Here is a 115,831-nt window from a genome sequence, read left to right as displayed (position 1 = left end):
AGTTTATTCTAATGGCCTGCGCAATTCCTAGATCTCAATCCAATAAAGCACTATAAGTATGAGTGGACACAGGAGGTTCGCAGCATGAACGTGTGGCCAAAAAAAATCTACAGAGGATGTGATGTTATGAGTTAGCGTGGATCAAAATCCCTAAGGAATGTTTCCAACACATTTCTGACTCTACGCTGGGAAGAATTCAGGCTGTTAGAGGCCAAAAGACATCCTACCCAATACTAGATAGGTGTACCAAATTAAGTATCACTGAACGTAGAATCAAACAAACAGGAGATCTCGTTCAAGACAATGATTCAATCAGTTTCATTTCTGTGCATTTAATCCCATCCGATTAAAACACGAATCCATCACTTGGAAAAACTGGCTCCTGGGTTTCATGGAGAATAAACCCATATCTCTCTTTGTTGTTTGCCTGGCTGTTTGCCCCCCCCCCCCCCCCCCCCCTGTCATTTTGACACAGGCCTCCAGAAATGCCTTTGCAGGGTGCAGCGAACTGGGTGTCTAGACGTGTGGTGGTATATGGAGAGCTGGGCGGTGTCCCTGCCTCACAGTGTTGTGTGTCTTTGGCACACGTCTGAATGATTCACAAGGCCTTCTGGGAAAATACATATATTTAAACTAGGTTTAAAATCTGTCCTTCAACCTTGGTTGGAACAGTACGTATGTAAGGCCTGAAATGGGGTCGGAGCGTCTCTGTGAAACTTTAAGGAGAATGGAACTATTTTACAAATTGAGGTGAGGAACCATCTATGAGCCATTAGGGCAAGAGAAACTGCCATCCATAGTTAGTTTTCCTTAACACAGTTATAACAGACCTCATCTTTTGACCCATGAACTACAATTTGGGTGAGGAACCACTAAATATCAAGAAGTAAAATAGTCAAATTCCTTAACCTCTGACCCCTAACATACTAAAAACCAACCCAGGCTGGACCTTGGTTATTATTTCAGTCAACACCAGATGATCCTGAATACATTTACAATCAATCAATAAATTACGAAATAAATAAAACCAACAATAAATAGTTTTTGATGAAACATTCTCCTGTGCAGAATAGGTCAGGATAATGCTAATCGTGGAGTCTAAAGCACATCAGGCTGCTGTTGCTTCCTGTCTGATATACGTCTCACAGTCTACTGACGGACGTGACTGAGAGCTTTCCATCTCTTATCTTCTGTCTGTTCCCCCATGTTGTGTGCAGTCTCTTTTGCCTCTTTCTGGCTCAGTTCCTCTCACACGGCGGTCTCCAGGTCTTCGTGTGAGGCTGTGGCAGGGTGCTGTTTGCTGGTCAGGTAGGAGGCCAGCTCTGAGTCCCCTGCATCAGATGCTTTCTCCACTGGTGTCTTACCCTGTGTAGCACACACATACGTATAGAATTCAGACTTAAATCTATAACGTGGGGAAAAAAGGGTCCGGCAATCATGGTTAAATCCGAAAACGTTGTCTAATGTTGAAATGTTTCCTATTATGCAAAAATATTTTTGATGTGTTCATTTTAGGGCAAAAGTTACAGTTGGGGTCAGGGTTAGAATGAGGGTTAGGCTTACTATTTAGTTTTAGAGTCAGGGTAAGTTAATAGGTCTAGGTTAAGTTTAGGCATAAATATTAGGTTATTGAGGGTAAGGTTAGGTTGAGGTTAGGATAAGAAATAGTACAACTTTTTTTTCAGGGCAATCAACTTTGATGTCTGGATTTAGATAGGTAAGTAAATGTATGTATGTTTCTTACCTGGAAGTTGGTCTTGATGAGGGAAGCTCCGGAGTCTATCAGAAGGTGACACACAGCATGGTGCTTCTCTGAGGCCGCTTTGTGCAAGGCAGTGTCTCCTCTGAAAACACACACACTTCACATCAGCTACACACTTTCTGGGTCGTAATAACACCAGGCTACCACTCTACATAGGGTACAGCCATTTAGGGTATATGTTCCTCCAGTCTTCAGAACGAGGTGAAAAACATGGGGTAGACTCACGTTTCTCTGTCCGTCAAATCCAGGAGCACCTTTGACCCTAAAAGAAAGGAAATAAATTTGATGTAATCTGAGGTTTGAAAAAAAGCGAAGATGACCAGAGCAATTAGAAGTAACACACGCGCATGGTTTTGCATAAGAGTGCGCACACACACACCCACAAACACACACACCCACAAACACACACACATACACACAAACACACACACATACACCCACATCCACATACACCCACAAACACACACACCATGCTCCAGTATGAAGCGGACCACTTCGATGTGTCCGTGCTGGGAGGCCAGGTGTAAAGCACTACAACCCCTGGAATCCCTCACCAGCAGGCTGGTCCCACGGAAGAAGCTGCCCGATAACTGAGAGACAAAGACATTGATTAACCTCAGTAGTGCCATTGGGAATTACAGCAGATAATTTGAGCTACTTCTAGTACGATAATCGGGAGGAATGCCAAAAAGGAGATATCTAACCGTAGTCATGTCCCCAGAGAAGGCGGCAGTCAACAGGGCTAAAGAACACACACACACACACACCAACAAGAGTTAGACACTGGTACAGTTCCAGGAGTTCACAGGAATCCTGCCAACTGTCTGTACAGTTCCAGGAGTTCACAGGAATCCTGCCAACTGTTTGTACAGTTCCAGGAGTTCACAGGAATCCTGTCAACTGTCTGTACAGTTCCAAGAGTTCACAGGAATCCTGCCAACTGTTTGTACAGTTCCAGGAATTCACAGGAATCCTGCCAACTGTCTGTACAGTTCCAGGAGTTCACAGGAATTCTGACAACTGTTTGTACAGTTCCAGGAGTTCATAGGAATCCTGCCAACTGTTTGTACAGTTCCAGGAGTTCACATGAATCCTGCCAACTGTTTGTACAGTTCCAGGAGTTCACAGGAATCCAGCCAATGTTTTTACAGTTCCAGGAGTTCACAGGAATCTTGACAACTGTTTGTACAGTTCCAGGAGTTCACAGGAATCCTGAAAACTGTTTGTACAGTTCCATGAGTTCACAGGAATCCTGCCAACTGTCTGTACAGTTCCAAGAGTTCACAGGAATCCTGCCAACTGTCTGTACAGTTCCAGGAGTTCACAGGAATCCTGCCAACTGTTTGTACAGTTCCAATAGTTCACAGGAATCCTGCCAACTGTCTGTACAGTTCCAAGAGTTCACAGGAATCCTGCCAACTGTCTGTACAGTTCCAGGAATTCACAGGAATCCTGCCAACTGTCTGTACAGTTCCAGGAGTTCTCAGGAATCCAGCCAATGTTTGTACAGTTCCAGGAGTTCACAGGAATCCTGACAACTGTTTGTACAGTTCCAGGAGTTCACAGGAATCCTGCCAACTGTTTGTACAGTTCCAGGAGTTCACAGGAATCCTGAAAACTGTTTGTACAGTTCCAGGAGTTCACAGGAATCCAGCCAACTGTTTGTACAGTTCCATGAGTTCACAGGAATCCTGCCAACTGTTTGTACAGTTCCAGGAGTTCACATGAATCCTGCCAACTGTTTGTACAGTTCCAGGAGTTCACAGGAATCCAGCCAACTGTTTGTACAGTTCCAGGAGTTCACAGGAATCCAGCCAACTGTTTGTACAGTTCCAGGAGTTCACAGGAATCCTGCCAACCTTTTGTACAGTTCCAGGAGTTCACAGGAATCCTGCCAACTGTTTGTACAGTTCCAGGAGTTCACAGGAATCCTGCCAACTGTTTGTACAGTTCCAGGAGTTCACAGGAATCCTGCCAACTGATTGTACACACGATAAGCGCGATGTGTTGAGAAATGCTTTTCTGTCAACAACAGTAGTATTTCCTACCTTGTTCCTCAGGTGTAAGAGGACTCCTGTACCAGAGACAGAGAAATAACTGACTTTGAATCGTAACATGAATTGGGAATGTGTATGCGTGTGTTTGCACAAAGAGTATGTATATTTCTCTATATCTTTCTCATTCTCCATCTTTCCTTGTTGCGCTCTCACTCTCTCTCTCTCTCTCTTTCTATTTATATTTCTTACCCAGAGCTGGGCTCCACCACCAGGTCGGGCATGTCAGTTGCCCCCGCTGGTCCCTCGTGGTCCAGGATGAAGACCTCGTCCTGGCAGATCTCTGTCACATAGTGCAGGTGCTCCTGGGCCTTGTCTATACGGTAGAACCTGTCTGCGGACGTAGCTGCAGATGGAAACAAAGAACATCTTGTTTAGAGAGCTCACGTTTGGCAAGACCACAGCGCTTTCAATGCCGACATAGTGGGCTCAGTTCTCAGGGCCTTTAGTTTGTAACATGAATGCATGTCTGACTCTTATTGGCTTTGGATAGAATTGTCAGCTAAATGACTTGTATTATCATGCCATATATTAGATGTGCACAGAAATAAGAAAACATTTAACAGACAGAATATTAAACTTTGTTAACAAACATTAGCTAGAGGTAGATACATTAGAATCACACTTCACGCGGTGGAAAAGCAACAGATACATGCATCCATATGCTAAATCTCTGGCATATTTAAATCAATGCTTTTGTCCAGGTTTTGACCGGAGTAATATCAGTAAGTGACGTCACTCACAGTCCAGGAAGCTCCATGTAGTGGAGAGCCTGTGGGCGGAGCCTGGTCTGGGCAAACCTCTGCACTCATCCTAAAGAGTGAGAAGAATCAGTGAACTCAGCATGAACCTGTCGATAACTAGCAAGCGACAAGTCACAGGTTGAATGATTGAACCATCAGTGGGTACCTGGTAATGCACTCGGTGGCCAGCAGAGGGAGCTTGACGTAGATCCTGGTTAGAGAAAGGAAAGGGCAATTCAGAAAATTGCAATTCATAGCCATATTCTATGAAAGAGTGTGTGTGTGTGGGGGGGGGGGGTCTAACCTCCTGCAGTCTGTCAATGTAGAGTCTACAGGTCTCCAGGTCACAGTCTCCTCTGACCACCACAATGCCCACGGCGATAGCTGCAACACCCAGAGACACATCTTTCATTAAAGCCTCACGCTGGCTGCAGAGCACACGCACACGGACGCCCCGTCAAAGACACACTCACAGATGTCTCGGAGACGTTCCTTGTCAAACTGCAGTCTGTCGTAGTCCTGTAAACCGATTCGGTTCACTCGGAGGCGCAGGCGATCCGGGACAGCGTGAGTGCTGGGGGTGGGGGCACACAGACATACTCACGTTTCAACATCACCACCAAAATTAGCTTTTATATAAAAAGGTTACTATTTTATTCTAGAAATGTTTTCAGCTCAGCCACGGAAACAAATTGGTCGTGTGTATTTTTTTACTGCGATTGATTGCGATCTGGCAATGCTGGAATAAAGTGCACTGGGTTGCATATACAGTGACCACAACAGCTCAGAGCACAGGACAGGTCAGAACAGGGCGGAACTCAGAGACGGACACAAGGAGACAACACACTAATAGGTTAGAGAGGGGCGTGGCACACAACAGCAACCATCGGCAGTACACATTAAACATAAGTTCATGCAGTACGCAACACAAACACACACACACACACACACAAACAAAAACATATCCCTTGCACAATCTTCTCTTTTTCTCTCTCAGTCCAGCTCACAACCATTTTCCTTGCTTTCGCATAGATTTTTTTCACTCTCAAAAGCAGGCGCACACGCTCTCACACAAACGTGCGCACACACACCTGGGGTTAAGGTACTTACACCGAGAAGGAGTCAGGGGGAGCAGAAAGGCGGCGCAGGTCTGCTGCACACACTTTCTGAATACTGCAGCCACGCACGTGCGCGCACACATGCACGCACACACACACAGACACACACACACACACACACAACAGGACAGGTGAGAGGGAACCAGAGGCCCAGGGGGTAATCAGGTAAGTATCAAGAATTAGAGAGAGTAGACATCACAGTAAGAGAGAGAAGAAAGAAAAGATGAGATAAACAAAAAGGGACAAAGAAATACAGTATGCAGTAAGCCCCACAGTGAGATGACAAAACTAGAGTAGCATTGCAATACACCGACGCGACAAAAAAATACACAGTTTTTAGTAAATGCTTCAGTGCATACAGTTCAAACAGTGGCAGCTTGACACAAACACAAACAGACACACACACACACACACACAGCATCAGTGTCGTTACGAAGATCTGGTTTCAAGTTGCATTAAGGCTAAAAGATGGTTGGCGGAAATTGTGAATGGAATATATGAGACAAAGCCAGGAATGATGTTAAGGAACATCAGTTTCCTTTCGGTTGGTCAATCAGTACGACACACTGGGTTGTCAGCGGGGAAACGCACAATAATGGTGCCTTCATTCACCGCTCTATCCAACAGCAAACGCCACCCGCCTGTGTGCTCACCCAAGCCTCAGCCCCAGACAGAGTGGCTAGTAAAAATCTCTGACCCAGAACCAGTGCAATTAGCTAATTCAAAAGCTGGAAACAGAGACGTTAAATAACTTTTAAAAAACCTTTAGAAATTAATAAACCTTCATGAAAGACAACCAATTGATGTCAAAATTTTACGTTTTGGTTTCTAAAGATGATTATTCTTCTTAACATCCTGAGACCTGGTGTCCACATATGTGGACATTTTAGGCTTCCTGCAACAAAGCTCAGGTCTTAGGAGGGTAACACAATCACCAGGAGGAGGGTAAATAGTTTACCAACCTTCTTTTTACCACTATATCACTGGTTGTCAACCTGATTCACTGAACATTTCTATGCAGTACAATCACTCCTTAAAGGCAGTCAAGTGAAGGGATAAGCTCACGAAAGCTCCCTGCCTTCTGGGTGCTATAAATTACATCCCGTCCCTCCTCATCAAGCACGCAAGGTGCAAGGCCAACGAGATGTCATACCTTGTTCCCTCCTTCAGGGAACAGTTATAGTTATTATCTCACATTCTATTTTGGATGTTCACTACATACACTTGTTCGCTGAGGGCCCGTTGTCTTTTCCTTTCTCTCTGTAAAGTCACTGCCTCGCATTTAGATTAATCACTGGGAGACCAGGGTTAAAATCCTGCTTGCGTTGCACTCTATAATAGAGAAGACTCCCCCGCGTTGCACTCTATGACAGAGAAGACTCCCCCGCGTTGCACTCTATGACAGAGAAGACTCCCCCGCGTTGCACTCTATGACAGAGAAGACTCCCCCGCGTTGCACTCTATGACAGAGAAGACTCCCCGCGTTGCACTCTATGACAGAGAAGACTCCCCCGCGTTGCACTCTATGACAGAGAAGACTCCCCCGCGTTGCACTCTATGACAGAGAAGACTCCCCCGCAGTTCATCTAAATACAAAAAACTGTCTATCCCAATCCCGCACAAGTGACAAATTCACCCATATTGAGTGACTGACCGAAAGGGAATTAAACAATGTGTGTCTCTCTGTGTATGTAGGTAGTCTACAGCAGACAGTAGCTGTGGGTTTCTGAGAGATATTGCACTGCAAGCCATTGGGTAGTCCGACAACTTTTTTGGTTTCTTCCTAACTGAATGTTACATAGCATGATATTAACACCAGCAAATTGGCTCCCGGTCAATCTATTAGACTTGTGACAGGGGCTGGTCTTTGGGGAGTGGTGCTGTGGCCAATACACACCTCCCCATGAGGCAGTTGTGGCATCTGTTCCCTCATTCACCTCTACTACATCTTCACTATGCTGAAATGTACACTACCGTTCAGAAGTTTGGTTTCAAATATTATTATTTTTTATTAGAAGCTGCATACTTTATTAAATGTTTTATTAGAAGCTGCATACTTAAAGACAGACAAGTATTGGCATTATTGGAATGTCATCAAATACTGTAACACAATTTTCTCTATAAAGATATTTAAAAATACATTTCTGAAATTCTTTATTTTACTGCTAATAATACATAACTATTTTGTACTAACTTCCTGCCTTTTGGTCCATTTTCCTTGTGCAAACTTCTCAAGTTCTCAAAGATTTTAAGGGTGCCTCCCAACTGCAGTTTTCAGATCTCTCCATAGGTTTTCAGTGGGATTTAGATCTGGAATCATTGCAGGCCACTTCAGAACAGTCCAGTTCTTATAGAACCATTCCTGGGTGGTGTTCAAATTGTGTTTTGAGCAGTGGTCCTCCTAGAAGACCCATGGACTTTGATGGAGACTCACTTTCTAACACTTGGTATTTCAAGATGCAATGCATCAAGTTCTGGACACCCATTGCCAGAAGAAGCATAGCAACCCCAAAACATCATGCACCCTCTTCCATGTTAGATTGTTGAAAAGGTGTTCTTTTCTTTGAAGGCTGTTTTTTTTCCTTCGGTAAACATAGCTTTACCAAAAAAAGTCCCATTTTGCAGCACCAGACCAGGTGGTTCCCTCTGGGATGTCGGCCTGACACGGACGAGGGAGAGGGAAAGTTGAGGTGGGATCATTCTGCATCTTCAACCACACAATTCTGTCAATCAGTTGGTGACAGATGGTGGGATTTGGTCTGCTTGAGTCTGTGTGGCAGCTGAATGAGGTTCTTTCCCCACTCCACAAACAATCCTTCGCAGCGATCTTCCACTGGGTTTTCCCTTGTGGCCACATCCAGTGAGGTCAGATATAGTGGCGTGGGTCTTAAACTTATTAAATCACACTTAGTATGTAAGAAACAGGAATGTGGATTTGAGATTTGCTTGACTATAATCTTGTGTCTGACCTCCAATTCTTCAGTTTTCTTTCTTTTCTCCATATGGTAAACACAGTGACACTAAACAGGAGAATGACTCATTTTCTGTATTCATACTGGCTGAATGAGTGATTTTCAAATTGCAGGCGATTAAACGATAATATTGTTTCAAACTTTTTAGAATTTATTTGTGGAATAAGCTTAGATTTAGTAAATTATTCCGATTTGTTGATTTTGCTCAACTGCCAAGCAGAGAAATACAATTTTTTTTTTTTATTTCAACAAGTTTATTTTTTTAAAGAAATGGTGAGTCATTTGAATCAAGTGCAAGACTGCCAATACGTTTGGCCACTGCTGTTACAACTGCTGTTGAAGGCAAAATCTAAATCCAGACCCCACAACCATCTGATCAGAATATATAAAATATTGTGTTAGTGTGTACAACCAGGACAACTTCCTGTGTAGACAGACAGCAATTGTTTATAGTCCATGACATGTTCAACCAGCTGGTTCTTATGTCAGGACACTAAATCCCACACTAACCAGATAACCTACCTGGTCATTGCAACCAATTTTCTTTAACCAAATTCGCCTTCGAATGGCAGGGTGTGTGACTCACTGAATCAGTGGGGACATTCAGGTCTTGCTCCCTAGTGCTATTTTGTGTCTGTGTTTGTGTGTGTGTGCATGTGTGTGACTCACTCGTTCAGCAGGGGTACCGAGGTGCGTCTCTTGGTCTTCTGCAACATGTTGGCCTGGTTGCGAAGGGAGATGCGCAGGGTTGAGGGAGCCAAACGACACGGCTCTCCGTCCACCTAGACACACACAGCACAGCAAGACAAACACAATCCCATCACAAACACAGTCAAACTGTGTGGGAAGAACTTGGAGGGGTTCCCAGACAGTTTCAGTTTGGAGAACACCTAAAGGATCCTCTAGGACAGTGGTTCCCAACTACGGTCCTCAAGTACCCCCAAGAGTACACATTTTCATTGTAGCCCCATCCAAGCACAACTGATTCAGCTTGTCAACTAATTATCAGGCTCTCATTGAGTTGAACTGGGTGTGCTTGTCCAGGGCTACAACAAAAATGTGTGCTGTTGGGGGTACTTGAGGACCAGAGTTGGGAACCACTGCTCTAGGAGACCTTTTCTTTTTGAGCGTCAAACAGGGTGACATTACGTTGTATTTACTTTGATGTATTTATCTCACCTGTACAGGGACGGTCTTAAAGGTAGTGAGAGTCACCTCTCTACATTGGTGGAGTCGCTCACCATGGCCTCCTACCTGTAGTGCTGCCTAGGGGCCCGGAAAGAGTAATTATACCTTTTTTTGTAATGACAACACACCCCCCCTACATAAAAACAACACACAAACCAGAATACACATAGAAAATAACACACTCACAAGGGAGGACATTGTGAAGCCGATGACCTCGATACAGCCGTCGTCATGGCGCTGAGGCTCAAAATCCCGGTGGTCTCCTGTGTTCCCCCACGGCATGGTGCCCGCGCAATACCTACACACACACACACACACACACACACACACACACACACTTTAAAACATATAATCCACAGACACTCACTATAACAGTCAAAGGTTTGGACACATTCACTTCAATGGTACATGCGTCCAACCTTTTGACTGGTACTGTACATCAAAAAGTTAGAAAATAATGTCAGCTTACGGACAGACAACAGATCTATGGATCCCGTCAGATCAGGGTGTTAAAACCTACCTGGGAATGTTTAAGAAGACAATGCACTGGAACTTCTGCTCCTGGATTTTAGGAGTGAGATCTGTCCCGTCACACTGGCAGAGAGAGGGAGGGAGTGGATTAATGGACCACAGTATATGATGGAGTGGGAGTCCACTTATGGAGCCAGAAACCTGTCTGGTTGCAGATCCATTATTAGCCTGGCAGAACCCTCTAACCCCAACTGTCTGCCTGTGACTGTGGCTGTGTGTCTGTGTATCTATGTCTGTGTCTGTGTGTGTCTGTGTCTGTCTGTCTGTGTGTGTCCGTGTTTCTGTGTGTGCGTCTGTGTGTGAGTCTGTCTGTCTGTGTCTGTGTGCGTGTCTGTGTGTCTGTGTGTCTGTGTGTCTGTGTGTGTGTGTGTGTCTGTGTGTCTGTCTGTCCGTGTCTGTGTGTCTGTGTGTCTGTGTGTCTGTGTGTCCGTGTCTGTGTCTCTGTGTCTCTGTGTGCGTGTCTGTGTATCTGTCTGTGTCTGTCTGTGTCTGTCTTTGTCTGTCTGTGTCTGTCTGTGTCTGTGTGTGTCTGTGTGTGTCTGTGTGCGTCTGTGTGTGTGTGTGTGACTGACACTCACCACCACTCTGACATGTTTCGACAGATCCCTGGAGCTCCTCTGGAGGAAGTCAGTAAAGGCAGCCTAAAGGGAGGCAGACACAACGCAGTATGTCTCAAAGTAACTAACTCAGTATTTCTCATAGTAACTAACTCAATATCCCTCAAAGTAACTAACTCAGCATCTCTTATAGTAACTAACTCAGTATCTCACATAGTAACTAACTCAGTATCCCTCAAAGTAACTAACTCAGCATCTCTTATAGTAACTAACTCAGTATCTCACATAGTGACTAACTCAGTATCTCTCAAAGTAACTAACTCAGTATCTCTCAAAGTAACTAACTCAGTATATCTCATAGTAACTAACTCAGTATATCTCATAGTAACTAACTCAGTATCTCTCATAGTATCGAACTCAGTATCTCTCATAGTAACTAACTCAGTATCTCTCAAAGTAACTACCTCAGTATCTCTCATAGTAACTAACTCAGTATCTCTCATAGTATCTAACTCAGTATCTCTCATATTAACTCTTCAACTAAATATCTAACTCAGTATCTAATTCAGTGTCTCTCTAACTCAGTTACTAACTCAGTAGCTTGCTTACTCAATCAATCAATCAATCCAATCAATCAAATTTATTTATAAAGCCCTTTTTACAACAGCAGTTGTCACAAACTGCTTTACAGAGACACCCGGCCTTAAACCCCAAGGAGCAAACAACAGTTGTGTTGAATTTCAGTGGCTAGGAAAAACTCCCCAAGAAGGCCGAATTTTAGGAAGAAACCTAGAGAGGACCCAGGCTCAGAGGGGTGACCAGTCCTCTTCTGGCTGTGCCGGGTGAGATATTAAGAGTCCAATTGGAATAATTAATACATTTCTCTGGGCTAAATCCAGAGTCTATTTGATTTTAGACTATGTCAAAAGTATGACCAGGTGGACAAGGACAGGGACAGCAACGGGCCCCCCAAACCAGGTACTCCGCAGGTGTGGACCAGGACCTCATGTCCTCCTAAAGTTTAAAACTGGAGGAGACTGAGAAAAGTTAGAAAGTGCATTCCTCATATCCCCCAGCACAATAGTATAGCAGCGTAACACCTTGGAACTGAGACGGGGGGGTCTGGCGACACTGTGGCCCTACCCGGGGGAGGCCCCGGACAGGTCCCAACAGGCAGGAAATCAATCCACCCCTCATTGCCAGGCATCAACCAATGGGACACCCACCAACCGCAACCCCCCTGAATGAGGGCCGAGTATTGCCAGCAGCGTACAGCCCAATTGTACAAGTGCGTAACAGAGAGACAACAACAAGCCATTGACTCCGCCCCCGAAAGGCATTGGAGGGAGGGCATCCCAGTGGCGACAAGAGCCCACCTGGCAAGACAGCAAGGGTGGACAGTATCAAGCCTACTGGTCACCTTCACGCCCCCGGGCCAGGCTACACCTAATTATAAACCTTGCTGTAGAGATGAGTCTTTAGGAGACACTTGAAAGTTTGCACTGAGTTTGCATTTCTAACCTTAATTGGCAGATCATTCCACAGTAGTGGAGCTCTATGAGAAAAGGCCCTGCCTCCGGCTGTCTGTTTAGAGATTCTAGGTACAATTAAAAGGCCTGCATCTTGTGATCGTAGGTTACGTGTAGGTATGTATGGCTGGATCATTTCAGCAAGGTAAGTAGGAGCAAGTCCATGTATTGATTTATAGGTTAACAATAAAACCTTAAAATCAGCCCTAACCCTAACAGGCAGCCAGTGTAAGGACACTAGGACAGGAGTAATGTGTTCACATTTTTTTGTTCTAGTTAGGATTCTAGCAGCCATGTGCAGCACTAATTGAAGTTTATTTATTAATTTGTCTGGATAACCAGAGAGAAGAGCACTGCAGTAATCTAGTCTAGAAGTAACGAAAGCATGGATTCATTTTTCTGCATCAGTTTTTGATAGAAAGTTTCTAATTTTTGCAATGTTTTGAAGATGAAAATAAGCAACTCTTGAGACATATTTTATATGTTCTTCAAAGGAGAGGTCAGTGTTTATAACTCAGTATTTAACTCAGTGTCTCTTTAATTCAGTAACTCAGTCATAATCTCCAAATAACTCATTATGCATTGTATCTTTAACTCAGCATCTCTCTCTCGCTGTATCTCTCTATCTAAAATCATCTCTGTACATCTCTCTCTTTCTATCCCCATCTCCTCTCTAACACCACATCCTCTCTGATTCTTCACCTCTGTAGTGAGGCAGTTTGCAGTCAGTCGGGTACTCACCCCTGCATAGAACATCTTGTTGCGGAAGCGGCTGTTGAATTTCTCAGGGTTGGCCTCTGCCGGGAGAACAGGATATTCAACTGTTCCAGTGTGTGTAAGTAGTCAGACAGCTAAATGAATATTGCTTCTAGTCTGTCGAGACATCTCTACTCACCTCTGGATTCGTGGAACTCCAGAGTGACATGGGCATCGAAGCCCAGGCTGAAGTAGTTGTTAAAAACATTCAGTGGGAGCTGGGGACATCCAGAGAGATGCGGAGAGAGAGGGAGAAAAGAAACACACAAACGAGTAACAAAATCAATACATTAGTCTAAACTCTGCTTTCAATTTCTGCCCCATCTCTTAGACCCTGGGGGAAATCGTTATTGGTTTTACTTGGACTCTCTTCCAGTCTCTGCCCTCCCCTGGCCTCCTTTTGAAAAAGGTTGAAGGTATTTGAGGAGCGTAGGCGAGGGGAGGGAGGTGGAAACACATTTTCTTGTAAAAAAAAAAAAAGAGACACCCCCCTTCTACTTGAGCAGCATTAAGCAAACAGTGTTCTCACTGGTTGAGCATCAAACAAAGTGGGTGAAGTGATAAAAAATGCAGCAAGCTGTACAACGTTGCTTATATTGATAGGGATTTTTCTTTTTAAAATGTAGGCATCCTTTACTCCCTCAAAGAAAATGCTGATTCAAAGAGGGTGGGGTTTTTGAACAGTTCTGTACCAGCCACTGCAAGGCTACTTTGTGCATCCTCTGTACAGTAGGTAATCAAGTAGAGGAGCAGACTTTAGCACAATTACAAAAGGACCCAATCCTCAACCACTCAACCACTATTCAGCTGCAGTGACATGTTGGATACAGCCAAAGAGTCAGGGAGGAGACTTTAGAATACAGTTAGGTCTGGAAATAATTGGACACCGACACAAGTTTTGTTATTTTGGCTGTTTACCAAATATATTCAAGTTACAGTAAAATAATGAATATGGGCTTAAAGCGCAGTCTGTCAGCTTTAATATGACAGTATTAACATCCAAATTGGAGGAAGCGTTTAGGAATTACATATTAATTACAATTTACAATTACTTTTTCAAGGGACCAAAAGTAATTGGACAATTGACTCAAAAGCTGTTTCATGGACAGGTCTGGGCTATTCCTTTGTTATTTGGTCATCAATTAAACAGGTGAAAGGTCTGGAGTTGATTCCAGGTGTGGCATTCACATTTGGAAGCTGTTGCTGTGATACCAAAACATGAAAGTCAAAGGAGCTCTCAATGAAAGTGAAACAGACCATCCTTAGGCTGCAAAAAATATTAAAATAAGACAAATACCAGGGACATTAGGAGTGGCCAAATCAACAGTTTGGTACATTCAGAGAAAAGGACGCACTGGTGAGCTCTGCAACACAAAAAGTCCTGGTCGTCCACGGGAGACAACAGTGGTGGATAATCATAGGATCCTTTCCCTGGAAAAGAAAAACCCCTTCACAAAATCCAGCCAAGTGAAGAACACTCTCCAGGAGGTAGGCATATCATTATCCAAGTCTACCATAAAGAGAAGACTTCACGAGAACCAATACAGAGGGTTCATCACAAGGTGCAAACTGTTTATAAGCCTCAAGAATAGACCAGATTAGACTTTGCCAAAAACATTTTAAAAAGCCATCCAGTTCTGGAACAGCATTCTTTGGACCTTTACCAGAATGATGGGAAGAAAAAAGCATGGAGGACACAGATGTAAAATCACACTGCCTCCACTGTTTTAATATCTGTAAAACACGGTGGAGGCAGTGTGATGGCATGGGGATGCATGGCTTCCAATTGCACTGGGTCAATAGTGTTTATTGATGATCTGACAGAACACAGAAGCAGCCTGATGAATTCTGAAGTGTATAGGGACATATTGTCTGCTCATATTCAGCCAAATTCAGCGAAGTTGATTGAAATGGCGCTTCACTTTACAGATGGACAATGACCCAAAACATTCAGCAAAAGCAACCCAGGAGTTTTTTAAGGCAAAGAAGTGGAATATTCCACAATGGCCGAGTTAATCACCTGATCTCAACCTGATCGAGCTTGCATTTCACTTGCTGAAGACAAGACTTAAGACAGAAAGACCCACTTTAGAAACAACAACTGAAGACAGCTGCATTGAAGGCCTGGCAAAGCGTCACAAAGGAGGAAACCCAGTGTTTGGTGATGTCCATGCATTCCAGACTTCAAGCTGTCAATGCCTGCAAAGGATTCTCGATTTCATCTTGGTTGTTTCATTTCAAATCCATTGTGGTGGCGTACAGAACCAAATTATGAAAATTGTGTCAGTGTCCAAATATCTCCGGACCTAATTGTATTTCCATGAGACAGTCATACTACCACTGTTACCGCCTGTGACCCATTCACGCCATCCCATGACCTATAACGTCCGATAACAGACTGACCTTCTGTGTGCCCTCCTCTGGCTGGGCGGGGCTTCTCTCCACTTGAAGGTTCCATCTGTCCAGCTGCACCACAGAGCCATCCTCCACCTGACATAGTACCTTGGACACCGGCTCATCTGTATAACCCTACACACAGAGAGAGATTATAACTCTACAGAGAAATGTTATAACACTACAGAGATATGTTATAACCCTATGGAGAGATGTTATACCCCTATGGAGAAATGTTATAACCCTATGGACAGAGGCTATAACCCTACAGAGAGATGTTAAAACTATTAACCTTTTCACATGTGAGTTTCAAATATTCCTTACTCTCCAGCATTTGAACTCACGCCAGCATTTGAACAGTCACCTTGCTAGGTAAGGAACACTACATGCATTGCATTGCAAGCTTCTGTCGTTGACTCGAATTCTAAGAGCTGCAAAAGTTGGTTGATTTATAACTGTAGCTAGCTAGAAAACGTCAGCTAACCGCTAGCAAACGTCAGCTGCCAGCTAGCTAACAAATCGTGACCAGTTATTCAGTGCAGTGAAAATGAATAAACTATATAAAATGCATACAACGGGTAACGTAACTTCTACAAAGTTTTTGCAATGGTTTTGATCGGTAGTAGTCGCTAATATAATTTGTTTTTGTGTACTAGTGTTGGCTGTCTGTTGGTACATAAGTAACACTGCCTGTCCCAATTTGAATGCTTTCTACCTGGTTAATATCTTAGTGTGGTCTTGAAACAATTACAATCAGGAAATAAAGTTATAAACACTGTTTGAGCTAAATTTGAGTAAATAATAGTGCGGTTTTACCAGCCATTGTTACGTTACTTGTAGCTAGGCATGCTAATGGTACGTTCTAAACATGACTTTCTAATCACACCAGTGTGATAGTACGCTTCAGGGACCACTCTAGCCTGATCACACTGGTGTGACCGTACGCGTCAAACGGTTAACAGAGAGAGGGACAGGTTATAACCCCCAACAGAGAGAGACATGATTGAACCCTACAAATATATATAACCCTACACAGGAAGAATGACAGGTTATAACCCTTGCACACACAGACAGAATGCTTATTACCCTACACAAAAACAGAAGGATTTCTCAGATTATAACCCTAAACAGATAGGGTTAAAAAAGACAGACAGGTTAAAACCCCACACAGACAAAGGTTCTTACAAAAATCCTAGACAGAGACAGAGAGAGACAGGGAGAGAGAGGGAGACAGAGGGAGTCAGAGAGAGAGAGAAATGGATGGACTGTATCCCTAATAGAAATGGTAATATGAAAATAATAGCATTTCAATTGGTAGAGAATGACTGGCATATCCAGGACACAGAGGTCTGACAGTTTACTGCCTACGCTGCCAGGCTGGTGGACACACACATGCACAGACGCTCACACACACACACAAACACATGTGCGCGCACACACACACAAACACATACGCGCGCACACAAATGCACACACAGACACTCACACACACACAGACACTTTGACAGAGCAATGAAGGGTTTTTCAACCAATAAGTGTCATTTGTTTTTGCCTCGTCCAGTAATAACTATTACTGTTATACAGCATCATATTCAGTGGCCACTCACTAAATCACCATCAACCTAAATAATCCTAAATATTCTGATGCCTTGGATTCCTCTCTTCTTTTGTTGGAGTATTATAAAGTGCATGACTGATTAATCTCTTTGGTATTCTGTTGGATATCTGTTGGTATTTATAGTCTACGGATCTAGTATGACAGCCATCTAGCGTCAGTTTTATTGTGCTGGCACCATTTTTGAAAAGTGACAGAGGAAAATATCTCAGGAAACCATGTCTGGGAATCTACACTGTAACATGGACTGCTGTAAAACCACATTGCTACTTTTGGGTGAACTATGCCTTTAATAAGCAAACATTCTATTCTGACAAAATATTATCCCCTTTATAGGCTTTCTGGCTTGCTTGTTTCCATACTCTTCTCTCCTCCTTTAAGCATCTTAAATGACTCTTATGGCTAATAACCCTTCATGCTCACAACCAATGAACTACCCATGAGCCCATAAGTGCCCTGTTCTCTTATTCTCCCATGTCTCTATTCTTCCCTCTTCAGGGGTCAGAGACCTCATTTATTTCCTGAGGAGTCTAATTAGCCTAAAAGGTAATTATTTCATATCCCAAAATACACCCAGAGGCACATACCTTTACACACAATTACTCAGGCAATTGTGTGTGCGAAACGCTGTTTCAAGGGTCACGCAAACTTGCCAATCAGCCTTTGTCTCAGAGAACACACAGATCACGGCAGAGCTCTTGCCTACTCGGACACATGGCGAAGCCGTTGCAGGTGCGGGCAAAAGGAGCGAGCCGGCGGAATGCTGACGGTGGTAAACAGACAGTGGCAGCTGTCGGAGGACACTGACTAAGGGGACGGGAAACAACGGCGGCGATAAACCCATGCGTTGTCTCTGCAAGGGCAGAGAGGGCGGGATCTACCACGCTGACAGTGCGCTATTTAACGGGATGATAGGGGACGTATGGAGGACAACAGCGCGCACACACACACACACACACAGATAGAAGAGCAGACAAGCACGCTTGCGTGCCCCTGGCGAACACACACACATCTGCACGCAAACAGAAAGCTTACCCCTCCCCAGTTGAGGGTCCTTGCGAGGTCATTTCCTGTCCCCAGAGGAAGTACTGCTACAGGGGGGTGGGGGGTCATTCCTAACTCATCCAGTGCGGACAGGATCCACCCCACCTAAAGAGAGAGAGAGTGACAACCATAAATGGAGAGAGAGAGAAAGAAAGAGGAGATTACATTATTTGAGTCTTCAATATCTCACCAGGGCCAACAAAAATGTATGCTTTTAACCTGACCTCCCCAAAGCACAATCACATTGAGTGCCCAGAAACCAATTTGTGTTAAATGTCTTGCTCAGGGACAGAGTCAAATGTTCTACCTTCCCTGCTCAAGGATTTGATTTAGCAAACATTTGATCAATAGAAAGATGTTCCAACCATAAGGCTACCTGTTTAGATGGGTGAAATGGATGTAGTGAGTCCTGATCATTTTTTTAAATTACGTTTATTTGTGCCTATATATGGCTGGTTTTTGAGTGTGTGTGTTATCCAGGTCTAAGATTCCCAGATAAAGGTAGAAAAACCTAACAAATCGGTTCCCAAACGTTTGTTGTTTGGCAGGTCCCCAGTAGGAAAAATACAATTTCTGTCTGATGGGTTAGATTTAGGGTGAAACCTACTTAAGTAATTAACTACTTAATTGGTCATAGTGTTAAAATCAGGGTTACTTTCAGGTTAAGGCATTACTACTAAGGTTTAGAGGTTAGGGTTAAGTTTTGGCAGGGTTAACACTTTAGGCTATTGAGGTTAAGGTTTGGGTAAGGTTTAGAGCTAGGGAACATTAATTTGTAAGTCAAGGTTAGGTTTCCGGTCCCCTCAAGGATAGAATACGTGTGCGTGTCTGTGTATATGGGTTCCCACCAGGGGGTGCTGTGTTCACACAGTAACATTGCACCGTATCTAGCTATCCAGCTACCACTGCAGTCACAGAGAGACAAAAAACAGACAGACCAACTGATTGAGAGAAAGACAGGCAGAAAGAGTCAAAAGACAGGCAGGCAGACAGGCTCATTAGAGATAGATAGAGAGCCTCTGTATGGACATTGAATCGACACTGATTCTCTCACCGTCCCGTCTCCGCCACAAGCCAAGATCCGCAAGTTTGGCACCTTCCTGTACAACTCCAACCTGGCAGACCAGAAGCACAGAGGTGTGTAGTTACTAGGGTTGTTGCGTGTAGTGACTAGGCCTGTAGTGTATAGTTATTAGGGGTGTATAGTGTAGTACTCACGCCTCTTTCAGCCCTCCCTGGGAAAGATCAAACACCTGACGAGGGTTTAGGATCCACATAAACATCTGTAAGACCTTGGTACCCTGAGAAGCGAGAGGGAGGGGAAAAAGAGAGGGAGTTAGAGAGGGTCAGGGTATATGGTCGGAAGAAGCTGAACATGGGTGGGGTTTAGTATTCTCATTGGTAAAGGTCAGATGTCAGTAAACTTACCTGGTTGCCTCCGCTCTTGGGGTTGACAAAGACTAGAACAGGCTTCATCAGCGGGGATGGAAGAGGCTTCAGAATGAATGGACGCCATTTTGACTCCTAATGGAGAAAGACAAACTTTACAGAAAGCCTACCCCGAAGTAAATAGAGGAAGCATGTAAACTCACCAGACAGAATACAACTCACATCAGTTCCTTTTTTACTGCTTCGCCTTTTGAACGATGTGCGTTTTTTCCTCCTGGTCGAGTTTTTGAACGAGCTCTGTTAATGTGGACACAGTGAGAGAAAGTGAGACGACAGAGAAACAGAGAGAGAGCGACAGAGATAGAAACATAAAGACACAAAGAAGACCTAATATGTCTGACAGCTCAACCTGTTAACACTCCTACACTTTCCATTCTAAATGTGATGTCTGTCCTGAAAGCAGTAATAAGTGTCTCTTTGAAACTCTGGAGTCAAGACATTGTTGGCGCAACTGGCTTTTATTACTACTGTGTTTAGGAATTAATTGAAATCTGTTAAGGGCAAATATGTGACAGAATTCAGGAAAATGGGCTTATGTCGCATGTCCCTACTTTCCAGGAGAGAAGTTTGTAAGAAGAAAAACATGTTCTAGGATATTTTGTATTTTTAACAGAAATGCCTTCTTGAAATTGGAACTTTAATGGTAGTTAATAACAAACTAGCACGCGAAGTGTAAATGTGAATAAAATGTAAAATGCAAACCCTTGTTTAACCAGGAAACAAAAGGACTTTTCCTCCTAGACATAAATGGCTTAGATAATGAAGGGGCTGCACATGCTGACATAATGAGTTCTGATTGGTTTGCTGAATCACAGGTTTCTGTCATTACACCCATAGTTGTTCAGTTGAATTACTACCTGGGGTTTTTCAAAAGTGGACAACTGCAATCGCGATGCTACAGATGTGAACCACATCACTGCCCTGAATTTAGTTGGTTTTATCAAAAAATCTCAGTGGGAACAAGTTGTGAGATACTACTTTTTGGAGGACAATAATGCCATGACTCAGAAGATGAATCAGATGACTTTGACTTGGATACTGTACGAAACTTCCAGGCAAAATGTAGGCATTTCATTGCAATGCCAGTGGATGAAAGGAAAACACTGGCTCGTTTTGTATGAAACAACTGTCCATGGATTACATTTACAAGAAAAGGACAACCATGGAATCTACGATTAAGAAAATGAAAGATGCACAGATTCTTGCTTTGAGTCAACAGACCAAATAGAAACGATAGAGGATTTTGCATAGAATGAGAGATATTCCGTCTGTCGCAAAACATTAACATGTGTACGGGTAAGTCTAATGTTTGCTAACTAGCTACAGATAATTCCTTTTCAGAAAGTTGTCAAAGTCCTTTGCCTTGCTAGTTATCTAGCTATAGCTACTGACGTTACTGTTAATGTTAGCTAGCTAGGTAATGATGCTAACCTACCAGCTAGCTAACATTTCTGATCCTGTTAGTTGGTGTGACAACTGCGACCTCTGCTGGTTCACCTCCCCCTGCAGTGGGCGGGCCCCAGCGGTCGACGTCACCGGCCTTCTGACACCACCGTCTCATCATACATTTCACCTGTGTCTCGTTTAGTGCACCTGTTCCTCATCATCGCTGTTTCCCCCGGTATATATGTTCCCTCTGCTCCCCCTGTCTTTGTGTGTGATTGTCTCTACCTGTTTGTAGAGCTGTGCTACGCTTTGTGAAGCTGTATATGTTCGATTGGATTCTATTAAATAACCTTCCACCACGCCTTCTCCTGCTCCTCCTTGCTCCTCAAACCCCGAAGCCGTGACAGAATCACACACCTAAGAAATACAGCAAGGATATGGAGCCTACAGGAGCCACAGGCAAGGTCGGTGTTGCGGAGGCGGTCCGAATACATTCAACAATGCTGGCCAGCCTAGGCGCGGCAATGGACAACGTCTTGAAAGCGGTACAGCGCCTAGAGCTGAGCCAGCAGACCCCCGCAGCACCGGCCGTTTCTCCGCCTGCCCTTTCCTCGCCGCCTAGCATGGGGGCACTGCATCTCCCCTTGCCCAGGGACTTCGACGGGGCGGCGGACCGCTGCCAGGGATTCCTCCTACAACTGGACATCGCGCTCCAGGCGATGCACCCTGCGCCGACCGAGGCTCAGAAGATCACCTCGCTCGTCTCCTGCCTATCCGGAAAAGCCCTGGAGTGGGCCACCGCCGTCTGGAACACCGAGCAGCCCACCCAGGGCAGCTACGCCGATTTCACCCGCCGCTTCCGAACCGTGTTCGACCATCCACACGAAGGGAGAGAGGCGGGTGAACGACTGTTCCACTTACGGCAGGAGACGAGATCGGCGCAGGAATTCGCTCTGGAGTTCCGGACCCTGGCAGCGGGATCGGGGTGGAACGAGCGGGCTCAGATCGACCACTACCGGTGTAGCCTTCGCGAGGACGTCCGGAGGGAGCTGGCTTGTCGAGACGTGTCCCTCTCCTTTGACCAACTGGCGGACATGTCCATCCGTCTCGACAACCTGCTAGCTGCCCGAGGACGTCCCGGAAGAGGCCCGCCCGTTCCACCCTGCCAACCAGACGCCGCCGTCCCCATGGCCCTGGGGGCGGCTGCGCTGTCGGGCAGGTGTAGGGGAGGAGAGGTGCGGAGTGCCTCCAAGAGGAAACGAGGCCGTACAACCGCGCCGCACCGCACCTCCCTCCCCGAGTCAAGAGGTGACAGGCAGGGCACTTCCGCATCACCCCAGGTAGCACATGCACATTCACCACTAACCTCTTCCCTCTCTATGTGCACTGTCCCTGTTAGGTTCCCCGGCTTTCCGCGGCTCTCCCGGTGTAAGGCGCTGGTAGACTCAGGCGCAGCCGGAAATTTCATGGATAAGTCTTTTGCCCTGCGGTCACGCATACCCCTCCAGGCCCTCGACACCCCCCTGCCCGTGAGAGCTCTAGACAGCCGGCCACTAGGGTCAGGTCTGGTCACGAGTTGCACTGTTCCCCTCCTCTTGGTTACCGACAACCGACACAGTGAAACCATATCCTTTCACATAATCGACTCACCCACATTCCCAATAGTTTTAGGTTTCCCCTGGTTATCCCTACACGACCCCGTCATCTCCTGGTCTAGTCGACGTCTGTCGGGGTGGTCGCGGAAGTGCCAGGGTAGGTGTTTGGGTGTTTCCGTTGGCTCGACCTCGGTGGAGAGTCCAGACAGTGCGCCCGCCGTGCCCATTCCCCCCGAATACAGGGACTTGGCTACGGTTTTCTCCAAAGCCAAGGCTGCTGTGTTGCCACCACACCGGCTGGGGGATTGTGCGATAGACCTCGTTGACGGAGCCGCACTCCCGAAGGGTCACGTGTATCCACTGTCTCGCACCGAAACGGAGACTATGAACGCCTACGTTACGGAAGCGTTGGAACAGGGATACATTAGGCCCTCCAAGTCACAGGTCTCCTCGAGTTTCTTTTTTGTGAAAAAGAAGGACGGTGGTTTGCGCCCGTGCATCGATTACCGGGCGCTGAACAAGATCACCATTCCGTTCCGCTACCCTCTCCCTTTGATCTCTGCGGAGGTGGAGAGGATGCACGGGGCCCGCTTTTTCACTAAATTAGACCTCAGGAGTGCCTATAACCTGGTGCGTATCCGGGAAGGAGACGAGTGGAAAACCGCTTTTAGTACCACATCTGGCCATTACGAGTATTTAGTGATGCCGTACGGGTTGATGAATGCTCCTTCAGTCTTCCAGTCCTTCGTCAACGACGTATTCCGGGACTTGTTGTGCGAAGGAGTGGTAGTGTATATTGATGACATCTTGATATTCACTGCTACCCGCGCCAAACATGTCTCGTTAGTGCGCAGAGTGCTGGCTCGACTGCTGGAGCATGACCTGTACGTGAAAGCCGAGAAGTGTCTGTTTTTCCAGTCGTCTGTGTCCTTCCTGGGATATCGCTTTTCCAGCACAGGTGTGGCTATGGAGGAGCCTCACATTGACGCCGTGCGTAATTGGCCGACCCCAACCACGGTCAAGGACGTGCAACGTTTCTTAGGCTTCTCTAATTACTACAGGAGGTTTATCCGGGGCTTTAGCCAGGTCGCGGCTCCGATCACCTCCCTTCTGAAGGGGGGGGCGACCCGGTTGAGGTGGACCGTGGACGCGGAGCGGGCGTTTGTGGAACTGAAACACCGTTTCACCACCGCTCCGGTCCTGGCCCATCCCGACCCGTCGCTCCAGTTCATCGTGGAGGTGGACGCGTCCGATTGTGGGCTCGGTGCCATCCTCTCCCAGCGGACGGGGTGTCGTAACACGCTCCGTCCCTGTGCCTTCTTCTCCCAGAAGCTCAGTGCGGCGGAGCGGAACTACGACATTGGTGATCGTGAGCTGCTGGCCGTGGTTCGAGCTCTGTCGGCGTGGAGGCACTGGTTAGAGGGGGCTAAACACCCTTTCCTCGTCTGGACTGACCACCGGAACCTGGAGTACATGCGGGCAGCGAGGAGGCTGACCCCTCGCCAGGCAAGGTGGGCTATGTTCTTCACCCGGTTTGTGTTTACTCTCACTTACAGGCCGGGGAGTAAGAACGTCGGGGCTGACGCGCTGTCCCGCCAGCATGACACGGAGGAGAGGCCTGTGGATGATGCTCCCGTGCTCCCGGAGTCATGCATCGTGGCACCGGTGGTATGGGAACTGGACGCGGACATCGCCCGAGCGCAGCGCGACGAGCCCTCTCCGCCCACATGCCCTGAGGGCCGTACGTATGTGCCGGCGTCTGTCCGCGACCGCCTCATCTACTGGGCGCATACATCTCCCTCCTCCGGTCATCCTGGCATCGGGCCAACAGTGCGCGCCCTGGCCGGTAAGTACTGGTGGCCCACTTTAGCCAAGGACGTGAGGGTATACGTCTCTTCCTGCTCGGTGTGCGCCCAGAGTAAGGCACCCCGGCACCTACCTGTGGGCAAGTTGCACCCCTTGCCCATTCCACAACGACCATGGTCCCACCTTTCTGTTGATTTTTTGACTGATCTCCCCCCTTCCCAGGGCCATACCACCATCCTGGTCGTTGTGGATCGGTTCTCGAAGTCCTGCCGCCTCTTGCCCCTGCCCGGCCTTCCTACTGCCCTACAGACCGCGGAGGCCCTGTTTACACACGTCTTCCGGCACTATGGGGTGCCCGAGGACATCGTGTCTGACCGGGGTCCCCAATTCACGTCTAGGGTGTGGAAGGCATTTATGCAGCACCTGGGGATCTCGGTCAGCCTGACCTCGGGCTACCATCCCCAGTCCAACGGGCAGGTGGAACGGGTCAATCAAGAAGTGGGTAGGTTCCTCCGGTCCTACTGCCAGGACCGGCCGGGGGAGTGGGCAGAGTTTCTGCCGTGGGCGGAATACGCACTGAATTCTCTGCACCACTCCTCCACGGGAGTGACGCCTTTCCAGTGCGTCCTGGGCTACCAGCCGGTCCTGGCGCCGTGGACGCCGAGCCAGACCGGTACCCCTGCGGTGGACGACTGGTTCCGGCGGGCAGCGGGCACATGGGAGGCAGTACAATCCCGCCTCCGGCTCGCTGTCCGCCGTCAAAAGACCTCTGCAGACCGCCACCGCGGGGAGGCCCCGGTGTATCGGCCGGGCGACCGGGTCTGGCTCTCGTCCAGGGACCTGCCCCTCCGCCTGCCCTGCCGGAAGCTGGCCCCGCGGTTTGTGGGGCCTTTTAAAGTCCTGAGGAGAGTCAACGAGGTAACATATCGGTTGCGCCTTCCCCCCGACTACCGTATCAACCCCTCGTTTCATGTGTCTCTCCTCAGGCCGGTGGTGGATGGTCCCCTCCAGGGGTGTGAGGTGCGGGAGGTGCCCCCTCCCCCTCTGGACATCGAGGGGGCCCCGGCGTACTCTGTCCGCTCCATCGTCGACTCGAGGCGCCGGGCGGGGGGCCTCCAGTACCTCGTGGAGTGGGAGGGGTACGGCCCGGAGGAGCGGAGCTGGGTTCCGGTGAAGGACGTCCTGGCTCCCGTCCTTGTCCGCGACTTCCATCAGCGTCGGCCGGACCGCCCTGCTCCGCGCCCCCCGGGTCGGCCCCGAGGCCGGCGTCGTCGCGCGGCTGGGGCCGCGCGTCAGGGGGGGGGGTACTGTGACAACTGCGACCTCTGCTGGTTCACCTCCCCCTGCAGTGGGCGGGCCCCAGCGGTCGACGTCACCGGCCTTCTGACACCACCGTCTCATCATACATTTCACCTGTGTCTCGTTTAGTGCACCTGTTCCTCATCATCGCTGTTTCCCCCGGTATATATGTTCCCTCTGCTCCCCCTGTCTTTGTGTGTGATTGTCTCTACCTGTTTGTAGAGCTGTGCTACGCTTTGTGAAGCTGTATATGTTCGATTGGATTCTATTAAATAACCTTCCACCACGCCTTCTCCTGCTCCTCCTTGCTCCTCAAACCCCGAAGCCGTGACAGTTGGGTAGAAACCTTTTTTCACAAAAGTGAACACGTTTGATAATAAGCTACCTGATTGACCGGTCATTCATCCAGGTGTGTGTGATTTTGAACAGCTATCATGTTTGCATACAGGTGCTGGTCATAAAATTAGAATATCAGCAAAAAGTTTCAGTAATATTGAAGACACCTGGTGCCACACTCTAATCAGCTAATTAACTCAAAACACCTGCAAAGGCCTTTAAATGGACTCTCAGTCTAGTTCTGTAGGCTACACAATCATGGGGAAGACTGCTGACTTGACAGCTGTCCAAAAGACGACCATTGACACCTTGCAAAAGGAGGGCAAGACACAAAAGGTCATAGCTAAAGAGGCTGGCTGTTCACAGAGCTCTGTGTCCAAGCACATTAATAGAGAGGCGAAGGGAAGGAAAAGATGTGGTAGAAAAAAGTGATCACCCCACCCTGGAGGGGATTGTGAAACAAAACCCATTCAAAAATGTGGGGGAGATTCACAAAGAGTGGACTGCAGCTGGAGTCAGTGCTTCAAGAACCACCACGCACAGACGTATGCAAGACATGGGTTTCAGCTGTCGCATTCCTTGTGTCAAGCCACTCTTGAACAAGACACAGCGTCAGAAGCGTCTCGCCTGGGCTAAAGACAAAAAGGACTGGACTGCTGCTGAGTTATGTTCTCTGATGTAAGTACATTTTGCATTTCCTTTGGAAATCAAGGTCCCAGAGTCTGGAGGAAGAGAGGAGAGGCACAGAATCCACGTTGCTTGAAGTCCAGTGTAAAGTTTCCACAGTTAGTGATGGTTTGGGGTGCCATGTCATCTGCGGGTGTTGGTCCACTGTGTTTTCTGAGGTCCAAGGTCAACGCAGCCATCTACCAGGAAGTTTTAGAGCACTTCATGCTTCCTGCTGCTGACCAACTTTATGGAGATGCAGATTTCATTTTCCAACAGGACTTGGCGCCTGCACACAGTGCCAAAGCTACCAGTACCTGGTTTAAGGACCATGGTATCCCTGTTCTTAATTGGCCAGGAAACTCGCCTGACCATAACCCTATAGAAAATCTATGGGGTATTGTGAAGAGGAAGATGTGGTACGCCAGACCCAACAATGCAGAAGAGCTGAAGGCCACTTTCAGAGCAACCTGGGCTCTCATAACACTTGAGCAGTGCCACAGACTGATCGACTCCATGCCACGCCGCAACTAAGTATTAAGTGCTGTACATGCTCATACTTTTCATGTTCATACTTTTCAGTTGGCCAACATTTCTAAAAATATTTTTTTTGTATTGGTCTTAAGTAATATTCTAATTTTCAGAGATACTGAATTTGGGATTTTCATTAGTTGTCAGTTATAATCATCACAATTAAAATAAATTAACATTTGAAATATATCAGTGTGTGTAATGAATTAATATAATATACAAGTTTCACTTTTAATAAATAAACGTTTTGATGATATTCTAATTTTATGACCAGCACCTGTAGTTTTCACAAAAGTGAGCAAGTCACTTAGTTTGATAATAAGATACCTGATTGACCGGTCATTCATCCAGGTGTGTGTGATTATGCATAGCTATTATGTTTACATTGTCTTTCTGATTCTGATGGGTGATGTGGACAACCCAGTCCATCAGCACAGTAAGACTGCTAAATGGCTCAGTGGCTGTCCACCTGCACTCAAACTATCTGCACTTACATTGCTGCTACAATTTATTATGAATCCTGCTTTACATTTCACTGTACTGTTTATTCCTGACATATCAAGTGCATCTGTGTGTTCTCTTTATTTTGATTGGTTTGATATAGTATGTGTTTTATTAGAGATCAACCAGACCAGTTTACCACAAGGCCAGTGTCCCCATTTGAATATATAAATAGCTGGGTGGGGTTAAGGCCTAAGAGGGTGTGAACTACGCTGAATGGGCGTAAACAAAGACCAGCTCTCCGGCAAGTGTGAAGCCATCGATAATGTCCCCCAGAGAAGCACCAGCCTCCTTGATGGTAACTACTCTCCCTGTTACCTCTGCTTTCAGGTTTTCAAGGCGATCGCTGAAGTTCTGCGACGTACAACAGACCCGTCGTTTTGACTTGGAACTTGCGCAAGCTCATAGCAGTTCAAGAGCACGCACGTAGCTTGCACAACACACACTTACGTGCGTTTACGAACACGCTCCCAAGCGCGCTCAAACACACACCCAGCCGTCTCTTAATGCTGCTGGTGTATGTTGGTGTCATATGAAGATGACATTAATAAGGACAGACACAGCTTAGTGCCTGTGTCTATAAAAAGAGTGTGCTCAAGCGTGTGTGTGTGTCTACATGAATCCTGTCTGTTTGGCTTTGATTCCATGTGAAGTCTGCCTGTTGAACTTCCTGTGCTCTAGGGATAGTGTGTGTGTGTGTGTCCTTTTTTGGAGGGTCTACAAGTATTGTTGAACAAGGGAAGTGAGATCCATCTGGTGAGATTTGACCAGTTAGCATAATGAAAAAGGCTATGTCAGTTTAGTGTTAGGGTAAAAGATACAGGTTTAGGGATTAGGGTTAGGGTAAAGGATACAGGTTTAGGGTTTAGATTTAGGGGTAAAAGATAGAGGTTTAGGGATTAGGGTTAGGGTAAGGGATACAGGTTTAGGGATTAGGGTTAGGGTAAAGGATACAGTTGGGTTTAAGGGTCAGAATTAGGGTTCAGGGTTACGTTAATGGCTTGGGTAATGAGGATGTAGGGTGTTGAATGGGAATGCTTTTCAAGACAGGGAAAGTAAAACCTGAAGTGCATGCTTTGTTCTTACCTGTGGCCTCCTGACTTTGATGATCCAAGAGGGTGGAACGATGACCCCGGCGTGAGCCCCCAGAGAACAGGTCTCCTCAATCTGATGCAGCTGGAAACACGTCACCTTGTTATGGAACTAGGGAGGAGAGGAAATAGGCAAGGGGAGGAGGAAGGGAGGAGACGGGGGACGGAGGAAAGAGGAGCAGAGAGATAGAGTAGGGGATGAAGAGGGGAGTAGAGAACAAAGAAAGGGTTACAGGTCCATAGGTACCACCACTAACTCAAAGTGAAAGGCACACACAGTCCCAGAACACACACAACCCCAGAACACACACAGTCCCAGAACACACACAACCCCAGAACAGACACAACCCCAGAACACACACAGTCCCAGAACACACACAGTCCCAGAACACACACAACCCCAGAACACACACAACCCCAGAACACACACAGTCCCAGTACACACACAACCCCAGAACACACACAGTCCCAGTACACACACAACCCCAGAACACACACAGTCCCAGAACACACACAGTCCCAGTACACACACAGTCCCAGAACACACACAACCCCAGAACACACACAGTCCCAGAACACACACAGTCCCAGAACACACAGTCCCAGAACACACACAGTCCCAGAACAGACACAGTCCCAGAACACACACAGTCCCAGAACACACACAGTCCCAGAAGAGACAGAGTCCCAGAACACACACAGTTCCAGAACACACACAGTCCAAGTACACACACAGTCCCAGAACAGACACAGTCCCAAAACAGACACAGTCCCAGAACACACACAGTCCAAGAACACACACAGTCCAAGAACACACACAGTCCCAGAACACACACAGTTCCAGAACACACACAGTTCCAGAACACACACAACCCCAGAACACACACAGTCCCAGAACACACACAGTCCCAGAACACACACAGTCCCAGAACACACACAGTCCCAGAACAGACACAGTCCCAGAACAGACACAGTCCCAGAACAGACACACCACTCACAGCTTGTTTGCACCAGGAGCAGCTTATGGCCACAATCTCCTTACTGTGGAAGAACTTCTGCTGGAAGCTCTAGAAGAAACACAGCGTTAGTCGTGTGGTTGTCATGTCTACAGCACATACATACAGGACGCATGCTCGGTCGCATTGCTGGGTGTGTCTGCCCGTATGTCACCTTGCCACACTGTCGACATTTGCCTTCTTGACGGCGTCTGTGGACCCAGTGGTGCCTTAACATGTTCTGTCGAAGGGAAGAAAGAGGTCAAAGAGGCGTCCAGAGGGCTCTCTATCACACACACAGGCGGACAGAACAACACACTTACATCTCTGAGACAGCGTGAGCCTCCTTCTCTGAACGTGGGTTTACAGCGGAAGTTAATCTGAGGGAGAGACAGAGAATATGAGCGACGGGGGGGGGGGGGGGGGGGGGGCTGATGGAGAAGTGAGGAATGGCTAGGGTATAGCGTCAGGGGAGGCTCTTCCACTCAGACTCATGGCTAAAATATCATGAGAAAACATCAAGTCATGTGCGCGCACGGGTGGCCGTGGGTATCGGACCTGCCAACTTGGACCAAGTAGAGTGGGTTGGCGTTGGTGTTACCTTGTCGAGCTGCTCGATGCAGGCGGTGTGGACTACGATCTTACAGGCTGCACACTTCCTCCTGGGGGCGGACTTCTTAAGAAAGAGGGCAAACACACACCAGAGAGAGCAGTGAGATACGCACACGTACACACACCTCACCTAGGCAAGCGCTCAATCGCACGCGAGCACAGAACACAAACGGAGAAATCCGGCCGCTCTGATTGCGTCGCGCCGAAAGCGCTGTTGACGTTTGAAAAACTACACACACACATTCAGCGCACTCTCTGCTAGGAGAACTCGACATATGGTGGGAGAGAGAGAGAGAGGGATGAGAGAGAGGAAGAGAGAGAGAAATAGAGGAGGAAACAGAGCAAGAGAGGCAGATGGGAAGCTAAACAGAGATAATATTCTGTCCTGTTTATACCATCCTCTTTATTCCATTGAGCCTAATGACAGTGGCTGGTCTCCTCGCCACTCAGGGATATTAAAGCTGATGTTAGAGGTACTCTTCCAGGTAATGTCAGGTAACGTCCACGCCGACACACACTAACAACTTGTGTGTCCTTTTAACACGCGGTAAACACAGACGCCTGCTTAACCTGTTCGTTACATGCAATGTCCTCACCCAGTCTGTCCTCACCCAGTCTGTCCCCACCAACTCCGTCCCCACCCACTCTACCTTCACCCTCTCTGTCCACACCAACTTTGCTCCCACCCACTCCATCCTCACCAACTCTGTACCCACCATCCCTATCCTCACCCACTCTGCCCTCACCCCCTCTCTGTCCCCCTGTATTTTCTTTCTCTCCCTCTCTCTCTCCCTCTGTATTTTCTTTCTCTCCCTCTCTCTCTCCCTCTGTATTTTCTTTCTCTCCCTCTCTGTCCCCTTGTATTTTCTTTCTCTCCCTCTCTCTCTCCCTCTGTATTTTCTTTCTCTCCCTCTCTCTGTCCCCCTGTATTTTCTTTGTCTCTTTCTCTCCCTCTCTGTCTCTTTATATCGCTCTGGCTTGTAATTCATTCCCTCTCATGCCCTATCCATCCCATTTCTCTCTGTCTGCCTCTCTTTCATCCTCTCTCCCTCTCTTTCCCGTCTTCTCTTTGCTGTCTCTTTCTCTGTAAAAAAATAAAAAGGGAACATGGAACACATTTTGGTTGAATGTTGGTGCGTTGCATCTGTTTGTTAATGTTTTTTTGTTGCAGTAGCTTAAATAAGGTGCAGCCAATAAAGGAATTTCTACATTCTAATTCTCTCTCTCTCTCTTTCCCTCCCTCCCTCCCTCCCTCCCACCCACCCTGTCACAGTACTCACTGCAGTCTTTAGCACACACGTATCCTCCCCCAGGTAGCACAGCTCTCCCGAACAACTGGTCTCCATCCACAGGTGGTCCCCGTTTAAAGCAGTCTCCTATAGGCCCACACCAACGCGCCCACACACATGTGGACCCGCGCCGACAAAACACACACACACACACAAAGGAATATGTCAGAACTTCCCACCCACTTGGTGGCCACACAGTGGTGTGTGTGTGTGTGTGTGTCTCGGAAATATCCGTAGGAATTCGGTGCGGGGGCGAGCCTATATTTGAGATAGATCCTCCCCTGCAGGGTCCGCGGATCAAACATAAAGTCCAACAAAGCGAAGCACAACCACATCATCCACTAAGTGCTGTGTAATGCCAAAATGTTAGCTCATTAAAGTGTGTGTGTGTGTGTGTCTGGAGATCCTGCAGGGAGGGAAATGGCAGGAATGACGTTAAGGAAGTCTCCTGGGTAGAGGGACCTATTGCTCCCCAGGTAATAACCGGTTTGGTTCTCAGGGTATTTGTGTGTGTGTGTATGACTCACATTCCAGTCGACAGACGTGCGCAGCTCCTTGGAGGGTCCGTTGCTGACAGGAGGCAGGGGGTGGTGGACAGGAGCCAGGTGCTGGAGACCCGACCTCGAGATGGCTTTCCTGAGAAACACACACATGCCGCTCCCTGTTAGCAGAGTATCAGCGCAGTCCATCATTATCAAATGTCTTGACCCGTAATCAGGGAAATGAAGGGATTCCTACAGACAGCGGCACATTCAGTAACGTGAAAGCATTCGGGTCAGTGATGGAATCGTTAAATCACAATTCCTTCCACGCACCTCAACAAGTCTCGACACGCTCCACGTTACTGAACTGAAAATATGCTTCAGTTAATTTTGAAGAAATACATTCAGAGCTGGGAAACTGACGCTTGCGGCGCAGAAGGTAGAATGCGAATAAATGGGGCTACAACACACGGACTGAAAAACCTACGGCAACAAGTCCAATGAATGGGAATGTTCAGAACAGACATAGAAGGGGCTGTGTGATCGGAGCAAGGAGGAGGCTGGATTCAGAACGGATGGTAAAACAAGCAACATCACTGTTGCTGTCAACATGTGTTCTCTTTAAGTAGATGCTACACTGACCCAGTAGCCTCAGTAATCTGGAGAGATCAAGAGAAACACCGAGAGAAAAAGAAAGAGCGAGGTAAAGATAGCGGTGTAGTTAGATGAAGAGAGGGATGGAGGGAGAGCAAGAGAGAGGGAGAAAGAGGGAGGGAGGGACAGGAGGGAGAAAGAAAGAGAGGGGTGGAGGGAGAAGTAGAGGAAAGAAGAACAGGAGTTAGATGAAGAGTGAAATGGGGTGGAGGTAGAGGGAGAGAGAGGGAGATGGAGGTAGAGAGAGATGAGTGGAGGGGGAGAAAGAGAGGGGAGAGAGAGGAGAGAGAGGGAGATGGAGGTAGAGAGAGAGAGGGAGAGGGAGAGAGGGAGAGAGGGAAGGAAAGGTACAAAAAGGTCTGGCTCATTCTCTTCTAAATGTCTAAAGTAGCTGAATCGGTCATAACTACCACCGCACAAAACTGACAAACTGGCACACAACCAACCAAAACCAACCCACAGCCTACAGCTTCTCCACAACCTCGCCACAATCTCCACACAAATGACCTCCCCACAACGTCCCCAAAGCTGTAATAGAATATGTAACAGCGCTTCTGTAAACAGTCACTGCGAGTCCATCAGTAACTGTCTGACACAGAATGGAACATTCCAGGTAGGTTAAAGAAATAGAGAAACCTCTCACTCATCTGTTCTATGCGGTACGTAACACACAGAGTGTGTGTGTCTGTGTGTGTGTCTGTGTGTCTGTGTGTGTGTCTGTGTGTGTGTGTGGGCAGGTTGAGCAGAAAACTGAAACCCTGATGAAAGTTTCAGACCTTGTCTAAAATGAACCGCTGTGACAAAGGCTTAGAGAGTCCGTTTACAGGGCTGTGTAATTCAAGCTGCAGCGCGCGCACACACACACACACACACGTCCAGGAAGATAAAAATAGATGTACAGGGGTGACAACACACAGTTGGATGCATGCCACATAGGTCAGAACAAACACAGACACACACAGTTAACAAAGTATAGGCTTAGTGCAGAGCTGGCAACGGTGCTACTGGATCTGTAAACTTGAGTGTCCAGGACACCGAAACCCACACTGTCCAAAACACACTTAACCTCACCGCTTATCAAATTAAGTGTGTTTGTTGGTTTATCAGTTGGTTTATCAGTGATAAAGTGATAAATCAGTGACACACACTCCCCACCCACACACACGCACGCACACACACACACACATGCACGCACACGCACGCACGCACACACACACACACACTGCCCGCAAAAGCTTATCACTGCGTTGAGTGGTGTAGATTAAAATAACATGATTATAACCGCAGCTGATCTGACAGGATAGATAGACTGGCCGACTGACGGAGAGCGATACGGACAAGTGTGTGTGTGTGTAGCAGTAAGAGAGGGTGAGATATTTACCGTGTTCTTTCACTGTTATAACAACACCTGTTGCCTCAGTTGGCAGAGACAGACTGATAGGCAGGGATAGACTGATAAGCAGAGACAGACTGATAGGCAGAGACAGACAGATAGGCAGGGATAGACTGATAGGCAGGGACAGACAGATAGGCAGGGATAGACTGATAGGCAGGGACAGACTGATAGGCAGGGATAGACTGACAGACAGAGACAGACTGATAGGCAGAGACAGACTGATAGGCAGGGACAAACTGATAGACAGGGATAGCCTAACAGGCAGAGAGAGGCTGATTGCTAGAGATGGACTGATAGGCAGAGATATTCAGAGCACCACTGCAATTTAGACAACAGTAATCTGCTAAGTGGTTGGGGAGTATCAAGGTATTACAGCTTGTTTAGATGACTCTAATGATATGGTGCTAGATGGCGCTTTAACATTGCAGCGAGTCGGCTCATGCGCTGACAGTCGAAAAGGGAAACAGATTAGGAAATTCACTCCCTGGTCCGGGTTATTTCAGTTCACTTTAAGTCCTGTAAATCCAGGAAGTGATTTGAAATCAAATGAATCCACACAGAAAACAGTGGGTGAATATTCATTATGAACTACTCTGAATCTCCGAACTGGGGATTAACACTCACAGATGCCAGAGTTGATTGCTGCCGAGTGTATCACATTTTAAACCAAGGAAAATTCCGGAGAGGAATCTGAGACTCACACTGGCTGATTATTGAGCAACTAGGCTTGTGAACAAAGCAGGCTGTCGCTGTTTCTTTCCTACGCCTCCCACTCTTCCTCTCTATTCCTCCTCTTCCCCTCTTTCTCTCTTAGATTGTCTCTCCTTCCATCTCTCACTCTCTCTCCCTCTCCCTTTCTCACAGTCCCTTTCTCGTCCTCTCCTTCTCCCCTTTTTTCTCTTTCTCTCTTCCTCGTTCCCTCACTGTCAATATATTTCCCTCTCTCTCTCTCTTAATTCCATTTAAATTTAAAGGGCTTTATTGGAATAAGAAACAATTGTTTACATTGCCAAAGCAAGTGGGAAAAAAGAAAGAAAAAACATTTCAAATTACATTTTCTCATCCGCCTCCTTCTCTTCCCATTCTCTTTTCTCCTCCTAACCCACTCTTTTTCTTTCTCCTCCTCTCCTCTGCCACCTCCTCTCCATTCTACAAGTCGTGGCGGCAAAGCCAGCCCGACATGGTTGCTACAGTAACCATCCCGGCACGCACTAGTTGCCTCTGTGTAAAGATGTAATTATAGAGCACAGACTACTCTCGGTGTCAGCATCAAGGTCTGTGCACGCGGAAGCCAACACACACGCGCGCACGCACACACACACCTGTTCTCCCTTTCACGTTGCCCCCTCGAATACATTCTCCCAGTAAAGACTTGGTGATCTCATGACACTTTTAACTCACTGCTTTAGAACCCAAAACTGAAGCCCCTTTAAAAAGTGGCATGGCCTCTAACTTCCGAACAGAAGCTGGTCCGTTGCGGACAAAACCAGTCGCCTCGGCCGACCCGCACAGACCTTTCTAACTCACCTGTAACCCAGCAACCGGCCAAACCCACACGCTTTCTTCTTTCTACCTTTCCGTTCTTCCTCTCTGTCGTTCCGTCCTTTCCCCTGTTTTCCTGCCTTTCCTTTCATCATCCTTCAACGGATGACGCTCCAGTCCGTGGTCGTCCAGCGCTTCTACACACCTGCAGCTAGTGTTCCCTAATCCGCGCCTACGGACGGAAACGCACTCTTGGTAACACACACCCCCACACAGATACACACGCAACTGTGACAGTGACAGGCAACTGAGACCAGAAAGGTACTAGAAAGTCTGTTCTGGGAACAGTTTGCGATAAGGCAAGACCCTGGCCCATTGCAGGCCAATCTGACCAGGGAACATCAAGGTGTAAGCAGGGTCAAAATCGACTTCTTTATTAGTATAGATGAACTAGCCTGACTGCATAACTTTCTATGTTTCTGAAATGTTGATTAAAAAAGAAACAGTTAATTATAATAATTAGAACAACAGAACATGGAACTGATACTAATAACACATTTCCACACTTCCATGTTTGGGTGTGTGTGGTTAGTGTGAGGGCGTCTTCGTGAGGTCATCCGTGTGTGTGTGTGTGTGTGTGTGCCCAGATGAGCGTAGTCAGTGTTGGTGGTCAAACCAGGTCTGGGGTTCAGCCTTCGGAATGAATCGCAGATAAAAACATTTGAGTGTCTAAGGTTACAAGCGGCAAGAGTATGAAAGACATCTCTTGCACAATGTGAACGGCAAACTGCTTCAGTTCTCAAGTTGTTTTTCAGGGAAGAAAGAGAGATTCGTCCAGAGTTTTTCATTATAGGACAAACATGAAACGCGCCACAAACCTCAGACACACACAAACAAACATAAACAATAGCAGAAAAACGCTTAGGCACCGGGTACTCGCACACAGACAGACACACAGATTGACCAGGGGTAGCCAGGGAGAGGGTTAGGAAAACGTTGCCATGGTAACCCGAAACTTCCTTCCCTCCCTGTTCGTCTAAATACAGTGTCGAACTCTCTCCATCTCTCCCTCCCTCCCTATCTGACAGGGAGTGGGCGTGTGGGCAGGCAGCTGCAGTGAGAACAGAGAGAGGCGCACTATCAACTCTTATTAGATCAACTGCTCTCCTTTCAGCGCTGCTATGAGACATAAAGAGACGGACACACACACACACGTGCGGTCCCTAACAAAGCACTTTAAATAAAGCACCTGCAAGTTCAGACTGCGTGCAGAATACAACACGTACACACGCACACTTAACTCAGGTCTCCTGTGAGATCTCACCAGAGGCACTTCAAAAGCACAAAACACACTTTTCTCCTTTCTTCCGACAATGGGGGGTGGGCACAGGAGAGAGAAGCAGAGGCGTGCTTCGTCAGCACAATTTCCCCCGGCAGAAAAATGAGAATCATATCTCTGAATCTTTCATTATTTCAGCTATATAAAACTAATGTGCTGTTGTCAGGAGATAAGCAAGTGGTGAATTCAGATGAGGAGATGCTTAAGCCCAAACAGCGGACACGCTGGGACCTGTTTGTCTGTTTCAACACTCTGGTTTCCGAGGTCTTCTGCTATCATAACAGAAGCATTCTCTTCCTCGCACAGGTTTGCGGACACATAGCTACACTCGCAAACAAACACTCACTAACACGTGCTTTCACCATGACAGCCTGGACACGCTTGAAGGGGGAGGAGTTGAAGTTGGACAGAGAGGATGACCTGTGTGTGTGTGTGTGTCTGTGTGTTGGAGCTCCATCCTGCCTCAGCAGACAGGAAGCCTGGGTCTTTCCCTCTGGCCTCCACCCTCATCCTCCACTCTCAGCCTATTTATACCATTCTCCCAACCCACCAAGCTACACACACACAATACACACACACACACACACACACACAAACAAACACACAAACACACAGCGCACATTCCCACTGCTCTTGTGTCTGCACCACATCCACTTCATCCCCTCTCTCCCTCACGTATTCTCTCTCTCACCCTCCCCCTCTCCTTGACATGGAAGGTGTATTCATGTCTTATTTTCTCCCCTCAGTTCTTCACCTTTTTGGAATGCGTGTCAGTAATAGAAGTGAGAGGAATATTGGAGATAGAACGAGAGGCGGAGGGCAGATGTAGGATGAGGAGGAGACATGAGGATATTTCCCCATTCACCCTAAATGCAATTTTAGGCTTAGGGATTAGGTTTAGTGTAAAAGCTCAAATCGTGGCGAGGGTTAGAATTAGGGATAGCGTAAGGTTTTGCCAACTCTGTGCTGAGGCGACCCAGGCAGGTTCAAAAGATCAACTCATCATCAAGCTTTGATTCTTTGAAGCAAGTCCCTTCTCTTCTATTCTCTCAGCCTGTCATTCTAATAGAAGTGTAGCAACTATGGCAAGGGTACAGAAAGATTGTAGGCAATTTCTGACTGACACATGTAAAGCCATGTAGATTCTGTACTTAAGGCTAGAGGGCATAGCAACATGAACATCACTTGTCATCCATTAGAATCAGAAGAAACTTTGCAAAGGAAGACATTGAGACTTTGTCTTGTTCGGGACTCCCCTGAGTGAAGTTGACTTTAAGCCATGTAATCATTTATAAATGTATTTTGATCTTCCTCTGTTTTACTTGATATACATTATGAAACCGTTGTATTAAAGTCTGATTATTCATTGCATGAACATAAGGGTGAGACATCCAATCAAGGGTTCTGCACCAAACAGAATTACTCTGACATACCAGAACCTCTCAGACGTTTCCTTCTGGTATGGATGTCTTAAAGAACACAAGGATATTAGATTACACAATCTTACATTTTCGTCATTTAGTAGAAGCTCTGATCAGAGTTAGGGATGACTGTGCTCAAGGAAACAATGACAGATGTTTAACCAACTGCTCTAACCAGTAGACTGCCACACATTCATCAATTAAAATATATTATGTAAAAAAATATATATAAATGTGCATCTCATACACAGATTTGTCAGAATGACAAAATTGTGTGTTTGTTTTAATAAGACATGGCTATAGCTAAGAAGACAAAGGATGTTTGTTATGGGGTAAAGAGTAAAAATATTTTTAAATAGCGGTCCCCACAATAATAGTAAAACTTAAAGTGTGTGTGTGTTTGTGTGTGCATGCTGGTGGGTCAAGCTGTCCTTTGCTTTGCTCCACAATTGTCCTACTATCCTTCTCCTTAAGGCTGACTGCTGTCACATACAACACATGGCTTACAGCGGAACCTAGACCTGCTAGAGTGGTGCCACCAGAACTGGACCTATTACAGTGGTACCACCAGACCTGGACCTATTACAGTGGTACCACCAGAACTGGAACTATTATGGTAGTACTACCAGACCTGGACCTGGAAATAAACACCACCAAAATTTGGATTGTTCCACATCCCTGGGAATTAAAAGTGCACTGCAACTGTTACAATAACCCTGGTTTAATATATAAACATGTTGGAATTTCACTGATTCCGACATGTACTGGAGGTATATCAGCACTTAAAGGAGAAATGAATATGAACACATGACTCAGTGGAGGACAGAGCTAGCGTTTCAAATAGGCTAAATTCCCTGAGAGTACATTTGATAAGAGTTAGTGCATGTCCCTAACCAAAAACGTAACCCTAACCCCTTCACTAAACCTAACCATTACCCTACCTGTTGTAAACCTAAATTGAGTTACTTCAGGGTTGGTATGTAAACTTCAGGGCAGATCTGGTTCATTAATACAATTCCAAAAAGGTATACACCCAAATGAAGAAGTAAATTAACTGAAAAAACTATCTTGCAAGCCATTTTACACCATTAAAACCACACTCAAGTTGAAATACCTATTCAATTATGGCTAAAATGCATTAAGCAAACCCCTAATTGCACTTTTAGGTGTTGGATCTGCTTGCAAAACAACATTGGGACCACAAACACATCGGGATCTGTAATATTCTCCTACATGTCCAGAGAGAAACTACAAACAATGCATGCAGGGCTATTTTAGGCTGATAACCTCTTATAATTAAAATAAACAAAATAAGCAATTTAGTTTTTGAAAGATGTAACCCCCAATCATATCATTACCAAGCCCGGCAATACCAAGAATTGAGCAAAGATAAGAGTCCCTTGATACAACTGGTCCTGGTGCTGAGTAATACAAGGAAGCATCAGGACAAAAAACATCCAACCAATCAGAATTATCCAAACAAAACTACAAAACCACATCGCCCACTGGGAAACGGAAACACGTTTACAGTAAACCGTGGCAAACTACACAAAGACAAAAACCTTGACAAAGTCTAGGCTATGTGAGCACAGAGAGGTAGACACAGGAAAACCTGTCTCCCTGTAGAGGAAAGGCTATGCAATCACTGTACCACAGCAGAACCTGAGTCAGAGCTGCACTTCCTGACAAAATGTCAGAAGTATTAGACAGAAACCTCTCTGATATAGACTGCCCTATTCTTCAGGGAAGGACGCCAGGAACTGTGTATGGGCAGCACACTAGGTTCTGCTGTAGGCCATGGCACATCTTATACCATTGTTATTTTTATTATTAACTGCACATTTATATTCTGATTTTTTTACTCTACAGATTTTCCTTTATTATTTGAATCAGATTATATTGTAAATTCATACCTTGATTTCCAAAATAGGCATTTGCAATATATACATTGTAACATCATGTTAATAAAGCAAAATGAACTGAAAGAAAGAGAAGAATGAACCATAGGGAGAAATACAGAGGAATAGCGTGAGATAGAGAATATATAGAGACAAAATAAAGAGGAATCGAGGGACTGAGAGATAAAAGGAGAAATACAGGGTCCGTGGGTGGTTTGGATCTGTACCCCAACCTCCACTCAGAATCAAAGCGCTTGGAGGCTCAAGCTCATCTTTTATGTCCTCCTTCTTTCCGTTCTGCCTCTTTTACGCTATGGAGGAAAAGAAGCTGCACATTCTGCTGAGAATCTTACCCAGCAACTCCCAGGCTACTCATAAAGGTGACAGGACCAGGAACAGCTTTCACAGCAACTCCCTCTCTCTCTCTATCAACCAATCACATTACTTTCAGCTTCAGGAGAGACATACCTCGAGAACATGTGTAAATAAAACGTCCAACTCCTAAAAGAAAGATAGACGCCTTAATGAGGCAGCAAATTAACTGAAAAAAACAATCATCAAGGCCATTCTGCGCTATTAAAAACACATTCACGTTGAAATTCCTTTATAAATATGGCTAACATACTTTACCTAATACTGAATGTGTCAGTGAACCATTTGAACTAGACCACTAGGGTGGGGTCCACTTGCAAAACAAGATTGAGACCACAAATCCCAGTCTCTCTCTCTCTCTCTCTCTCTTTCTTCCATCTTTCTTTTTGTGTGCGACTACCAGAATTCTGGGAGTGAATATCAAGCCAGAGAGGATCATCTAGCCCTCTTTTTTTGCCTCTAAATTATTTTCTAATTTCCTCTGTTGGATTTGACACCTTAATAACTACCCAGTGCACCAAGTTATTCAGGGAGAGGTATCTGAAACGCAGTATGTATTTGACCTTTAACCTGCTCAGAATAGACCGACAAGCACAATGACTGAACTGTCATTTCAGAATATAATATGATATCACCATTTAACACCATTTCAACCAGTCACCTGCAGTTTAAAGTGCAATCTGTGGTTTTATTTCTGTTATAAAGCACTGACCTGGGTAGAAATTAGGTTGTTCTTAACAATGCTGAAACAGGATACGAGATAGATCATATTCATATTGAAACAGGGTTAAATAAAGGTTCTAATAAGTTTGGAGTTAAGATGCAATAATGATGGAAATGATTGCAACAGGGTTACATACGGATTAAGTTGTAATAATGTTGGATCAGAGTTAGATCATGTTAAGTTGTAACAATGTTGGACTAGGGTTAGACAGAGGTTAGTATTATTGCCGCTGAAGGGGTGTTGTCTCCGGGCTTCTATCTCACTCTCATATCCTCATTGCCTAATAGAATTAATCATTTACTAAATCAGGCTCTTCTACCCTGAGCAATCACTGCACGCTGGAAAAGAGCAGGCAAACACGAACAAGGAGGGATGTTCTATAAGAACTTCAAAGAACTGTTCTGTTCCATCACTGTGTGTGTTCTATTCTATCAATGTGTGTGTGTGTGCGTTTGGTTTTACTGTCATGGTGGTGACCAGAAAACCCCAGAAGGAAAGTAAAAACAAAGAATATATAAACTTATGGCAACACATAACTCTCCCTATTAGGTTAATTGATATTTTTAGCTTGAGGGTTAGGTTTCAGAAAAAACATACAATCAGTGTTGAGGTCAGAATTAAAGTCACAGTTAGCGTCAGATTTAGGGTTAGGTTTGGGTAAGAATTGGTATTAGGGGACATATGTAAAATGAGAGTGATGTTTTTATTCATAAGAATAGTAAAACATAAATGTGTGTGTGTGTTTGCGTGTGGGCTTTTGTATAAGAACAGCGTTTGTTTTTGTGTGTGTTCGTGTGGGTTTGCACTCAGCCCAAATTCACAGGGTGAAGCTCCCATGAATCAGCACTTCCGCAAGTCTATTCCAAATGACATTGAAGTGTGTGTGTGTGTGTGTGCATGTGTGTACCGTCATGGCTGAAAATGTTGGCACCTTTGCATCTTCTTCAAATAACTCAAAAGTTTCTCTAAAAATAAGGGGGAAATTATCAATGTATTTGGTCTCCACAATTCATCATATCACTGTCAATATTACAGAATATTTGTTTTTGATTAAAGCGACTATGTCCTATGACATACAGGTGCTGGTCATAAAATTAGAATATCATCAAAAAGTAAAATTATTTCAGTAATTCCATTCAAAAAGTGAAAATTGTATAATGTATACATTCATTCCACACAGACTGATATACACTCACCTAAAGGATTATTAGGAACACCTGTTCAATTTCTCATTAATGCAATTATCTAATCAACCAATCACATGGCAGTTGCTTCAATGCATTTAGGGGTGTGGTCCTGGTCAAGACAATCTCCTGAACTCCAAACTGAATGTCAGAATGGGAATGAAAGGTGATTTAAGCAATTTTGAGCATGGCATGGTTGTTGGTGCCAGAAGGGCCGGTCTGAGTATTTCACAATCTGCTCAGTTACGCACAACCATTTTTAGGGTTTACAAAGAATGGTGTGAAAAGGGAAAAACATCCAGTATGCAGCAGTCCTGTGGGCGAAAATGCCTTGTTGATGCTTGAGGTCAGAGGAGAATGGGCCGAATGATTCAAGCTGATAGAAGAGCAACTTTGACTGAAATAACCACTCGTTACAACCGAGGTATGCAGCAAAGCATTTGTGAAGCCACAACACACACAACCTTGAGGCGGATGGGCTACAACAGCAGAAGACCCCACCGGGTACCACTCATCTCCACTACAAATAGGAAAAAGAGGCTACAATTTGCACGAGCTCACCAAAATTGGACAGTTGAAGACTGGAAGAAAGTTGCCTGGTCTGATGAGTCTCGATTTCTGTTGAGACATTCAGATGGTAGAGTCAGAATTTGGCGTAAACAGAATGAGAACATGGATCCATCATGCCTTGTTACCACTGTGCAGGCTGGTGGTGGTGGTATAATGGTGTGTGGGATGTTTTCTTGGCACACTTTAGGCCCCTTAGTGCCAATTGGGCATCGTTTAAATGCCATGGCCTACCTGAGCTTTGTTTCTGACCATGTCCATCCCTTTATGACCACCATGTACCCATCCTCTGATGGTTACTTCCAGCAGGATAATGCACCATGTCACAAAGCTCGAATAATTTCAAATTGGTATCTTGAACATGACAATGAGTTCACTGTACTGAAATGCCCCCCACAGTCACCAGATCCCAACCCAATAGAGCATCTTTGGGATGTGGTGGAACGGGAGCTTCGTGCCCTGGATGTGCATCCCACAAATCTCCATCAACTGCAAGATGCTATCCTATCAATATGGGCCAACATTTCTAAAGAATGCTTTCAGCACCTTGTTGAATCAATGCCACGTAGAATTAAGGCAGTTCTGAAGGCGAAAGGGGGTCAAACACAGTATTAGTATGGTGTTCCTAATAATCCTTTAGGTGAGTGTATTTCAAGTGTTTATTTCTTTTAATTTTGATGATTATAACTGACAACTAATGAAAACCCCAAATTCAGCATCTCAGCAAATTTGAATATTGTGAATAGGTTCAATATTGAAGACACCTGTTGCCACACTCTAATCAGCTAATTAACTCAAAACATCTGCAAAGGCCTTTAAATGGTCTCTCAGTCTATTTCTGTAGGCTACACAATCACGGGGAAGACTGCTGACTTGACAGCTGTCCAAAAGACGACCATTGACACCTTGCATAAGGAGGGCAAGACACAAAAGGTAATTGCTAAACAGGCTGGCTATTCACAGAGCTCTGTGTCCAAGCACATTAATAGAGAGGCAAAGGGAAGGAAAAGATGTGGTAGAAAGAAGTGTACAAGCAATAGGGATAACCGCATCCTGGAGAGGATTGTGAAACAAAACCCATTCAAAAATGTGGGGGAGATTCACAAAGAGTGGACTGCAGCTGGAGTCAGTGCTTCAAGAACCACCACGCACAGACGTATGCAAGACATGGGTTTCAGTTGTCACATTGCTTGTGTCAAGCCACCCTTGAACAAGACACAGTGTCAGAAGCGTCTCCCCTGGGCTAAAGACAAAAAGGACTGGACTGCTGCTGAGTGGTCCAAATTTATGTTCTCTGATGAAAGTACATTTTGCATTTCCTTTGGAAATCAAGGTCCCAGAGTCTGGAGGAAGATAGGAGAGGCACAGAATCCACGTTCCATGAAGTCCAGTGCAAAGTTTCCACAGTCAGTGATGGTTTGGGGTGCCATGTCATCTGCTGGTGTTGGTCCTCTGTGTTTTCTGAGGTCCAAGGTCAACACAGCCGTCTACCAGGAAGTTTTAGAGCACTTCTTGCTTCCTGCTGCTGACCAACTTTATGGAGATGCACATTTCATTTTCCAACAGGATTGGCACCTGCACACAGTGCCAAAGCTACCAGTATCTGGTTTAAGGACCATGGTATCCCTGTTCTTAATTGGCCAGCAAACTCGCCTGACCTTGACCCTATAGAAATTCTATGGGGTATTGTGAAGAGGAAGATGCGATACGCCAGACCCAACAATGCAGAAGAGCTGAAGGCCACTTTCAGAGCAACCTGGGCTCTCATAACACCCGAGCAGTGCCACAGACTGATCGACTCCATGCCACGCCGCATTGCTGCAGTAATTCGGGCAAAAGGAGCCCCAACTAAGTATTCAGTGCTGTACATGCTCATACTTTTCATGTTCATACTTTTCAGTTGGTCAAAATTTCTAAAAATCATTTTTTTGTATTGGTCTTAAGTAATATTCTAATTTTCTGAGATACTGAATTTGGGATTTTCAGTTGTCAGTTATAATCATCACAATTAAAAGAAATCAACACTCGAAATATATCAGTCTGTGTGGAAGTTTCCCTTTTTGAATGGAATTACTGAAATTAATCAACTTTTTGATGATATTCTAATTTTATGACCAGCCCCTGTATTATATGAAAATGGCATGGAGAAATTTTATCTTACAGGCATGGAAAAGCTTCTTGCACCTCAGTTCCACCCACTGTTCTACTGAGAACTGCTCCAGTTCTGCCAGATTTAAAGGGTTGAAGACTGCTGTTTCCAGATTTCTCTGCAGGTTTTCAATGAGACTTAAATCTGACCCATTCCTGGAAGCTCTTTGAATAGTGTTTTGGAGTACTGTCCTGCTGGAAGACCTATCAACAAGCTTTCTGACATTGGGTTTGACAGTGTTCTCCAAAATCCCTTGGTATTTTCCTGATATCATGATGCCATGCAAATGTTCAAGGCAGCAAATAAACCCCAAAAGATCACTGAAACCCCTCCATGTTTGACCTTGGGGAAGCTGTTATTTTCTTTGAAGGCATTATTTTGTTTTCCTGAACATGTAGCACATGGAGATGGTGTGATTACACAAAAAAATCTCATCTGTCCACATGAGATTGTTCCAGAAGAGTTGTGGCATGTTCAGGTGTTTTGAGAAATTGCATTGCTTACATCGCTTTATTGGCAGAGAATCTCCTTCCATACAACTCCCTTTCCCTGATTCTCATACCATACAAACCCCTTTCCCTGAGTCAAGGTGATTTCTCCACCATACTCCACTTTCTCTACCAACCTTTTTCTGCACACTTCCATCAAGTTTACTCTTCAAATTTGTCATCAAGGCATGTTAGCTACAGTGGCAAGGGCCTTAAAGTTCTTGATAACATTAAACACAGTGTAAAGATGAACATCCAGGTCTCTGGGGATGGACTAGCAGCCTTGAGATTGTCCATGCTTGGCTACAACCTTGTTTCCAACCTCCTCAGAAACTTCTCTGGGTTTCTTCCTTTTCTCCATGCTTGTTGTGGCTCACACCCTGACACAAAACAGGAGAATGAGTCTTTTTTTTAGAGCCTTTTCTCTATTCAAACCAGTTTTACTTCCACTCAAAAGCAATGAATAGTCACCTACGTGAAAATGTCATTATTTGTGACTACTTCTTGAATGTGACAATACTATTTTCTGGGGAATTTTAGGATTTCTTTGTTGAAATATTTTGTAAATGATTCATATTTTCTGGCTTTGTTGCACTGCCTACCAAAGAAATACATAAGTGGATATGAATTTCTGTGTGTGTATGTGTGTCAGGTGGGATTACAGAACACTGCTCATCCTTCAGTACTAAGAGAGATGACTCTCCATTCAGAGCTATTACCATGCACACACACAAGATCTGCTCATACAAAAACCATGATACATTAGCACTTTACGCACTAAATAAAGACCAGCATTAATCCATGAAACATGAATGTGCAGTGTATGACTGACTGCGTATGTGTGTATTCAGCAGGGCCACCTGGGCCTGGCATCAGTAGACCATTAATAACCAATCAGTGAGGATGGAAGAGGTACATGCCAAGTCTTCTGCTCTCTCTCCTCTGCTACTCTCTTCTGCTCTCTGTCTCTCTTTCTGTCACCATCTCTCTCTCGCTCTCTGTCTCTCCTTCTGCCCTCTCTCTCTCTCTGTCTCTCTTTCTGCCCTCTCTCTCAGCCCTCTCCAGAAAGACCTGTCTCAGTGACTGAGTCACTCTCAGCTCAGGGTGGTGGTGTCTAAGGGTGTCCTAACAATCCACCCCAGCCAGGTGGACAAAACAGTAGAAAGAGAGAGAGGGAGGAGAAGGAGGGAGGGAGGAAATAAGAGGGAGGAGAGAAAGGGGGGGATTTACACGCTGCCCCAACCAGCATGTCACAACAAAAAAAAGGGGGATCTTTTTGTTGTTTAGGAAAAGGGTTTTGACAGAAAGCCAGAAGCTATAACAGACAGGCACACAACAGGCCTGGTCGTGTCCAGCCACCGACACTGGGGCCTAGTGAATCCTGCTGAAGCATGGGTTTGGAGTTGGGTGCAGAGCCCAGCCGGGTAGCCTTTCCCCCAGCCTGGTCTGCAGGCCTGAGCTGTTCGGTCGGGTGGTGAGAGTGGGTGGGGGGCAGGAGGACCCAAACATCAGGAAAAGCCTCTTACAGCCAGACAGACGCCTAATGAGGAAAGACCGACTCCATCCAATCCCCTTAATGCTTCCTCACACTGCATTATGGGAGAAAAACACCAGCCGCCAGCCCCAACTCCGGCCCTGTACTACCCTGGAAGAGGCCAGGAGATAGAGAGATGCCTTTTAAAAGAGTAATCTCTAGCCCTAAAAAAAAAAACTAATTCCTCATATAGCCACACAGATTAACTCGGATGGTTACCTTTGCACGTATCAACAGATAATGTGTGCGCACCCAGGGGTATATTTGATGGCAGCAGGGTTTAAGGGCAGACACGGGCGCATTTGAGGTAAGGGAGAGCAGGAGGGAGTGCCACGCTGATAATATCACGGTGTGCACCCTCGCGCATGTCTGCGCTAACCTGTGTCTGCGCGTCTGCGTACACATTCCTGGGTCAACACCAGAGAACCGTGCATGGCACAAACACCCGCCGCTCCAATGCCTCCGACGCAATCACAGGTCGCCTAGACCTCCAGAACATGCTACCTCTTGCCTGATTTGGAAACACACAAATCCCGAAATGAAGGGATGGAAAGAAAGAGAAAAAAAAGACAAAGAAAGAAAGAGAGAGAGAAGCAGGGAGGGGGAGAAGGGGAGATCACTGAAACAGCCCTGACAGGAACAGACAGTCATAAGCCCTCTCCCCCCCTCCACTAGCCAGTTAATGTGCTCTGTGTTATAATTATGTATTCATCTGTATAATGCCATGGCGTCAGCAACACGACACGCAGTGTCTGGTGAGCATTAATAAGTTAAAGAGGAAACAGAGGGGAATGGACTTCCTCCCTGCTGCATAGCCCCAAGCTCACAGCCGAGAGAGAGAGAGTGGAGCGGGATGGGGAGAGGAGCGGGATGGGGAGAGGAGCGGGATGGGGAGAGAGAGAGAGGGAGGGAGACAGAGATCGAGATATGTTTTATTGGTCAGAGTCCGCGTTGAATAATGACAGCTTTCTGTCTTGTACTTCCTTTGAACATTCTCCACTACACTCTGGCTCTTCCCAAGGATATCCATTCACTACTAGCAGACAGTTCACTTCATAGAGACTGCAAAGTAAGACGTTTGTACAGGTCATCGGGACATTGATTCATGACTGGATGGCCCAGACCTGAAGAAAATCTACAACACACACTCTATACTCAGAGCCAGAGGTTGATGCTTACTTGAGGGTTATAGTGTTGAAAAATTCTAAAGGTGCATTCCGGTCCTTCATTTTCAGCTGAAAAGTCCCACCCTGTAAGATGTTAGTTAAGAAGACAAACCAATTTTAGCCTAGCGATTCCCCTCGACAGACGACCTGCTACATTGCTGAACCTCATTTTGATCGGTATTGTGATTGGTGGTGACATGCCCCAAACAGGGTGAGGTCACTTTAAGACAAGATAAGATCTCTCCTTTAGAGAAAGAAGAATTGCTTAGCAATTTCAATGAGCTGATCATGTGACTAGAATATACCTTTACCATTGCTATTTTTCAACCCTATTCTAAACCATAGCCCTAACCACAAACACACAATAATCTCAGGTAATTATAGACGTTTGTCCATTGCCATTCAAACAGCCACCAGACACCATGATCATGTTGTAATAGGATTAGGGTTAGTAGATTGATCTCTGGGATCCCTCCACAGTTTGACTGGAACAGAAAGGCACATGAACAAATGTACATTTGGGACACTGATTGACTGTTCAAAAATGCATGAGTCTCTTTCTAAGACAAAGGCCCAGGGAGAGCACGCTATTCTCAATGTGATACCTGGCCAAGCCCTTTATAGGTTACATTTTTAGGTTGGAGTAATGGGTGCCTTTATATGTAGTCGACCTGGTTTATTTTTGGCGAAATTATTTATTTATGATGTCCTTTTTGTTTAATTGTGGATACCATTTTGATGATAGTGTCCAGAACCAAGGAAATTATAGGTTGTTTCGCAAACCAATATTAGCTGTTTCCAAAGACTTTCAGCCATTGATATTTATTAACTGTGCAGACTTTAGATAGTAAATTCAACGAAGAGACATAACTGGTATCCACAATTCCATCTCATTCTTTACAAGTAGATACTAATCCTTACTGAAAAAATCTAATACTCTCCCTTTAATACCAATAAATGGTAACTGGGCCAAATAGACATGGGCAGGATTTGGTACGGAACAATTTTGCTGTCAAGCTCTATCTGCTCTGGTCAGTTCAATGCTTGTCCCTTCCTCCAGTTACTGCAGGCAGGTGTCCAGTTGCCTGACTAATCAAACTGAATTCTTCCACTGCTCTATCGTTCACTAGACACTGCAGTCTGATAATCTGTCCACTGAGATTGTTTGTTGTGACGTCAAAATGGCAGGTGTTAATCATCAGTGATTTAATGGTCTCTAACCCACGTGTGTTTGGCCTTTGGCCCAGGCCATCGGTTTCCTGGACCAGTCGGATGGTCAAGAACCCTTTTTGTCCTTCTAGAAATAGTCTGGGACATTCATAGACCAAGACTTAAAGTAAAGTAAGTTGCGGGGAATAGTGTTTGGCCAGTGTTTGGGTAGCCAGGCAAGATCTACACGGAAAGATTATTATTCAGATCTAAGGAGATTTCATTCCATCTTCCTCTATTTCCCTCTGGGTTTTTCATCTGCTTGTCATTCTCTTCTGTTGGTGTCCTGGTTGGAGACACAGTCTCTAATTGGGAGATAAAGTAAAAATGTGGTATCCCACATGAGAGGGAAAGGCTTTGAACACTCTCCTCTGGGTGGGAAAGCTACTCCACGTACACTAATGTAGACACAGACACACAAACATGCACAGGCAACCTTACATTCACTTCCTGCATTACACACTAATTGCATTTTTGGAGTTTCTTTTGTGGGTAAATTAGGATCAGATTTGGCGAGACTCTGTTGAAAAATACAGAAGAGTCCACGAAAGGGTTAACTGTTCAGTGTTTCCTCCGAAGCAATATGACACAATTGTCTATTCACTCACACACACAGATGCAGACAAAAACACTGCGCTGGATATCTGAGGACTGTTTATTTGTGTGCAGCAGACAGAGACATCTGAGAATAGATGAAAGGACAGAGAGCTTTCAGGGAACAGTCCTACAACAAGAACTCACAAAATGACCTATCACAAATACAGTAAGAAAGAGATGTTTCAATGACGGGGCAGTCGTATTTGGCTAAAACTACACAGCTGACATAAAAATAAATACAAATACCAATTAGTACAACATACTATATGATAGATGAAATGACTAATGATCGAAATAACTGAATATAAACACTCCAAATGTTACAAGCACGTGAGAGTGTCTAAGGTTTTTTGGCTGCTGCCATGTTTTCTTATCTGTGAAGACTAATGATAGAAGTGACAATATAGGTGTCAAGACGGATCACTCTGAGGGACTACAAGTCATTTACATTTTCACGTCTTCCAGACAGATTTGTTCATCATCTTGTGTTTTACAGGTCTCACAGACGTAACAACTCCCAGGCTGCATTGGAATGTAAATAAATAGCCATTCACTGAAAGAGCGGAAAAATAATATACATATTAATAACATAATAGTACAACCCTTCAAAAAAAAAATTTTACACTACATTGTTCAGGTGGCCATTACTAAGTATGCAATAATCTCAACTATCATTACCATTAAGAAAACATCTGAATCTTTTATGAATATCTTATCACCGCACAAACCATAGACAGATAGCTCTATTTTTGTATTGATATGCATAAAGTGACATGTGTGCCTTGCCATTCTTTTCGTAAGAAAATCATGTCACCCTTGACCGTTACTCCTATCCATTCACTGTCAATTTGCCTGGCTAGGGAGTTCACTATAAATGGCAACGTCTTTTAGCAACACAATTAGCATGCAGAGCGACATTTCTTGGTAACCATGTGTAAAACGTAGAGTGGCGTCATCATCAAATCCTGGATCACATGCATTAAGAACTAACAGGTGATACTTTACCATTTATCCTCCTCCATCCAGAATTAAACAAGTTTAGGTTTTCATTCCACCAAATTAAGTGATAACGGCTTGGTGGGTTAAGGAACATTGCTTTAAGCCACTGCCCACAGAAGTACAATTTTTTTTAGCAATGTTTATTTGTATTTTATCCTAATTAGGACTCAGTGGGCACACAACCAAGAATGCATACAGGTGTGCTTATAGGTTTGCATACCCTGGCAGAGATGATGGCATTGATTTAGAAAATATAACTACCCTTGCAGAAATGATGGCATTAATTTAGAATATTTGACTGAACATTTTATTTAAGGATAGTGATCATATAAAGCCATTTATTATCACATAGTTGTTTGGCCCCTTTTGAAATCATAACAGAAATCACCCAAATGGCCCAGTGCAAAAGTTCACATACCCTTGAATGTTTGGCCTTGTTACAGACACACAAAGTGACACACACAGGTGAAAATGGCAATTAAAGGTAAATTTCCCAAACCTGTGGCTTTTTAATTAGCAATTAGTATCTGTGTATAAGAAGTAAATTGGTTTGTTAGCTCTCACGTGGATACACTGAGCAGGCTAGATACTGAGCCATGGGGAGCAGAAAATAACTGTCAAAAGACCTGCGTAAGAAGGTAACAGAACTTTATAAAGTTGGAAAAGAATATAAAAAGATATATTTGCAAATGCCAGTCAGTACTGTTCAATCACTCTTTAAGAAGTGGAAAATTCAGGGATCTCTTGATAACAAACCAAGGACAGGTAAAAAGATTTCAGTCAAAACTGACAGAAGAATTGTTTGGGATACAATGAAAAACCCACAGGTATCCTCAGGAGAAATACAGACTGCTCTGGATAAAGGCTGTGTGGTTGTTTCAAGGAGCACAATATGACTATACTTGAAAAAAATTAGCTGCATGGTTGAGTTGCCAGAAAGAAGCCTTTACTGCACCAATGCTACAAAAAAGCTTGTTTACAATGTCTGACAACACCTTGACACGTCTCACAGCTTCTGGCACACTGTAATTTGGAGTGATGAGACCAAAATAGAGCTTTATGGTTACAACCATAAGTGCTATGTTTGGAGAGGGGTCAACAAGGCTTATAGTGAACAGAATACCATCCCCACTGTGAAGCATGGTGGTGGCTCAGAAAAAGGTGAAGGTTCTGGAGTGCCCATCACAGTCTCCTGACCTTAATATCATCGAGCCACTCTGGGGAGATCTCAAACGTGCAGTTCATGCAAGGCAACCACTGACTTTGCATGGCCTGGAGGCATTTTGCCAAGACAAATGGGCAGCTATACCACCTGCAAGGATTCGGAGCCTCATAGACAACTATTACAAAAGACTGCACGCTGTCATTGAACTAAGGGTATGCAGGCTTTTAAACAGGGGTCAGTTGATTTTTTTCTTTGTTGCCATGTTTTGTTTTATGATTGTGCCATTCTGTTATAACCTACAGTTGAATATGAATCCCATAAGAAATAAAAGATGTGTTTTGCCTGCTGACTCGTGTTTTCTTTATAAATGGTATATATATTACCAATTCTCCAAGGGGATGCAAACTTTTGAGCACAAGTGTACATCATAAAATATCAATGACAAAACATGAGTTGTCTCTTGCCCTTCCACAGAGCTGCACAACCCCTCCACCCACCTCCAGACCCAACATCCCCCTTTCACAGGTCCTGTCCCTCTCTCCCACACTAAAACTGCAACCAACCCCACCCCCAAAACACCAACACTCCCCAGATGACTGCATCCGGCCCCGCCTCCTCCGGCCACCACCACCGCTGATGATCGGCAAAGACAAGATTAGATTAGGAAATAAAATAAAAAAATTATAGTAAAAACATCAATAGTGAAGAAAGACAGGGGAAGGCAGACAACAGTAAGGACACAAGACAGGACACAGATTAGACTATAAGGGAGGGGTCCCTAAAGGTCAGACTATGACCCGGGACTCAAGCTCCTCCAAGAAGTCTATGAACGGTTGCCAGGCTGAATACAATTTGACAAACGATCCTCTAACAGAATATCGAATTTCCTCTAATTTGAGAGACTGCATAACCTCCTAACCCTTTCCGTAAAATACGGGAAGAGAGCATCCTTCGATTTAAAAAGGATTAGCATTCTGGCAAGTAGCGTGGTATAGCCCAGGCAGTTTGCTTGGATGGTGGTCAAATAGTGGTCCGATGGTGGTCACCTGGGACGATCCCGAGGATGGCACTCGAGGCGGAAGGTTCAAGCAGGTGCTGGGAAGTCCTAGACACAGCCTCAGAAGTCGAGTGCCAGAATAAGTTTACTTTCAGACCGGACCAAAACGTTGGACAACTGGATTTGTTGTGAATTCAGATTGTAGGCGGCACACAGGATGGTAAGTACAGTCACCTCGGTGCTAGAGGCGGATTCCAGGGCGAGCCGCGAGGGGGCACCAGCACCACTGCCATTAAGAAAGACAGGGCTCGAGTTTTACTGGACCTGTAGAAATGCCGGATGTTGGGCAGAGGTATTCGTACCAGTTCACAAGGTTTCTGAGGAATGGTCTTGCGTATCCGCGCTGGTAACTTGTCCCAGATAAAGGAAGAAATAAAGCGGATAGCTTTTTTTGTGTAAACACTAAAACACTAAGGGCCAGTTTCACAGACACGGATTAAGCCTGTCAAGGACTACAAATTCTAGTTCAATAGAAAACTCCACTGAGCTTCTTTTTTTTTTTTGTCCTAGACTAGGCATAATCTGTGTCTGTGAAACCGGTCCTACAACAGTCCAGATATGGATTTTAGAAAGACATTCATGCTTGCTAGTGAGAGGGGAAGGGATTACTGGTAAGACAGTTCTAGTTTAGTACAACATAAACTACAGTTTATAGTAAATTAACATCTACACATATATTGTGTTTCTGAATGCGATTTCTCTGTATCATTTCAAAACTGATTAACTCATAAGCCTATTCACATCGTAAAGTAATTATAGTCATTGAAAAAATTTATTATACTTCAAAGAAAATAACATTTAGTAACCACATCTCATTTTCACCTAGCTAGAAAACACAACCCCCATTAACCAACATCCCAAATTATTGGCAATCTTACTATTTTGTTTAAATACATTATAATTTAATTTAATTTGTATTTCAAATCATAGATCATAGTCTTCGCTGAACTGTCTACTAGAAAGTTATAGCTAGCTTTCTTGCCTTCCAGTAAAGAAAAAAAAAAGACTGATCACTTTGATATTACATGACATCTGGTCTGTCGCGCAAGTCTTATTTCACAAATTACAACTTGTCTAAGACAATTTCCATACATAACATTTTAAAATCCAAAAAGTATGTTTTAACCTCCATACAGTTCTGTAAAAAATGGTGGTGGGCTAGCTGAAAGGGAATATTGAATAGCAAAATGTACCAATGCAATCGAGTGCATTTACAATAGAACTTGGGAGCTTTTACTACTACGACCACTAGAAACAGCCGATGTTGGGGGGTGGCCTATAGTAGGGAGACGTTAGCTACTAGTTACACAAGAGAGGGTGCTTCAGATGAGTGAGTTACGTTCAAAGCATCAAACTCAACCAAACATGCTGCCAAATGAACACGATTCTATATGATTTCTATACAATTTCTAAGACGTTTAAGATGCGATGGAACAGTTGACAAAAAAAAGAAATCACAGAAAAGATAATGATTATTTATATTACATATAATTTATAATATTTATATATTATAATATATTAAATTATATTGATTACTAAAACCCTCTAATTTAAATCTGGCGACGTCCCTGGTGAGCAGTGGGCTGAAATGGCTCTTGAAGAGATGTTTTATGTCAGGCATTACAGTGTCTCGGAGATCAGGTCTATGACCTGTCATTCAATATAGTCACAAAAGAGGTAAATGGAAACACTCAGGGTTATATTTAGCAATTAAAAGGTCATCTTTAGGCTGCGACTGAACATGGACAGTTTGAGTCCATCTTTTACAAGCCTACTTAAGTTTTAACAGTTGCCCCCGGCCTGATTTCCAAGGAATACATTTTGGGGACCAAGACAAACGTCTAATTTCAAGCAGGAATTTCCCAACACTTGTGCTGTGTGCACTCAATGTGGGGTTACACACCTTACACTCCCAATTCACTCTCACTTTTTACCTGTTTCTTTCTCATTGTCCTTCCGTTTCACACCAAACCTCAGACACACAAAACACACAGCTGAGCCTTTCATGTTGAACAGTATCCTTGTCAGGTTCCTTTGAATCACACAGATCACGGTGAGCTCAGACTTCAAACAGACACAAGGTAATGAATACGATCGGAGACGGAGCGCAGGTTTCAAGCTCAGGGCAAAGCAGGAGTTTATTCTGTAACGTACCACAGGAGGAGGCCGGTAACTTGGTCAAGGACCAGGCAGAAGGTCATACACAGGGAATCCAAAAAGTACAGCAGGGTAGAGGCGTCGTTAAAAAACAGGCTGAATATCAAAACGAGTTAAATGCAACAGTGCAGGTAAGGAATCAGAGTCTAAGGTAAACAGGCAGGTAAACTAAGGTTTGAATATATAAAGTACTTATATAGTCATGTCAGAACAAACAATACTTCACAAAGAAAATAAGAACAAGGACCAAACTAAATAGGCAAGAGATGATGAGAACAGGTGGTGCAGAAAACAGGTGAACCAAATGAGGAGGTGTGGTTAAACAAAAGAACACAGCATAGATATACAAAACCAGATGTAGACATAGAACTTAGAATCAGTAGCCAAAAAACAGAAATAACAGGCACTGAACAGACTAAAGAAACATCGTAACCAAAAACACAGGACCTTACATGAACCCCCCCCATGATTCATTAATTCATTATGACAATTACTTGTCAATATCAGAGTCCAGAGAGACAGACAACTATACAGACTAAAGATTCAACAATGTTTTTCATTACATTTCTCTCCACACAAAAAGGTAATCAAATCATTAGGCATTATTGATTTGACCTCCAAAGAAGACAGTTATCCCATACAAGACGAATGTAGACAGACACTGGCACTCAAAATAATACACACACTATGTATATATAACAAACAAACACACACCACCTCAAACTTAGGAGCTATAGCTTCCCATGGTCTTCAGCCAAATTCACAAGCCCAGCAGCTGCCTGTCTCAACAGGCATCTGAGTTGGCATCCGGGAGAATAACCATGCCCCACACACCCGGCGGGAGAGTACAAACAGCACGCTTTATACACACGCACGCACATAATCACACGCACACAAACGTACACACACCGCAAATCAATAGAACTAACACTCGTTACCCTCCCCCTTCCACACCACAACACACAGAAACACGTTAATATTACACGACGCAGAAAAAAGAACTATGCGCATTCGCACACACGCTCTGAGTACTGGTTACAATGCCTGTGTGGCGAAGCTTTCCGAAGATAAATGCGCTGTGGCTCAGTAGCAGAGAAATATTGATAGTAAACCATATGAAAAATGCAATACAATACATTATTTCAGAGGACCTTGCGCAGGAAATGCTCTCGGTCTCCTCTATTTGTATGCCCCGTATTGTTTCGTCAAGAGCCCAGGTGAATGTAAATGAGCAATTAAATGAACCAAAACCCTCTAAACCTGTCTTCCTCCATGATTTCTAAAACTACATTTTAATCCCTGGATCATTTCCCCCTCATTTTCTGTAGCCCTGGAGGCGTTCGTTGACTTACCTATACGAAGTCTGTTTCCTAAAAGCCAGACCCTTTAATTTCTCCTCCAACGTCTCCATCTCGGCGAGGCTACTGAATGTATCACTGGCACCAATGGTCTCTTCTTCACCGCAGCCCGACTCACTGTCTCCCCCAGATGCTTCCATCGCCGTCGGCCGGCCACTGAGGGTCCCGGGGCTGCGCTCCGCTTGGGACTGGCAGAGCTTGGCCAGGGGGTCCATGCTCATGCTACGGCCGGCACTGGACCCCCTCTCCCCGGCTTCTCCGGGAGACAGTGACGGTCTACGGTGGATATCGCTGGATGACAGTGTCCGTCCTTTATGTTCGCGTTTGTTGGAAGGGCCCAAAGCGGCGGGGGCTGTCTTCGCAGAACAGTCTCAAGCACGCGCTGGCAACGGCGACCGGCAAGAACAAGGTGATCGACTGGAAATGTCAGTACAAGCTGCGACTGCAACAACAAACGTCAGCACCAGCGCGAGAGCGGAGCAGCAGGCAGCATCCATCTCCGGCCCCGACAAGGGCATTGTGGGATACTCCTGCTCCTCCTTTCTGTTGCAGCATCATCACTGGTGAAAGTAGGACACAGGGTGACACGCGGGCGCAAACACGCACGCACACACAAACACTCGCCTAGAATATGGAAACCAAATGATGTTTATGAGCACGAATAAACACTAACACAAGAGGCAATGTGCCCTAATTCGTGTACTTAGAATGCCCTTCCTAAAACAGGGATCTAATGTACAGTATCTACAACTCTATTATTAAACGTCCTTAATCTTATTTGCATCATTACATCCCTATATGGAAATAAATAACGAAATCCCCAATATATTGAAGAATGGAAAGCATATTTTATCTATTAGACCTGCTTCTTGGCACAGTGCGTCAGTGAACCTTTCTGGTTTTCTTTTTTTGTATTCAACCATGACCATTTCTAAACAAAAAAAACATTTCTAAAACATGTTTTCCTTAATACTATTTGCTTAATGTAATTTCAGGTAAAACGAAAAAACGATTATGCAAGGTACACGCAGACTTTTAGGCAGAGGGACAAACACGGTACACAAGGCAGGAGTTGTCCAGTTGAAGAGACAAGATCTAGAATCAGACCTGTGATTTGTTTAAACATTTCAGTGTTGGTTAAAACGTTTGAATAAGTTGATTTGAATGGCTGGTGGGGTGGGGCTTATTTAATTGATGGACATTCGCAGTGTTTATATGCTTGCAGTCTGGAACACAGGTTACATCGCGGTAATGACAGTTCGAAGCAGGATAATCTTACACCGCAATTGGTGCTTTTACTACAGAAAATATTTATTTGTTTTCAGCAACAACAAAAATGACAGAACAACCCATTAAGAAAGATCACGTGCAAGCAGTTTACTTGATATAAACCCACCTACACATAAGTCTGGTACAAGAACGGTAAAAACGCATAGCTGAGAGACATTTAGAGCACGTCTACCTGAAGTATTATGCGTAATGCTACTTGTTCTGTGCAAAAAAAATATTGCAACGCTACACTTTATGTACAATAAATAAGAAATTGACTCTTTGGAAACAGTGTGCGTGGGTTGACGGTAGAGTGGTGGACTAACGAAATAGACACTCCTGGTTCTACAGAAAATCTTCCATGTATGTGACTGCATGCGCGAGACGCAGGCCGTGCTGAAAGGACTTCGACCCAGCAGAAACATCATCCGGGTTCATCAAATCACAAGGCCGCAATACTGTTGGCTCTCAGTTGATTGAAGTGGAGCAAATATCTTGTTCAGTTAAAGGAAACAATACGTTCCCCACCCACTTGTCTGTCAACAATAGGGGAACAGGGTCTTCGTGATGCTGTATTATTAAATCTTATGTGCAGACATGCAACCGCCTGTAAAACCGCCTTTTACAGACCTCACAAATGCTGGCTGACGTTTACGTTAATATTTATATTTACAAAAATAGAATTTGCTATAAAGACCTTTGGCTTTTTAGTAGATAAACGTATTAAGGACAGAGTGATATTCAGAATATTTCCTATCAAAATCTACAAGAAACCCAGACTGAAAGAGAAGAGCATTTCAGACAGTAGGTCCCCACTCAACGTAAAGGGGAATATCACCATAGAAATACATAATGAATACCAAACACTCAAATATGACGGAGCGTATTGGCTGAAGCACAGGCGTCATATAATGACGCAAATAAAAACCGTCAAATAAAAACACAAACAAATTAAAAAAACAAATAAAGTATGAACACAAAAATAACTAAAATAATAAAACGTGGTGTACTACTGGAATAGAAACACATGATAAAAGAACAGCATACAATAAAACAATAATGAAATCCAAAATGATTCTATAAATACAGAAAGCCTCCTGTCTCCTTCAGAGGGAAGGTCAAAGGGGACCGACCCTAAGACGTCTCGTTGACTGTTCTCTCCAGCGCTAAAATTTTTGTGCTGTCGTTTGTCCTCTGCTCCAGAGACCTAGGAAAGGAGAAAAGAGGGTAAAGCATTGGATACTGTAGCATAACACTCTTACTGAAAGTTATGAAGCAGAACAGTTTCTACTGTCTGATGTAACTTCTTGCTGTGTGTGTGTGTGTGTGTGTGTGTGTAACTAATACCTTTGGAGGTCTAATAGGAGGGGTTTCTGGGGACTCGTGTCATTGCTATTGCTGAAAGGTGGACGTGTCTCGGCACTTTGGGACTCCTCCCCTTTCTGCTGCGTTTTCTCAGAGCGCCATGCTGCCATGACGACCGTGGGCCTCTCCCATTGGTCAGGATAGTCCCCACCCAGACCAAGAAGATGTGTCTCATCCAATCCTCCCTCCTCAAAGGACAGCAGGCTCCTTGACTTCACTGTGAAGGACCATGGGTAATTGAGTATACTATCGTAGAATCGAGCTGGCTAGGAAAAACTTGATAATAAGGCAGAAACCTAAAATAAAACGCTGATCTGTGACAAGTCCTATTCTTGATGCATGTGCCGGTAGAAGATTATCAAAGGGTACAAGGGCATTTAGGCCTGATCAAGCCTCCAGACGTTTAAATGACCAGTAAGTGAAGTCTGATGATATTAATTACATGTCAAACCTACACCAACAGTAAATCTCGCTCTGTACACATCATCCAGATTGTTCAAGTGTGGACTGCCAGCCGTATTAATACCTGGCTCATAGCCGGGGAGGCATTGTGTGGGAGGGAGATCAGACTGGAGGAGAACCGCGATAAAAAATGGCTGCACTGCTATTCATTCAAATGGCCACAATGCTTTTTACATCATGCTAATGATAGTCCCACTTAATGGACAATAATGACATTGGAGTGTAGACGCACAGAGCTTGCATGCCACTTCAACGTGTGTATGTGTGTGTGTGCGTGCCTCTACCTGATGCAGTGTAAGACTCCTGCATAGCCATATCTCTGGAGAGACCTGTCTCTGTAATGGAGGAGCAGGGACCGAGGCTGGGGCAAAAGCTCCCAAGGAACACTGCGAAACACAGCACCACCACCTGGACGCAAACACACACCTCGTTAGGACGCCGGGTAATGCATTTAACCAGGAAAAGAAGCCCACACCAGAGAAACACAATCTGAGCCAGCGTTGCGTAGTCTCACCATGAGGCAAGAGGAGGTCTGGGTTCCGGCAACCCTGCAGGAACGGGGTACCTTCCCCGCCACCACTGCCTGCAGAGAGTGTAGCTGCTGTATTAAAGTCCTGGAAAGGGGGGGGGGGGCAGAGGGGAATGAGAAAAAGGCAGAAGGTGAATATACAGCAAGAGTGGCATCTTGTTACTGTAAACACTGGGACTAAAAGCGGAGGGCTCTGCTTTCCCACACCTACAGGGGGACTGTTCAGCTCTTCGTCCTGGAACCCCAGTGGGGAAACCAGCTTCCCCTTGAAGCTTGGAAAGTACCAGCCCAATTTCTGAAAACTTTTGCCATCCTACCCTTTTGAAGAGTATTTAAAATATCCACTTTCGTCTCCTGTAGTGTAGAAATCATAATTCAGAAACGTTCCTACTAAAACAAAATGGAGCAAATGGAGCGAATCTTTTGTCTGAGGCGAGTGTGAAAGCAAACTAGTTTGCATGTTCTGTGTAATGATGTGACTGTTGTTATTCATAATTAAGGTGTTATTCATAATTCAGTCAGTTACTGACATTATCTCTCAGACCAAAATTTGTACAGTCTCCTAAACCTGTTTCAACCAACCTCACACATTTTCCAGGTACAATAAAAAATCACATTCATTTCCCCCATAGTCAGGGCCGACGAACCAGATGTAGACCATATAAACTTGGTTTTGCTTCAAAGGACCACAAGCTGGAGAACGCCACTTTGGATCGGAGCTTACAAAAACTCTGCAGAATCCATACCCTTGGAGAACCTCCCCTGTTTTCTCAGATGAGACAGGTCTGGTGGGTACTGACACTCAAGCGGGTTTGCTGAAGACAACACACGCATGCAGAGCCATGAAGCGGAAAAGCACAGAACAGCTGAGCATAATGCACTTGACTGGGCTGGCATATGGCCTTACAGACAATGTGACAGTGTGTATACATGTCTATTCATGAGGAAAACACAATAAATTCAACTCGGAGAATTGCGCTAAAATTTCACTGGGTTGGATTCAAAATGCAGGAAAGGATTAGCACAAACAGTATGCTAATGAAGTGGTTAGCAAACGTTTGTGGCCGATCAACATTTCACTATTCATTTATTTAGCGGTAATGAATAATAACAAAGCAAACACCCTGTCTCCGTTTCAGTAAAAGCAGAGGACTGGCCAGGACATGACATCAAAATCATATTTTTGACCATCTTTAGAATCTAAATAGTCTTTAATTACATTTACACTGGAATAAAACAAGCTGATACTTTCCGTTTTGATTTGGTACAAAACTTTCTAGGTTCATGTTAATAACTGATATTGCATTAATAAGTTATATTTGTATGAATATAACTGAAGATCAACTTAAATCTGTGTAGCGGTTGGTCAAGGTGCTTTTCCACCACTCAAACAATAATTTGCTGCAATGTTCAAATGTTGTCTTGTGTGTATGTGAAGGGATGTTAGATACAGTGGAATGGGCCTTAAATATCTTTGATAATATTGCATATGATAGGGGCAACATCAAGGTCCCCCCAGATGGAATTCTAGCCTTGAGATCTTCCATGCTTGGCTACAACCTTGTGCCTGACCTCCTCAGATAATTATCTCGTTTTCTTTTTTACCCTCTATGCTCATTTCAGTACTCAGTGATACAGGACAGGACAATGAGTCCTTTTCTCTATTCAAACTGGGTGAATGAGTGATTTTCATTCTGAAGGCAACCGTAGCTCTTGTAAAATAAGTCTTAAGTTGGTAATGATTTGAGTTTTTCCTTTTGCTTTTAAAGGCCCAACTATGGATATTAAGTTATTCTCAAAGGTAAAGTAAAATTATACAAAATACTTTGCTCGTTGTGCACAAATGGTCCCCATAAATGATATAAATGGAAAAATGGAGTGTCATGATGTGAAACAACAATACCAGGCCAGACAAAAAACAAAAGGAAAACAGGCGTGACAGTGTTTTTGGAAATATTTCTTGTGACACTTTCATAGCCATGTACCATTCAATGTAATATCTGAGCAGTGCTGCTGCTCTGAAGAAAAACTTCCATATCCATTCCTCAGCTCAACTTAATGAAACATTTGGTTAAATCGAAATTAGAAACAGTTCAACAGTGTGTAGTTCCTCCAAACACCCAGATTGAAAACCGTTGCCCTTAAGGCTGGAGCACAATGGACGTCTCTTACTTGTTGGTACATTCCAGATTTTCAACTTTCCTGCGCAGCTCGCTGTTCTCATTGGAGCATGTCTCCACCCTGTGGACACAAGGGAGAATTACATGGTCAGTGTCAGGACCAAGCGTGCCGCACAAGCCCTGAAAAGTGAAGCCAAAACGTCTCGATCGCCCCCTGGTGAGTGGTCCCAGTATAGGTCATAAACCCCGCCCTCCCCATGTTATTCAATGGGACGCGAGACCAACTAAACAATTAAATTACCCTTCAATTATCTTTTTTCCGAAGCTGGTTTCTGTCATGTACTGTAGTTTGTATCACGCTAATGTAAATTCAAGAGTTTGTTTTTAAAATAAGTTGGTTTTTAGTTAGTTATTTAATGCTCTAAAAACGGTGGTGTGACGTCGTGATTCACAGCTTTGATTGACAGCTATCTGAGCCAAGGAGCCACTGAAGCGCCATCCTCCTTCGGAGGACTGAGGAGATTGGAGCTTTACATTTAATCTCTAAATTTCTATAATTGATATAATTTCACACAGACATAATGGGTTGTTCTGCAGTACATTGTGCTAACCGATCTGGCATTTCCAATCGATCTTTGAATTTTTTTCGGTAAGTTAAATTTATAAGCTATTTAATTAGTAAATAAATGTAATGTAGCTAACGTTAGCTAAAAGACAACAAGCCTCGTTAATAGCTAGCAGGTGATCGTTAGCTAGAAGTTACCAATTATTTTTGTATTAGGCCTATTCTAAATTAAGGTTAAACATGATGTAAGTTAGGCTATAACATATCGTCTAGGTTTAACAAGCAAAGGTTGTACTGTACTTGGACTTGCGATTGATTACGGTATGCGCATTCTGCGAGGGAGAGTGAGGGCGGGGCACAGGGGTGGGGCCATTGATTTCGCAGCTTTACGGCTTTACATCCTGCTCGCTACTGCGCATAACTACTGCGCAGAACTGGTCCCAAGATCGCTATCTGCGCAGACGCAAGTCCAAGATGTCAGCGCCGTATCGGGACACTGGTGGCTTCATTTTTCACCAATGGAAAAGAGCGAAAGGGCGTCGTCCATTTTATATACAGTCTATGGTCAGGACTGACAAATTAACTGGGAGAGAACACTACCCGACCAGCCCTGTGTGTACATGAAAGCACCTCATCGTCATACAGTCATTATCTACAGTGTTCATAACAAGGTTAATTAACAATAATGGAAAAAGAAAAACTGTTATTATTCCTAAAGCGATTCATTTGAGCTGGAGCATCATGAAAGACTCACTTTTTCTCCAGGGCATCCATGTATTCTTTTTTCTTTCTCCGGCTTTCTTGAGCAGAGATCTGAAGGAATAGATGTCAAACATTACCACAAATAATGGCTCACAGATATAGGATAGTTACTTCATAGTGTCACTTGGAAGCTTCCTGCGAAAAGTCTGCCACTGGTAGAAATAGAAGGGATTTTCATGTATATACAGTAAGCAACTATAATCATTAAGGAAGTCGGCATGTAACTGACACAACCATAGCATGGCATGGCATGTGGATAGGTCTAGGTCTCGAAACTCCTGCTAAATATGCCCGAACAATAACCCCTATTTCAAAGTTACTGAGATCTCTTCTAGCCACGATAGCTAAATATTTGGCAACTGGGCCTGCCTAGCACAATTACACATGATCCTAAGCATGATGGGATGTTACTTCCACACGTGTGTGAAAGCAGCTGCTTTCAATATAAGTTGTATCACGTGTTTCCTTTATTTTGGTAGCTAACAGTTAGCTAGCCATCAACAGGAATCTAATCATATACACTGAAAGTGGTGTTGGACATTTCATAAAACATAAGTCCAGGTTTCACCTTGTTCTTAATCTTCCTGCGTATCTTCTTCAGGGCTTTCTCCTCAGCCTTAGAGAGGGGCAGCTTCGTGGGAACGGGGTAACCCTCTGCAACCAGGGTTCTCCTCTCCTCCTCGGTCAGCAGGAGAGGACCAGAGCCCTGCAGCTTCTACATGGGGAGGAGGGGGAAAGGAGGTGTTAATGGAGCCCGTGGAATAACGGGGGTGGGCCAAGCCCAAGACGTAGAGAAAGTGTAAGGCTGCACACATTTTTGTTTCCTTCTGATATCTGCATGAAAAAATACATATATAGGTAAAATATCCCTTCTGTATACGTTCAATCTCATTGTAGAAATTCAAGAATAAGTACACAAACTGTTGAGGGGCGAAAAAAACAGTAGACTACAGGGCCTGTGACCTGGGCCTTTGCTCTAGTAGACTGCAGGGCCTGTGACCTGGGCCTTTGCTCTAGTAGACTGCAGAGCCTGTGACCTGGGCCTTTGTTCTAGTAGACTGCAGGGCCTGTGACCTGGGCCTTTGCTCTAGTAGACTGCAGGCCCTGTGACCTGGGCTTTTGCTCTAGTAGACTGCAGGGCCTGTGACCTGGGCCTTTGCTCTAGTAGACTACAGGGCCTGTGACCTGGGCCTTTGCTCTAGTAGACTGCAGAGCCTGTGACCTGGGCCTTTGCTCTAGTAGACTGCAGAGCCTGTGACCTGGGCCTTTGTTCTAGTAGACTGCAGGGCCTGTGACCTGGGCCTTTGCTCTAGTAGACTGCAGGCCCTGTGACCTGGGCCTTTGCTCTAGTAGACTGCAGGCCCTGTGACCTGGGCTTTTGCTCTAGTAGACTGCAGGCCCTGTGACCTGGGCTTTTGCTCTAGTAGACTGCAGGGCCTGTGACCTGGGCCTTTGCTCTAGTAGACTACAGGGCCTGTGACCTGGGCCTTTGCTCTAGTAGACTGCAGAGCCTGTGACCTGGGCCTTTGCTCTAGTAGACTACAGGGCCTGTGACCTGGGCCTTTGCTCTAGTAGACTGCAGGCCCTGTGACCTGGGCTTTTGCTCTAGTAGACTGCAGGCCCTGTGACCTGGGCTTTTGCTCTAGTAGACTGCAGGGCCTGTGACCTGGGCCTTTGCTCTAGTAGACTACAGGGCCTGTGACCTGGGCCTTTGCTCTAGTAGACTGCAGAGCCTGTGACCTGGGCCTTTGCTCTAGTAGACTGCAGAGCCTGTGACCTGGGCCTTTGTTCTAGTAGACTGCAGGGCCTGTGACCTGGGCCTTTGCTCTAGTAGACTGCAGGGCCTGTGACCTGGGCCTTTGCTCTAGTAGACTACAGGGCCTGTGACCTGGGCTTTTGCTCTAGTAGACTGCAGGGCCTGTGACCTGGGCCTTTGCTCTAGTAGACTGCAGGGCCTGTGACCTGGGCCTTTGCTCTAGTAGACTGCAGGGCCTGTGACCTGGGCCTTTGCTCCAGTAGACTACAGGGCCTGTGACCTGGGCCTTTGCTCCAGTAGACTACAGGGCCTGTGACCTGGGCCTTTGCTCCAGTAGACTGCAGGGCCTGTGACCTGGGCCTTTGCTCGTCCAACAGGTGTCTCTTCTCTATCACATCTTACCAAGAGCAAATCAGACCTGGTGTGTGGATGAAATTATGGGATATGGTGGCACAGACTGGCGAGGGAAACGGCGAGACAACCTCCACTCACCTATCCAATCTCTCAAAGATCATCGACCGCCGCGGGGGACGGTCTCCCTGTGCGATTTCTTTAGTCAAAGGCTAATCCCGCTCGGCGCACTTACGTGTGGGGCAGTAAGAAGGGGCGAGTTGGACAGGGATGAAGGTCCGCGCGGAGCCGCCTTGAGGCCTCCCTGGGGGGGCGCAGGGCTGACGGGGGAGGACGGGGTGGAGGGGCCCGGCGAGGCTCCAGCGTGCACCGGGCTCTGGCTGCCCTCCGAGTCGCTGCCGTGGGAGGAGGGGGGGGTGGGGGGCATCTGCAGACACTCAAGATCTGGTGAGGGAAAAAACACACACACACAGGTTACACACTCACAGGTTACACACTCACAGGTTACACACTCACAAACACGACTGGAGATTATCGTCACAACCATTTATAGACTTGTGGATTGCTCCAGATGTCATCTTCACGCGTGCAGAGAGGGCCATTGGCCAGCAGGGGTCCTCAGTGGCATAGTAACACGCTGGGAAGCATTGTGCTAGCCTTACTGGTTCATTCACGGTCTAGTCGTGAAATACTCAAATTGTGCGTGCGTGTGTGTGTGTGTGTGGTGGTTGCAGGTCCCTACAAACAAGGCTGGGCCGGGTTCAATTCCAAATTAAGTCACTCAATTCAGGAACCGATCGGAATCTGAGAAAATAATTGAGAATAAAAACGTTTGGACCTAAATAGCTTCACCATTTTCAGTTGACTGAGAAAGCACTGAAAACAGAAGCCTTTTCCACTGGTGTATTAATGTGGGTCTCACTTTGTGGTGACAGGTTCAGGAACTGGTCCACCTCGTGAGGCTCCAATTTGATTTGAATCTCGGAAATCTCTTTCACCTACAAAATCAGACAGCAGAGGTCAACATTGTACACGTGTGTGTGTGCATTATCACATGTCAAGCAACAGGCGTTTGCGAGAATATCAATAATATTATCAAAAATGTAAGAAGAGCTTTTAAAATTCATCCGTCTAATTCTCAGCCTCACCTTGCTGGTCCTTCCTTGTGTGGCGGACTGTGGGCCGGCCGTGGGGCTGGGGGCTGGGGGGATGGCCAGTTCAGGGGCTTCAATGATGTGGCCCTCGGGGGCCAGAGTAAGAGATAGGGTGGGCAGCAGGGCAGGAGGGTCACACAGCAGCACATCCATCTTTTCCTCCTGCTCCATGGGCCACTCCTCGCCTTCGGACTCTGATCGAGAGAAAACACGGTGAGTTGGTTATGTCTCGTATTTGTCGCTATACGCCTTTGTCTTCTCTTGCCAGATCTTGGTTGAAAAACCATAATAAAATATTGTAATATTTTTCACATGCATTTGAATGTTTTTTTATTTTATTTTTTTAAACATGTTGTTAAATATTAGAAGATTCTGTACGGGGCATCAAGGTGGCTTTACACTGACTGTCCTGAGCAGGACAGTTCAGCCTAATTTCTCCTTCTCCCCCTATAACACCCCCCCCCAGGTCGTTGGTTCTTAATCAACGTGCCATTTAAATAAAAGTGAAATATAAAAGAAAAAGTCCCTAGAAACAGATCTGAAGTTATTCATATTTAAAATACTAAATGCACCGAAAACGCTTTAACTACAATGTTTTGACTGGTTTTCGTTGAAAAAATAGTATCTCTCTCTGACTGTGTATTTGAAAAATACGCCAAATACCTCCTCCGTGTTTTGTCACAGACACCACAGGGCGCATACTCGTGACAACGTGTTATGCTGCCTACGGAGAAGACCCAAAACCCTTTCACCCGGCACTGACCTCCCCCTCCTCCGTACACCTCTCCCTCCATCTCACCTGCTTCACTCCCCTGCTCCCCAGCCAGGTGTGAGAGTGGGGACTGGGGCCGGGAGTCCCCACAGAGGGAGTACGAGTGCTCCGCCTGGATATGGGGGGGCAGCGGGGAGGAAGGGGTTAAATCCTCACCCTCATCCATGGCCTCTCCGTCCCGGCCGGACAGGAAGGGGTCGCTCAGCAGCTGGCCCAGCAAAGCATCCTGGGAAAAGTCGTCCAGGAGCTCTGTGAAGTGCTGTTGGGAGGAGAGAGGGAGACAGAGCGAGATTAGGATGATGAGGATGGAGACATTAGAAAACCCAGTCATCATAACACTTAGTTATAATAACATATACCATGTCTTTTTCATACCAGGTACCTCTACCTGTATTATTGTGAACCAGCAGAGTCTGTAATTACTGCCTATAAAAGGGTTTAACGACTTTAAGCACCCCCAGGCCAAGTAAAAAGAGCCAATGAGAGAAGCCATATAACACCTCTACCCCAATGACAGTACGGATGGATCTCTCTCACACTGATAAGAGCAGCCATATCTTAACGTCCAATCTGTGTTCTTAACGTCCCATCGCTCTTGCTGTTGTAGTTTCCCTTCTTCCCTTCTTCCTTCTTTCCAACTTTTGTGTATTTCTTTACATCTTCTGCCTGTACTACCATCGAACAATTCCTCCACACACATTCCTTTCAACCTTCCTCTGACATTCCCTGATGTGGCCTGAAAAAAGCGAATCTCACATCCCAGCGTCTGTCAGAGACAGGTTGAAACAGGCCCTTCTGCTTCAGCTGCTCCAGGTGATCTACCATCAGTCCCTGCCCTCTGCTTTTCAACTGCTCTACCTTTCAACCCATCTCAACCTCAACTTTATCCTTTGATTCTTCTCACTCTCTGACCCTTTTCAGGTTACCCACACGTTTACCTCTGGCCTTAAGGCTGTCCATCTCCTGACCAATTATCTCTGTGCCGAGGCATATGTGCAGGTCTAACTAGTTTCCGCTGCAAAATATGGTGTCATTCTAGATTATATTTCCCTGAAATATATTTCCCTGAATCTAATCAATGCTGGGATTACTATAATAATTTGATTGTTTCTGCTCTTTCTGAGAAGGTCACCTATTTTTGCCTCGGACTGATGATGCCTTACAGAGTTCTGTGCTCTGGACAATGAATGAGCTATTCAACACTACTGAAGGAATGAGCTATTCAACACTACTGAAGGAATGAGCTATTCAACACTACTGTTGTTTGATCCTTGGGGTTTAAACAGGTGTTTTGTAAAAGCACTTTGTGACATCTGCTGATGTAAAAAGGGCTTTTATAAATAAATCTGATTGAAAATTTGATTGCACATTCAGTATAGTCAATGACAACACCAGAGACATGTTCAACATTCAGATGTTAAGAAACATTAGCTGGGCGAAACTGGAGACGACTGGGTTTATTGTAGGGTGCTTTCAACCAGTTTATGTCCTTATTCCACCCCAAGTTCACAGAGTTTTGTGGAAGGACTTTCACAACATCCTTTTTGAGTCTAGAGTACTGTCTCCGGGCAGAATATACAGACCACAGCCAATAGGAATTTTAGCCAGACGGGACCTGTTTAAACTGCTAGAACAGGGAGATAGGAAACATCTGGAAAATAAGTCTTGGTGGTTCCATCAGAAGTGGGCAGAAATGGATTTGATCTAGTTGAAAAACACAAAGCAAAATTCACAGGAAAATGTTGAAGAGTCAACTAGGAAGAGAATGAGATCATAAGAAACAGTGACAAAGATGAAGGAGTGCAGGGAATGTAACGGAGGAGACAGAGAAACAGACAGAGGGAGGGAGGGAGCACAAGGAGAAAGGGAGAGAAGGCAAGGAGCCAGGCATGTGGGTTTAATTACTGAGTCAGATGGGGGGGAGAGAGAGAGCAAGAGAGAGAGAGACGGGGAGGGAGAGAGAGACAGGGGAGGGAGTGAGACTAACCAAACTGACCACTCGGCATCGGAATGTTATTTTCGCTCTTTTTCCATTGGTGACTCTTTTTCCTCATAACCAGCTGGATGAGAACTGCAGACAAACGACAGTCTGTTCAGATAAGGCCTTAAGTAAACGGCTGTAAATGCTAAGTACCAATCCAATACACGACACCCAGGTCATTTTTTAACGCTGGAAGTTTCATTTTATGTCTCTGTAATAGTTATTGCAGTTAATACATTTTACTGTAGGCTCGGGAGAGTTTAAGATCTAGACGGCTGTCGTCAGAAGCACAACCGGCCACACCGTTCTCTTATCGGACCGCTCAACTGGCAAGGAAGTACTCGCCAGCTCCTACGCGCCAGAAGGGGAAGACGTCCTCAGGCCAACGGCCAGGATTGAACTTGCAGACGGCCCGACCTATCACAAGGAGTTGATAGAGCTTACCTTGTCCGACACCAACACCGGAAATGACTGACCCGGTTGGTATTGCCACATGTGAAGCCCCCAGGCTACTGTTGGTATGCCTATACACAAACACATAGTGTCTGTCTCCCTACAAGTCTCCATGAGTAGTTAGGTGGGTAGGTTTTGCTAGAAGGTATGACGATCCTCTCAGGCATGTCTTTTTGTAATCCTCCGTATGTGTTTAGTCTGTATGTTTATATTAACAAGCGCACACCAGCCTAATGTCAGCAGTGTCTGAGTTTGCCTTCCTGCCTCTAGGATGTAGTTAGAATTATTTTAGACATCACACCAAATCACTGACAAAGACGCCGCCCTTCACAACCCAATCGGTCGACGTTCAAGTCCCCAGCAACAGAACAGCCGGCTCACATTAACTGTCACTGAGGAACCTCTGGACCACCTCTGTATCGATCGCTGTTGCTCACCAAGGCAACCACCGACTGGCACTAACCGCCCCAACACCACCATCACCAGGCTTCCTAGTCACATTGTTCTGTGCAGCAGTTGTGCTCCGGTCATGACAGTGGCGGTGTGGCAATTATGGTAGGAAAACCGTCAGGTGTTTTTTTTTTACTAGGAGAGGAATGAAGCACTGGTGGTCTGGAGGATGAGAGTTATACTCTCAGGGGGCCTATGGAACAGTCCCAGTAACCTCTCTGTCTTTACCTCGGCTAGTTAGAGACGTGAAGGTGAGGCAGGGGTTAACGTGTGTGTGTGTGAGAGAGAGTGTGTGCGCGCCTAAGGGGGTAGGAGTTGTTGGAGTGGATAAGGCATAGTTAGGCATGGGAATGTGAGTTCACCAGGTTGAGATGGGCTCCCTCTGAGGTAGTGCTGCTAAGGCAGAATGCCTCTTTGTCTGCGGGGACTGGCACTGAAGGAGCTGGGTGGTGGGGGTTCTGCATGGGAGAGGGGATGTAGGCTGGGCTTCAGGCTGTAACCTGACTCACTGGATCCTATAACAGCAGGTAGATGGATGGTTTTGAACGCATTAGATGAAGTAGTGCCTGAGAGATGGTACTCTGGAAGTCGATGGTACTGTGGAAGTCGATGGTACTGTGGAAGTCGAGGGCCCGCGTCACAAAGGGGCCCGGAGATGCGCCTTCGAGGCACTGCTATCTCACAGGCCGATGTCGAAAAAATGATGCCCAGGTTTAAGAAACTCTGGCCATTCTTTGCTATCATCAATGCAAATATCAAACATGCAAGCACGCTTGAGAAAAAAAGAACCATAACCCTAACCTTAATCATAAAATAGGCAGCTAATATGCAGTTTCCCCAGGCAGCAAGGGATTTGATCTGGCAACCACTTAGCTTCCAGTTAGATGCCATAACCACTAGGCTAACTGCTACCTCCTGATGACCAACCAGTAAAGCAGCTTATACTTGTAATATTTGGATTTGATTGACTGAATTGGAAAGACAGGGCAGAGTTGCTTTAACCTGGTCAGAGTTTCCTGGACATCAGCAGGAGCATGTTGGGGCACATTTGTCCTTTATACAAGTTGAGAAAGCGTTTGAAAGAATGTTGGTGGTGGTCTGTAATGCCTGACCCCCTGGAGGGTGTGTGTCTGTGTGTACTGTCCTCCGTGGGTTTAGGCAAAGACAGAAAGTCATCTTAACTTGGGGGAAGGGTGGCAGCGGAACTGATGACGCAAGAACTTCTACAAAACTTAGACCAGATGTTATACACCGGTAGAGAGGAAGGAATTGCTCACACAGACACAAAAACACACACACACACAGACACAAGGGTCAACTCCCTTGTGTGTAGAAGGCTGTACTTTGCCCAGGACTCTTCCTTGTTTACGGAGTCACTGATATTGAGACCAACAAACACACACAGAACTTGTACATTTCAATACTGCTGGGAACACCAAACTTTATACCCATTCAAATCCCTATTTTTGCTAATCCCTAAACCACCCCAAAATGTAACTACAAACCGAAAACCTAACCCCACTTCTGAGTTATACCTGAAAACCCGGACGAAAATAGCATAGACCTATTTGAAACAGACAAAATGTCCCTAGAAGGTAAAATTGTCTTTGTTTTACAGTTCATTGCGGGGTTTACGGTACCAAACAAAAAAGTTAAACTCCAGACACACAAAAAAAGGCCAAACTTGTATATGCTTTGGATATCATGACTGACATGTCCCTTGTATCTACCAGTGTCCCCCTACAAGACATTATCAGCCTAAAACCATCCAGAGCCTTGTTCCCAGTGTGGTGTTTGGCTGGCCCGCTGGCTGGCTGTCATGGCTGTTATCCACAGCAGGAATAGCAATACATTCCACGTCTGGAGCTCCAGCTATATCTGCAGGTTATCAGGGCCTGACCACGGGACAGAGGGTCTGACAGGGCTCAGGGTGGGAGCATCGGTGGGCTTTCAGAGTTGAGGTCTGTAGGGGGCAAGGTGGTCAGGGATGAAAGGAGCGGCCAGAGACTGGGGAAAACAATGAGTTTCTAGTGTCCGACCCTTTGGTCGTGATTTGAATTCATGGGATCAAGGAAGAAGAAGAGTTTTGGAAACAGAGTAATCCAGTTCATGCAGTCCCCCTTGGCGGGTTAGTCTTTTAGAGCTTCTGATCAGTAACTAGAAGGTTGCTTGATTGAATCTCTGAGCCAGCAAAGTTGAACGAAAATTATTATTCTATTCCCAAACAAGGCAGTTAATTGTATTTGATCACAGATGGTCTGTAAAAAAATAAAATGCTTTCTCATTCATACTTACCGGGGTAGAACTGGGCTAAAGATGTGATCCAAGTTATCCCCTCTGGGCAGGGTGAAGGGTCAGAATGATTGTTGAGATCTTCTGATTGGATAGGATTAGGTCGGGGAGGGGCTTGTTGGACTACACCAGGTAACTAGAAGTAGTCTTGGGTGTGATGGTGTATTTACTCTCCACACGCTCTTTCAAATGTTAATAACAAACAGTAATCGTGTGAACTGACAATGGAAAACTACTATACGACAAAGGACATGGCTTGTTTACATCACTGATGGGCACAGTTACAACCTATGGCCCATTCAGGTCACAAAGTACTGAACTCTATGTGAGAGTGTGTTTCTGATGGTGTTGGGGTATGGGGGAGATGGGTTTAAAAAAAGAAGCAACTACCCCGGATATTTTGATATTTCTTTGTAAATGACCGTTTGTAAATTTGTTTACATGAAATCTGAGATTAGTTTTTATTTTTTTATCCACCACTTATTAATGACTGACAGTTTCGCCCACTGGTGGAAACATGGTTAGGGTCAAAGTTCGGAGAGTGACTCACAACGTGAACAAATACATGCCTACGTGCCCTCGCATCCAAACAAAACCAACTGACAGAACCACAGGAGAAAAGAGAGAAAGAGGAAAAAGACTGGTGTTGAGAATAAATTCTCTCTCTCGCCTTTTTCTACCTCCCTCTTCATTGCCCCCGTGGCTTGTTACCAAGGCAACATAATTAAGTAAAAAAGCAGCCCCCTCCAGTGACATTTTACTTTTTCCAAGCCTACTCTGACTGAGTTAGTGGGCTTGCAGTCCCTCTGACACACCGATGCCCTTTAGTTGCTAATCAAACATTCTCAGTGTGGGTGCAATGAGTTGGTTCAAACTGGGTCAAGACCCCCTTAAGGCACAAGAGCTTCCAGTGAAAGGCTAACGAGACTGCTGAGGGGGAAAAAATTGTTTATACAGTTGTTCTCAATGATCTTGCTAAGTTAATCCACTAGGAAAACGATGTCAATGTGAAAAAATGAAGGGAGCGAGAGAGATAAGGTGAAGAAGCTGAGAGTACGGGGCAGGAGCAGGCACGTTTTCCCTGACAAGCCCTTCCCCCAGCCCTGGCTACAAAGGCAGAGGTGGGGGGGTGAAAGACATAAAACGGATGTAAGAGATGGACACGACCGATGAGATGGAGTTGCACATGTATGCAACAGGTCCCAGGTGATGACAACTTTGAAAACAAAAACAAGAGTGCCGTGAAAAAATTCCATCCTAAAATATTGAAAAATGCTTCCAGATTCTTCCCGAGTGGATGTGGGAAAAAGATAGAAGAAAGACAAATCCCGAAGAGCCGGGCTCTACGAGTCAATTGATCATCTTGTGGAACTATGATTACCAGCCCAAACGATATCCTTACTTGTTTCAGGCAGACAAATCGTTTTCAGATTTGTCTGCACTGTCATTTAGGGTTGGGACGCTACACGCCCTTCTAAAAGAAACGTAGCCAACACCCAGAACCCACACACACACAACGCCAGAGTTAACAGCTAACCGGTGCCTTGAGGGGAATAAATGGTGAGTGTAATTTTAGCTGCGTGGTAGAACATGGATGCCTGGTGGATTGAAAGCAGTGACCCCCCTCAAACACACAGCAACACACACTATGATTACAATCTTCCAGTTACTATATCTGGCTTCAGTGCAAGCTAAAAGGCCTATTGGTCGAAGTCTTCACAGTAGTAGGAGAAGAAACAGAGCGCAGTTCCCAAAGTAGACGTGGTTGAAGAGAGGCCATCATGAAACCCTGATAAAGACGTTTTTCTGGCAAAAACATTATTTCAAATAAACTTGCTTCCAGAGAGAAGCCATTCCCATGGTTACTTTACAGTTAAAAAAATGAAAATAAATATTAGGTGTCATCTTTCTAATCGTTATTGTAAAAGGATGAACATGTTGAAGGTGGTGTTAACCTTAGATTCTATTGTCTGAAGACTTTGGGCCCCATTTCACACAGGGCTTTGAGTAAAACTAAACCAGAACATCCTTTACAGTACCTAGACCTGAACGTCTGACACAATAGCCACAAGGGAATTTCATGATATCTATTTATCAGAAATTGAGACATTCTTTATTGCTGATCTCAAAGCAGCAAGGAAAGCTCTGGCATGTAAACACATTTATAGAGGCATGGCTGTAACAAGGACGCACAAAGACCACACAACAAAGCTTTTTGGGAATGTTTCACACACACATTTCACTATACATGTGAGGACATTTCTGAGACCACAAAGTACCTTAAAGGTCCTACTGTCCCTAACCCCTAACAGTCCCCAAAACCAAAATATAAACCAAACACCTAAACATAACCAGTAAATCTTAATGCCTAACCTTAACCATAAATCACTATACAAACCTAACCCAAAGCCCTTCCCTAAAATATATCATATTATTCATTTTATTACAAGAAAGAACTGGCAAAATGTCCTCACTTCTCCTGATTTCCCATGGATTATAACACTCATGAGGACTTCTGATTGAAATAAGTATAGCACTACACATAAACCTCCACTGGCAGAAAAGTATCCTGTCTTAAAAGGAGCGCTTATTGAATAGAGCCAGTGAGTAAATGGGTAAATGTGCCCTTGTATCTGTTTTCGTGCGTTCATGTATGTGTGCTGCGCGTGTCCCAGGTGACCATTTCTCCCAATAGACAGAACGCTCCAATTACATCACACAGACAGCCCTTTCAGCCTGAGGTGGTGGGTCTGTTCTGAGGGCCACACAGGATAAGGCAGCCATGCCCCTCCAGAGAACAGGCATCACTCTGTCACACACTTGGACAGTGTGCGCTTTATTTGACTAGCTGTGTGTGTGTGCACATTGGGCCTGACCTAATTCAATAAAACAGAAGTTTCTGCTCATGTTTTTCTTTACAATTACACCCCCCCCCCCCCAACAAACTATTACTACAAGTTCCATTTCAGTAGAAATCAATTTTCAAATTAAGTAAACCATATTACTAAACATGTCCTGTCTATCTTCATGTTGCTAGCATTGGCTACCAAACAACAGAAAATGCCTTCTGTAAGAGGTCGGTACGGTCAGTGTTCATCATCCCACCACTAGAGTTTTAGTGTGTCCTTAGTGTGTTCTCCCAGCCCCGGCCCACTTGGGCATGCCTTACTTGTACCCTGACAGAGAGATAAATGAAACACAGTCCTCTCTGCCCTCCTCCAGCATCTCTGAGCTGACTGTTGTACTCCTCCATGGGCGTTCTACTTTCTCCCTGAGACAATATTTGCATGGCACCACATGGGAGGTTTTTGTAACCTGGGGTGTGACAACCGGCAAGTCAGGGTGATCCTGCTCCCTCTACACGACAACTCACGTCAGTCTGACCTGTTCATCCACTGTATAAAACTCATTGTTATATCTGAAGTGCCAGTATGAGATAAGATAGAGGTTTAAATAATGTGTACAACACATGCCCTTTCCTTTCTCTATAGCTCTCTCTCTTCCTATCTCTGTACATATGGACGGAAAAAGAGAGGCGTGCCTGACTGGGGTGGACATGATGGTTTTGGGCACACGCGGGCGGTCTACTATGGGCAAGAACACGTTAACCAGCTTCACATTGCTAATCACTACTATGGTCTCAATGACTGTAGTTATAAGCTTATTCATCAAAGACATCTTACCTCTGTCTGCAACTCCGCCGCTGAGTTAAACTAAACTACACTCCTGCCAGCGTTGTAATTCTATGGTCTGTACAATGGCTGGTTCTGCCCCTGGGCAGATATAGGGCCAACTTTTGATGTCATTATCAAATATTTCTTGTGCCAGCAGTTTTAAAATACCTTTGGCCAAACCCTAGTCCTAATCCTCCTTATTACATGTAGATATGTGCTGATAAAATGATGGGCGATGCTGTGCTAAGTATGCATGCCTAGCGTCTTTATTACTATTAAGTCGTAAATGTGGGGAATGTAAATTCCACAGCAGGACAAATGGTCTGACTGAAGGACAGTTATCTGTGGTGAACTGACACTGATAGGAATGGCATGGCAACGCTGTCACTCTGCTGGTGTAAAGCAGAGATGCCATGAATTCAGTTTAAAAGGCTAGTTATGTTGCCAAGTTTAAGGGACATTTGGGAATATTTTTACGTTCAAAAGAGAAAGTGTTGATAACTAAGATTGACACAAAAGGACTTTTAAGTAACTGAAATGTCTGGAGAATTGTTATGAGCTAATGAAATAGTTCTAAGACAGTGGAAGATATAACTGGGAAGGCTAATTTACTCACTCCTTCTGCAAAGCTAATATTTAGTGGGGACTTTAATATGGTTCTAGTCAATACCAAACACTCATATCATCCTAGAGCACATGACACCAGTAATAACTCATTTGCAATCTGTCTTTTAATTAATGTGATTCAAATGAACACAATGGGTTAACATACATTGAAAAAACAGCCATTTAGACCAAAACTGCGTAACGCATTCGCAGCCGAGGTCAGTTTACAAACAGAACAAGGCCGGGATACAAATCAACAGCAAACCACTTCAGATTGAGCCTACATATGTTTACTGTGAATGCGATATTTTCCAACAAGGGAACTATGTTTCTTAAAGGTGCATTGCCAACAAACTGTAAGGGGCATCAACTTCCAGCCTTACTAAATATAATGACATTAAATGAGTCATTCTAAAACGCTGAACATCTAGCATTTATTCAATCCTGGGTGGTTTGTGCCCAGTGGGAGAGCGGGTGGACCAGGCAGATGTGCTCTCCTCATTGATGAGAGATCCAGATGGGGACTTCAGTGTACACAAACCAATAGATGAGGAGGTGAGAGTTTGCATTGTTGTGAGGAATGTCATGTCAACAAACCCCAGGGAGAGAAAGTGAGTCTGTGTGTGTAGCAAACCCAACCCAAGGAATGGGGGGGGGGGGGGGGGGCAGAGAGGACTCGAACAAAGACACTCCTGTCTTCCCATGTCATCTGAGAAAATCAACCTTTCCTTCGAATGGCACACGGGCTGACATTGACCATTCACACAGGCTGTACACTGCTCTTGCAAGATCTGAAGAAGGGGGTTTCTCGCAGTGTACCACAGAGCACTGGTGTTACAGAGGCCACACGGTTTGAGGCCAAAATAGTGAAATGACTAAAACAGAAAGACGGATTCGATGGTGACAAATATAGAAATAAGTAGTTGTGTCAGCGTGGTTTTTAGTTTCCATTCCTATAGAAGTACAAGTGAATGAATGTAGTCTGACACCAAGCCTAGGCTACAGTATAAAAGTCCCAGACCAGTGTAATGTCTGGTTCCCATCCCCTCAGCCAGCTGGATCCAACAACCCCCCCAACCTCTCACACACACAGCCCGTAGCTCCCCCTAGAAGGTCTGATGCAGCACGCACATCTTTCATTACATAATGCAGAAACCCATGAAGCATCTATTTCAAAGGCTAGCACTGGAATCTGGAGAGGTGCCTGTGTTCCTCCATTCTGATATTCTGTTATAAAAAAACGCGGCTTGAACTATGTGGGAGAAATGCACATTTGAATGTAGACTAGGGTTAAAGTTCTCTTAACATCCTTTGTCCAGGTGTGCATTGTAGCATAAGACTCGGCTGTGTTACATGACTGACTGCACTCAATATCACCATTGAATTGTGATACATGGGTTATTAACTCGAGGACACCCCAAACATTTAACTGATCGATCGGTCCATATACCTATCCGTAGGCCTACTCCAGGGGTGGCTAATGAGCAATCAATAGGCTACTACTGTAATGTCGCACTGCAAAATAGCGTTTACTCGTTTGAAAAAAATCGATGGACTGATGCCATATTATGACTAGCAGCCCAGTAAAACCTTGAGAGCCCTGATATGATTTTCAACAACAATTAAGGGGTGACTACAAGTATGGCAGTGCAGTAAAGGTGCATAAGCGTGTATAATTAACCAACGTATAACTTACTGTGCTGTATAAGATATTCTCGTTTTCTCCAGGCTCTGAAAGCTCGCTGAGATTCCGATCCCAGTGTAAAAAAGACTCGGTACTGTCCAATATTTCCATCCTTGGCCACGCGACCGTTCTGATTCAGTGTGTAGCTAGATGAAAATCAAGTATCCTTTGAGTATGATACTTTGTTGCAATGTAAGGCAGCAAATCCACTCCTTCAAACACTTTCCAGTGATGTGAACTGCAGAATGTTTACACCCTGTACACTCCGTCCACGCAAAGTTATTTCAACTTCAGGGAAGAAACGTAGTTAATGTACAGCGCAGTAATTAGAAGTTGCGTCGCAACGAGGCAACACGTTATCCTCAAATGACAATAACAAAGCGGGGGAATAATTAGACCGTGGTTAATTATTTTTTTATTTCGTTCGCGAATAAATCTACGGACTTTTTCTCCTCTTTTTCCTTGATCCAGTTTGCTACCCAAGGCTAGACTAGACCAGACAAGGAGGAATGTGTGGGGGCGGGGACAGGGGCGGGACGGGAACAGCGAAATCTTATGAGATATAAACTATTCTGACTCTGTACGGTGCATCACGGTTAAGGTTTATACAATACAATGCATATACATTTAGCGCAACATCTAAGCAGTGTAAACATGAAACAATAAATCAACCGAGACTACAACTTCCACAGACAAAATCCCGCCCCCGTAAATCTGCGTCAGACCAATAAAGTTAGTACTTATTTTCAAAGACTGATTCCTAAATGTCTGTGACTGAACGAGTCTGCGACCAATCCAAGTTTTCTAGGCTCTTGGATTGACAAGACAATAAGCCAATGAAATAAAATGTACGTACTTTTTGTAACAAATCAGAAAAAGACAAGAATGATTTCCTCTTAACGTCGCCTCCCTGGGGTGCAAATCAAGCAACCAGGTTCCATCAAGAAAAACTGTGCTTTGAAGACAAACACAATTCTACTGCAATAACTTTCTCTGCAACTCAAGTGGTCTGACAACAAGCAGCTCGAATGTAATTTAGCAATGAATCGCCTGTCACTCACATGGACTTTTAAATTAAGAGAAATGCAAACGTTTTGCAAAAAGTATATTCTACATAATACATACCATTACAAACGTGGCACAGTAATAATTGAGTTGAGAATAGACACATCAGGGGAACAAAATAACTTACAATGGTAATGAAACTGAAAATAAACAGTTACAAGTTTCAAATCATCTTTGAAATAGAACAGAAAGACATGTTTAGAAGAACAGGTGGTCCAACATTCAGTACTAAACACATTCAAGTATTCATAGTTTTAGGTGGAGGCAAAGCCACAATACTTGGTAACTTGGATGAGGCAGATCAAAGTGAGTCACATAACATGACTCATTCTCACTTATTGGTGACTTGGATTCTCAGGAGAAAAAAATAAAAACATAAAAACTATTTTCGTTCCGCTTTGAACCTCAAATCCTTTGGTAATACTCCACCAAGAGTAGCGCAAAAGGACTAAAACTACAAAGAGATATTAACATAAGAAAAAAGTTGCAGGATGAGATATACACAATTGATGCAATGTTTAGGCCTACTCAGAAGCACTCCAGCCAACTTCCGTCAGTGAAGACAATACTCCTTGAGATAGCCGTCTCACAGCTCCTTACAGTCAGATAGTACAGACAATATAGTAGTTATACAAAAATAACGTCTTTTAGCTGATGGACACCACTTCCTCATTGGTCCCTCCCTCGAAGGTTGTCGCTCAAGAAGATAATGTTGTCTGTAAAGAGAAACAATGTTAATGGCTGTGAAAATATTAACCGTTTTCCTGTGAGGAGCGTGAAAGGTGCACTGATCTTCTCTCACCTGCAATGATGGTGGTTGCCTGGCGCCTGACGTTGTTCTTGTCTACGTACTCCCCATAATCCAACTTTCCCTCCACTAGAACCCTCGAGCTAGAACAGGACACATAGAAACAAGGAACGCGTTACTGCCATAATACATTCAGCACATTGTGACACAGGTGACGGATCATTTTGTATCTCATGCAAAGATTGTTGTAAAAAGTGTAGGCTCATTGCAGTACATTTATAGAAAACAATGCAAAAGGGTGACATTTTGATATATGTTACCAACTGATAATTACTGTTTAAAGTTCAACTCTAGTCAGAACCTTTTAAGATCAGCAGTTTTCCAAAGGCAGGGGTTATGGCTTTCAATGGTGACATCACCATCCTGTACATGAGTTAAAAATGCATTCTAATACTTCTGGCCACTAGTTGCAAAAGTGGCACTGTCAAGCCAAACTGGACACCCAAAATGGTCTACTAATATACGGCATGTACATGCCGATATCCACCTCATGTTATCAAAACCACTTGTTTTCTAAATTGGAATGTCATGGCTAACTGGGGTATGATAGTGATTCTACTTCAATATAAAATATACATGTAAAAAACCTTACAAATCAAGCCCAAAATGGTAAGTTAAAAAAGATGGTCTGCTATTTGCAGGAGTCTCAGACAGCATGTTTAACAGAACAATAAAATAAAAAAGTTCAAAACCTCTTAATAACAGCTAGTTCTTACTTTCCGCTTCCATACCCAAACAGGCCCTGGGTGGCTGAATTTGAAAAATAATGTTTTTGCATATTCCAACTTGCTCACAAAAAGGGATCACAACCTGGAATAGGCCATTACTGATAGCAATGCTAAAACAATTAGTCAAATGCTCAATGGCGCAGAATATTTCTCCTTGTCAGCTGAGAGATATAAATGTACCACCTTTCAGCACAACTCTAGCCACTTGGCTCCATCCCCTTTTAATCTATTGTAATAGCAATACATTACAGTTGGGTGCACTGAAACGTTGAAATTATTGTAATGCCTATACTTGGCCTTAAACAGGCCCACAGCACCCAGAACAATACAAATCAAGCCAGAGAAATCAACGACAGGTTGCGACACAGAACTGCACACATACCCTTTCTTCACATATTGGTAGGCCACATCTCTTAGGCCAGGCTTAAAAATGGACACGCGATGCCACGTTGTCTTCTGGCTGACATCTGCGGGGGAGTTCTCCACTTCCCCGGAACGCCACATCTCATTGGTTGCCATGGAGAAGATGGTGACCGGGTTCCGTCCCTCCACCTGTCTCATTACCGGATCTTGCCCCACTCGTCCAAGCAGCTGGACGCGGTTAATTGCTGGTTGTTAAAGCAACAGGGGAAGACATCAAGGAGCACAACAGGTATTAGCCGGTCTGGGTTTGCTTTCAATAGCTGAGAAACATCAGGAAAAAGTATTGTATACTCACATTTTTCTAGGATAAGGCTGCTGTCTGTAGATTGGTGTCTAACCAGCTGTCTGAAGAGCTGCACAGAATAGGGCAGACACAGAAAGGTACAGTCAGGTAAGGAGTCACAAGTAGCAAATTACAGAAAACAAGACGGAAGTTGTTCTCGGTTTACCTGCGAAGTTCGGATTCTGAACATCTTTTCTGTGCGCTGGACAGACGTTTACTGTCTGAAAGACCAGAAAGATGAAATAAATACCTACATTAATATTTTGGCTGTGTTCGGTTTATTAGGCAATCATAGCTCCATTTTGGACAGTCAATCTATTTTAAATAACTAGTAAGCACGAAAAAACAACTGCAGGGGGCGATTGAAAGATCGTTGGATTAGTATCCACGAACAAAGTGATTTGTTGACCTGCCGTTGAGCAAGGAACATAATCAGAATCGCCATCAATGGCTTATCCCTTTCCATAATGTTATGGACCGGGACAAATAGATCAGTCCCTGTTATTTTAACTTTTGCTGCAACATTGTTATAAAGTTATGAATCATTAATGTTTCTTTCCAATGTAATTACATCACATGCTCCGTCATAACCTCTAACGTGAATTGCAAAGAGGGTACAGTAATGACTAGCAGCTACTGTACCTCTTTAAGTCTCCCGTTATAGCAACTTGTTTTCCTAACCAACTAATAAGGCTGAGAAAAATTAATTAATTAATTATAAAGAGTATAACATGCTCGTTAGCTTGGTAAACAAAAACGCCTTTGCAACCACTACACAGATACGTCTAGCGTACAGCAATTTCAAACTTACATGCTGCCCAAATTTCTTCAGTAACCTCACGATGCCTCCGGTCCGTCGGTAATATAAATCCGGCCTTGACTAAGACAAAAATGAAAGTTCCGCCTGTGTTGATTGGATCAAATCACATGGCTTTGAATGGTGTTTGGGTGTGGGTGTGTGTGGGCTTAAAATGTCCAATACCTTTTTTATTCGTTTATTTTATATTTATATTGGGATTGGCTTGACGAAATACAAACATGAAACAGCTGTTTATATTTTATTTAAAAAGGAGAAGTTTCATAAAACATTAGTTTACAATCATCTGCTCACAGAGAGTACATAGGAAATAATATACAATAAAACACAATATATTGAATCTAAGAAAATATTTCATACAAGGCTATACAAGGTAGGCTTATACTGTATATTTTACTACAGTAATAAGATGCGGCATCTATGGAGCATGCATTTCATTTCTAGTCTAGATTACATTTCTAGTCATATCCTATTAAAGTGAGATGTGCAGTAATTCCTTTCATTTATTTACATTCAGACTGCCATTACACAACGGTTAACCTGAGAGCGAAGTCTTGCTTAGGAAAACAGGGGAAATGAAAAGAGAGTAAATATGAGACAGATGTCTCGAATAAAATGTTTCACCAGGTGTAAACACAAACCACCCAGTCAGCAGGGACACATATATGGCCCTCCTGGAATTACACATTACTCAGACAGGCACACCTTCCCAGAGCCTCTAGGAAGTGTCTGGTAAATATAACCAATAACTACCAGTACCTAGATTTACAATTATTATTTAATCATACATGCAATTATGTATAATGTGATCTTTATACACTCAAATTCTAAAATAATGTAAGAAGTATGTATGTCTGTATACAGATCAAGGAGATTTATGGAGTGTTTGTAATCAGGACTTCTGCAGCATGAGTCCCAGTAGTTGAGAGATGAGATGAAGAGCAGGCTGGCTGATGGGATAGTGGTGGGGCAACTTCTCTTCCACACAGGGGAGCTTCACGTAATACCTGCAACAGAACACAAAACAAAGATGTATGCAAAACCTTCATCCCCAGGCTAAAAAAGCGCACTAGTGTCTTTACTGCCACCTACAGACCACAAATGGAATAAACAAGTTAGACAGCAGAACAGGAACCATTCCTTTACCTGAACTCCTCTCTGTACTCCGTCCGCAGGTGCTGGCTCAGATGGGAGCTGAATTTCAGGCAAGCAAGCAGCACCTTGCAGCGCTGGTACAACAGAGCAGCCTGGAACGGGCTAAGAGGATCCTGGGACCCTGACATGACTACTACTACCTGCCGGGCCTGGTACCCCACAAACGACAGCTGTGTGCAGGTAGAGAGAAAGATAGACAGAAGGAGATGGAGGGGAACACTGTCTATGAGACCAGCTCAGAGGGAGATGCAAGACAAGGTATCATATGATTGAAGTACTTCACCCGTTTAAATAAGTCCAGCCATACCAAAGAGGGATGAGGCTGCAGTATTCTCAGGATCCAGCCGAGGGTCAGGAAGTGCTCTTCAGATGGAGTACGGCTGGCCTGTGAATATAGAGGAATATCGGGAAACACAAAACCGTTCCCATAGTTTACTGGTATTTACTGCTGTGGGAATCATATGGGAGTTTCTTTCCCATGTCTACTGTGAAGGGCACTGACCTCCTGACAAAGCACCACCAGTTCAAACAGCAGAGAGCATGCAGCATCCAGGTACTCTTCTAACAGGCCCTGAAGCTCAAAAGAATAGATAAAGTCACGTCAGGCTCTAACAACATTATGACAACTCTATGTCACTATTCATAACCATACATTGATATAAAGCCTGTATGAAGATTGAATGTGGAACCAGTAAAGCAAGAACAAACAGAATGATAGAACGGCCTTGAATCCTTTTGAAGACCTACTCTCATCTGTGTGCGAGGCGGGGAGTTTTGCCTTGAGTACTGGGAGACGTCTGGGGAGAAGCTCCTCTGTCCCTGGCTCTGGGACTGGAGCTCAGGGTCGCACACCAACGCCAGTAACAACCTTGCTGTCAGAGCACCCCTGGAGACATAAAGAAAATACAGTTAAGTAGCTCACTCAGGGAGTGGATGTGTTTAAAAAGATAGAATGAGAAAGAGACAAAGATACAGAAAGAGAGAGATTGAGAGAGAGACAGAGAGAAGAAGAGACCAAAAAACAGGGTAGCAAGGCTGCATGTACTTACTGTTTGGCCGTTAACATGTTGAGACGAGCCGGCTCAATCTCTGTCTCTCTGAACATCAAAGCCAGTGTCTGACAGATCAAAGTACCCAGTCTAATAAAACATTTAAACAGAAAAATCAAGTAAGCTTTATGTTTTAGTGTGAGTGTGGAAAAGAAAAAAAACTCAATTAATCTTTAGCAACCGGTATGAAGGAGATTCATTTATATTCTCCAGACCATAAGAGGGGGCTAGTGAGACTGTCAACCAACACTGAGGATGAAGTAGCATAGTAGTACACAAAAACTTATTTAGCCCAATTTTTGCTTCAACACCAATTCCTTGAGGCCCAATTTGTGATGATGGGCTTGCCTCATCACAGCAAATCCTAACAGGCAGGCTCAGGAGAGTCAATCAACCAATACATCTGTGTGTGCTTATTGATTTTCATGGGAGACCATAACAGAAGCCTTATAGACAACTGCACCACACTAAACCACAGAGAAAAGCCTTTTAAAAGAGGATCTTTCACTCATGAGCAAGATGAGATAAGCTCTACAAAATAATTTGTAGCAGCACAGTTGCAATGGGTTTTAATGTAAATACTCTGTGATGGCTCATTAATATTACACCCCTGATGTTATGTTATCAAGATCTCAAGAAGCCAAGACTCCTCCCACATTTCTTATTTACTCTTGTTATGTTTGCACTTCCAAAAACACTCCAGAGCTCCTTAAATGACAACAGTTTATCACCCTGATATAAACTGTAAAATGACTGAAAAAGTGGTGTAATCTGAGCAGCCCAAAAATATAATTGAGGTAGGCCAAAACCTCTGTCTTAACACGCCAAGTGTGATGAGGTGAGGCATCGCTGTCCAATATCCGAGAATCTGAGAATTCCCATCACCCCTCAGAGTTGAGGGGACAGTTGGTACACGCGATCAACATTCAAACGTCTGACGGGAAGCAGGAACACCCATTGGGACCTCACAATCAACTCACCATTTAGGAAACACAACAGAGTAGCACACTATGGAAAAGGTGGTGACAATAGTGACATTGTATAACATAAAAAGTATACACTCACCTTAAGTATTATTAGGAACATCATACTAATACTGTGTTTGACCCCCTTTCGCGTTCAGAACTGCCTCAATTCTCCGTGGCATTGATTCAACAAGGTGCTGAAAGCATTCTTTAGAAATGTTGGCCCATATTGATAGGATAGCATCTTGCAGTTGATGGAGATTTGTGGGATGCACATCCAAGGCACGAAGCTCCCGTTCCACCACATCCCAAAGATGCTCTATTGGGTTGAGATCTGGTGACTGTGGGGGCATTTCAGTACAGTGAACTCATTGTCATGTTCAAGAAACCAATTTGAAATGATTCGAGCTTTGTGACATGGTGCATTATCCTGCTGGAAGTAGCCATCAGAGGATGGGTACATGGTGGTCATAAAGGGATGGACATGGTCAGAAACAATGCTAAGGTAGGCTGTGGCATTTAAACGATGCCCAATTGGCACTAAGGGGCCTAAAGTGTGCCAAGAAAACATCCCCCACACCATTACACCACCACCACCAGCCTGCACAGTGGTAACAAGGCATGATGGATCCATGTTCTCATTCTGTTTACACCAAATTCTGACTCTACCATCTGAATGTCTCAACAGAAATCGAGACTCATCAGACTAGGCAACATTCTTCCAGTCTTCAACTGTCCCATTTTGGTGAGCTTGTGCAAATTGTAGCCTCTTTTTCCTATTTGTAGTGGAGATGAGTGGTACCCGTTTGGGTCTTCTGCTGTTGTAGCCCATCCTCCTCAAGGTTGTGCGTGTTGTGGCTTCACAAATGCTTTGCTGCATACCTCGGTTGTAACGAGTGGTTATTTCAGTCAAAGTTGCTCTTCTATCAGCTTGAATCAGTCGGCCCATTCTCCTCTGACCTCTAGCATCAACAAGGCATTTTCGCCCACAGGACTGCCGCATACTGGATGTTTTTCCCTTTTCAAAGCATTCTTTGTAAACCCTAGAAATGGTTGTGCGTGAAAATCCCAGTAACTGAGCAGATTGTGAAATACTCAGACCGGCCCGTCTGGCACCAACAACCATGCCACGCTCAAATTTGCTTAAATCACCTTTCTTTCCCATTCTGACATTCAGTTTGGAGTTCAGTTGATTGTCTTGACCAGGACCACACCCCTAAATGCATTGAAGCAACTGCCATGTGATTGGTTGATTAGATAATTGCATTAATGAGAAATTGAACAGGTGTTCCTAATAATCCTTTAGGTGAGTGTATGTACAGTCTTAAATGGGTTTTTGGCAACTTTTTAGCAATGTTTAAAAATAATGATGGATACCATTATTAACTCTCAGCAACAAGCATGAACAAAAAGTTAATCAGAATAACTTAACGCAATAACTAGATGTCTACAGAAAAAGCAAACATGCTAATTAGAGGTCTTCTCAATCTACTAGACATGGCAATAATGCTAGTACGCAACGTCCTTTAAGACATAACAATGATATGGACCACGTCATCTGACTAAGCTCTATATTATCAAATAGCTTTATTGCTAAAATCCCATTGACCTGCAATGAACCCTGGAACCCGGTTTTACACACACACACACACACACTCACAGTAGGCTGTCTGCGGTATTGGTCTCTCTGACCGCTCTGTCTCTCAGACCGCTCCGCGGGGTGTCTTCCAGACGTTGCACCAGGAACGGAAACATGTCGCTAGACTAACACAAATACACACACGCACACACACAATAAAGTATGTGCTACATATACAGAGAAGGCAGTACACAAAGTCACACACTAGGAAATCCATAGGGTCTCACCCTCCAGAAGAGTTTCCTGAGGGTGATGTCGCGGTGCGCTGCAGTACAGAGCTCCTGGAGGAGCAGATAAAGACCCTCCAAAGTGATGTCCTCCTGAAGCAGCTCAGCGCTCAGCTGGTGGTACAGGTGGGCTGTACGCTCCCAACTACACAGAAACACCAAGGAGGGAGTAACAAGTGAGTTGTTCTTGATGAAGGAATGAGAACAGAGAAACTGACAGAGAAACACATCTTATAGAGGGCAGTATCTGTCCATATTCATCTGTCTGGTAGTAAACCATATTTTGCAGTACCTGATAAGGAAGTGTATTTGGCAAGGCTTAATAAAGAACAATATTTCTCAATAACTGATAAGGAATGGTATTTGGCAATTCAATAAATGATAAGGAACAGTATTTGGCAATTCAATAACTGATAAGGAACAGTATTTGGCAATATCCGATAAGGAACAGTATTTGGTAATCCCTGATAAGGAAGCGTATTTGGTAATCCCTGATAAGGTAAAGTATATTGCAATACTTGATAAGGAACTGTATTTGGCAATACCTGATAAGGAAGAGTAGTGAACAGTACCTGATTGGGGTGGGTTTTTGGGGGGATGAGTTTAGCTTGATACTGCATCTCCTTCTGTATAACGGGTCCAGTAGTAAAGTTGACCTCTACAGAGACATACAACAACATTTGACAACACACACTAACTGGCAAGAGACACATACACACGCACACTTGTTTATTGTGAGGTTTTACTTTGTGGGGAATGCTGTGATTAAAACCAGGATCACTCGAATGCAAATCCACTTGCTCACTATAATATAACTGTTCCAGGAGCTTTGGAGATGTAGGTAGATACGAGACACGGGGGAAACAGCATACAGATGAAGTTCTGCTTCTCTTTCTGCCCCCTCCTCCTCCTCCCTCTCTCCATCTCTGTCTCCAACCATCCTCTCTCTCTTCAGAAGGCGAGCCAGCATGGAGCCTCTTCTCCAAGGCACCGGAGGACCCTCCGAGGGCTTCTGGATCCGGTCAGCCGGTGCTGAGGAAGAGACGGCGAGCAGGTGGGAGAGGGGGGCCCGGAGGGCGAGTTCTGGAGAGGGTGAGCGGGGCAGAGGGCGCGACGGGGTCAGTCTCAGACCAAGGGTTTCTGGGTTGGGGCAGGAGGCTGAACGGGTGTTCCTCGGCATGAGCACCGCTCCTTCCTCCTCTTCTTCCTCCTCCCTGACAATTCCCAGGAACATAGAGAGATAGTTCTTTCAGGGATTTTTTTTAAAACCAAACACACCTTTGTTAAACTTCTCATGATGTTGCCTCTGTGTGTACTCAAAATACAGTTGTGAGGGATAAAGAAATTGTGAAATTTTGGCATTGATTTTGAAAATATGACTGATCATGCAATCAAAACTGTCTTTTATTGAAGGATAGTGATTCTATGAAGCCATTTATTTTCACATAGTTGTTTGGCTCCTTTTTAAATCATAACGATAATAGAAATCACCCAAATGGCCATGAACAAAAGTTCACATACCCTTGAATGTTTGGCCTTGTTACAGACACAAAAGGTGACACACACAGGTGAAAATGGCAATTAAAGGTTAATTTCCCAAACCTGTGGCTTTTTAAATTGCAATTAGTGTCTGTGTATAAATAGAGTTTGTTAGCTCTCATATGGATGCACTGAGCAGGCTAGATACTGAGCCATGGGGAGCAAAAAAGGAATTTAACTTTATAAAGATTGAAAAGCATATAAATAAGATATCCAAACCCTTGCAAATGCCAGTCAGTAGTGTTCAATCACTTATTAAGAAGTGGAAAATTCGGGGATCTCTTGATACCAAGCCACGGTCAGGTAGACCAAGAAAGATTTCAGCCAAAACTGCCAGAAGAATTGTTTGGGATACAAAGAAAAACCCACAGGTAACCTTAGGAGAAATACAAGCTGCTCTGTTTCAAGGAGCACAATACGACCAAAAAACTAGCTGCATGGTCGAGTTGCCAGAAAGAAGCCTTTACTGCGCCAATGCCACAAAAAAGCCAGGTTACAATATACCCGACAACATCTTGACACGCCTCAGCTTCTGGCACACTGTAATTTGGAGTGATGAGACCAAAATAGAGCTTTATGGTCCCAACCATAAGCGCTAGGTTTGGAGAGGGGTCAACAAGGCCTATAGTGAACAGAATACCATCCCCACTGGGAAGCATGGTGGTGGCTCACTGATGTTTTGCAGGTGTGTGAGCTCTAAAGGCAAAGGAATCTTAAGAAAATTGATGGCAAGATGAATGCAGCATGTTATCAGAAAACACTTGCTGACAATTTGCATTCTTCTGCACGAAAACTGCACATGGGACGCTCTTGGACTTTCCAGCACAACCATGACATTAAGCACAAGGCCAAGTTGACCCTCAAGTGGTTACAGCAGAAAAAGGTGAAGGTTCTGGAGTGCCCATCCTGACCTTAAATATCATCGAGCCACTCTGGGGAGATCTCAAACTTGCGGTTCATGAAAAACGACTTTGCATGACCTGGAGGCATTTTGCCAAGATGAATGGACAGCTATACCACCTGCAAGGATTCGGAGCCTCATATACAACTATTACAAAAGACTGCACGCTGTCATTGATGCTAAAGGAGGCAATACACAGTATTAAGAACTAAGGGTATGCAGGCTTTTGAACAGGGGTTTGTAAATTGTTTTCATTGTTGCCATGTTTTGTTTTATGATTGTGGCATTCTGTTATGACCTACAGTTGAATATGAATCCCATGTGAAATAAAAGACATGTGTTTTCCCTGTTCACTCATGTTTTCTTTACAAACGGTACATATATTACCAATTCTCCAAGGGTATGCAAACCTTTCAGCACAACTGTAGATAGAAGTGTTAATATAATATCAAGTCGTGTTAGCAAAGCGTTTAAATTATTTCTAAACAACCTTTAAATTTCGTAACATACCGTGATAATATGGTAAGCGTTCATGCTCTGTTTGCCCACCAGGGGACAGAGTTAGAAAATAGACAGGAGGACCGTTCCCTGACCAAGAGAAACAGTTAATCCAGACCTGGAATCAGCACGTCTCTCTCTTTCTCTGTGCCCTTCCTCTTTTTCTCCCTCCCTCCCTCATTTCTTTCCTTCAAATCTCCTCTAAATCCCCACTAGGGAGGAAGAGATGAAGGAGTAGGAGGAGGATAACTGTCCATTTGGAAATTTCCTGTCATGATCCTTAGTGGAAATCCCAATTATTAAAACAGCCTTTGTCTATAAATAGTGCCTTTGTCTGAGTGAGGGCTGACATCACACTTGGGTGAGGACATGTGTGCTGTCTACAAAGACTTCCTTGACATTCATTTGACACAGCTGCCATAACCTTGGACTTGCTTTAAACGGTCTCTGGGTACAGCACATTGCTTGAGAACGGCTGAGGACGGTGGTTCGGGTTACGCTGATAGTGGGTCCCAAGCAGCTTGTTCAGCTCCTGACGGTAACCGCCATCTCACAGCGAACAGGCCGTGCGGGTGTTCTAATGACCCCCTCAGGGAACAGCGTTTGACAGTGAGAGACGGACTCCAGAAGTGCAAGTTTCGGAGAGGGAAAGACCAAGCCCAAGATTCGCACAAAAAGCAGGGAGCCATTGAGCTGTTACATGCTGGTTCTCATTGGGCTCATTAAAAACACCTTGGATCCAAGGAGCACTCACGCACAAACACAGGCTCAGATGAACCCCTCATTTTAATAGGCATTTTATTGCACTGGAGATGTTTTGCACCATAGCAACAAGAGAATGACACCACCCACCACCTCTGGTTGCTAGGCACTCAGAATTTATGTTTCTGTCTGCTTGTCTGTTCTGTGAACGACACACACACCGAGACACACACATGGAGAGAACCTGATCTGAAACTCTCTACTCTCTCCTCCGGTGCCCATTAAACAATCATGAGCCACATGAGCAATCTGAGCTCCCCACCAAGGAGCCTGCAGCAAGCAGCTTGGAGATCACGCCCGATTCCTGCTTTCTCTTCCCACTCCGCTAAAGCCTTGCCCGACCCAACCGACCAACCGACCCTCCATAACTAAACCTACCTGCAGACAAATTAATACAACCCATTTAATATACCGCATGCCAACCTTAATTATGTCTTAAGTCTCCCGGCCCCAGCGTCTTCTAAACCTCAGACAATATCTTTCCTCCTTCACGTCCCCCTGCTACTTCTCTCAACAAAATGACTACATTCCCCTGCTGGGAAGCAGACCTGTTAGGATGATAAATGAGTCACACCCATCCTTGTAAAAAACAGCTATTGTCCTGCAGCAAGGATATCAGAGAAAAGAGAGTGAGGCAGAAGGAGAGAGGAAAACAGACATACGTGAGAGATTTCTTTTTGTGTTTGTCTTTCAGTCCTGGTTGTCATAGAAAATCTAAAACAAATGACAAGACATACCATTTTGTATCCAGAGTCTCTGTTAACTGAGATTCCAGCATCTCTCTGGCACCCTCCCCAAATGTGTCTGTTATCAGGGTCAGGCTTTTCCTCTGGGGATTGAATTCTTATTTCATTGTGACTTGATGTTCCAATGAACACTGAATTTGTAGTAGCAGGGACAGCAAACTAGTGCAAAAATAACTTGACAATATTGTCAAAACTTTAAGATATTTACGGAAATGTCAAAGATAATTTCACAATATGTAACTGTGATATTTATCCCTGGAACCTACTTTATTGGCACAAACATTTCATGATTTACTTACTATTCCCCATTGAAAGACAACAAACAGCAAACGAACTAGTTCCTAAGCAACAGGTGTTACACAGAGACACAATAGAGATGGAGGCATGTGAACCAATAACCACATACCGACTACAATATTGTGTCATTGGTCATTCTGTACAGAGAAACTGAATGGGAACGGATCTGAAGTCGCCCGATACCTCCCCACCTGCTCAAATCAACACACGTGATATCTGGCGCCCCTCGCATGTCACTGTTACCGCCAAGAAACAAACAGTCCCAGCTATCTGTGGAACCGCATAACCAATCAGGCCTGCAGCCCCACATCAACGGTCTGGCCTGTGTTTGACTGACAGACGGATTGTCCCCTCTAACAGAGGAATAATAGGATAAGCCCCTCAACCGAGGGTCAACCTGGAAGTCAGAGATAAGGCATGTTCAGAAAGGGGACCGTAAGACTGAGGACTCAGTGATGGTGAATAGGTCTCAGTGATGGAGAGTGTCTTGTCTGTCAGATCGAATGGAAAGCAGGTCTCACCTCATTATGACGGGAGACACGTTCCAAGCGTCTCTATCTGTTTGCGAACGGCTGGATGGGAGAGCACCACCGACACCTGAAGAAAGACAGGTGGGGACAGAGAGAGAGAGAGAGAGTGAAAGATGGAGAGATATAAAGAGAAGTGAAATAAATAATGAGATAGGAGAGTGGTGTGGGAGGGAAGTGGTGGACAGGCTGAGAGAGAGGAACAAATAGAGATGGACAACGAAAGGAAAGACGCATGAAGCGACATTTATGATTGGACATCTGATGTATCTAATCAGAAGCCCTACTATTGAAGAAAAGTAACACAGTGGTTTATATGAAAGAGGGAGGAGAGTGAGTGTGAGAGACTGAAAAGTAGCCTTACTGAAGAAGAGTAAACTGGAAATAAAGAGGTCGGCAGAAAGAAGGTTGAGAAAGGTTATGTGGAGCAGGAATGTCCCATGTCTTTGTAAAGGATGGGCTTCAGAACGTGGCACAGTGATGTGTCAGACAGAATATAACAGATCCCTTAACAAGATGTGTGTGTTTCTCACAACAACCAAAAGACCTAAACTGAGAGATTCCTTGCATTGCAAGTTCACCTGGTAAAAGCATATTCTCCTGCTTGTTTGTTTGTGTGTGGGTTTTTGTGGGTTTTATTTTTTTTGTGTGTGGGTTTTTGTGTGGGGGTTTTTGCGTGTGGGTTTTTGCGTGTGGGTTTTTGTGTGGGTTTTTGCGTGTGGGTTTTTGTGTGTGGGTGTTTGTGTGTGGGATTTTGTGTGTGGGTTTTGGTCATTTTTTTTGACAAAATATTCCTTTACAGGAACTTGACAGGACAGAAGGGATTGACAGTATGGAGACCATGACACGCAAGGCTGTGAAGCCGGATGGCGACAGGATAACAGGGAGTTTTAATATTGCGACAGGCAGGAGGTAGATAATCCTGACAAAGCAGCTTTCTGGGGAGAGATGAAGCCAAGACCAAAGTCAGGGCCTAACTAGCCAGATGTTGTCCCTTCCTGCCTCAGAGGTACAGGGACACAGATAGAGAAAGACAGAGAGGAAGAAAAGGAGACATTTAGAAATGGAAGAAAGGACTGGGAGGGAGAGAGACAGAGAGGCAGAGACAGAGAAAAAAAGAGAGGCGAGAGAAATAATTTGTTCCTTACCCTCCATGGAGGGGGACATCAGCCAGGGCTGGTGAGGAGAGGGGACAGGCAGAATACGAGGTTCTCCTCTGAGATGCCTATCTTTCTTCCCAGAAGGCTTTGCAGTGGCATAGACCACACGGATGTGCTGTGAGCGTTCCCGGTCACGCCCGCTGAGAAACTCAGGTAGATCATTGACCTGAAAAGAAAGACTGGAGGGTTTAGATAACTTCTGTACATTTTTTGCAGAACCAGTAGCAAATGTGATCAGAGATTGTCATAATTCATTAAAACATTTAAGCATTGTTGGCTCTAAGGACCGAGCAGATACCACATTCAAAACAGTTAGGCTACATTCAACCTGCATCAGTTTGGGAATCAGAAATTTCTCTTGCAGGGACATTATTTGAGCCTCTTTGGAAACAGTATTTTGGAGGCAGTATTGGAAACTGCCCTGGGATTCAGAAACTATTCAAGAAGAAACACTGTACTCTGATTACTGACAGAATGCCTCACACACACACACACACACACACACAATATCTCTCTAAACTGTACTCTGTAGTCCAACAGCATTGCGTGTGGATGGGATAATCTGGTGAACTGGTAAGGTTTTATGCAGTGGTTGTAAGAGGGTTATATAATTCCCATCTTATTTTGGGCATACAGTCAGAGAACAGATTTTTTCCAGATGAATTATTGTGGTTCGGAACATTTCCTGGCTCCAGCCCGCGACCTAGGACAGGAGACTGTCTCATACTGTGTCCCATTCACATACATTTCCACTGGGTGGAAACAAAGTAATACTACTGTTATCTATTCTTAAATGATGAAATGTCTTTGCATTAAAAGGTAAGCAACATAGCTAGATGGCTCATGCTAATGTTCGCTAGGAGGCTAACACGTAGCACACTGCATCCCACTGCAGGCTTGCCTGTAAAGTTAAGCAAGGTAAGTCCTTGTCAGCCCCTGGATGGGTGAACAGATGTGTATGGAATTGGTGTTGGAGGGGCATTAGGGAGCATTCTTCCCTCTAGTCTAAAAATCCAATCCCAATGCCCCAGTGCATCAAAAGGGAAATTACTCTGCACTTTAAAAAGAGTCTTCTGAATTTTAAGGCACTTTGGTAATAGTCCCAAGGTTCTAATCACCAGCTTCATATTGGCTTTCATTCCCTCGCTTCACCTTGTAACAGGACTGTTATAAAATCTTATAGGTACTTAATGTACTGTACGCAATCAATGATGTAGGAGAATCACTCTACATATGAATGTCACATTAATGACAGAAAGGTCAACTGTAATTAAATTGGTAGTTAGGTTGTCCACCATTTTAAACTTTACGGAGATAGTGACTGTGAAAAGATCTGTGAACCGGTTCTCTGACCCGAGTGCCAGCCTGAGTTTAATTTATACTTGAATGCTTAATTTTATGTTTGATTGACTGGATGTACACACATTATCACAAACATACGTGATCTGTGCCTCACACTGCCAGAGGTTTCTATTAAGCACAGGCTTATGGTTGTACATTATCATGTTTGTCTGTTCTCTGTCCAGGCTAACAATAGGTCAGGCTATCATAGGAACCCCGTCTGCGTGCCATAAGCAGTTTAATAAAGCTTAAGGATCAGCCACATTATGTCCTGCCACTGTCCCAAAAACAGAGCAGAGGCGCAGGGCAAAGGACAGGACACTTATAACACACAGGTCAAAAAAAGAGTTGACACAGAGCTAGAGAACGAAAATAAACCAGCTTTCAGTGTCACCTGTAGTCTACTGTAGCTTTTTTAGTAACAGATTAAATGACATTGCGTCCAGTATTGAATCATGAATCACAGAATCGTGCGCTTGTATATATGTGCTTTTTCATTATTTGTAAATTAAACACGTCAAATCTAACAAGAATGTTTTGCAGTTACCCGATAAAAAAATACTTAAAGGTGGATGGCACAATTAAAAGTTGAAATAAAATGTTATTTTGTCATTACTGAATATTCCAATATTTTCTTTTTAAAGGTTTTTGTCTAACTTAATATTTAAAATGATGCTCTCATAGTCATTATATCTGAAACGATATAAATAATGTAGTTATGTCTAACTAATTCATGTCCAAATCTAATCGCACCGCAATCTCTTGTCTTGACTATAAACAGTTCTTACCAGCTCGATGTCTCGGATGTGCCTAAAGTCGACCGCAGTAGTGAGGGTCCGCGGCGGGTACTGCGCCAGGTAAACACACTCATCGCTGAGCACTACATGCATAAACACTTTGTTAATGCTTTCCGAGACCACAACGCACGGCTCGTATGCGCGGATCCGCTCATACACCCCGCGCTCCGTGTTCCTCTTGAGAAAGGAATCAAGTTTACTGTTGCGCCTGCACAATAAGCCACCTGCGCCCGTCCTGGCCATGGGGATATTGGGCAAGGCCCGGGAACCAAACGAGCTCATCTGACACTTGCATCAAAGACAGACTGAGAAAGGAGATGCGCTTGCCGTTGGCTGTGTTGTTTAGAGTTGTAGACCTTACTTCCACTCCCTCTGAGTTGTGATACCTAGGCTTTACTCAATACCCGAAAAAGTAACGTAGGTGAAATTACATCCATGGCCTCATTGATAAGTGTGTACGCTGGGTTCATCATGCCTGTGGGCTCTTGACCGTAGTTCTAGGCTTCATTGGTATCGGTTATTTTAAGCTCTGTATTGATTGGTTGAGAAAAGACCTGGATCTACATATTAGGCTTCTGTAGGCAGCAAAATAGAATGGCTTTGGGCAGCCAGGCAACCCTCATGGACTCTTAATTCTCCAGACAGGTAGGTGGGGGAACCAGAGGTGTCGCCCCCTATTGACATCAGTGCATCAGAGCGAAAGTTTGGAATCCTTCCGTTGGTTATTAGTTTTTGTGGTCATTTAGCGCCATCTAAAGGATCTTATTGGCGTCTTTTATCTATACGTTTTGGCGGGTGAGTGATATTGTATAAAAAATTTTTTCCAGTGCAAGTCAATTGAGACAGAGCCGACTTTCAAAAACTAGCCTACCTTACATGATGTATTTGATCCATAATTTGTCAATTCAAACAGTCAATCTTCACTGAAGTACTTTGTACATCAAAGCACAATATAAAAAGCTTAATCTTGATGTGCCACAATATAGCGGCCCCATATTATAACCTAACAATTAGTCCACATTTAATAACATTAAAAGGTAATTTTTTTCATGATATCCCAATCATACAGTTTTTATTATTTTTTTTACACATTTTGCTCTTTGTCTTCTACGCCTTCCAGTGTTCCCACTGGTCATGGAATTTCTGGAATGTCATCAGATTTTAAAAAGTATTTTCCAGACATGGAAAGTCATGGAATATCTGGGAATTTTGTAGCTTGTTTACATTTTAGTTGCCAATTATCAACATTTATTTTCCATGCAGTATTCTTCTTTATCGGGTTATTTCACACATTTTCTATATTGCATATTGTTATGGTTAGGCTACTTAATTTTTCAGCGTCCATTCATGCCCTTCCCGCCCGTCAACTGGCAATCACTTCAGTCAAGATGCCGGCCTTTAGCGGTCTCCTGTACCTGCTAAAGGAGGCAAACGTGCCAGGAAAATGTACATTCCAAGAGCTTTGGCTAAATAATGATGATTTCAAAGACTGGGTGTTGAAAGTAGATGACAGCAAAGTTAAATGTGAAGTTTGTAAAACTACTGTCGATCCATCAAATATGGGAGTGGGAGCACTTCACAAACATTAAGAAGCATGCTACCCACAGGAACCGACAGGAGCATAATTTTAATGATGATCATAATTGTGCATTATACCGATCAGCCATAACATTATGACCACCTGCCTAATATTGTGTAGGTCCCTCTTTTGCCTCCAAAACAGCCCTGACCCATAGAGGCATGGACTCCACTAGAACTCTGAAGGTGTGCTGTGGTATCTGGCACCAATACATTAGCAGTAAATCCTTTAAGTCCTGTAAGTTGCGAGGTGGGGCCTCCATGGATCAGACTTGTTGGTCCAGCACATCCCACAGATGTTTCGATTGGATTGAGATCTGGGGAACTTGGAGGCCAAGTCAACACCTTGAACTCGTTGTTGTATTCATCAAACCATTCCTGAACCATTTTTGCTTTATGGCAGGGTGGATTATCCTGCTGAAAGAGGCCAATGACATCAGGGAATACTGTTGCCATGAAAGGGTGCACATGATCTGCAACAATGCTTTGGTAGGTGGTATGTGTCACAGTAACATCCACATGAATGGCAGGACCCAAGGTTTCCCAGCAGAACATTGCCCAAAGCATCACACTGCCTCCGCCGGCTTGCCTTCTTGCCTTATTCCCATAGTGCATCCTGGTGCCTTGTGTTCTCCAGGTAAGTGACACACACGCACCCGGCCATACTCGTGATGTAAAAGAAAACGTGATTCATCAGACCAGGCCACCTTCTTCCATTGCTCCGTGGTCCAGTTCTGATGCTCATATGTCCATTGTAGGCACATACGCAACAAACTGCGATCCACTGTGTGTTCTGACACCTTTCTATCAGTACAAGTATTTGAGCTACAGTAATTTGAGCTACAGTAGCTCGTCTGTTGGATTGCACCACACGTGCACCAATGAGCCTTGGCCACCCATGACCCTGTCTCCAGTGCTGCTTTTCCTTTCTTGGACCACTTTTGATAGGTACTGACCACACCAGACCGGGAACACCCCACAAGGGCTGCAGTTTTGGAGATGCTCTGACCCAGTTGTCTAGCCATCACAATTTGGCCTTTGTCAAAGTCGTTCAGATCCTTATGCTTCCCATTATTCCTGCTTCTAACACATCAACTTTGAGGACAGAATGTTCTCTTGCTGGCTAATATATCCCACCCACTGACAGGTGCCATGATAACAAGATTATCAGTGTTATTCACTTCACCTGTCAGTGGTTGTAATGTTATGGCTGATCGGTGTATCAGTATTATTCACTTCACCTGTCAGTGGTCGTAATGTTATGGCTGATCGGTGTATGTATAAGCAGTGAAAATGTGTTTGTCTGTGAACTAGTAAATAAAGCTTGCAAACTGATGGGTGTAAAATATTGTGGGCTGGTTTTTGTCTGCTCAGTACTCTGCACAAAGGCTGCTTGTTATTCTATTCTTTACATGTCATGGAAACTCATCATTTTAGTCTGTGAAAATCAGGGAAAAGTCCTCTGCAGAAACTGCCCTCTCTCCGCTAGTTGCACTGCTTAAAATGGCCTACCTAAAGTGTGTTAGACTGTGTTATGCCACCTTGATGTCCCTTGTTTCCAGCCAGGTAGGACAGCTGGGATCGACATAGACAGCAGATGGTTTGGGAAGCATATAACTACCACCATGAGCATATAACCACCGTCCCACTTCATATTCAACACGCCCTGAGGGACAAGAGAGCAAGCACTGGAACCAGTAGAATTCCAGGTCTGCACATTACTCTGGGCCCTCCTCTTCCCTCTGGGCTGACTTTGGGAGGGAAACAGTGACTACAACCCTTGGACGAGTAACGGAAATCCCAGAGGTGGACGATACGAAGATGGAATGAGATTTTTGGAGCCCTTTGAAGAAAAACGGCCCCAGGCCAACGGACATCACCAGAACGTAAAAGGCCTCCCATTAGTCCCTCTTTGACCAGTTGTAGGTAGACGACAGGCTAAGCGTAGCCAGGCAGGATGCCGATTCCCTCGCCTGGAAAGGGGGCCTCGACGGCTGGTGAAGTTAGTATAGCATGGGTATGGACTACAGGGGGAAGACTGAGACAGTCAGAGGAGTTTGTTAGTCAAACAGTGACTGGAACTACCAAGGGTCATGGGGTCAAACATTTTGACCCCAATTTGCTAGTCTCTTTTCACCTGTCCTTCTAGAAATCCTTCATTTTTTATAATTTCTGTATCTTTGTATGTATGCAGCTCCACAGAGCCCTCACAGATCTAGCGAGGTGATAGATCTGAGGCCTCCTGTGGGCCTCCTCCACTGGCCAGAGTAGTAGGGTGAGTAACCCACTTAAAGGAACACACACAGGCAAGCGCATACATATGTTTTTTACACTTTTTTTTACCAGGTAAGTTTAATGATAATCCATTCTTGTTTACATCAGAAACTGCAAATACACGCCTTGCTCAGGGACCACATAACAGAGTTTTCAAACCGCCGACTTGGGGATTTGTTCTAGCAATTTTATTTACATTCTATTATTTAGAGCAGTGTTTCCGAACCCTGCTCCTGGGCGCCCCCTGCCCTGGATGTTTTAGATCTCTCCCTGCACTGTCACACCTGATTCAAATGATCAGCTCATTATCCAGTCCTTCATAAGGTACTTTAGGGCAGGGAGAGATCTAAAACATGCAGGGCAGGAGGGCATCCAGGAGCTCGGTTGAGAAACCCAGATTTCAAGCTTAGGTTGTTTTTTTCTATGGGTGTTATCACTGCTGTGAAATGTCTCCCCTTACTGAATAGTTAAAATATTACAGTTGATGGATGAAGCCCAAACGCTTTGATAGGAAAATGGGTTACAAGGAGACAATAACACTCTCAGTACACTACATTCAGCTGAACAAAAGTATTTTTAATTCATGTCTGGTGGAAAACATTTTTTGTATAGAAACATATTCACAGGAATAATCATTACATGGTTCCTGCCTTTGATCTTGTCGGCCTACAGTTAACTCCATAATGTCGAGGTTAGTCTGTGTAACTGTTCCAAGTCTCTTACTACATCAGATAACCCCAGAAGACTGACAAAGGCTTCAGCAACAGAGAAGGACCAATCCAAGGCTTTTGTCTGAAGCTGTAGAACAAATGGGGGAATAACACTGGGGAATCTCTGAAATCCTTTCCAATATCATTCAGAATATACGTTCATACGTGTTTTCCAGGAGGATTTCCAATTGTTTCATTTGGCCAGTATCGACTTTGACTCCCTCTGCCAAAACAACTAAAATCTCATATTGTTTCTTTAGTGACATAAGCAAGATGTGTCCTGATAGGTCCCGTCCGATGCTGATCTACACACAATCAGAAGACTAATAGGAAGTCAGCTCTTGTGAAATGGAGGACAGCACCAAATAACCAAAAGTTACACAGAGACAAAGGTAGTGACTCCAAAACCTCCTGTAGAAACTGGTAGGTTCGTTCTCAGGTGAAATGGGGGAGGAGCCAGATAGAGCTGTAGAAAGACCCTCAGGTCTTTCCTTATCATACAATAACAATAGTATGTACAATAACACATCCTCCATCCACCAAACCATCATCCATCCATCATCATCATCTATCCAACCATCCATCGATCCATCATCCACTCATCATCCAATCAACATTTATCCAACCATCCATCATCTGTCCAGTCAACTGCTCAAACATGCATCCATCTGTCCACTCATCCATCCGTTCGTTCATCCTCCACTCATTATCCATCCATCATATTCCAATCAACTGCTCAAACATGCATCCATCGGTCCACTCATCCATCCGTTCATCCATCATCTCCCCATTATCCACCCGTCCACTCATCCAACCACCCATCCACTAACCATCCATCCCTCCACTCATCCAGGATCCATCCATCCAGTAATATAGAAACATTTCACTGTAAGGTATCTGAGGGCTGGTCTGAGATCATCTCCTATCCCCTATGTCTACATTTGACTGGAGCATGTATTAGGTTAGCTGCATAGGGCTCTGCTCAAAAGTAGTGCACTAAGTAGGGAACAGGGTGCTATTTATGATCCTCCCTCATTGTTAACCCTTGACCTCCAGGAAGGGCCAGCGACAACGGGAGCTGAAAACAGGTCAGCGGGGCTGCATCTGCCAGGGAACCCGCTGAGGGCTAGCGTTGTGGTTGGGATACTGCGGGGGAGGGTACGCGGGTACATGCTGGGGAGCCCCTCCAGCGTTGGAGGCCGAGCCAGGGGGCAGGTGGTGGAGGTACACTGGGGCGGTGGGGGCGGTGGGGGCAGGCGGGGCTGTCGGGGTGGGGACCCTCTGAAGCACCACATGGGGGTACATCATCTGAGTCTCAGAGCGGAAGGAACCAGAGAGAGGAGCCTTCAGCAGGTTCTCCTGACTCCTACAGAAAGAGAGTGAGGTATGGAGAGAGATGAAAGAGAGACAGAGAGAGAGAGGGAGGGAGAGAGAGAGAGGGAAGGAACGACAGATAACAAAAGATAAAAGGAAGGAAGGGGGACAGGCAGAGAGGGAAAGGAAAAAGAGAAAGGAGATGGAGAGAGATGGAAGGAGATCAGAGAGATGGAAGGAGATGAGAGAAAGGTATTTCAATCAGTGGAATCAACAGTGCGCAATATTAACACAACTTAATATTAGAAATAATATTCTCCTGTAAAACAGGCCAAAAACGATTGGCTTCCTTGGATATTTCCTACACTTTTAGGTCACCTTTGGTATCCACGGTTGTCGAAGCCGCCCATGCCCCCCAGGTAGACGGGGCTCTCAGCAGCCAGCCGTAGGTCGGGGCGTTGGGACAGGTGGAAGATCTTCGGGGGAGGGAACGCCTCCCATTCCCCTTCCTCTCTCTCCAGCCAGCACTCAGTACGCCGTGAAGACCGCTTGTCTCTACGCCTGAAGAAGGGTCACTGTCATCATCGTCATTTGTGCGCATTCGTGTATAAATGCGTGGAAGTGTGTGTGTGTGTGTTTGCGTGTACCTGCTCTTGTTGTCCGTGGTCTTTCCGGTACGTTCCTGCAGGCAGCAGATGAGGAAGGAGAAGGACATGGCGAGGATGACGATGCCACTGACCACTGATGCCAACACGGCCACGCGGAGACCACGGTCCTCCGGTCTGGGGATGGCTGGGGAGACATCGCCACAAGTCTGTTCAGTTCTATGCCGCGGCTGTAGACCCCGCCATAACGCTGCGTGATTACGGTCATCTCTGCCGCTCATGTGGCAATAACACAAAGAGTAACAGCTTTTGTACCTCCTTCCTTTCAGCAAATTAAATGTCTCTCGGCCGTACAGTACCCGTGAGACTCGACTAGTGGAAAGTGGGGGCTAGGAGAAGTGCATCCAGGTTGGAACTTTCTAAAATAATGTCCAGTGATGAGTAAAATAACGTAATTCACCGCAAATTTACTTATCTGTAAAATAACGGGGATGGGTGTTAACACATTTCATAACATGTTCAAAACAATTACCTGCACTCGATAATGCTTAAATCAGCCAGTAAATCAAATGCCCTTAATAATGGGACTAAAAGCATTATATTCTATCTTCTCCAAATGTTTTGATTTGAAATCAAACAATTACTACGAAGTACAGATTTTGGTTAGTGAGCCCAATCATGGTTGTTGGCACCAGGGTAATGAGTTCCCCTTCACACGTTAAACTCCAGTAAAGGTCTGTGTAATGGGGATTACTTTCACCTTTTGCTTGAATTATGTTCTTTTTATATTCAATATTTTGTATTTTAGTCACTGTGTTCACTGCATGGTGGAAGGAGAGAAGGCACTTGGGAAGGAGCTAGGAAGAGAGGATGAAGACTAAGAGAAAACTCTAAAACAGCCTTCTCCACACTCCAGGAAGGAAGGGACCCTGGCTGTCATGTCACATAGGTGTTGCTAAGGAAGACGAGGACAGCAGATGCGAGAACTAGGCTGTGTTCCAGATCTTCTCAGCAATAATAGACTGGGAGCTGAGGAACTGGAAAGAGATGTTTGGTCTCACCCTCACAAACGGGCAGGTAGTTGTTCCACTGGGGCTTGCCTGCCCGGACGCTGCAGGTAATCTTATCACTGCCCACCAGCTGGTATCCATCTCTGCACCAGAAGGCCAGCACGGTGCCAACCGACACCCCCGTCCCACGCTCCACGTAGAAGGACCCGCGCCTCGGTGGCAGGACGGATGCACACGCTAGACCTGGTTAGAGGGAGACATGGAGACATGACCACTGTTATTGCGGAACAGGTTTTATTTCAATGTTTTACTTTTACTTAAATACTTATGTTAATCTCAAGCCTATAACATGTGTCAACTCAAATAGAAAGTGTTCAGTGCAACTCTCCCGATGAGAAACTAAACAGTGATTAATTAGCGGTTGACAGTAAGGGGGGGGTTGAGCTTGTAAATACAAAAGCACTCCTGTAGGGGGCAGTAGAGGCGCTGGGTGGTAATGTCATGTTATGCTGTGATGTTATTACTGTCAGGCGATTTTATCAGTGCTCTAGTCTAAAACCCAGACTGCTCTCTGCTGATTACAAATGACAGATGGGAGGATTTCTGCTCCGAGAGAAAGAGAGGGGGGAGAGCAAGAGCAATAAGGGGATGAAGGATGTTGACACAGTTGTACCATTGCTTTAATCCCTATTTCCCACTCACACGAATACACACACTGGGGTGTCCCATCGTAATAATATCACTGTCAATAAGTGAGGGGGCCCAGGCATATACCTATTCAGGGGTCCCAGGATCCCTGGGAACGGCCTGGCCCCCACACATTTAGGTTTTACTGAAAACATTCTCTCATTCAAAATCCTATTTAATCTAACCCCTAAGCCCAAACGTAACCATAACTCCAAAACAAACCTTAAACCCTGATCTTAACCCTTAACCTAATTCAAATCTGAACCCATAGGCCTAAAATAGCCTGTTCACCCATGAGGACCGGCAATGTCCCCACAAGATGGAGATCTTCTTGTTGTACTCCCCCTGCAGAGATTATAGTGACTCACAAGTATAGTTAAACCGAGACTAGAGACAACACAGGTCGTCACACATACAAACAGGAGGAAAACATCAGAAGACGTGACGGTTCCCAGCAGTAAGCCTGTTCATTTTGTCCTCAAGTCCTCCAATGTCTTCATCCTCATTCATCTGCTTGCTTACCTCTATGCTCTAACACACAGAGGCGCGCTGACACGCACAGACACCAGCCAAGCTTAGAGCTGAGTCATCATAAGAGTTTCATCAAGAATGCAGCACTTAAGCCATATGCCCTGGCCTCCTCTACGGAATCATACGCACGCACATCTGACAGTCTGAGTATTCACCCATAACAAAAGACTGTGATTGCCCAATGAGCTAAAGCCTGTGTCAGTTGGGATCTTCTTTTCATAACCCATCTTCTTTTCGCATTGATATCTTGCAGGGTGGACTTTAGACTGGCCGAGGGTTTCTGTGTAAAGGCTCCTGATTTCGGCTGCTGGGTCAATGTTGGGTCTTTCTCATTCTGATCAGCTTATCTTCAGTGGGGCGCCATTTACAGGGCTTAGCTGGCATGGCAATACTGTAGGCCGCCAGCACACACCGCAGCCACCAACCTGGCAACCTGATTCTCACAAAAACAACAAGCACCTCTTTCTTCCCTGCTCTCGATGTACACGATGTTCCCACTGTTACTATATCCTGTCAGAGTCCTGACAGATAGGCGCTCAGAATAGTGCCTGATTAAATAAAGATTATGGCCCCACCATTAAAGATTAATCCACACACAGAAACACAGATATACACACAAACAGACGCTTGGAGATGCTTCATTACTGGTCATATATTGGCTGGGAAAGGCTGAAGAAGGCATGAGCACCTGGTATATTAGACACTCAAGATAGACAGAGACACACACACACCTCTATATCACTCCATCCTCCACATGTCCTTTATCTCTGCAATGACACCATCCTCAATCACAATTTGGGATCCAGAATTCTGTTAACTTGACTGACATGTCCAGGTTTGAAAAATCCTGGTCGCACGACTACAGGAATAATGAGAGGAAATAGTGGGAAATGCATCTCTGGGAAATGTCCGTCCTGAAAGCGACTTTGCAGCCTGAATGCTAAGCGACCTCCATGAGCCTCTAATTATTGGAGGGTAAAACATGCAGGGTCGGAGGCTAAACCACCCGATTAGCCAGATGATCTTTTGTCTTTTGTTTAGGACAGCCTGCCGCCGAACAGAACAAACTGTCCCCTTGTTTATTTTTGCATTCCCTTGCTCCTTTTCTCACCCGCCCCCCCCATCTCTCTCTCTATAGTGAGCCTTTCAACTCCCAACCCTGGCAGACGTCATAGGCCGATCGTGCTCCCTCTCTGTCATCCATTTCTCCGCTGGAGCGTAGGGTAGTCATCTATTCCTGTGGTCTCCGTGCGCTGCCCTCTGACACGGCTAATGATGTAATCCTCCCGACACTCCCTGTAGCGCCAGAGGGATGAGGTAAGGATAGCAGGATGACAAGGACGAGCGAGAAAAGGTGCTGCCGGAACCCTCTCTTTCTCCGAGTCCTCGCCGTGATTTAGAGCCCTTGATGTGAGCACGTGTGAACGGCTCGTTGTTCTCACTTTCCCTCTCTCACTCTCTGGTTCTTTCCCTCCTCTCCCGTGTCGGTCTGTTATTTTAAGTGGGAGTGGAGAGATAAGAGGAGAGGAGGTACAGGGAACATTGGCCGCTGCCTGTTCCTTCCAACAATTCCTTTCTAAAGATAACTTTATCTGTAAAAACTATTTTAGTCTTCTGTGTCACTTGTTTACCTTGCTTCCCCATTCATCTCTCTCCCTAAATCTGGTCAATAGGTGGACCTGGAGGCTATGATTAAACACAGCTCAGGATTTCTATAGAGTGAATGGTAAAAAGAAGGACCGACAGACTGACAGTGGTTAAAACTCACTAGAACGGCTGCCTTAATTCACCAGCCCGAGGGACATGGGCCAGAAAGCTCAGTTTCAAAAGAAAGGTCAGATTTTATACATTTTTTGTAAAAGGCCTGGTAAGTCCGGACCTGCAGGAGCTGTCCAAGAGGAGGTTTGTTCTGCTGGGTTACAACTGCAGTGACCTAGTCCCAAAACCTTCCTCGTCGGGCATAGACATCAGTTCAAAGTCTACTTATGATTTTCATTTGATTTAGTGGTCATCTAAGGTGAAATGAACACAAGAATGATCTCAAGAAATCTTCATGGATTTAGTTTAAAGTGTGTTGAAAACACATCTAGTTCCTTTACTTTGGTGACATTTCGTGAAGATCAACCAGTTTGAATGATGTGGAAAAACAGATTTAACCCTGCGGGGATGGATTTGTGGAGATCTCAAAGTACCGGATGGGTCTATGCAGAACTGAGAAACCTATAACAGAGCAGGATGTAGCTATTACCATATTGACTAGACCTGTCAAATTTGTTCAGACATCGGTGTAGGCGTAAAAGGAACAACAAGAAAACAGTTGATGGGTAAACTTGGATTGGTAATTGTCATAAGATCACTTGCCATTTAACATAAAAGACGGTAAATCTGTCATTGCAAAAGCTTGCCTTTTCACCCCCACCACCCCTCTCTAGGGTATTTTGGTACATTTAGGATCGGGGTCAGATAGAGCTCTTCCCCAGCCCAGCTATACTAATGGACTGGAATGGAAAACGTAGCGAACACAGAAAAAGAACACAACTAAAATCAATCACTACTATTGACCACCTAATGGACGATATCAGGATATCATTTACCGCAGTCTATGGGTAGGGACCAGCGTTTGGGAGCAGCTCAGATGTGTGTCCAGAGAGAGTATCATGTGTTGGGGTTCAGGAGGAGAGGGATGGGTGAATGTATGTTGTTGACCAGCTGGAGATCTCTAAAAACGAGGGGTGTCAAACATGCAGATCTGGTAAGCAAGAGGGTGGTGCTTTCTTTTAGAATCTTTCTTTACCAGGCAAATCAATTAAGAACAAATTCTTATTAACACAAATAGCCTGGCAGAAGGCAAAAAAAGGCCCTCTTTAGGGAATGGGGATTGGGATTAGAGAAGACCCATGGCAAGAGCACAGTACTGACAGTGAAATTAAAACCAAGCACATAGAGAGACTCTGCTCAATTACAAAAGGAAACGTGCAGTCAACGGAGCATGATAACAGTGCATGACAACAGCGCATTACAACAGCGCATTACAGAAGCGCATGACAGAAGCATATTGTACATGATAAAAACATAGACCCAATAACAGACAATGGAACACTTCGGGGGAAACAAATCTAAACTATGTATAAATGATACATTTATACAGTTTTATGACTGCATACAGCTTCCAAATAATCACAAAAATATTGTATAAGCCTGTCAAGGAGTATTAAAAATGCATGCCTTGAATTGAATTGAGTAATTGTATGACCAGACTTCGAATCCCTCAAGCATATTAGCAATTTGAATCAAATTTGCCAGCCCTGCCCAAGTTTGGGGGGTTAGTAATCGAATATGGTTGCCTTGCCTCATTGCACTCTAGCGACTTCTTGTAGCGGTTTGGGCGCATGTACGCACAATTAAGGTACAATTGGAGATTGCATTCCTTCCAGTGCATAAGGATTCTGGTGCCCTCCTGGTCGAGCTAGCAGCATGTTAAGAATCAGCATTGCATTGGATGTGCTTCCGAAGACACATCTCTCCACAGACAGTCTGATGGCTGCTGGTAGTTGCTGGGATGAAGCGGAACCGTATATCACAAATTGGCTATCACAGAATTCTGTAGAGAATATATATATTTATTTATTTTACCAAGAATATATATTTTTTGGTGCCCTCCAGTTTAGTCAAAGGCAGACTGAGGCCCTAAGGTCGAATTGAAACCTCTTATATGAACTCTTCATTCAGAGAGGGAGTGAGAGGGTGCTGCTGTTATGCAACTGTGTTTTTTAAACCTTTAAGGAGATTTGCATCCATGTGTTTAGTGTGTCCATTTTTCTTTGTGTAGCCACGTGAGCTTTAAACTTTGCTGTCTGCAGTGTTTATGCCATGCACATGCAGGTGTGGGGCTAAATATTTGTGTGTGATTAATAAGAACACATTTGTGTGTATATTTCTATGTGCGTGCGAGATAAAGAGAGAGGGGAAATGGTATGCTCCACTAACTGCTAACTCATGCAGACTGTAGCAGCGTAATGCTATCTCGATGATTTCTCTTCAGGCAGTGCAGCTGAACAGCGGACTTAATGAGACAGAACCAGCCATAGCATCTGAAGTCAAGCCAAAAAAAGTCTTAGGGTGTAACTATGATGTTTTTGAGTCTGAACTGCTTTCACATTGGACTGTAATAAAGTTACTGTCACACAATAAAGTTACTATCACAACACACTCCTCAAGCTCTGAGATGCTGGCAACTACAGCCATTCTTCTACAGATAGAAACATTTATATACACAGACATAGGGTCAACCAAGTGGGTACAAATTATAATGTCATATTTTCACAATTGGAACATTTTATGTACAAGTGTTTTTTAACACAGGCATTATTAGCATTTTACCAGCGTTTTAGCATATACAACACAATTATCTGTAAGTGGACAGTTTTTCTTTCTTCAGTTTATTCCAATTAAGATAATTTGAAATGATAAGAAATAAATGCTAATAAACTGCTAAAAGTTTACAGCAAATACTGTGCAGTGGGCTACAGACCAAACAACAAGCAACAGTGTCTCCAGTTGCATTATTACTCATCAGCCCAAGAGAGCTGGGTCTCACCTGTGTAGTTGCTGGTAGCTACCTGTGAATCAGACTCTGTTTGTGACTGAGTCTGTATCTTTGATCCGGTCTGAAGCTCCGACTGGGTCTGAAGCTCCGACTGGGTCTGAAGCTCCGACTGGGTCTGAAGCTCCGACTGGGTTGGAAGCTCTGGCTGAGTCGGAAGCTCCGGCTGAGTCGGAAGCTCCGCAAGTGAGTTCACATCCGTCCGCGCCTCTGGCTGTGTCTCCGCCATAGTCTGTGTCTCAGCAGCAATGGGAGGAACAGAGGCGGACTCCTGGCTGAAGGGGCTTACCGACGAGCCTGCAGACAGGGCCAGGGCACACGCCAGGGGCCAGAGCAGGGTCCAGACGGGTCCCCCACCTGGGGGCCTCCCTCCTGTAGACATCTGGAGAGGCAGGAGTGAAGGAGACAGAGGTGTCCTCAGCAGCAATAGAGGTCCTTCCTCCCTCACTCACTCTCTCATGGCCGGATGACACTCACCGCCGCTCCCCTCACCGTCCTGCCACTCCACGTTTCCCAGCTAGAGCTGCAGAAAAATGACTTTTGCGTCCTGCTCCTCCCAGTCCTGGACCCTTCCCTTCACTCCCTCTGCAGTGAGAAAGAGGTCTGTGTGCTGTCCATGTCAGATGGCGCGCCGCGGAATGAAGCCCAGACTCTAATCTGCTTGTCCCTGCGATCTCTACTCCCTGCACTGGTCTCCGTTTCCTGCCGTTCGCGCTTTCTCCCACTGTCTTTTTTCCCCTCTACACTCTTTCCCTCCCTCACCCCCTCCCTCACCCCCTCCCTCACCCCCTCCCTCTTCTCTTTCTGCTCCCTGTGATCCCCAGCACTGACGGCAGCTCTTGCGTAACGTGACCCGGTGTGGACCCGTGGCTCATTCACTCTTAAATCCCAATATTCCTGGTCACTGGTCTCTCTCTCGCTCTCTCTTTTTCCCCCTTTCTCATATCCCTCATTCCCCCTCACTAAACCTCTCTCTCTTTTCCCCTGAGGGCAGAGAGAATAGGAAGAGTGAGTGTGTAGGAGAAACAGAGAGAGAGAGACAGAGAGCGTTGCATAGGAAAGTGGATCCAGGATGGGGGGGGGGGGGGGCAGTATGGAGGGTAGCCTAAGCTAGAATCACCTATAGCATAAAACAGGAAACGGATGCAGAGCTGCAGTGTGCTCAATACTGTGCTCAGTTATCGAATCACTATGTGAAATATATAGTACATTGTTTCAGGTAAGAATGTCTGCTAAAACTGCAAAGGCAGGTGATGAAAAAAAATCCCCTATGAACACATATAGGGAGACGGACACACAAGGCTGAATAAGACATATTACACAGGTACTACATTTTTTAATGGTCCCACCTCGGATAAGTGTGAAAATGATGAGTACACCTAAGGATTCTGTTAAGTAAAATCAAACAAGAGTAAATCGGAATTAACATAAATGCTTAGCCGTGATGTATTGGAACTGTATTACAAACCATCATGGTGCTTCATCGTGCTTATAAACTGAATGCTGATTGGCTGATAGCTTTGGTATATGAGACCATATACCACAGGTATGACATCACATAATTTCTTACTGCTCTTATTACATTGGGAACTGGTTTATAAGTGCACTATGTTATCTCAGGGGTTTGTGATATATTGCCAATATATCATGTGTCCAGGCACTGTTCAATGTGTTGTGCCTAAGAACAGCTCTTAACTGTGATATGCTGACTGTATACCACACCCCCTCATGCCTAATAATGGGACAATGGGGAAGCTGCCTGGTACATGACACAAATGAGGAAGATGGTTTGGGAGGCAAAAAAGAACTCAAGGCCCAAAGGCTCCAGATATACAATTAGATCTCTATGCCGAAAATATTGGAAGAGTTGCCAGAATAAAAAATATTTTTTAAAAGCAACCAAAAAATAATCTCTGGAATTCGCTGAACTATGCTATAAGTATGCCTATGTAGAAAAAAAATAATACCTTATGTAAAATGTGCCACTGGATCTTTGACATTATGGAGCTGTTTTGGTTTCACTGATCCTGGAGCCCTTGATCAACATTAAATCTACCAAGGATATTTAACCAAAAACATGGTTGCCTCTGCCAGGAGGCTGAAACTTGGCATCATGTCAATTTTCTAGCAAAAACAATGACCCCAAGCACACATTGAAATCCACAAAGAAATGTTTTAATGGATACAAAAATGTACATTCTGCAAATATGTTTTTATGGAGGAGTGGTGTAAGATTCCTTCCAATGGTAGAAAACATGTCAATGACATTTTTCTTGCACAAAGTACTGAACACAAAGTTAGGGGAAAAACATTCATAATTTAAGAAACGATTCATGTAAAACAGCTCTTTACCTCAGTCATTTAATATAGTCTTTTAAAAATGAAATCTAGCAAGGGTGGCAATGATTTTAGTGGAAACTGTACCCAATGCAAAGTTACTCAGATTGAATTCCAACACAAAACAAATACAGAAAGTCTGCCTATGAATTATGTATTTTGTTGTTGAGCAGCAGGAGACAACACGTGTCCGGTTAATTGTTTGTAGTCATTTTAGAGATGGGCTGGGGAAGGGGTTGGACAGAAGAAACTAAAAGCCCAGAGTGGCTCGCTCCTACTACATTACCGTCTGAGCTTTTGCTATGCAGGACTGACAGGAAAAGTTGCTCTATTTTAGATCACACCATCTATTATTCAACCGTCATCAGCATGCTTTGCTGTTCTGTCCAGGCTGCAATCTCTGGTCTGATTCTCTCCAGTCTGGACCATCCAAGGCATGTTTTCCATCACCAATCCAATGCGCACTTTTGATTTAATCATCCTCGTCGGGGAACGTTACCACTTGATAAACTTAAGCGGATGCCTTGCGCATGTGAAACAGTGAACACGCTCCCAGGCTTTCCCTGAAGGCTCTGCTTCCAGTTGGATTTAAATAACCAGCAGAAACGTTACACAGCACAAAACACAACAACAGCTTCAAACAAAAATCATCATCTTAGTCCTTAACCCCCGGATAAAACATCCTTGTGGAAACGGGGAAGAAGATTATGATACATGGTAACATAATACAAGTGACTGTTCCCCGGAGGAACGTATCGTTCTTAGCACTCCTTTCTCTCTCTCTCTCTCACCCTATCTCTCTCTCTCTCTATTGGATAAGGAACATACATCGATGCAAGGGGTCCATATTGGCAGTGTTTCACAAGGACATTGTGTCGCAGAGGGACAGAGGAGTACAGAAAATGTGTGCAAGCAAGTGCACAACGGGGCAGAGATGTAGAGGAGGACAGAGCAGCAAAGGAAGGCAAAGCCGCTAACAGGCTATCCGGAGCAAACCAAAGAGCTGATCACGCAGGCCAAAAAAAAACACGTTGCACCAGACGTCATTGGGCAAACCAGTCCGCAACGTAAACGCAATGCTAAAACTAAACGGGTTGGGAAAGACAAAGAGATGCGCACGATAAACATCCCGAAGTGTGCGAGATGTTTAAGGGGTTTTCAAAAGACTTCTTATCACCCGTTTTTATCACTGGGCGTTCAATGAGCATACCATAATAGCACATTCCCACCTCCCACCTATCTTGTCCAAATGGCATTTTCTTAGAGAGCAACATCCATCCAAATGATGCGTTCGAGGCAAAGACACCACCTCAGAAGTCAGAGCTAACTGTGCTAATTTGACACCACAATGCCAACTGAACAAAATGTGCATAAATGACAATGTTGGAACTATTAAACATAACCATAGTAACAGCAGCCTAACTAAGCTAGTTGGGCCATATGAAAAGGCTATAAAACGCTGTGACAGGAAAGCAGCAGGCAGCAGCTTTAGGCAGAAGGGCTCAGGGGACTCCCGGAGCTGAGAGGCTGGAGTAGATATAACTGTGGATTTGATTCTCACGCTGAAGCCTGCCAGGCTGTGGTTCTGCCCCATTTGGACGTAAACCATGTTAACCACAGCCAGCCAACAGTAATGTTTTGCCCCGGGTCACATAGCCTGTCCGACCAGGGTCTGATAGGGTTTTAGTGTATCTCCAGCGAGCATCTGTCCGAAAGGAGATCGTCACTGAGCATTTTTTCACCTCCACCACGCCCTGCTTTCACTCTCCGGTTCACTTCACACCACTATCTTTTCTCATGCTTGCGAGCGCGCGCGCAAACACACACAAAATCACATATTACTTTCACATAAACGCATACATATAGATGGGACCATAGCACTTAAAGAATTTGCCGAACACCGCAGAGGACCACACAGAATTGATATAGTGGGACGAGTGCCGCTTAACGGCCCATGATAAACACTCTTTGTACAGACAAAACTTATTGCCCTCGCGTACGACGTTTCTGCACTCAGAACCTCTCGGTATGGAGCAATGTAACGTGGAGCTTGACCGGGTTGGAGAGCGCGGCAAATACAGTGTACGCTAATGAACCTAATGAGCAAGCTATAGAATTAGAACTAAGGTTAATTCCATTAGAACGAATTGGAGTTCTAATTCGAAACCTGTCACTCATTCTGTACTTGGCTCAGGCAGTCCGCTGGAGTAATCTTAACATCAGTGATCCGGAACTCAAGTCCGCCAGACAATTAGTCCATCTCACTCAGCAGATGAATGTAGAAGCCCGATAACAGTAGAACTAAGCCCACTACCGGATCATATGTCTCGGAACCAACATTCAGCTTTGACCAAGTTTATTCATCTCTTTGGTACTAACAACTCTTTTAACCTGACTCCTAACAGCCTTTTGCCGACCAACAAAACAAATAGCTTTAGACCTAATCTAAATGTTGGACCACTGCTGGCCGTTCCAACCACATCCGTTACTGGTGTATCTAGTAGTCACTTCTTGATTGCAGTCACCGCCACGATCTGTAACAGCAACAGCAACAACTGAATACACACACAGGCAAGCACTCATGCAGACACAATGTTCAGTATTGACCAGGATTTGAGAATCATTGACAAAGTTGATCCCTGTTAAGATGTAAAGAGGGTTAAATGGAATTAGGTAATATTGATTGGGTTATACAATACCTGGCCAGGTATCCTCTTTACCCACACACAATCACACGCACACACACACACGGTAGACAGTGCATCAGTCAAGGCAGATCAAGGGCCAGTGAATATACACAGGCTAATTCCCCTTTGGCTCCTAGATGTGAATGTTGACAGCGATTGTGCCACTTCCTGTTGTGAAAAAGTAGAAGATGCCTGGGAGAAAGCGACAGGGTGTTTTACACACATTTGACTATTTTTACGGCTCAATTATGTCAGTAGAGTATGTATATATATTTATTATCAAAAGTGCAAAAGGTTGATGTGGGG

At 44.7% G+C, this 115,831-nt stretch overlaps 5 protein-coding genes across 9 annotated transcripts; all 5 read right to left on the bottom strand.

The window, feature by feature from the left end:
* Positions 1-458: 458 nt before the first annotated feature.
* Positions 459-58,481, bottom strand: dgki (diacylglycerol kinase, iota). 3 transcript variants are annotated; one of them, XM_010896495.5, is made up of 33 exons: positions 57,212-58,481; positions 32,347-32,455; positions 31,811-31,906; positions 30,520-30,594; positions 30,242-30,298; positions 30,094-30,159; positions 29,922-29,990; positions 28,919-29,035; positions 19,875-19,949; positions 19,692-19,787; positions 19,482-19,564; positions 19,318-19,378; positions 18,255-18,368; positions 15,614-15,739; positions 13,350-13,428; positions 13,196-13,251; positions 10,947-11,009; positions 10,358-10,431; positions 10,024-10,135; positions 9,829-9,915; positions 9,319-9,431; positions 5,670-5,732; positions 5,033-5,133; positions 4,864-4,943; positions 4,726-4,770; positions 4,560-4,629; positions 4,009-4,162; positions 3,811-3,836; positions 2,467-2,504; positions 2,232-2,352; positions 1,988-2,024; positions 1,745-1,844; positions 459-1,365 (listed from the first exon to the last, which is right to left on the bottom strand). In XM_010896495.5, the coding sequence occupies exons 1-33, from the start codon at positions 57,436-57,438 to the stop codon at positions 1,249-1,251; spliced, it is 2,907 nt and encodes a 968-aa protein (XP_010894797.1). In that variant the 5' UTR covers positions 57,439-58,481; the 3' UTR covers positions 459-1,248. The 3 variants fall into 3 exon arrangements, with proteins under 3 accessions (XP_010894797.1, XP_010894798.1, XP_010894799.1); XM_010896496.5 differs by having other exon boundaries at positions 30,520-30,591; XM_010896497.5 differs by lacking the exon at positions 5,670-5,732.
* Positions 58,482-58,579: 98 nt separating this feature from the next.
* On the bottom strand, positions 58,580-79,949 carry creb3l2 (cAMP responsive element binding protein 3-like 2). 2 transcript variants are annotated; one of them, XM_010896498.5, is made up of 12 exons: positions 79,475-79,949; positions 68,350-68,581; positions 67,545-67,744; positions 67,319-67,394; positions 66,632-66,840; positions 64,858-65,004; positions 64,282-64,340; positions 63,015-63,083; positions 60,828-60,927; positions 60,598-60,721; positions 59,834-60,068; positions 58,580-59,693 (listed from the first exon to the last, which is right to left on the bottom strand). In XM_010896498.5, exons 1-12 carry the CDS (start codon positions 79,571-79,573, stop codon positions 59,621-59,623), a joined length of 1,623 nt encoding a protein of 540 aa, XP_010894800.1. In that variant the 5' UTR covers positions 79,574-79,949; the 3' UTR covers positions 58,580-59,620. The 2 variants fall into 2 exon arrangements, with proteins under 2 accessions (XP_010894800.1, XP_010894802.1); XM_010896500.5 differs by having other exon boundaries at positions 68,479-68,581.
* A 96-nt stretch (positions 79,950-80,045) lies between these two features.
* ssbp1 (single-stranded DNA binding protein 1) lies at positions 80,046-83,608 on the bottom strand. 2 transcript variants are annotated; one of them, NM_001310958.1, is given in 6 exon segments: positions 80,046-81,243; positions 81,330-81,418; positions 82,446-82,671; positions 82,782-82,839; positions 82,936-82,990; positions 83,581-83,608. In NM_001310958.1, coding segments are annotated over 5 exon segments (444 nt in total). In that variant the 5' UTR covers positions 82,960-82,990; positions 83,581-83,608; the 3' UTR covers positions 80,046-81,196.
* Positions 83,609-83,813: 205 nt separating this feature from the next.
* c23h12orf56 (chromosome 23 C12orf56 homolog) lies at positions 83,814-97,824 on the bottom strand. Its single transcript, XM_010896492.3, has 13 exons — positions 97,181-97,824; positions 95,040-95,217; positions 93,886-93,961; positions 89,427-89,835; positions 89,194-89,279; positions 88,622-88,766; positions 88,416-88,519; positions 85,791-85,880; positions 85,489-85,627; positions 85,244-85,312; positions 85,049-85,126; positions 84,733-84,911; positions 83,814-84,593 (listed from the first exon to the last, which is right to left on the bottom strand). The coding sequence occupies exons 1-13, from the start codon at positions 97,469-97,471 to the stop codon at positions 84,479-84,481; spliced, it is 1,959 nt and encodes a 652-aa protein (XP_010894794.2). The 5' UTR covers positions 97,472-97,824; the 3' UTR covers positions 83,814-84,478.
* A 3,772-nt stretch (positions 97,825-101,596) lies between these two features.
* zgc:162331 (CCP domain-containing protein) lies at positions 101,597-111,241 on the bottom strand. The gene is made up of 5 exons (XM_010896491.5): positions 110,496-111,241; positions 104,732-104,923; positions 103,713-103,857; positions 103,444-103,626; positions 101,597-103,117 (listed from the first exon to the last, which is right to left on the bottom strand). The coding sequence occupies exons 1-5, from the start codon at positions 110,881-110,883 to the stop codon at positions 102,841-102,843; spliced, it is 1,185 nt and encodes a 394-aa protein (XP_010894793.4). The 5' UTR covers positions 110,884-111,241; the 3' UTR covers positions 101,597-102,840.
* Between the last annotated feature and the right edge of the window lie 4,590 nt (positions 111,242-115,831).

This window comes from Esox lucius, chromosome 23 (genome assembly GCF_011004845.1).
Source record: "Esox lucius isolate fEsoLuc1 chromosome 23, fEsoLuc1.pri, whole genome shotgun sequence".
Lineage (NCBI taxonomy): Eukaryota > Metazoa > Chordata > Actinopteri > Esociformes > Esocidae > Esox > Esox lucius.
The sequence above is the reverse complement of the archived record's forward strand: the minus strand, read 5'-3'. Positions and strand labels throughout refer to the sequence as shown.

What these genes read in the sequence shown, in the direction of transcription:
- dgki (XM_010896495.5), bottom strand. Translation starts at nt 57,438, where the DNA reads ATGAGCATGGACCCCCTGGCCAAGCTCTGCCAGTCCCAAGCGGAGCGC. An exon ending in GCTCCTGGTGCAAACAAGCT is followed by an intron (nt 29,036 to 29,921) that starts GTGAGTGGTGTG and finishes TCTCCTCCCTAG; the next exon opens with TTCCATAACAAGGTGACGTG. An exon ending in ACATTGACAGACTGCAGGAG is followed by an intron (nt 4,771 to 4,863) that starts GTTAGACCCCCC and finishes TTCTCTAACCAG; the next exon opens with GATCTACGTCAAGCTCCCTC.
- creb3l2 (XM_010896498.5), bottom strand. Translation starts at nt 79,573, where the DNA reads ATGGAAATATTGGACAGTACCGAGTCTTTTTTACACTGGGATCGGAAT. An exon ending in ATGGATGCCCTGGAGAAAAA is followed by an intron (nt 63,084 to 64,281) that starts GTGAGTCTTTCA and finishes TTGTGTCCACAG; the next exon opens with GGTGGAGACATGCTCCAATG. An exon ending in GGAGTCTTACACTGCATCAG is followed by an intron (nt 60,069 to 60,597) that starts GTAGAGGCACGC and finishes GGTCCTTCACAG; the next exon opens with TGAAGTCAAGGAGCCTGCTG.
- ssbp1 (XM_010896494.4), bottom strand. Translation starts at nt 82,959, where the DNA reads ATGTTCAGAATCCGAACTTCGCAG. An exon ending in CAGCCTTATCCTAGAAAAAT is followed by an intron (nt 82,672 to 82,781) that starts GTGAGTATACAA and finishes TTTAACAACCAG; the next exon opens with CAATTAACCGCGTCCAGCTG. An exon ending in GGCAACCACCATCATTGCAG is followed by an intron (nt 81,244 to 81,329) that starts GTGAGAGAAGAT and finishes TTCTCTTTACAG; the next exon opens with ACAACATTATCTTCTTGAGC.
- c23h12orf56 (XM_010896492.3), bottom strand. Translation starts at nt 97,471, where the DNA reads ATGAGCTCGTTTGGTTCCCGGGCCTTGCCCAATATCCCCATGGCCAGG. An exon ending in GTGTCTCCCGTCATAATGAG is followed by an intron (nt 89,836 to 93,885) that starts GTGAGACCTGCT and finishes GGGAATTGTCAG; the next exon opens with GGAGGAGGAAGAAGAGGAGG. An exon ending in TGCAGCCTCATCCCTCTTTG is followed by an intron (nt 84,912 to 85,048) that starts GTATGGCTGGAC and finishes ACCTGCACACAG; the next exon opens with CTGTCGTTTGTGGGGTACCA.
- zgc:162331 (XM_010896491.5), bottom strand. Translation starts at nt 110,883, where the DNA reads ATGTCTACAGGAGGGAGGCCCCCAGGTGGGGGACCCGTCTGGACCCTG. An exon ending in AGCTACCAGCAACTACACAG is followed by an intron (nt 104,924 to 110,495) that starts GTGAGACCCAGC and finishes CCCTCTAACCAG; the next exon opens with GTCTAGCGTGTGCATCCGTC. An exon ending in GACAACCGTGGATACCAAAG is followed by an intron (nt 103,118 to 103,443) that starts GTGACCTAAAAG and finishes CTCTTTCTGTAG; the next exon opens with GAGTCAGGAGAACCTGCTGA.